We start from the raw sequence: 136,574 nt of genomic DNA, 5'->3' as shown, positions 1-136,574 counted from the left end.
TTGACTTCTTGCTGTTCTCCACCTCTTTCAAGAGAGACTATGGAAAATATTTTCACTGGATTAGAAGCAACAATAGGACATTCTCTAGAAGACGCCCTGGTCTCATAGCCCCTACCCACCAGAATATTTTACAGAAGCAGTTGTGTGTACTCTCCCCCACAGTGCTCTTTGGGCTGCGAACTGCAGCAATCCACGTGGACTCCACCATAGTGCTAACAGCCGTGCTGGCAATCAGCAGCTAGGTCGGGGTGGGAGGACAGGCGGTGCTTCTGTTATTCATGAGCTTGAATTATTTGAGATGCGTTTTTGTATTTTTAAATATATTTACTCACTGCTAAAAAGTGACTGCATATGTACAAATAGCTTTTCGTTTGAGGTTGAGTGCAAGAAAGAGGCAATTAAGGAGAGCTAAGGGTGAGAGTTTCCTTGTGACAAGGAACACGCGGAACGCAAACTGGTGACTTCTTAAGAGGGACAGGCTACACCATTACCCTTGCATACAACTACAGTGAGCTACAGCAGAAGCCACCAGCCAAGAAATCTCCTCAGAGGAGATGCTCCACCTTTAGCCTTCGGACTTCTTGCCGCAGATCCATCATTTCCAGTTGCAGCTGCTCCAGCTCCTCGTTGCCATTACAGCCGAGGGAGTCGAAGGTCTGCAAGGCAGAGGGACAGCCAGCGTCAGGCAGCGCTTATGCCTTACCAAAAACATGGGGCTGGATGGCAGGCATGCTGTAGTCCATACCCAGAATAACGATGAATCAAAATCACTTTGAAAAGAAGTCAGCATGTTTATGCAACAGATCAAAAGGCAAATTAAATAATTCAACTGCATGGTTTTTTTCACCCCACAGGATTTTACTCTCTGATCCCTGACATAGCTGGAATAGCTGCATTACAGTGGATTTTGTTCATTTTGTTCATACAGTTCATTTTGTGAACCAGGTGAAATTAGTTGGAATCAATTAATTATGCCTAATTTTCCCCCTCCATCACAGCCAGGCTGCTTCCTTCATATCATGCCATAGATATCGTTATTTCCTCATTAAAAATGAGAAGTTTAAGGTCTTTCATGGAATTTCCTATAATCAAAACTATTAATGCATAGTTCTGCCTTCTCTTTATAATTCTAGAACAAATGGGAGATGGTAATTTAGCTCTTCTCATCTCAGAATTTCATGGATTTCACGTAGAAGCTTCATGGATTCGATGTAGAAGAGCATTGGACTGACTGACCGGAGAGTGAAAAGCTGACGTATCCAGCAAACTGGCCACTTCATGCTGCGTGAAGAGCATGGAGTTGGAATCCAGACCAGCCTCATCCAGCTCCTCCTGCATCAGATCCCTGAGTGCTTGGAGAAGATCTGCAAGAAAAAAAAGTAATCAGTTTTTAACAGGCTGAAAGAGGAAAGCGCTGAGTGAGGAGAAAATGCCACTGATTTTGGGGACACCTACTGACTGCCAAGCAGAGCAGGTTTGGAGATGCTAAGCAGTCATCTCTGACATTCCTCAGTTCTTTGGCAATCCCATCAAGCTTAAATAATTTGTTGACAGTCCTTAACAGACTCTTGTTTCTTACCCAGTTGAAAAAAAGCTTAACTTTTGAAAAACCCAAAACCCCCCAGATATTTTCACAGCAGAGTTTTCACAACTGTGGTTCTCAGAGTTTTAAAATTTAAAGCCAAACCCACATTTCTCTGACAAAAGGCACCCGCCTGCCTGCTGGCATTTCTGATGTTGCTGGTTTAAACAAAAAACCAACTCAATAACTTCAGCACTTAGAAAAGGCGTTAAATTGACAAGTCTGAAAATCCGGATTTGTTTTGCATTTGAATATGGAGGAGAGCACAGTGTGAGGGGCTGTGTGGGACAGACAGGAGCTGGCGTAGCGTAGGGGAGGTGGCACCAGTGTCCCAACCCCTCCAGTCCTCAGCCTGGAGCTGCAGCCTTGGAACTGGAGCCTTTAGCGCAAGAGCAGCGTCTTCGCTGCAAGCACATTTGCCGAATACCCCTGATCATCGTTCCTTCTGTTGACACAAGTTATGTCGCTCATAGACAGAGGCACATGGTCCTGTATCCCATCGCTCGCTCCGCACAAAAGCATCCATCCAGGAGGCGTTGTGCTTTGCAAGCCTGTTCTGTCTGGTGGGGACATTGGTGCTGGTGGGGACGTTGCTGCTGGTGGCTTTGAATTTTTGCAAAAAAACTTCTGGGGAGCAGGCCCTGCAGGCCAGATATGCTCTGGCAGGTCACACAAAGCAGTGCAGGCTTTTATTTTCTGCATATCCTCTGGCCAGCTCTTGCTTGGCAAGCAGGGGTTAAGGGAAGTGAGCCCTCGCACCAAATCTCTTGTATTTTCATTTTACATATGCTTCTACCAAACACCTTCTTCTGTATTTGTGACTTTTCTTAGCTCTTTTGAGGCTACATCAATACCCAGTCAGGTATCTTACCTGCCACCTTGCAGCAGATGCCCCTCTCCTTTCTCAGCCTCCAGCAAAGCCACACAAAATATGGAAAAAGTCCGTCACATGCAGCGCTGCCTACTCACCTCCATAGGCCACCGTCCCCTGCGAGTCTGTGGTCAAGCTTTGCCGTAACTGCCTCTTCTTCTCCTCGGTCACATCCAGACCAAGATACTGCAGAACCTTGAGCAGAAACAATGAGCCTTTAAAAAGAAAAATACTGGAAAAGGAACTCTTTGGAAATGGGTAGTGGGAACACACTTGGTGCTGGGTTTTCTGGAAGTGACTCTGCAGGCAGCATCTCCCAAAGGACCAGGCCTGGGCTGGATTTGCAGTCTCGCCTTTCCTACATGTGTGCAGAACTGTCTGTTGCTGAAGACAGGGACACATTCACATCGCTCTAAGAACGTTTTATGCAGTCTGCAAACAGATTTGCAGCTATGACAAACTGTCAGGAGCTTTATGAAAAGCCAGTGGAGCTGTAGCAAGGCCCAGCTGCCAAGAGCTCAGCCTCTCCTCTTACTGCCCAGGAATTGAGTTTGAAACTGAGAAGACAGAAGCTATTCACAGAGTATTTCCTGTGGCAGCAGGAGACAATTTTGCTTCTCCGCTGCAACTTTTGCTCTCTCATTTCGCCTGATGCCCTGTCTTCTACTGATATTTATCAATCCAACCCCAGGGCACCACACAGAAGCAGACAAACCTGTGCAAACCCCACTTTGCTGCTGGTGGCAACAAGTAAAAGCTTTTAAAAGACAAAGTCAAGCTCAGCAGAGTCTGGGAAAGAGCCCAAGTTAAGCACTCCCCTGTCCCAGGCTGCACCCCTGGCTCCTTCTCGTGCACGTACAGCACCTCCTGCATGGTCCCCTGGAAAGGGGCTGGAGACGAGTCCTTGCTCACATTTCTGTCACCAGAAAGCCCACAGGACCCGTCTGCTCTCACATGCTGCCTATAAGGCCCATTTGAGTCCCACCTACCACTCCTCTGCCCGCCACCCCTGCACAAGGCAGTGCAGTTGGCTCCTGGGTTTTGGGATGCCCTGGTCCTCAGTCTGCAGGTGTTGGAATCTGGCGTGGGCCACCCCAAAACCATCTCGGACGTGTGCCGGTTGGTGTGCATCTCCTGACCCTGGTGCTGCTGCAGCTGCCTGCTTGGAACACTGGCTTTTAAAACCGAAAGCCGAGCGACCCCACTCCTCCTGCCAATGAAGAGCTGCTTTTATGCCCGTGACGAGCAGAGGTTGCGGTGAAAATGCAATCCTAAATCCCGCTTTAGGAGAATTACGCAGGCTTAGAAGAAAAGTTCCCGCTTGCCTGCTGCCCTCCCGGGCGGCGAGAGCAGCAGAAGGGCGAGCGCTGCGTTTGCCGTCGGGTGGCAGCAGATGCTCGTTACTGCGGGTCCTCCTTGGAAACCCCCGGCCCTGCAGAAGGGGCTGCGTTCCCACGCTTCCCCCGTCAAATGCCAGCAGTACTCAGGGGGGTACATGCACCCCAAAACCAGGCTGGGGACATGGCCCTCCAGGGACACTCTGCCCTTCACTGAGATCTCGGTGAGCAAACGGGCAGCACACCCTGTGCTTTGATGGTGCCCGTGGAATATATTTTTCATAAAGTGATGAAAGGAACAGCGGTTCTGGCTGGATCCCTGGTGAGACATCTTGTATTTCAGCCTTCCCTCGCCCACACCAGGCTGCCCGAGGTCACCCCAGCAGCGACAGCAGCAGCACCGGAAAGTTTGGAGGGCAGGTGCCTGCACCTACAGCCCCAAGTCAAATGCATTACATCTAAGGGAGGTGTAACTGCCAGGAAGAGACTTGTGGAGCTCCCTAGAGTATTGAGAAATAGTCAGGATGAGCCAAGGTGTGTTTAAATGCCCTTTTGGACACCATCAGGGTGTTTCGCTGTGCCCTCTTCTCCCTTTTTACCTTTAGAGGCTGGACCCAACTCCCAGCAAACTCGACTGAAGAGCCGAGATCCTTTTTTTTTCTTTTACAGACCCTTGGTGATAAATACAGCTTGCCACATCGCAGGGGCTATGGCTATTCCCAGCACAGCCCAGCTGATATGCTACAGAGGTGACGGGGAATCGGGCCGGAGCAGGCTGTTGGACAAAGGGTGGTGCACGTGTAAATTAGAGCATTGATCAAGTGCTGTAGCTTTATTCTGTGCAAACAGGCAGGCAGGTTCTCTTCGACTGTATCTATTCAGGTTTGCATAGTGACATAGTGACCCCCATGCTAGCACCTGGCCTGGTCCTCATGTGCCTGAGTGTGACGTTGCTGCAGGAGTCAAAGCTGAAAGGTCTCCATCAGTTCTTTCGCGGAAAGCAATACAAGGAGACCATTCACATAAGCTTATTGTGTTTGCCAGTGATGTGGCAGCTGGAAACAAGGACATATCATGCCAGTGGACTATTTTCTGCATGATACACCTTGAGAGAGGATTGAAAAGAAACTTCGCTTTGGGGAGAGGAACCTGTTCCACTTACCAGTTCCAGTTTCTCATCTTTGAGCCGGATATGGGGATCCAGTGCTACTTTTGGTTTGGCGCCTGAGGCTGCTTTATGATTAGGTGCCGAAGTGGGTGCTGAAGAATCAAAAATAAATGTTAATGGAGAACTTGGGTAGATGAAAGAGATGCCTGCAAAGCAAAATCCAGAACTTTTGTTGCATGGAATATAATGTGTGTGTGCAGCAGGCCAAAAATCAAAGACCAGGATTTACTAGATCTGATCCTGGAAGGCTGAACCAGGCCACTGTTGAAAAGATTGGATACTGGGGCAAACCTTTACTGAAACTGGGCTTCTGCATCATTTAAGATGAGATATTTCATCCAGAGACCCAGAATTGCAAAAATAGCACATTGGAAATTTTTGATCAGAAATTTTTGTCGAGTCTTGGGATCTGCAGTTATGGTGATCTGTGGAGAAAAAAAAAAAATCAAATCTGCCTGGCTTTTGTTTTCTCTGATCGATAAAGCAAAACTGAAACCCAGCTTTTTATAAAATGCAGCCTTGGCTGTCACAGCATCCACAGGAAAAGGCAATGACGGATTAGAAGTGATGTGGAAAAACACCAGTGCAAGACTTTTTCCTCCTCCAAGACTGCAAGAAAGCCTTGAATCCTTTTCTTTCAGTTGGGCAGGTAGGTTTTTTTGAGTAGAAGGAGCCACATGCGTTGCGAGGCAGACACAGAGGGAGAAAGAGGCAGGAACGGTGGCTGCTTTGCTGGTGAAAAGATACCATGAGATCAGAAGAGGCAGCTGCTGGCAGCTGGCTCATCATTCCTTCCCGGCCCTGCCTTCACAGCTGAAATGGTACAGACTGCAAGCTCTGCTGCCATGCCCTGCCACTTGTGCTCCTCCATCCCTGGAGGGAACCCCACTTTTCCCATTATGATTAATGCTTGTCCGTAAAAAAACGTGCCATTCCCTGGGAAAAGGACTGCAGAAGGTGTTACCTGCTCGGGAGCTCCCCTGCCAGACTCCAAAAAGGTGCAGGACTGCTGTGCCTGCAGCCTTGCTGCTTGCCTGCCTGCCCAGCCTCCTGCCCCTGCTCACCCTCAAGCTGTCAGGCCAGGTCAGTGACAAAATTCCTTCTCGTGCCAGTGGCACAGGATTTGCCCAGGGAGCAGCGGCTTTTGCCTGCCTGGGGTCTGATTAACATCACGGGAAGCCCCGTCTTGCTGAGTAACACCACTTCTGAACCTCTTGAGCACTTATCACCGCACCCTCCTAGACTGCTGGGGCAGAGACCAGGTGCAAGGAGAAGGCAGCGAGGAGCAGCAGTGGTGCTGCACAACTGTAATCCTCCTCACGCGGGTGTTCATCTGCTCTGCTAATGCCAGCAGCTGGGAAGCAGCAAGAGGTAATAAATGGGGTTGCTGGATAGGCCACCAACACTTTACTCTTCAAGTTCAAGGGCAGAGCTGTTACCCTTTGATGCATGGCTAATGAGGATTAGCTCCATGTGGCTTTGCTGTCAGCTCTGGACAGGGAGATACCCAGGGCACCCATCAGGCACCCAGAGAGAGGCAGTCACTGTCCCAGGCTCCAAGCCTGGCTGCTGCTCTTTCAGAGCCAGTTGTCTGTTTTCATGGATGACAACACTGACACAAAGCCTCCTCGGCATTTCACATTAAAAAAACTGTGTAATGAAATCCCTTAGCTAAGTCAGGAAGTGATTAGGTCATTGCTATTTGCTGGATTGCCTACATGACCCAGGGCTTTGCTCCCTGGCCCCAGGAGCTCTGACTGTCAGGGTGGCCACCCAAGAGCCTACCTGAAATCCAGGCTGCAGGATGCTCGGGGCAGGGAGGACAGACCAAGGGCAGTCCCTGTCCCAGGGTCTCTGCAGTGCAGAGCATGGAGGGCAAAGGCTGAAGCCTGCCAAGCTTGCCCAAGGTGAGACAGGCATCCCTGGGAGCCGAGTGCTAACGCACACCCAGCCCAGCACTGCCTGCTCCCTGTCTCTCCTGTTAATCCCAGGTATAGACTAAAACCAATCATTTACCTTGCAATGCTCGCTTTTAGCCTTCTAGATGGAAATTACCACCCGACACAGGGATTCACAAGCGGGGCCAGTGCCTTAGCAGCACATGGGGAAGGAAGGGCCGTCAGACTTGCGGCCACAAGAGTGATGGTTAGTGCTTGCTAGGGACTTGCTAGGGAAAGCTCGCCTTTTCCTCAGGGCAGGAGTAACCTTCATATCAGAGAGACAGGGGCTATCTTGCAGGAGGACATCTCCCTGGACACTGGATCATGGGGGTTATTGAGGTTTCCTGTTGCTGCCATCCTGCCGGGTGAACTGAGTAGGTCTCTCCCACAAAAGGTAAGAGCTCAGTAGAGGACTCGGAGGATGGAGAGAAATGACAGCATGGAAAAGTAAGCAAAAATGGAAGCTTGGATGTAGGGAGAATTCTGACTTAATCGCATCTATAAGCAGTTTCCCAGTCTGACCAACTGAGGGCATCCTTAATGCCTGTATGATGCCCAGGGTTGCTGTGAACATTATAACTATCATTACTTGACTTTTTTAATACTGTGTCTCCGAGGATCACCCATTCCCATCAGAAGGGAATGTCGCCTGTAATGAGACGTCCTGCATGCGAGTCAGACATAAACTTTGCACATGGGCAAAGGCACTGCTGCAAATGAACCGCAGGCTGAGAATGGAAGAAGTTGTCTCCTATGAACACCTCTCAATGCCTTAGTAAAGAGTGTTGCTTCTATGGACAAACATACCTCCTTACTACCCACTGAGTAAGCCAAGCTGCTACGTTCCCTCTCTCCTGGTGCGACGAGTCTCTTTATCACCCCATTAGATTCCACTACAGCAGTATAAACACTGATAAAAATTAATTTCATCATCCTCAGCACCGAGGAGCCAAGGCTGCATTTGTCACCACACAAAGAAAGCAATTTAGCAGGACTCTTACCTGAGATAGTAAGCTCTGGTGGGCAAATGTCCGGTGACAAAGAAGGCACAGGAAAGTGATTTTCACGTCTATTCTAGAAAAACAAGACAAAACGGCACAGGCAGTCACTGAGCAGAATCTGTTGGTGTAAATAAAGAGGCAGAAAATAGAGGTGTTCAAGAGACAGCAAAACCCATTTGGCCCATAAAGAGCAAAGGCACCACACACACCATTGTGCAGATGGGCCAAAAGAGACTCCAGGGGTTTCTCTGGGAGCACTTGGCACAGGCACGTTCACAGGCAGCTCAAAATCTCTGGTCACACACAGAAAAATGAGTTTGTCATTACTGTAACTATGATGGAGAGCTGAGGACAAATTTGACCTTGTATGGTTTCTCCATAGAGGTTCTCCCTAAAGGCCTGCATCCAACCCACCAGTGGGGTCCTGGGTCCGACCGCAGACAGCTGTGTTATTTACCCAAAACACACAGTTATCCCGGTGAACATGACAGGCAGCTGAGACCAGTGCGCACCCTTTCTTGAGTGCCAGGTCATGGCAGAGGGAGAAACAGAGTCACAGGCTAGGTATGCTGAGCACCACCGAGACCGTGCTTCCACAGCTGGGAACTTAGACACGAAGAGGGGTGCAGGACTGGTGCTGAGGACATACAGACGGGTAGCACGGGTGCCTGAGCACACTTTCCCTAGTGTGGAAGCCCAAACCTCATTAAAAGTTCCATCTTTTAGCAACAAAGTGAGGAAAGGAGCAACTTAGTTCCAGCTGGCAGTTAATTTCATGTAGGCGCACCACATTACAGAAACACACCTTCTGCTGGATGGTGAAGGTTCTAACTATACCACTCAGCTATACATGTATGGGCTAAGGCTGACTTCCATAAACATGTCTCCAGCCTGGTACACCCAAAAGCAACGTATATATGACATTCTTGCAAGTCCATGTCTCCACAGGGTCTGGAAAGGAAGATGTTTTGTGAATGATGCTTGTATGAAAGGAGCGTCCAGCCGGCCTTTTCTGAAGGAAGTTTCTGTGGAAAAGGGCAGAAGATACACCCGGCATTGCACCAGGCCAGGAGAAGAGTGACAAATGCACAGAATCCAGCCGCAGACCTAAATTATCCTGAGGGTTGTGTGGTTAAACCCTGTCTTACCACACACAGCTCGAGCGCTCGTCTCTGCAAACACAACATGGAGCTAGCTGAAGAATGAGCCTGGCTTATCATTAGACTAGTGCAGAACAGAAATGGGCTGCTTAGGAATGCTGTGGAATCATCCTCATCAGAAGTCTTTAAGAATAAAGCCTTTGGGTAAGAGACCAGATCAAACAGACTCCTGAGATCCCTTCCAGCTCTATGACTGGGGTTGGATGAGTGGCAGGTTGCTATCCACAGAAAGGTTTTTGTTTTTTTAAAACCCAAGACTTCTGAAACAACTCTGAATGCAGACCATAGAGATGAAATTCCTCTCCCTACCTCCACAGATCCTTTGCCATCTCAAAACCAAGACAGAAGAAACAGTATTTCAGATTTAAAATACCTGGCTGTAAAACAGGGCTACATACATCAGCATTACAGGCTTTCCACCGTTCAGAAGGACTGCCGAGGAGTCCCTAAGGAAGAGTTTTCAGATCAAAGAATGATCACAGGACCGATGTCTGTGGTCTTAGATATGAACTTCAACCTACCTCTGGGGACCTCACATGGACCTTCAGTCTGCAGGAGCTCAGACCATTTCCCACAGCCTTTGGAGGTGGCGATGGGATGTTGTTATGAACTGACAGTCCAGGATGTAACCGTCCCCTTCCAGGAATAAAGGCCACTTCTGTGTTTCCCTCGTGTCTTAAACAACAAACACAGAACATTTTATTAACAAACAAACAAACAAAGCACAAATTTGCAGAACTTCCGTGCTTGTGGTTCCTTCCCCAGGGTAATCTCACTTAAGCCCATGTAGCCTGCGCCAGTGTAGCTGGACCTCCACCAGCTGTGTTGCTTGTTTGAAATTCAGTTCTGTTGCAGAACTCTGCTGGGCAGTGATAGGGGATATTCATGGGGACCAGAACATTGGAAAGGTCTGGATTACGCTTCAGGATGATCCATGCATTCAAGGTTTCCTTATATGACCACCTATCAGGACTATCTTGAAGCATCATTTAAGACTAATAAGCCTCATGCTTCTTGAAGCCAGACATCGGTATGACACAAAGGGTTTCTGCCTAAGAATCAACAGCACCGTGATGATAACAGGAAATATGTTATGCGCCTACCTGAGTTTGGCTTTTGCAATTATCTTTCTGGCCTCTTCGTGTGTGCTGCCCACCAAAGAATCTTTATTGATCGCAATTAGTTGGTCACCAGGTCGGAGCCGACCATCCTAAACAAAGAGGGAGAAAGTCACAGCGTTGGGAAGAAATGTCTCTCTGCCCAAAGCCTTCTCCTGCAACACAAACCCTTGTTAGTCCGTGCATCTGTTCTTGGAAAAGCTGCTTCAGAACAGCTACAGCCTCTAGGAGAGGTCCCCATTGCAAAGTCACTGAGGGACTCCACGCTGACTTACCTTGTAACAGTCACCATCTGGCAAAAGCTCTTGAACATAAATCATGGGGCCATCAGGCCTGTTAGATCCACCACTGATTGTCAGCCCTAAGCCGGAGGATTTTGCTATAGAAATGCTCTGGATTCCTGATTCAATGGAGCAGCTGCAAGGGAGAGATGTTAGCAGGTGACTCAAGGTGATCTGGTTTATTTTCCCATGTCGCTGAACAAACTCTGCCTGGTTTTCTTTCCGTGCATGATCCTTCTAACTTCTCCCAACCTTTTCTGCCTCTGCATCTTTTCTTCCACCCAGCCTTGGCAAAAAGGAGGGGAGGGCTCCCATTTCTTAGCAGACATTGTTTAGCATTGTGAAGATGACTGGCTTGCATAATTCCAAATGCTGGGGAATACTTGCATGCATTTAGAAAATAGAGAGAAACTAGAGGTTTAGCCAGAATATATTTGGCACTCTTGGTTTTTATAGCCAAAAGCACACAAATGATCGATGTGGCTATTTTTGAATCCAACTGAATCACCAGACAGCAATAGTTAACACATTGGTCAACTATCAAGCAGCCCTTAGCAAACATAAAAGTGAAGCTCAGGATACACAGCTGACCATGTCTGAACTGAGGTTTGGACTCAAAATCTTGCAAGATGTCCTAGGAAATGAGGCCCTTCAGCATCTTTATAGAAATACCCACCATACCGTGATTTACTTCTGTGCCAGCAGTCCACATGACTCGCCCAGTCAAGGAGGTACTGCAAACAGAGCAGTAATAAGGTGGGACCCTATCCTCAAAGGGCTGCCTGCTAGACAGGACCCAACAGGCCACCAAGACCAGGTCACCACAGGTTTAGCAATTGCAGTAAGTGTTTGTGGAAGTAGAGATTTCACTGACCACCCATAGGCAGGTGGGCAGCGTTGCAACAGGGAGGTTTTGGGGAAGGATTTGGTGAGATCAGCGAGGTCAGCAAGCCTTTTCCTCCTAATGGGCTGGGTGCAGCTGGCTTTTCTCCTTTTCACTTTATTTCCAGTGCAGCCACTCACCACACGGTCTGCAGTTTCTGGTCCTCCTTGTGTTATCTGATAACTTTTAAGACGCCACAACAGCTATGCATCCCATGCCTCACAGTGATACCCCTGCGTAAGCACCCCGTGCTCCCCAGCGATGCCATCCTCAGTGGTCAGACACCCCAGTGACAGAGCAGCGTGCTGCCAGCACCCCCCAGACTAGCACTGGGGTCCCAGGAGAGCCAGCTGGCTTTGCAGGGGAAAGGGGTTGCACTCATATGGGGTGCCTCTTGATCTTAAGAAAAAACATTACTTTGAAGAAATATTTTAGGAAATGATGTCATGGATTGTAGCATTTAAACCCTCCATTCAAATCAAAATATCAGACACTACCAGTGGTGAGACTGAACCGTATCGGAGTCCCATTGCTCAACGGGGTGGCAGGATCTCAGATGACACCACAGCGAGAGGCCACAGCCTGAGGACAACCTGCAGTGAGCAGAAGGGATGGTAGCCGCATGCATGAGAAGACCCATGGCCCAAATGACATCTCTGCAGCTGACCACCGATGCTCAGCTGCAATCAACGGTCTGTGATTTCAAACTGCTCCCAGAAGACCACTGAGGCCTGGCACCGGCATGGAGACAAGCAGAACATGGCACGGCATGGCAGCACCAAGCAAGGAGGCCACCAAATCAGGTCCCTCCTAGCCTATACGGCAGCCTGGAGCGGGTTAAAAGCAGAGCAAGGATGTCTAGTTTTTCCAAACCAGCTGCCAAGTAGATGAGCTGGCCTCTCCTCTGTAAGGGTCTCTCACTCCATGCAAGCAGCTTAAACCTCTGGTGCCAAATATTTGTCCTCTGCAAATCCCTAATAAAGAGCTGGTATTTAGCAAGAGGATTTACTGGTTCTGCAGTGACGGCTGATTCTCTTTGCCAGTGACTTGGCTTGTTTATGCTGGCAAAAGAAGGGAAGCTGCAAGCCCTGGGGACAAATGGTCCCAATTCCACGACTGTTAACACCCTTCAAGCTGCCCCTCTTGAGAAGGGCAGCCCCAAGCACCCTGGAGACAAGACTCCACAGAAAAACAAGCTCTGCCTGTCCAAGCCTCTGACCATGTGAAATATGAAAGGGACAGATGACCACATGAAAACACATGCTCCAGGAGATGCTCTGGAGACAAAAGGATGCGGTGTCTGTAAGCAACCGCTGTTGACACCAAAGCAGAGGGTGTCAGGAGTGTTTGCATTGAGAGGGCAGTGCCTGTGCTCTTGTTGCACGATGTCAACGTGCTGGAAGCAGGGCAATAGAAAACAAGCTCCTGAAACACTTTCTGAAAGCACCACTGGCCTTGCAGAAACACTCTGCTCATGACATGGTTTGTAAGGGTGATGTGCAGGGTCCTCTCAGCTGGCTGTAAGCTGCAGCTCCTCCCGGGGTGTCAGAGGGGAGGAAGAGGAGCAGTTGCATGGTTAACCATATCGCAGACATATTGACTGCCTCAGCCTGGGAGTTTTTCAGCTCTTGGGCACAGGCTTCCCAAGAACAGTCAAGAGGCCACCATGACAAGGGCTTCTAAGAGCTGCTGTGGTCTCCTGGCCATTGTGGCGCTACAACAGTACAGAGGACATAAGGATGAACAAAGCACTGGAGTTATTTGCTGGATATACCCCTAAGACAGCGTTAGGCCTTCGGGGATATCTTTGTGACTACCCAAGGGACAGGCTTTGCGGGGCCAGCTCCGCGTGCCCCGTACGTACTGTGCGTGAGGGGGGTGCGCCGGGTTCCCGATGAAAGGGCCGTGGGAATTGGCGGGGCTTAGCAGCAGTGGGCTCTGAGAGCGTGAGGAGGAGCCCGAGGATGTACTTTCCAGGTATCGACCTGAACAGCAAAATCAGAGTCAGTCCAGGGAACACAGATACTCCAGCATCACCCTCCTCTCCCCTGCTCTACCACTGAGAGCTGACACTGTTTCCCTGGCATTTTGGGGAAAACCACATGGTAGTTAGAGACATCGGTATATTGATCATGGAGGGGAAACATTCAGCCTCCTCAGCACAATTCCAGCGTGGGACTGTCACCCCTCTGCCAGCCCTACATACCTCTGCCACAGGGGGAGGGATGGCTGCCTTCTGGTGGGATGCCAAGCCAGAGGGACAGCTTCTTTCACCAAGCACATGTGATCTGATGCGCTGGCACCTCACTTGGGTTAACCTTGTTGCATCTCATTAAACATTTCCCATTTGCAAATGAAAAATAACGATCGTTGAATGAACGATTGCTGAAATGCTTTGAAATTCATAGCAGAAAGCTGCACCTGCAGGGATGGGTACTGATGGGGTTGTCTGCCCAGCACATCAGTTAAGCAGAGTCTGGGGGTCTGGGAGGCGGTTACAAGCCCAACTCAACTCCCCTTTGTTCACCTCGAGGAGGCTCACTGGGCTGCCTTGCTTTATGCTCACCCTGTGCAGGCAGGACTGGCCATGCCTGCTGCTTTGCACCTGGGGATGCACTAGGTGCTTGCAATAAGGACGAGCAGGACTTCTCTTTCTTCAAACCTCCACCCAAACACCTACACAAATCCAATCAAAACTCCTTCAAAACACTGTGATAAAGAAAACTCTCTCAGCCGAGAGAGGGGCTTTAGGTTTCCCCCCGAAGGCATGCTGAGCTACTCACTGCCACCATGCAAGACTGGTGAGCTCCGTGCTGAGCCGGTATTGCTCTGGGAGCCAAACTTCTCCAGCAGCTCAGAGAACTCTCTCCTGGAAACAAAAACATGGTATGATCAGCTGCTGCTCAAAACTATTCCCCACCTGATTAAATGACAACGGTGTCTCTGATGGCGGTGCCTTACTAGCAACTCTATAGGGCGATGCCTTCTAGCAACAGGGAGTGGACAGAGCTTCATCATGCATAATGGTAACCCCCCTGATCTCAAGAGGTTGAGGTTAAGGTCAATAATCAGTTGCATGGCAGTGCAACTTTTCTGCAATGGGCTGGAGCTTCAGTGTGCTCCTTCCCTGCCCTGGAAAGTGTTTGAGGAGAACATGGGCAAGAGGAGGTGGGAAGGGATGTATGGGCATGCACTGGTGCCGGCGACTGTCCTTCCTGAGAGAGGGCAGATGAACACAGGCACCTTGCCTTGCCCCCTGCTCTGCACCTCTGCCTTACACCCTGCCTTGCACCCTGCTGTGTGGACCCTCCTGGGAATCAGCTGGAATAATTTCACTCCCAGCTCTGAGGCCCAGAAATTTGCTAACACACCAGACAAATTAAACAGATTGTGAGAGGGAGCTGTAACTATGCAAATATTAAAGAGAAATGCTTGGCCTATTTGTGACTGCTTCTAGAATAGTTAAATGTAGATTATTCTGCGTTTTTTCTCCTCTTTTCCTAGACAGAACACAGATCCTGCGAGCTCTTGCTGCAGTAAAGATGGGAGCTGGCTTCTGGAGCACGTGCAAAAGACACAGCCCACTCCCTGAATCCATCCATGGTGATGTCCTCCACGAACATTGCAGGCCAAACTCTTGGAGCGTAAGACCTTAACAAAGACCTACATGCATCAAGCGTGCTGGGGCACCTCAGGCTTCTGTACCCTTCCCAGCAGCTCATGGCTGAAGATGCTGAACCAGCAAGCACATGCTAAATTTACAGGTATCAAGATCAGAAGGGCTTGTCAGTGAATTCAGGAACAGGGAGGAACGGCAGCCCACAAACATTTAGCATGATTCCTCTGTCTTGAGGTAGAGCCCCCTGCTTCCTATATGACCTCTCTGCAAAGCAATCTCACCCGCAACTTCCCCTGGAAAGCTGGGGCGGTGCCCAAGTGCCTTCATTAATGCTCCCAGGTTGAGTTTGACCACCATATAACTACCCAAGCGTGTTGAGTCGTTGATGAGCTGTAACTACTGTACACAACACGTGAATTGCTTAGTGACTTTCCTTTTGCCAAGTGTAACATGTTGACTTTTTAAACCCCATTAAGAACCACCATTACCCATGTTTACCAGCTCCTGCATAATTTCTGTAATCCTTCTTCGAGCTGCCACGAGCCTCTGGCATCCTTTTGGATGAGGAGGCATGGAAAGGGGATGCCGTATTCAAGCATCAGCCTCCTGTGCCACCCCTGCTGCACTGGCTCTTCACTTCCAGCAGCACGCTGTCCCTCTGCGACTGTGTGGTCCTCTCCCTTCATAACCCAACGTTACCTGGTCCATTCAACCTTTTGGCAGAGCGAAGAGCCTCAAGGATGACTAATTTCTTACAGGTGTCATTAAATAAGCAGCCAGGCAATGGGGAGAGACCCTGAAATTATTGTTTCTGCGGCCACGGTAACAACATCAGATGTCCACTTTGAAGGCGTGAGGGAATCCCCATGGGAAGGTGCCTCCTTGATGCCATAGCCACAGGAAAAGCCTGGTTATGAGCAGCTAGCTCTCACGCTTGGCAGTCAGACAAGCTCAGGACATAAGCCTGTAGGAAACCAGCCACAGCAAAGTTCCCTCAATGAGGAGACTCCTCTTACACACAAGCAGACATTGTGTCATCTGCGTACTTTACCGGGACAGATGTTATATATTATTGGCTAGATTAGAGTCAACAATATTAAATGATGAATGAATCATCAGCTCCTTAGGTTTCTGCTGGAAATGCTCTCAGTAATTTACATATTCCCATCAACAACCAGCTCATTAACAAACTTCAAAGACCAGTGCCTGCCTTATCTAATATTGCCATCAAATGTATGCCTTATTCATTCCATTTAATGCTAATTTTAAATCCAAGTGTCGCACAATACTTAGTGGAATGCCTTGGTGAATCTCAATACTTTGCCTCAACACTTGTCTTTATCAGCTAAACCCATGACCTTAAAAAACGACAACTACTTTGTTCAGAAACCCCATCTTCCACAAAACTGTTGCAACAGGCAGTTTCTTAGCACTGGATACTGAAATATATGTAAAAGCCCTGAGAAAGTGGAAGGACAACTCAGATCCTATAGCAGTAGGACAGTGGCTTGCTATCCTGGGGTTCCCTGGGTTAAGCCTTGGATGGATCTTACCTCAGCAGAATTTTCCCAACTTTCCAGTAAAGCCTCTGTATTTCTATAGGTGATTCACACTCCCATTGCCCTGGTAACTCATGCAGGGACAGCCTTAGCCCTCCCTGACCTATTGCCAGGGCAGGTCTAACACGCTGGAAGCTAAAGTATTACTTCCAGTGGTTACTGAAGCCATCAGCAGCTGGGTTTTTTGTTTTGGGCTGGACATTTCTGTGGTCATCTATTGTTGCATTTTCCTCAGATACTAATCCACTGGAGCACAGAATGGGTTATGAACTTAAAACAATGGCTAAAAAACTCTTAGTCAATGGAAATGCAACTAGTCTGGCAGCCCTTATGCTCTTTAAACCTGGCTAAACAATGCAAACCCGATCACCAATGCATGCTGTCAAACTCTGCTATAAGCAAGGGCATGTATGACTTGAGCTGTCTTTGTTGTTGTTTATTTCATGTCTTTAAGTTCATTCACAAAGAAGTATTTATCGTTATTTGCTCAGGAGCCTGAACAATGAGCTTGGAGCCCAGGGTTGCTTTGCAAGCCTGAGACCAGCCCAGATGTTTGCTGTAGGGACGATGTGACTAAATGCTACGTCACGCCCCACTGTCTCAGCTCCTGCTTTGTTGGTCAGTCCTGCGAGCCCCAGTTCCACCAAGGACATAAACACATGACTAACTTGAAGCACACGCTTATCCCAGCAGCAAGCAATACACTTTCTGGTGTAAATCTCCCAAGAATTAATTTTGTGCTCAGTGCGGTATTTGAAGGAATTTGCAAGCGGGCAGATGATGTCCAAACATTGCCGATTAATGAACGAGAACGCTGAAGGAATGCCAACAGGTCTTGCTTTGTGCTTTCAGACACTATGAGACTTCAGAAGATGCTTTTCATATTTAAAATGTGACCCTAACTAAAGCATTCTGAATTGTCAGGTGCCCGCAGGACTAAAACGCCCGGCTTTATTTAAAAAAAAAAAAAAATCATGTGGTTGTATTAGGTGGAAAGTTCATCTTAATAATCCCTTCTCCAGCTCTTTTTCATTAAGATGCAGACATTTGAGGTCTGGAGGATCCCTGTAACAGAGCTCGGACCCGCACAGCCTTCAGCCAGCCCCACGGCACCAAGTGGGATAATGGGGTTTGCCAGCAGCAGCCAGCTGTGGGCCGACTTTGCTACAGATTAAGCAGCGGGGGGTCAATCTTCCTCCAGAATATCGTTGGTTTATCTCATAATACCCTTTTGTCCTGCCCTTTTGTTCTTGGGAGAACAAAGGGTGAATCCTACATCAAAGGTTATGGGAGAGCACAGCGTCTGGAAACCCCAGCTCTGCACCACAGCTGGGGGAGAAAGAGGAGCCTGTGACACCAGCCAGATTAACAACTTGTCCCAAAAAACCCCAAAGCCTGCAGGTCAGTGGGAACCGTGAACCCGAAGCACTGCAAACACATCACAAAAGCAGATTTTCTCACACCCAGCTCGCAGCAGCTGCAGCATTTCCACCGCTGTCCGGGTGGGATGAGGCTCTAGAGCAGCAGCTCCGGCACAGAGCCCGAGTCCGTCCCGGCCCAGTGCTGCCGGGGATGGGGCTGTGCAGAGCCAGCACACCCTGAGCTGTGAGCCCCCCTGCACTGCCTGTGCAGGGCAGCATGTCACGCTGCTGCTGGGCTCTGCTTTCCCATTAATGCCGAGGACGCAGGGACATGCTCAGGTGCATCTCGGCCTCTGGGTAGAGGATTCGTGGTTTTCCCCAAAGAGCAGCCAACGGCCCTGGGACACCCCAGGCTTGCCAGGGTCAGCCCCAGCACTGCCTTGCAGTTTAGCACCAAGTGCTCAGACGGACAAACCCAGGGGCTGAGCCGCCACTGGCCCGCACAGGGCTTGCAGGAGAAAAGGGATTACCTCGCGTTGGTGCCAAGCCGGGCACGGACTCCGGCAAGAGCCTCCGCTGATTCCTGGGTGTCAGTTGTGCACTTGCAGGAAAGCAGACTGCTTTCCTCACTGCTTGTTGTGCAAGCCCTATTGCACAGCGACCCATTTTCAGCGAGCTGACTGTGTGTATCATGCAAAGATGCAATAAATTTAGCATTTTATCATGCGAGTACTAGGAGGTGCAGTATAAACTGGCTCTCTCACAGTGATAAACCTGAAAGACCAGGGTGATATTTGTGCAACACACAGAAACAAGGAACTATTGTAACTTTCAGGCTGAGAACGAATAAACAATAATTATGCGTATGCAATAAAATTATTCTCATTAGCTAAAAGACGAGCACAGACGAAAATCAGATCCAACCATCATCCAAACCCAGCGTGTCCAGCTCTAAATCTGAATTTTCTGCTTTAAGACCTAGCATTACTGCCACTCTCTGCAGCATGTCTGATGCGACAGGCTGAAAACATGCATCTTCTACATGCCAGGACTGAGTTCCATTAAGAGTACAGGTAATTTGGGCCTATAATTAACTCCAGGGACAAATAATAGCGTTTGAGTCGAATTCACCCGAGGGCAACCACAACAAAATGCTACTCGGCTGAGTCACTGGGAAAACTGGCAGGCGGGTTGGATCGTCTTCCAAACCCAGAGCCATTACGTTTCCTCCTCCAGCGTGCCTTGTGCACTCAGGGCTTATGAAGACGACCTGCCTGCAAGTATCTGCAAACACATCGAATCACACTCCTCCCCGTGTCTTCCTTTAGCTTTCACGTCTCGTGAGCCACTTTGCCGGGCAGCGGGAATCTGCGAGGCTGCCCTCAACTCATGGGAGTTCACGGCACAGCAGCTCTGTAGGTATCGCTTCCAGAGCTGACAGTGCCTGGGAAGTCAGAGAGCCCCTTTCAACCCAGACAGAGAGCTGGCTGCTCACCCACGCCTAAGGACAGACTTAAAAGGTAATAGGGCATCAATAAAATAAAGACAAAACTAAAGGAAAAAAAAAAAGTAGAAAACAGAAAAATCTTTCCCCCGTTTCCACAGCCCTTAATCCTGGAGAAGTGCGTTCGTGCATTAAACCGTTTGTGAGATGATTATGTAAGTGAAATCTCTGCAAATCTTTAAAAAAAAAAAATAAATAAACTGATTACTTCCCCACTCTCCCACCAGCTAACCTTTTGCAGATTTAACAGATAACCAACAGCAAACGGAGGCCAAATAAATTGCTTAAAGTTTCGTTGCCCTCCCAGTCGCCCTCAGTCGGTTTTCAAGCAGCTCCTTCGCGGGGCGGCTAGGGACGGCCGACAGATGTGTGAAGGAGCTGGAGCTGCCGACAAAGCCATGCGTGCGTATGTTTTGAGAAACATCTGCTGCAATTTAAGATATTAGGAGGCACGCCAAGATGCCTGAGCAGCTTGGAGCAGATCAGCATGGGCAAAGGCAGAAAACCTGCTTTGAGGGTTCTGGCTGAGAAAGAAAGTGTTTCCCTGAGCAAGCCCTGCTGCGGATGGGTGCAGGGAGCTGCTCAGCTGCAGGAACCCATCCCTCCTGCTGGGGACCAGCCCCAACAGCCACCCAGAGGGGACAGCACGAGATATCCACTGCCATTTCCCCCCAAGGCAAGCGCAGGGGACTGCAGCAGCACAGAAGTGCATCCTGCGCATCCTTACTCAGACCAAAAGAGGGTTAAACTCCCGAGTCCAGCTCTGGTGACCTGCTCGCTTCACCCAGTGCTTCCTCAGCAGCTGCTGAAGGACTTGCATTAACATAATAATTTGAGATGTTATTTTCACCAGCAGAGCATAGGTAAGAAGCAGTCTGTCATTAATAGCAAATAATTCTTCCACCAGTATATTACTGTGTCCAAATTAGTCTCATCACTGTCATTACAGCACTCTCACTATCCTGCTCAGGTGGTAACGCTCCACAGCTGCTGATGGATAAGGAATGAAACCATCATCTCTGATGCTAACGGGATGTGGGTACATTGAGCAAACGACTCTGTGATCTTCAGCCACCCACACGCAGTGCAAAGCCTTGGCGCCACCAGCCTCCTGCCCACGACCACGCTTTGCATAAACCCACTCATTTCAGCGGTTCCTGGTGCACCTCACGTTTCCAGACCTGTGTTTCTGTTCAAGGGAGAGGGTGCCCTAGCACATTGTGCCAGATCTCCCAGGGGATGTGAGCAAAGACCCCACTAATCCCATACTTTGTTTTCCACAGCCTTGCCCTCTCTTATGACACAATCATTGTCACACCCAGCTTAAATCCAGCCAAGACAAAACTGAACTCTTTCCTTCTCCTTTTGAATCCTCCAAGCCTCTCTACAGAAAGCAAGGTTTTCCAGGGAGCGGTGAGGGGAGAGGTTTCAGGGAGAAAAATGCTTGTCCTCTTTGAGAAGAAGGAATCCTCTGGGGAAGGAAGACCTTAACTCAACATGTCTAACTGGAAAGGAAAGGGAAGATCCTGCTGTCCCTGTACCTCTTCATCCAAGGCTCTGTGCAGGATGGGATAAGCCTGCATAGGCAGCCCAGCACCACACAGCAGAGCTGAAGGAGCCCACGCTGTGCTGTAGCCAAGGCTGGAGCTGCCCTGGTCCTCACTGGTGAAATGCCTGCAGAAATCTGCTCGGTGCCGGCATGCCCCACAGACCCAGTACAGTCTGGGCTGGAGCCAGCTTTGCAACTGGAGCCACCAGCTTTGCTTCCCTTCCCATTACAGCTCCAGCACGTTCCCACCAGTGCTCAGTTATCAGAGACCCTCGTCCACCCCCATCTTCACCGTGAGCTTTGAGGCTGGTTAGCTCGAAGGCAGTCCAGCTGCAGTGCCGGCAAGTGCCACGATCCCCCTTCCCAGTGCGAGATGACACCCCTTACCTGGCATCGTCATCGCGGGCTATAAGAAGGCGCATGTGGCTGGTGGCCGATGCCGTCCTCAGGATATCCACGGCCCTGCAAGACAAGGACCACAACACGTCAGCACCGGCTCACAGCGGCACTCCACCAGTCTCACCCAGCCACATATCAAAGCTCGCAGCAAACTGGGCAGATGCCCATAGCCGGGGCAAACCCCACCAGTAACGAAGGGACCTTTTTCAGCTGGATGCCCCTGGAACAGCCCCATCCCCTGCCCTGGCAGCGGGGCCATAGGGCAGCCAAGTCGCAGCCTGATTTTCCCACTTTTGCAATAAATGAGAAGTCCCCGATAATGAAGCAGACCCAGAAGATAGATGTGGTGGTGAGTGAAGACCTCCCAGCATCCCTCAGGAAGTTTCTGTCTCAGGGATGGCAGCTTTCTGGTTCAAAACACATGCATCCCCGTGGGAGGCAGGGCAGTGTGCCGGGGGCCAGACACAGCCTCCCTGCAGCTGCAGAGATGTCCTCGGGGACCTCCTTCAGCAAACCCAGCCGCTCTGGGGGTTTGGGAGCAGGAGAGACTCCTTGTGTTGCTTCCCAAACGTCCATCCAGCCTAAACACACTGCAGGAATGCAAGGCAGCTGCCGGCCAGCACTGGGTTTAATGGAAAAGGAGTGCCCCAAAAGGGCAGGACTCCTCTGGATCAGTTAATAATTTTCTCGGCAGGGAGCTGAGGGCCTGGATTCCAGATCTGGAGGGAATCACCCACACAAAGCACTGGCTAATCTCTGGTGCTGGGAGCTGTGGAGCTTGCTGAGAAGCAGCAGCAGATGGAGTCGGGGTGCCAGGAGCTGTTACCAAAACCAGCATTTTGGGAGAAATGTCTGAACATCTCACAAATACAATTTGCACCCAACTATTTTTATATAGAAATTTTTGTTTGGTAATTCCCAAGTTGGCCCTTGGGAACAACACTGGCTGCACCAGAGCACAGGCAAAGCAATGCCCTGGTGTCCTCTGTGCAACCTTCAATCTAAACCACTTCACAGAATTATACAAAAACAACAGGAATGCAAAATTTCCGTTTGGATATAGTACCTCTCGCTTGTAACCCCAATTAAGGATTCTCCATTGACCTCCAGGATCTGGTCTCCTGGCTGCAGGCGCCCTGGAAAAGGAAACTAATGGATAGAAACTGCAGAAAATACAGCTTGAAGGGACTGGGAGAGGTTGGGCAGTTCCTCCCTTTGCCCAGAGACAGGATGAAATATGCATAGGTCGTTCCCAAGATGCTCATCTAACCTGTTTTTCAAGATGTCCATAGATGAAGTTTCTGCAACCTGCCTGAGCAGCCCCTGCCAATGTCGCAGCACTTCTGCTGCAGTAGGAAGTTGCGAAAGTGAATACCAAAACATGCAGTAAAGCTTTTACTTAATTCAGTTTGAGGTCAGGTAGAAAACCACGAGTGGCACTTCCACCTGTTCTGGATTTATTTTTCTTTATTAGGTGGAAAAATGATGTTGTAACATTTGAAACAAAAAAAAACCCCAAACAAAACCGAATGCCACCTTTCTGGCTTAAGTTATGAAAGGTGAACTCTGCAGAGCCCTGCCTAATACCTCCTTATTTAAAGATACTCAGAATGAAATCAGTGACCGAGAGCAGAGCTGGATTTGTAAAAGGATCTCTGGTCATTTTGAGGCTACAGGCAGCAAGTGGCACATGGGAAAGGACAGGCAGCTAAGTGAGGTTCTTTGTGTGGCAGAGGTGGCTCTAGCTTTAAAGACACAAAGCAATCGTGTATCTGCTGTAGATGCCAAGCCAAGGCTGCCCTCAGAAGTTACCACGATTGCCACAGTAAAAAAATACCCCCCACTGCTGGAAAATCTGCGAGAAAGCACCTGGAATGTCTAATAAGGCAACTTATTAAATGAATACACTGGGCTTTGGCTTTTCTCAGACTTCGCAGTACTCCACACCACGTTTCACTCACCGTCTGTGTAAGCAACACCCCCTGGAAGGATCCTCTTGACATAAACTCCATATTCTTCTCCAGTGAGTTCCTTGATGCCACCGATTACCTTAATACCTGAAGGAAAAAGAAGTGCCCATGACGCAAAGGCAGAAGAATTCCAGTTTTCACAGGTTGTCTTGGAGGGACGCAGCCTCCGGTACAGCTCCCAGGCACCCGGCACCGCCTGATACCCCTGTTAAAAACTATGTGTGCAAAGCCCCGTGTATCCCCTGCACTGCACAAACAGTGGCAGAAGCCACGGGATGCGGCCGCTGATACAACACAAAGGCTAAAGGCATCTGGTAGCACCGCTCCGAGCAACGGCTACAGGGAGATTCCCAGAAAGGCACAGAGAAGGAGCGACCACCTTCCCCAACCCCAAGTTCATGGAATCACAGACTGGTTGGGGCTGGAAGGGACCTTTAAAGCTCACCTAGTCCAATCCCCCTGCCATGAGCAGGGACATATTCAACTCGATCAGGTTACTAAGAGCCCTGTCCAACCTGATCTGGAATGTTTCCAGGGAATGGGGCATCTCCCACCTCTCTGGGAAAACTCTGCCAGTGTCTCACCACCCTCAGGATAAAAAAATTCTTCCTTCTATCTAGTCTAAATCTCCCCTCTTTTAGGACAAGGAATAATGGTTTTAAACTATATCAACAGGCCCTGCTAGAAAGTCTGCACCCATCTTTCTTATAATCCTCCTTTCAGCACTGCAAGGCCGCTCTAAGGTCTCCCCAGAGCCTTCTCTTCTCCAGGCTGAACACCCCCAACTCTCTCAGTCTGTCCTCACAGGGGAGGTGCTCCAGCCCCCCGAGCATCTTTGTGGCCTCCTCTGGACCCGCTCAAGCGGGTCCAAGTTCATCACTGAAGGGAAAGATTCTTGTTCTGCTGTGGATGTGTCAGCCTGTGCTCATGTCCATGGTAAGGCTTGTCATAGGAAACGTTACTGGGGACAAGCATTTCTGGCAAGACCCAGGTTTAATGCAGTGGTGAGACCATCCTTGCTGCAAGCTTGCCCACCTGCCCGGCACCAGCAGCATCTCCACTGCAGCCTTTGAAGCTGCCACTGATGGCAGAGCTGCACATCAGGAGCAGCCCTAAGAGCAGCCCCTTTTTACCAGCGTTTGGAGCTGGGAGGAGCAGCCCAGAGGCAGGAGCCATGGTGCAGTGATGACCTTTTCGATGGCCCCGAAACCCCGCATTGTGACAGAGTGGCTTGGAAGCCCTGTAGCACCTTGGCAAAGGGCTCGTGCTCTGCACAGCCACCTCTCCAGCCATGAGACCTGTCCCTGCCAGCGTGCGTAGTCTGGCTGGCAGGAAAAGGCCCAAGAGACTTGTTTGTCCAGGGCTCATTAAATCCTGTTTCAAAGATCCAGGCTGTGGACAGAAGGATTAAAAAGCCTGGCTTTAATTAACAAATCTCTCCTGAGAGCCGCCGGTCAGGCATTTTGCTGCTTTGGACAGGAGGGCACACTGAGGACAGGCGTCACCACAAAGAGGGACACTGCCAGCGTGAAGCCAGCTTCATCCTCTGGCTGCTACCCTGGGCTGATGAGCTGCTCTGAGCCTTGGCGGGGTTCTGGGGTGCACAAAGTGACCCCATGCGAGAAAATCCTCCCTCCAAGGGAGCAGAGCACAGCTTCTTCCCCAAAACACAAGACCCCTTTCTGAAACAAGCAGGAGGGAAGAGGAGTGGACCCTGGATTGGGATTACTTGGGACAACGGCACTATTTCCATCCCTAGTTCCCTTCCTTTTATAACCCCAGCTTTGCTCCGAGGACCCTCGTGTTTTTCAGCTACCTCTAGGGAAAGACCTTTATATTAAAATTGTAATTAAAACCATTTTATTACATTTTTTTGTTTCATTCCTATATGCACCAATTGCCACTTCTCCCAAGCACAAAACCCCAGCCCCATCTGAGTGCTGAAGTTTATTGCCTGGACTTGATGCATTAAACCAGACAACTCCCAGGCATCTATGAGGAGCTGTTTTACCAATGGCACTGAGAACTCACAGCAGAACACCTCAGGAACAGGCACCAATGAGGTTCTCTATTGCATTTTTAAAAGAAATTCACTAAAATTGAAAATATTGCCCAAAAGAGGTCTCTCTGAGTGCCGTGAGCCTCACCAAGGCACGGGGCAGGTCAGGCACCTGCAGACCAAAGCAGGCAAGAGATGCTGCAGCCCCAGTCCCTGCTGACAGAAGGTACAACCTGCTTATCACCGAGGATGCTCAACTGGAAACCTTTGTGGCTCCTGACTGGGCTGGGGTAGCTGCCGGTGGGCTTTGCCACCAGCTGGCAGATAGACCCTGGGGAGCAGGCTTGCACTTGGGATGGGTTTGGGGAACCCTGGCGTGGGGGGGGTCCCACAGAGGCAAAACTGTGTCCGTCCCCCTGGATGGGGAGGACACTGGAAGTCCAGCTTAAGCCAAGGTGATGACTGAAGAAGTCAGCCTACGTCTTTCTTCACGCCGGAACATGAAGTAACTACCAATGATAGAACGCGTTAGACAAATCATGTGAAAATCTGCATCTCAGGAAAGGCGCAGCTGTAGTGTCACCCAGCAACCCAATGGCTTGTGACTGGCTCCTCTGCCGAGGTATCAAATCAATAATGACTCATTTCCCTTTTGTGTCTGCAAATCAATTGTAATAATGCCTTAATATAGCTGAAGTATCTACAAATCCTACTTTATCCCAGCAATGTCAGGAGAAAATCCGATCTTGTTATTAAAATCAGCGATTACTCACAGTATTGCCCCCAGACACACTCAAAGTTTGAAGGGGGGGGGGGACGGGGGACGGACGATGACGACCCCTGACTTTCAACTCCCTTGCTGGCAAATCGGCTCTGCCCACGCTGCCTTCCCATCCGTTGCCTCGCCATGGAGGCACTGCAGATGCCAGTGCTGCCCCCCGAAAAATGCACCGGGGAGTCCCCGCCAGGGTGGGGAAGAGAAGGATGAGGAAGAAGAAGGGCTCACCCCTGCCAGGGCTCGGACTAAGCCATGGGACAGCCTGGGACTGATTGCAACAAAACCAAATCATCAAAGACTGTGGTGGTAGCATTCCTGGGAGTCTTTATATTTTATAAACACTTACTTCAATCAAATATATATTTGGGACCCCGTGTAGGTGAATAACAGCTCTTTAATTATCACAGCATCAAAGTCCCGGTATAATGCTTATTAAGTCATACTTAGGGCCAGATAATCTAGCCTATTTTGGATCCCTCTATTTAATCTTGCTTTTCTGGCAAAGGTTCTGGATCTGATGCCCAGGTCCCCAGTATTTTCTCTTTTGCAGAATAAATGTTTACAGGGAAACTCCAGGTGGGCGTACAGGTTAGACAGACCGCAAAGGCATTTTCCTTAGATTCTTAGCGACCCTACAGATTTCTTCAAGACCGTTGAGCTTCTCTGGTGCATCTAATCCTGCTCCCACTACTGCCAGTGCCACAGTTCTCAACTTCTCAGGCTATAATCTCACCTGCTCTCAGCTCCCTATACCATGGGTCAAGGGGTGTCCTGGCTAATCTGGTTGTTTAGCCCAACTGTAATCATCTCCGGTGCACCCTGACCCCACCAGCCGTCATGCCGCGCTCCAGGCACTCCACACGGAGAGAGGCCACCCGCTTTGCGTCTAAGCTAGCAATGTTCAATTACATTTCCCTTAATCCCTCTGTTGATCTTGCAGCTCCGGCCAGCTTTTTCTGTCTGGAGGAAGGGACAGATTGGAGGTGAGTCACTCACTGCCCTGTCCTAAGAAGATGAAGGTCAAGATAATGGGATCTTGGTGTTTCTGAGAAATGCTTCTTAATCAGCACTTCCCTTTGATGGCTATTCTTTAATTCAATGTTCAGGTTTTAGGAGCCACCAGGTAACCCCTTTGAACTTCTGCTGAGGTTCACATGTGGGTTTCCACCTAAAGCCACAGAGCAACAGACCCGGGGCCAAACGCTGACCTGCCATGCCAGCAAAGAGCAGGCTGATGCTGCTTTAAAGAAACTCTGCTGGAATAACATCCACAGTTTATGGAGGCACCTTTTTCCCCCAAAAGACATATTCTGAGCAGCTACACCTATGGCAGACACAGGGCTCCTGCAAGCATTGCTTGTCCTCAGCGGAGAGGGGTGATTTCAGGAGGATGATGGCTTGTCTTGGGTGTTTCAAGACTCACAAGAGAGGATGAAAAAGGCTGACTACTGTAACAGAAAATCCACATCATTATACCTTCCTGCAGCACATCATACAGGGTCTGCAAGATCCTGCAAAGACCCTCTGACCACAGACTCGGGGAAAGGAGGAGTATTGGGAACCAGCAAAGTGGCTCACAGTGGACTGCAACGTCTGTGCGCTTCTTCCGGAGGTCAGTGACAGCCTGGTCAGGCTTTTCTGGGTCTCCTGCTTTAACAAGCTAATCTAACCCAACAGCTAAAATCCCATCAACTCAACCAAATCCACCTCTGGAGATTAAAATATCATATTCACTGAGCAAAGACGTTTCTCTGAGCTCCTGGGAACCTCATGAACAGAAGACCAGGAGAAGAGTCAGCAAAACTGTTCCTCCACAACAGAAAGCCCCGTTACCCAAGAGCTGGAAACAGCCAATAATTAATCTATGATTAATCTCAGGTCTCAGGAAACTCGACCTTGTTTCTCTGGTGAGTTTGACTTCTCAGGAGGGGTCCCCAAGTGGCCACGCAGGGACCTCACCAAGGGGCCCAGAGCTGCCCTACGGAATGATGGGCTACATTTGCAATTAAAAATGAGGGAGGAGTCTGCGTGATGGACCTCGAGAAATCCTGATGCAAGACTTCCAATTTTTCATAAAGTCCATAAAAGAGCACCAGTATGAATACTGAATACAGAGGTCAGCTGAGATGCCATATGGGATCCTTTTGGGCTCAGTTACATGAACGTGCAGCTTTTCCTCACATTCTGATGGACATGATGGTCTCTTTTCCCTTCTCTTCCATGCTTTGATGTTCAGAGTACCATGGAAGGACACCTGACTCGTGGGCCAAACTTTCCAAAGTAACTCACACAGCCCATCCCCAGGAGAGCTGCAATGCCCTGTGTTGCCTGTCAGGGTGGCTTCCCAGGGGGCTCTTCCTGCAGCGGGGTGGGGGCAGCTGGCAGGGACAGGCACCTGGGAAGTGCTTGGGATTTTATTGACTTTTTATTAATACAATCTTTTAAGTTTTAAAGTGTTGTGGTTTTTTTAAAACGTTAAATGTTAATTTAATAAATTCAGCAATTTCTGAATCATCTTTCCCCCCCGCCACCATGCTGCTCAGGGGAGGGGCACTGGCCCTGGGCTCCTGCACAGCTCTCAGCACTGCGGCTGCTCACCATCAACAGGGAATTAGTTGGGATTTCGACCTTATTTTAACCTCCTGGCTCCAAAAGGTGCTCTCAGATGCTCGACACAGGCAGGCACCAGAGCCAGTATTTCTGTGAGATATCAGACTTCACACAGGCAGACACATCACGACACAGGTGCTGGGGACAAGGGGGATGTTTGAGCTTGCAGAAGTTCAGCACTCACCCAGCCCGTTTGCACAGTCGTAGAAATCAAAGCAATGCACGGTTCGATCCATCCCATATGGTCCCATGAGTGTCCTGGGAGAGAGAAGAGAAACCTCTTTCTTTCACAGGCTAAAATGAACAGATGCATGGATGCCCAGCCAACATGCACACAAGCGCATCCTTCCCACCACCCTGGACGTTGCCCATGGAACGATGTAGACACGCAGGGTGAGGGACACGGCCCTGCATATTAAGCCTGCACTGGCAAAAATCACCCCCCTCCCACCCCCCCTGGTGTTTATACAGATAAATGAGAGAATATGTGCAGGGCTGGCCATCATCCTCCCCACCCAGCAAATCTGATGGACCTGTCTGTGATTCATTACCCGAGATTAACGGGGCTGGACAGCTGTCCAGCTCCCGGGAAATGAGATCAGAGCTCGGACCGATGTTCCGGGAATAAACCAGTTTCACAAATACGAACAGCCTGTAACGAATACAGCCGAGTGCGACCCGCTCCCGAGGTTTTGTGAGGCAGGCAGCCCCCGGCCCTCTGGCAGGGGGTCTGGAAAAAGGGGATGCAAGAGCTGCCGAGCCACTGCAAGTCTCTTCCTTGCCAGGCCGAGGCTGGGAGCTTTTCATCACAAGCCACAGCGGGTGGAAGAGCATCATACACCTGAGATCCCCCCATGCCAAGTAACTCTCCCAGCTGCCCCACAGTTGCCCCCTAAACACCCTCTGGCAAGGTGGGTCTCCCAAATAAGTGACACTGCAAGTGCCCGGCTCCACTCTACTCTGGCTGGGGACCCTGGACTCCACACCCAGGACCACTGCTGCTTCTCGTCCTTGGGTAGCTCGTGGTGGTCACCTCCGTGAGGATGGGTGGACATTTGATCTGAGAAACCCAGAGTAGGTGTGCCAGGTGGGAAACCAGGGGCGAGGGGGTTCCAAAACACTCCACTTCCCAGACTTTGAGTTGCAAGGGAAAAGCCATTTCTGAATTAGTATTGGATCCCAAATCTGGATGTAGCTGAGGAGGGACAACACTATGGGGCAAAACAGGCTCGTCCTAGTCCAGCGGGTGCAGGAGAGGAATAAATCTCGGAGACTTCTCTTTTCGGCATCGAAAATACCTGTCAAAATATCAGGCTATTCTGCAAAGCCAGTAACACCCACCTCTAAGATTCTGACTGGAATCTTTTTCTCCTTGTTAAAAATAATATTGATAATTCTTGCAACGTTTCATATATTCAAGAGGCTGGACAAAACCTGGCAACATCTGGCTGTCAGAAAACAAAGCTTGAAGGTGTCCCAGGAAGCCAGAGCTGCCCCGGGCCCAGGCTGGTTCAATTTACCATCCCGGATTTTCAAAGTATTTTGAGTAAATTGACGAGGCAACTCCACCGTGCGCAAACAGAAATAGCTCAAACTGAAACACGACATAAGGACAGAGGTTTCAGTAATGCAGATGCCTACTTGATATGATCAACTTTTATCCCCGATCCAACACACGAATGGCAGAGCAGAAGTGAGCTTTGATGATACTAGAGACGCAAGAAACCCAACAACAGGCGCTAGTTAGAATGTCCCCAGCTCTTTTTGCTGTATGCAAACCATCCCTGCCACTGAACCCTGGTCCAGTGGAGAAGCCACAGCAGATCCCTCTTGATTCTCTAGATGGAGGTGGCCACCAGGACCCCCAGGGCTGCCCCACACCCCCTCCCCAATCCCTGCCCAAGCTGCGGGGGGAGTACCTGCTGATGATGATGGCTCCCTTGTAAAGGACAGAGACGGCAGGCATCTTGCTGGTGGCGGCAGCCCAGCCCTGCCGGGTGCCAGCCACTTCGATTGGGCAGGAATCCGTTAAAACGATGGGGGGGTGGCAGGGAAAGGGGGAAGTCGTAGGGGGTCACGTGGTCTCCCCGTATGCATGTTAATTCCACCCAACATTAACACAGATCAGCTAAAAACATCTCCAACTTTAGATTAAAGCTTATGCAAGGCAAAGCCACCACGGCCCATCGCAAGCGCCTTCCCGAACAAGCCGGGAGGGAGGTCCGCCAGCCCCCCAGCAGCACTCTCGCACGCATCGTTAACACAGTGGGGTGATTATTTGGGTGCATCCTGTTGTGCATCTTTGGGAACAGCCCCTCCAGAGGTGGAGGGCAGCATTTGGGGTAGGACACGTATGCTCACCACCCCTAAAGGCTTAAAATCTGTAGCAAAGCCTTGGAAGAAATAACAGACTGTAGCACTTAGGGGGGTGGTTGTTTGGGTTTTTTTGTTTGGTTTTTTTTTTTTTTTTTCTAGCATCTTTTCCAGCCCACAGCATTTCTTCCTTAGTACAAAGCAAGTTCAGCTGCTCTACTATCTGTTGGGAGGTCAGAAGTATGACTTGCCTTTAAACATCACCTTCCACGCCTGTCTTGGTGCACATCACCCAGTGGCACAAGCAGCGTGACCCCTGTTTTGTGGGATGTGGGGATGGAGGGATGAAATGAGATTATCCAAGGTTGGCCAATGAGCAGGGATGGAGCTGGAACAAACCACCTCAGGGTCTGGCAGAAGTAGAGCTGTGATCTTGGTGGGCACAGTGTGAAATGAAGAGAAATTCCCAGGAAACATTGTCCCCTGAAGCTGCGGGCAGTCGGAGGACACAGGTCCTGCATCCCTGCCAGCTCTGGAGGACAGCTAAGGTCATGGCTCTTGGCCCTGACTCCACCAACGGTGTCTTCCTCGTGCTGTTCCCACAGCATCTCTCTGCAGGCTCCTGGCCAGACCCCATTAGTGGTACCAGACCTCGTTAGCTGAGCATCAGCGTACATCAGCCCAGCTCAACTGGGGATCAGATGTGGACGTGCTCGCTTGGGACTACAGACTCTTTGCCAAGAATTTCCTTGAAGCTGATGCTGTTGGATATTACTTTTACTATGAGCGAACAACTAATTTTATTAGCAAGAGTTTCCCCAATGGCCATATGGAGCCTTGCTGGGCAAGTTCAAGATGCTTTAAAACAATGACAAATGTGAAAAGTTTCCCTGCATTTTAATTTTTAAATTTCTTTTTTTTTTTTTTTAGTGACTTCCCTGTGAGGGCATTCAGATGAAATACTAAAAACTCAAGCAGACTGGACCTTTACGTGTCTCTCTTGAAAACTGAATTCATTTAGTTACAAGATGAATATGTGGATAAATAACGCCGAGACATTAAACGTAGATGCATCTGGAAATACATTACACGCACCCCACCAAAGCCAGACATGCCTAGCACCTAGTCCACATCTCTGTAAAGGCTTTGGCCAAACTGGGCTAAGCAGAAGGGGTGGTACGTGGGGTCATTTCCCAGTCTGCTGGATGGCTGTGGCCACCTCTACACCGAGAGGCTCACAAAGCTACTCATCCTCATCGTGACTCAATGGCAGGGAGATGCTCTTTCTCCTGCCAGCCTGCAGACGATGGCCAGGGCACAGAGATCCCAACACCATGCCCATTAAGGCAGGAGGGTCCAAACACCCAGTGACACCCAGCTCTGGCCCTAAGCAACTTGGTCAAGGCTAGCCAGGAAGTTCTGTGACAGGACAGACATGTGAACTCAACTCCCTTGCGGTGCAGTAACCCTCCATCCATGCCTGTTCTACGATGGGGAGCTGGTCCACACCAGGGCACAGATCCTCAAGGGGCAGGATCGCCCTGGCACCATGGCCACCTTGGGGTGACCTTTTTGGGCAGCTCACCTGTGAACGGATGCCCAAGTAGCCCTCACCCACCAACCTCCTGCCTGTTACACTAACATACTCCAAGTCCTCTCATGCACTAATAATTGTCCTGGTCACAGTAAGAGACAAGTTCCATCCCACCACCAAAATTCAATGTACAACCTTCTGAGGTCCTTTGAGACTCGGCTAATAAATTAGTTCACAGAATTACCCCTTCGAGTCACGCACTAGAGCCTTGCCTGGAATAAATCTCAGCGCTGCTGAAGGGAAGGGGTAACACAAGCGCTGGAGGCAATGCCAACAGGATAAGGTGACCTCTCTGATCAGCTTCAGAGGGGCTGCAGGAGAGCTTGCTGGAGCCAGGCCAGCCTGACCCAAAGCATGCAGGCAAACGGCGTAATTTCCCTGCCTGGCAATTCAGTAATTCATCCACCCTGGTTTCTGCATCTCAGGGAACAATTCCTACACTCAACGTTAAGTGGACATGTGTTTGTTTGGGGCTTGGGTGCTCAGCACCTTCCAAACCAAATCCTTCAGCAGCCCAGCCATGGTCCCACCATCCCTGGTCCCCCTGATCATTGCCAGCTGCACCCAGAGCAATGCTCGCCCTTCCCACATGCCAGTGCTTCATAGCGTCTGGGTGGGATGTTGCAATAAACCACACATTTGTCTGTGAGGTGGTGAAGTAAGTGAAAATTCAATCAAAGAAGCCCTCAGGGAAGAAGAGCAGAGCTCAGCTCCCAGGTTCGTCTCCAAACCCTCAGCTCCTCAATTCCATCCTCTGAAACATGCACTGACCCTGGCAAAAGCATCAGATGCTGGTGCTGCTCCTGCCAATTTACATCTGTCTTATTTAGAGAAAGCTTCAGCAAAACAGTTTCAGAAGTTTTTCAGTGTTTTGAAACTCAGGAAGGAACTATAAGCCACATATAACCTGCCCGAGGGTTCCAGTCCTGCTCTGTAGGAAGCGTTGAACCATCCTACTGGCAAAGGGGATATGCCGTATGGTGAAGCTCTTTACTGAGCTAGGCCCTAGCTGAGCAACTCTGAGTAATCCATCTGGAAAGCCCAGGCTTCTTACCCCAGGGAACCACTGATGAGACTTTATATTTTTAAATAAATGGGTAAACAGAAGGAGCACAAATTAAATACCAACTAACACCACACCACAGGGCTGGACAGCATGTAAATATGTGCTTAACTCGCACAACCACCTTTTCCTTGACTGCTAAAAAATTCATTTGAAAAGTCACTGAAAAAAATTGATGTTTTTTCCTCTGTAAAAAGTTTTTTTTGCTTGAAAAAAAATTTTTAGTATAAAAAGTTGAGTGAAACTAAATCAGTCTACTTTCCTTAACACTAGCATGTGTAAGCAAGGATGGGTGAAGCTATGAGTGGAACCAAAATAAGTCTTAAAGCAGTAAAATAACGCCAACAGCAAAACATAGCACAAGTCAGGTGCATTTCCAATATGTTTTTCTAAGAGAGCACAAAGGGAAAAGTGGGCAATAGAGAAACTGAGAGTGTTGGGGAGAGGCACCAAAAGGGAATGGGTTACGTACCGGCGACCGAGTCTGCTGCAGCGGTGCTCTTCCCCCGTCCCACAGCACCCACTGAGGTGCTGCTTCCTGCTGAGGAGCAAGGAGGCAAAGCTGGCTGTTACCGGGGCTGGCTGTGCCCCACAAGCCACCCTGCCTCCTCCTCCTGGGCATCGCACCTTCCCCAAACCACCAAACATTGACCTCTACCGAGAGGAAGTAGGTGGAGAAGATGGCGTCAATATATTTGTCTGGGTTTCAGAAAGGAAAGGGGGGAGGATAGCTGAAACGAGCACAGCCAACAGTAACGTTATTTTCTCTCACCATTCAAGTCTCCCCTTGCCCTTCCTATCCAGACTATAGGCAAACAGTGCTGGGAACAGCTGGCCCACAATAGGTGGAGGTCATGGGTTTAACGTCATTGGGAGCATTGGCACCACATGGTCAACATGGGGGCGAGAGATGTCCAGTGGGAAATACAAAATTACTTGGAAAGATGTTGCTCAAGGCTCACCTCTTATGAAACACACCTTCTTTTGAAATTGAGGGGTCCAGTGAGCACTCTGCCCAGCTGAACAGTTCTTTGCAGCCTGTCCGCTCAGGTAGGGTCACGTCCAGGTCACGTTAAGGCCATACAGACAAAGAAATAGAGCCTTCACTCTCCTCCATTATCTCAGCCCCAACGTTGAGGCTAAAACCCAGGAGCCAGGCTTTTTGTGTGACTTAACCTTCAGCACTGACTGATGGCAGAGAGCTCTGGAAGGCTTGTGCAGCCCAAGCCACAGCCCATGGAGCTCCTTTTGTGGGTGGAGAAGCCGCCTTGTTTGAGACTAGAACTACAGAAACATCTCCAGCACATGAAAGGAGATGTCTATCTGCTGGTGGGACAGCCAAGAAGACAATTCTACTACGTCCCCAACTGAAGAGGACCCACAAGTATCACCGTGCCAGAGCAGGGCTGCTCACCCCGGGACCTCTGGACTTCCAGGCTTTGAAGCAACCAGAACTTTCAGGGAGTTTGTTTTCAGTCCCTTCATGAAGGTCTGCAGACCCCATGGGAAGGGTGCTCTCTCTTGCTTCTCTCCCCACCGAGTTTTCCTGACAGCACATTCTAAATTTGGATTCTCTCCTAAATACAATTACACAATCCTCCCTGCCTCCAGCCGGACTGTGTGCTGCCTGAAGGGAGAGCTGCCTCGAGGCTCCCTCCCCTTCAGTATCCAGGGCAGGTTTCAGTCTTCTTGCTTTCAAAAGCACCATTAGGATCAAAGATATAAAAACACTGGTTTAGGTAGGGATGCAACAAAAATTGATGAGAGTTTCTTTTCTATCCAAGAGAAAATCACAAGCAGATGCAATTCTCTGCTATGTTGTTATCCACCTCTCCTCTACATGTTGGTCGAAGGACCTTCTGGGAAAGCAGCCTTTAGCCTGTCTGTGGATAAAAGGTTCTTCTGCATTTCTTCCTTGGTCTGTCATCTGCCTCCTTCCTTGCTTGCTTCTTGGGAAAGACCAACAAAAACACCAAGGGGGGCAAATGGTGGCCACTGAATCGCACTTGCGGCTGGAGGAGCTCTGTGTGGTTGTCCCCACAAACCAGGGCTGGCTCCTTGCAGGCAGGCACTCACTGCCATCGATGCTGCCTGCAGGATAGGGAATTGTGAGATTTATGATGAAAAATAGCTCCAGAAAGAGAGAAGACCCAACCACAGGGACAGGCATGTTGGTGAGTGTGAGAAGAGAAGCAAAGAGGTGCGTCTCTAGCAGAAACAGAGGGCCAAGTGAGAAAGTCAAGGGGAAGGGCCAGGTACAAGGACATGGAGCTCTCAGCCCTGCCAGTGAGCCAGGAAGGGTTTGCCCCACACCAGCCATGCAGTCAGGGCAGCCAGGCTTGGCCGCCCTCAGTGTGGGGAGTGGCCGAGCCTGGGTACGGCCAGACCCCCTGGTGATGCCCAGTCTGGCCAGGTCCCCATGAATTAGGTGATTCAGCCAGGACCAAATCACCCCAAGGAGGTGGTGGCTGCAGGCAGGATCCTGAGCTCAGCAAAACAGCAGCACAAGGATGCCAGAGCTGGGGACGGGTGGGTTGTGCTGATAGCAGCATCCCCAAGCCCGCAGGGAGCCACTGTGCGAGGCTTAGCAGAGGAACAGGGTCTGAGCAGGTTTGTGTGGGTGGGAATTAGAAGCGGAAAGATGTCCTGCAGCAGCAGGGAGGTCTGTCTGAGGGCTTTCAGCTCCAGACAGCAGCAGGAAGAAGTTTGGAGGTGGGAGGGTGCAGCCCTCGGCAGGGTGCTGGGTTATGGTCTCTGCCCCACATCGCGCTGAGCTGCAGTGGGAGAAAAGGGCTGCCCAGGCACTTGCTTAATAATGACCCAATGTTTGTTTCATGACGAAACAAAATTAGTGTAGGCTGAAGAGGTGTTTACATCTGATTAGAAAACAGAAAAATGCAACTGTGATGCTTACAGGATCAGCTACAGAGTGTTGATAATAAATCAAACAAAATAAATCAGCTGCTATGGAGCTGGGAAGCAACTGCCCACTGTCCACAGTCATGGTGCAACCCACATTGTTTTCATAAATAGTACCCGTGGAGTCACTTCAGGTTAGCTCATAAGATCAGGAACATTCACAGACAAGTCTGAACAGAAGAGGGAACTAACAATCACAGAATAGCAGGTTGGAAGGGTCCTCAAGGTCCAGCCTTTCTTGGAAAAAGCAGCATCTAAACACAATGGCCCAGCACCCTGTCCAGCTGAATCAGAAAATTGTCCAATGTTGGGGAATCCACCAGTTCCCAGCGGAGATTATTCCGATGGCCAATTGTTCTTATTGTGAAAAATTTTCCTCTTATGTCCAGCTGGAATCTCCCCAGGAGTAATTTGTACCCAAACAAAAGCACACGGCCAAAATCACTGATGAAGAAAGCAGACGGGTGCTATGGGACCAGGGACCGGCAGCTCTGTGCACCCAGCCCAGCCCTAGGCACCAGCAGCTCCCTGGGCACCCGCCTGCAGGCAGAGGAGAAGGGTGGCAGCAGATGAAGCGATGCTTCCAGCCCTTGTGGGGTGACACTGCTCCCCCAAGCCCTGCCTCTTCCCAGTGACACCACTCATGGTGACACCTCTTCCCCACCAGCACAGCTAACAGCAGTCACACACCAGTGTTTCCACACCCTGCAGGCACCTTCCTCCTCCCGATGGCCACGCAGACCTCAGTGGTCCTTCATCCCCTTCCTCTGGGGCACAGAGGGGGATCCCAGGGGACCAGAGAGGCTCCTTCCCATTACGTCCTGCAGGGCTGCACACCCATCCCCTCCTTCCTGAGGTGGATGGATCAGCGTCACACACCGCGTCTTCGCGGTGTCCCTTCCTTGCAAAGGGGGTCAGTCCTCCTGGACAGGAGGGAAAGTCACTGTCCTTCCTCCAAGGCAAGCCAGAGGCCACCCTGACCCCACCCTAACAAGCCCCCTTGCCAACCCAGCTCCACTCCCTGCAGCTGAGCACAGGTCTCCTCCAGCTGCAGAAGTCAGAGGGTGGCTCCTGGGGAGCATTTCATCCTCCCCACTCTTTGTGGTAGTGGGTCACCCTTCACCCCTGCCCAAACCAAAGCCTGCTCATTAGTCTAAAGATGGAGAGGTGAGGAGTTTCTAAAGCCAAGGCAGTTTTCCAATGCTTACTCCATCCTGCTGTTGAGACCATGTCTCCACCCCGTGCTAGATGCATCTCCTCACCCTTCAGGGAGGAAGGCCCCTTCTCCCAAGGGCATCTGCCCCATGAACCAGCACCACCAGGCCACCAAGACCACAGGGAGGTGGAAATGCCACCTCTCACTGCTAGCCAAGCTTTTCTGTTCTTTGACTCCCTTTATCACCCTCCTCTAAAACTTCATCCCCATTTTCCAATATCTTCCTCAGCCAGTGGATTTCTTCAGCATGAGGGATTCATCCCAATTAAATTCTGTCTAAAACTCAGGTCTCCGCTGCCCACCACCTGCACCCTAGCTGGGACAGGGCCTTCCAGAAGGGAGCTGATCCCACCTGCAATGTATGCACCAAGTCAACAGAGGTGAAGAATTTTCTGGAGGTGCTTCTTGCCCAGCGAGAAGCTCAGCTGCAGGCACCTGCCTGGCAGAGCTGGTCTCAGAGATGGCTGGGGCTTGGAGAGGGGTAGCCAGACACCTCCATTGACATGCAGCTCTTCCCATGCTGCTCTGAAAGTGTTTGGTTGAGCAAAAGGGCCTCTTTAATGAGCCTGTCCTGCAGAAATTAGGATGAGAGGCTGTTTCAGGTGGAAGCAAGGCCAGGCTTGGTCTGCCAGAGATTTTTGGGAAAAATGCCAGAGCCCCACACCCAGCAGAGATAAATGTCCCCCAACATCTGCTCCAGCCCAGACTTCAGATGTACCCACTTGAGATGGGATGAACACAGTTTAAATACAATGGCATGGGAAACCTCGAATAAGTTCACTTCATTTTTGCCCCAGCAGGACAGAGGAGCAGTGGCCTCTCATACAGAGGGAAGCCTGCCTTCCACTCCTGTGAAGGGTTAACACGATTATAAGCCTCCCTGCCATTCTAAATCCCCTGGGCTGTGGGATTGGACTGGTTATAAACTTATTAACAGGGGATGGTCACTGGTGGGGACTGAGACCCTGCTCTGCCAGTCAGGCCACTGGTCTGTCCTCCCCAGCTTAATTGGGGAAAACTACAGTAGGAAACTCACCCAAGTGAATCCATAAGAAAGAAGATGGAAAGAAGGAGGGGAGCGACATGGCTGGGTATAGAAAGATGGGAAAACAATATATTTTTGTGAAATATTTCAGAATGTGCTACTGAGCCAGGAGCACAGCAGAGGCTTGGGAAGAGCTTTGACCCATCTTTGAGCTGCAAACATCCCCGTGCTCAAAGCCAGACTCCGGCACAAACTGTTAACACGGCAGCTATAATAACGCAAAGAGGATTGGGGAAAGCACTGAGCTGGTCCTGCACCCCAGCCATGCCCAGCAAGGAGCCAGCAGCGGGTCTACACCCAGCCAGGGCACGCACAGTGTGGTGCAGCCACCAGCCACGAGACCTGCCCCACATCAATGGGCACCTTCAGGGTTGTTTTATTTCCTACCAGGTCAGGCAAAGCTCCTGTAGAAAAGCCACAATTGTAAAATCTGCTTACAGCCTCCAGCAGCCCCCCTCCGGGGGAGCGAAGCCATACGGGAGAGCCCCCGGGGGTCACACCAGTCCAGCCACAGCAAGCACCACCCCGTGCCCTGATGGTACTGGGTGAGGTCCCAGTGGCAGCTCATGTTTATTTATTAAATTCCTATTTCAAACTCTAAAATTAATCTTTTAATCAGTGGCAGAGTGGGGCCATACTTACTGGAGCACCAGGGAGGTGTTATCTCCCCGCCATCTGCTCGCCACCCTCCGCCACATCCCGGCAGAGCCACCAGACAGCCGAACTCTGGCTGGCGCATCTGGCACCTGTCGCATGTGGGGGTCGGTCCCCCAGCACAAAAAACTGGCCACCCCTCAGCCAAGGCTCTCCATCTGCACAAAGTACATCCCAGTGGACAAAACCAGGGGAGTTTTCAACCCGAAACTCTGCCATATAAGCAGAATTTGGAGGTAGAAAAACAGGTTTTGAGCATTTTTTGCCCTGAAAGTGCAAGGAAGTGGGGCTTAGCAGCCCTGTGGAGCCAGGGATGCCCAGGAGACCCCGGTGAGGCTGCCGATGCTGCTAGGCAAGGGTGTAGCTCTGCCTGCCCCCATACACACACCACAGCCCCCTAACACCAGCACCCATCGGTGGCACCAACCCTGCAGTTCTCCCCAAAACGCACCCCACGAGGTTAAGCCTGTCCTGTGCTACTTTCTTCTCACCAACAACAGATTCTGCTTTTTCTGCACCCAAAAGCAGCAGGGAAGCATTGGCATAAATGCCCCAAACCAACCTCTCAGGTGAAGGCAGCTGTCACCCCATGGTGCTCCCCTCACCAACCTGCCTGCACCCCCACAGGGTGCTGCCACCCCGCCCCCCACCCCCAGCCCTCGCTCCAATGACCTACTTCAGCAGGAGACGGATCGTGCCCCAGCAGCGTCCAGGTCCCCAGTGACCGCAGGGTGCCCTGGGCTCTCAGTCCCCAGGCCGGGGACACCCCGGCTCAGCCAGCCCAGGAAAGCCTCTGCCAAACTTCAGGGTAGCCCCGAGAACCCGCCAGGGCCCCCGCCAGCTCTGGATCCGGCCCACTGACCCCCAGTTAATCGGCTAAAGCCGCACACTCTGAACCCTGGCCCCAGCCACAGACACGCTCCCGCCAGCTCTCTCTGCCCTACATAGACATCTGCAGCCACCCAGCGCTTGCCTTTACCTCCCGTTCCCTCCTCCGTGCCCACCACCTTCCCCACACAGGGCTTCCCATTCTGCACCCACCTGTCTCCCCCAGACACCAGCACAGGGTGGAGAAGATCACTTTGGGGAGGCTGGTTTTGCTGGATGGGAGAGCCCAGCACTAGAGCTACAAGAGGAGCAAGAGCCCCCACAACTGTTTGTAGAGGCTGTGGGTACTTCCCCAGCTGTTGCCTGCAAAATAAATCCCCTTCCCCACCCTTGGCTGATACTGGCCTCACCTGTGCGCTGCCCCTCCCAGGGGGGCTCAGGTGAAGGTGCTGTGGGACCCCCCACGAGACCCAGCCCTCTGGAGAGGGGCCACCAGAATGAATTGAATTAAACCCCACAAAAAGCCACAGGATCACCAAACACATCCTCCCTAATGCCCCTCCCAAAGATTGGGTCCGAGACACCGAGCGATGCCCCGTTCCTGGTGTGGCAGCAGCCTGCCCTGCTTACCAGTAAATGAGAGAAAGCCCATCGAAGCGCTCCAGGTCGCGGCCAGGGAGCTGGAGGTAGGACATCATCCGGGGCCGCCTGTCCCCACTGAGCCCTTAGGGCTGCTGCGGCTGGCTCCCACCACCCGGGGCCATGGGCTCAGAGTGCCAGCGGCCGGCACGGCTCCCTGGCACGACTCTCCAGCACGGCTCCTGGCCGCCACCGGCTACATCTAATCCCGGGCGGGCAAGCATGTGATCGCCCCTCTCCCGGCTCCCCCCGGCTAAACCCCGCCGATGTCTCCGGTTCTGCAGTGCCAGCTGGGCACGGGGCGGCTGTGCCGCTGCCCAGGGGTGCTGCTGTACAGCTGATTCCAGCTGGCAGGTCCCCTCCCAGGATCGGAGCTGCTCGAGGCACAGCATGGTGAGCACCTCCACCGCGGGACCCCTGCGGCACTCAGCAAAGGTGTCCCATCACCGGTGGGTGGCCAACAGCCGGGCAGGCGTCCAGTTCTCCCTGCCCAGCATGGCCCTTGGTTCAATAAACTGAGCATTTATTTTAGCAGGATGACCCTTTCACCCCCTACCAGTGAGGCCCCCTCCTCGCTTTGTACTTGCAGTGGCTGTTAATGATGGTTATAATCATTAACAATGGTTAACCTGCCACCACAAACTATTGAAAGCCAATTGCCAGATGGCACTGACCTGCACCGAGCCCGGGCTGCAGCCACACACGCTGCTTCTCTCCTCCCCAGCGGGCTTCAGCATTTTCTAAATATTTAAATAATCTGGGGCACAATTCTTGCGTGGGTTTTTTTCCCCCCTATTTAAGGTCGTCTGGTCATACCCCAGCTTCCAAGTGATCCTTTAAACTATTAGGAAAGCCCTGGGAGTGAGCACCAGCCAGCAGATGGAAGCTGTTTGAAGTGGAGGGGGGTCTCACCCATGTGAGTTATCTCGGAGCAGCGAGGTCACCACTGGCCCCATCGTGCTTCCCTGTATCCAGCTGGGGGTGGGCTGGACTGACAGCAGGACGAGCAGACGGATCCCTGATTCAGGGTGATGGAAAAGATGTAAGTGAGCATCAACCCACTGCCTGATGTGTATTTTATTTCTCCCTCTCTCTGTCAGGCACGGTCCCACAGCACCAGCCTGGGGTGGAGGGGACCCGGGGGTTAGGTGAGTCCCTGGGATTACAAAATCCATCCATCTGTCCCTGTCCCGCATGGCCCAAGAAAGCCACCAGTCCCACCAGTGGCCAGGTCCTGTGCCTGCTTCTTCCCCCAGCTCCAGGTAACACTGGGACACTTGGGGACTAACTGGGGAGAACACTGAACGGTAGAGCTGGTGGCAGCCTGCCTGCCCGGCCGCTGCTGCCCGAGCTGAGGCGTCCCGCAGGCATTGAGCCTGGCGGGTCTCTGGGCACTCACTGGTGGCTGGTGGCATCTCCAGCCAGGGCATGAGCACCTGCAGGAAACAAGTGAGGAGACCTCCGTCCTTGGGGTCAACCCAGCCACCCTGGCCCATGCTGCTACAAAGAGGAGGGAGGAGGCCATGGATGGACCTGGGGCAGGCGGGCGCAGCGCCCCGCGGCACCCGGCAGCTGCCCAGGAGGATGCGCCCGTGCCTGGGGTGTAAGCCCGCAGGCACTGCTCCCCGGGCACTAACGAGCTGCCTGGGAGAAGGGGGTGAATTAAGGCTGATCCCGCTCGGCATCGTTTCCGAGTGACTGTGCAGGATGTGCCTGTGCCAAAATCCTTTTCACCTGCCAGCTCCCAGCCCGGTAGCAGGTCCCCTGAGGAGGCACAGTCCTCCGCCCTGGCCAGCTGCCACCACCGGGGCTTCATCCCCACGTGCCTTTGGGGGTGCAGCTCTGCTTTACACCCTGCCTTCTGCATCGCATCCCTGGCCCAGACCCCTGCCCACAGGGGCACCCCGTGGTGCATTTGGGGTGCACGACCTTGCCCAGCCCTGGGAACCCTCATGCCAAGGGGTGCCAGCACCCCACGCCGGTGCAGGGAGAGCCACCTGCTCCCAGGGCTGTCGCAAGCTGGTGCTGGGTGGTGCTGGGCGTGAGCCCTGGGACCGGTTTCTGCCACTGGGAGAGGACGGGCAGCAGGGTTTGCCGAAACCGCTGGGAGCAGGCGGGTGCAGGGGTGCTGCGGCCAGCTCAGGGCTGGGCTGGCCTCTCCCAGTCTCACCAGTTGGGATTGTCAAAAGTGGTGTCACCCCGCTCCAGGGCAGGACAGCGCCCAGGGGCTGCGGGGATGGCGAGGCCACCTTGATCCTGCCCTGGTGCCAGCAGTCCAGCTCCACCAAGGCACCCGGTGCCCTGGAGCATCATTTCCACCTCCCTCCTTCCAGCTGCCAGCAGCCCACAGGGACACCCCACAGATTGTCCCCCCCTTGCCCACAGCCCTGGGGGGGTTGCAGCATCCCCCGAGGCAGGCTCGTAGGGTGAATCATGGAGACTTGCTGGGGAGCGAGGTGCTGCCTTGCCCTTTCCTCCGAGAGTTTCCGTGCTGGCGGAAGAGGAGCATTATCTCCCTCGCCCATCAGAGGCAGCTGCCCTGTGGGTGTGCTCTATCTGCATATTTATACAGATGCAAACATTACACCCCGGAAATTCCCAGCCTTTACATCACGGGCCAAAGCCTGCTGTGGAGCCTTGACCTTTTTCTCCATCTCAATAGGTTCTGGGGGGCCTGTGCCAGGGCAGACCCTGCCTTGAGACATCCCGGCTGGGACCCAAGTGATGACACTTCCCTGCGGGCAGCAGGACTCCCTTCAGCATCGGGACCACTGTGACGGTTTGGGGCTCCAGGTCACCTCTGAGCTGCCATGAGATCGGTGCTCCTGCACAGGTGCCCAGGGCGGCAGCACCATGCCAGACAGGAGGCGGAGGGGACACCTTGGAAAGCCAGGACTCCCCTACCCTTTCCATCCCTTCATGAGACAAGACAACAAGGACCAAGAGCAGCTGCCACTGCCTTGGATGCAGCGAGCACATGGCAATCTTCAAATCCTGATGCCACCAGCCCTGTTGTATGGTGCTTAGAGCCTTTCTGAAAGCCATGGCTGGGGATGCAGAATAGGGACCTGTCAAGGCAGGTCTGTCCCCCTCTGTCCATCCACCCACCCCTCCTCGATGCCCGCTCCGGATGACACCGCGTTCTGCTGCCAGCCTGGCACCCCCAGCACACAAAAGCCACCGCACCAGCTTAGCTGCAGCGCCAGTGACAGTGCGGCTCCTCTGCTCCGTACTGCACTGGGAGGATGAGGAAGAGCCAAATTTAATTTATTCCATGCTGCATTTTCATGCCAAATGAGTCAGAGCGCCGGCCTCGCTCAGCCTTTGTTTTGCTTGGCTGCTGGTGCTGGCTTTTGCTTCGCGTTTGTTCAATATTTAACTCCCTTGATGGCACTTGGGCTCAAACCAGCAAGTGCAGCAGAAAAAGCCACTTCCCTGCTGGAGCAGGAGCTTTCCTGTCTTTCAGCTCTGCTTGGGAGCAGTGCACTTGTTTTATTTTATTGATTTCTCACAGCTTGAGGATGCCCTGATCTCGGTCCTTCGAGCCACCGCATCCCACATGACACATTTAAAGCCATCGGGGCTGGCAGAGGCTGCAGGATGGGGCTGGAACAGCTGAGCTGGCTGCTGATTTTAGAGCAAAACCAGCCTTAAACGGAGCTGAGGGAGGTTTCGCCCAGCACAGGACCAGTTAGGAACGAGCACGGCCACATTCCTGTGCACGTGGGAGCCGGTGAGAAGGAAGCAGCAGCGCGGAGGTGTTTCGGTGCTCTGCTTTCCTGCGTCGTGCCGGCTGCAAGAGGGACCTCCGTTCCCACCCCGGCCGGCAGCAAACCCCCGACACAGGAACAAGCGGTTCAGCTGGCCCCTCTGAGGGCCATTAAAACGTCCCACCCAGAAAATAAATGAGATTTTGGCCGATCTGCTGTTGGTTTGTTTTCTGTTGAGTGTCTCAGCTTTTGGAACAAATTTCTAAATTTTTTTGCCCCTACCCCCCCCATCCAAAGCTAAATCCTAAAATTCTTCACTGGGAAACACTGCTGAAAAGCCCCCAGGGCTGAGCAACCCCATGCCTGGCTGCTCTGCTGCAACGCGTCCCCAAAACCCCTCAGCCCTGCAGGATGTGCCGGGGTCACAGTGCCTTTCAGGGTGCACGGGGAGGGGAACACCAGTCCCCGATGCTGGCTCCACCAAGCCCCAGTGCCTTCCCAAATTAGAACGGACTTGAGTGGGGTGGGATGCAGTGGGTGGCCAAGCCCATTGCCAAGGTGTCAGCGGGGAGCAGGAGCCTGGCAGCTGCTGCCCGTCCCGCACCTCTGGGCAGCAGGGTCGGTTCGGCCGGCGGTGATGGGGACGGGGCAGGGTGGAGCAGGGTGAGCTCGGTGGGGTGTGGGATCCGTGCCGGCAAAGGGCTTGCCAGGAAAATGCAGTCTCGTTGCACAAAACGTGCTCCTCTCCTGCTCCCCTTCCGCGGCAGCAGCTCAAGAGCTTCTTACCCAGGTTAAGTCAACATTGCCACATTGCTGCCTCCGTCGAGGTGCTCAACCCCGTGGAAGGAGCTCAATGGGTGTTTTAAGGGCTGGAGAGGAATCATGGGAGTGCAGCTGGGTGGGGGGGTCCTGGTGGGCTCCAGCCCCTGAGCACGGCTTCCTGGGGTCCCCAAGAGCAGCACCCCTGGGGCTCGGCATCCCTTCATGAGCTCCCGGCTGCCCCACAGAGGGGCCTGGCTCTGCTCGGCAGCTCCCTGGGCATGACAGAGACAAAGCCCTCTCCCCAGACTGGACTCCTGGCTGGCAGGACACCCCTACTTCCCAGAGCTCAAGAGACTTCAGAGGAGCCAGCAGCACCCAGTCCAGGTACTGGCATGGGGTGCACTAGTTCCAGCAGCAGCAGGAGCTGGGGGGCCACAGAGCACAGTGGGGACCGGCTGCATCAGTAAAGCCCCCGAAAGGCTCCTTTGCCCAACAAATGCTGCAAGATACCCACACCCCCATCTCGGGTCTGACCTGCGGCTCCAGCAGACCCCAGCTGGGGAGGGGGAGGGAACCTCAGCATGGGGTGTGCGGTGCTTTGGGCAGGGACCGAAGCTTGTAGGAGAGCTGCCAGCACCCCCAAACCACAGGCCCCCAGGTCCCCAAAAGCACGCTGTGCAATACGGCTTTGTACAGCACCTCTGACCCCAAGCCAGCGTAAAGGCAAAATACCTGGGCAGTTTACATAAGACATAGTTTTCCACTACAACGGAGTTTCTTTCCGCCCGATGTTTCACCCAGCAGCTGCAATTTTGCGGCTCTCAAGGGCATTCGCACACAAAAATGAGCCATGCCAGAGATGCAGGGAGATTAGGAGGATTAAGGCTGAAGAGCTGGCGGAGAAGAAGAAGTAATGCAAAAACTCCCTGGTAGGCGAAGGCATTTCATCCCTAAACCCAGCCTCTGCTCACCTTCGCAGAGAGTTTGAGAACGAGGAGGGCGCTGGGATGCGTACAGCTCAGGGGAGGAAGCTGGAAGAGGAGCAACTGGTCTCCTGAGCACCCAGGAACATGTTGCCGCTAGATTTTGGAGGGGGTATAAAAGCACAAAACCCAGAAATTGTCTCTAGAGCAAATAAAGATGCTCAGTACTTCACATGGTAAAATCAAAGAAGGTGGGTTGGGTTTCTCCCTTCTGGCCTCTCCTTGCGTGGGGATCGGAGCCAGCGCAAGGGTGGGGAGGATGGGGGATGTGGGTGCTGCCTGGCTGGGCAGGGCTGCCTTTGCAGCAGGGGGATGCTCCCAGCCTCTGAACAAATCACAGCACCGGGCAAACCCTCCTCCCCCCCCAAAAAATAGGGAAAACCTGGTCTGCTCCTCAGCCTGGGCAGGAACCTGGCATGGATGCGTGGCTGTGGCGAAGAGCTTGCCAGCCTCCCGGCACTGCCAGCCTGCAGGGATTCACTGGTACTCGGGGGGATCAGATGAGTGGTTCTTACCAAGGGAATTCTCACAAACTGAATCTATTTGGAATGAAAAATTGAAGCTGGGCACTTTGAAGACAAAGCTGTAATGTCAGTTATAGTTAAAAGAGAGTCATCACGGCTGGTAACAGATAAAGCCCAGAAACTTGGCCCCAGCCAGCGTGGGGTCAGGCCAGCAGCCCCGATTCAGGCTGTTTCGGGGCTGGTGTGGCCAGCCTCACCCCATCACCCCCCAGCAGCGGATGGGGTATGAGTCTCATTGCGGGTTTCACCCCATGGGAAGCTTGATCCCGGCAGGACCCTGCCACCCCTGCCATGAAATGGCATCACCAGATCGGGATTTGGCACAGCCCTGGGCACCCGCAAGCGTGTTAAATATGTGTCTGTTCACCAAAGGCTCCAAGGTGCCTGGCCAGGTGAGGCCATGGAAACCCGAAGCGTTGCTGTTTTGCAGGATGGCAACCTGGCTCTGAGCAGGTTCAAGGCTCGCAGGGCATCAGCTGCGGGTTTCAGCCTCACAGCTGAGCTGGTTTCTGACGACTAACTCACCACTGAGAAGCAGCTGGCAAAGCCCAGGAGGACAGTCAGACCACCCCAGTGTCACAGAGGCTCCGTCAGCCTCCCCGCTGCGTGCCGCTGCATTCAGCCCCTACAAGGAACCTGCCTCTCACCCCCCCATAAGCAGCTAGGAGGACAACCCATGACGAACCGGGATGGAGGAAACTCCTACAAACACACATACACACAGACACTTGCCTTGCGCTGTCGCTGCCAGGACCCGCAGCCCCCCGGGTGGGCGAAGCCGGACCCACGCAGGAACGTCTGGCCGGCCGGAGGGCTCTGTGCAGAGACGATCTGATGCACCGCAGGGGATCAGGATCAATAGGTCACAGTGTGCACTGACTTGCCCCCAGAATGAAAATCAGCAGAGGATTTGGGGCTGGTGGGGAAGCTACAATCAGCCCTTTAATCCCACACGGGCACAAAATCCCAGGATAAAAAGGCCAGAGCTGGCCCTAATTGCTGGGTGCTTGTGGGTGTGTGAGCAAAACCTCTTAGGTTTTGCAGCAGGCCTGGGGGGGACATCTCGTTGCCTTCTTGCTGCCTGTATGACCTGGGAAGGAGGGAATCCCCCTGTGTCGGGGGGATCTGCCCCAGCGCATGCAAGGGCAGTGCTGGCAGATTTGGGTGACCCTTCGGGGGGCTGCAGGGCCCGGCGGGGGATGAACCTGGATGGAGCCGTGATGCTCTGCACACCAGTCGCTCCTAAAGGCAGAAAACACCCGGGAAGTGCTGGGTCAAAGCAGGCGGTGCAGGGGGGGGGCTGGTGGAGGAGGCAGCCAGCCCCCTCGGCTGCCCCTCTGTGCCCCCAGCCTGTGCCCATCACCCCTGGCCACATCGGGGCTGGCGGAGGACCACCCCAGCTGCTCCCCACCTATGCCCTGTCTCCGGAGGGGGGCGGGGTGCGTGTGTCACAGTTGCACACTTTGGGGTGAGTTCAGCCCTACCGGACCCCCTTTCAGGCAGGGCTGGAACTGGGAGCGCTGGGCTCCACCAAAACCCTCCTGGAAGCCGGGGAGTGCCGGAGGCGGCCGGGGGAGGATGCTGCGGGTGGGGGGGCCGGGCCGGGCCAGCCGGGCAGAGAGGCAGGCAGGAGGCAGGCAGGAGGCAGGCAGGAGGCAGGCAGGAGGCGGTGCAGCCCCATCCCCGCCTCCCGGTGGCGGCTCAGAGGCTGCGGGCGGCGGCGGGGGAAGCGCAGGCGGAGCGCGGCGGGCGCCGTGCCGGGGACGCGATGCACTCGCTCTTCAGGAAACGCAATAAAGGGAAATACAGCCCCTCCGTGCAGAAAAAAAGGTGAGGGTCCCGGCCGCGGACAGCCCCGCTCCTCCCGGGCCAGGAAGCGCCGCGATCGCGGGGCTCCCACCCAGCAGCATCCCCCGCCCGGCGCCGGGGCTTGGCGGAGCCTGGGCGCCCCCCGGAGGGTGGGCATCCCCCGGGGTGTCAGGTCCTCTCCGAGCTGGGTCTGCAGTTCTCATGCCGGCTGGAGGCACAGAGGTGGGGTTTTCCCGGTCCCCCTCGCATCGCGATCGCGGCAGCTCCGGGGAGCAGGTTCCTTCGCTGCCCAGGCGTGGGCTGGGTTCGATCTTCGGGAAGAAACGGCTGGCTGCCCTCAGCCTTCACCCACTTGGTCCCTCAGGACCAAGTATTCAGTCGATCGTCTTCTCCTCAGCTCTTTCTGATGGGGTGGGGATGCGTCTTAGTTGTACTGGGCATAAAAGAAGAGCGCAGCGTGTTGAACGTGCCCTGGGAAAGGTCGCTGTTAAAAGGGAAAAGATGTAAAAATGCCTCCCCGAGAAGGCTCAGCCCCTCTCTGGGCGGGAGAGCAGGCGGCCCCCAGCCCCTGCCCGCGCAGGGTGGGTGGCACAGGGGACCTATTTCCAAAGAGGTGGATGTTCGGATCGATTCAGGAGCGCATCCTGCTTTTCCCAGAGGAGCTGCAGGAGCTCTGGAGCATGCAGAGCAGGATGGCTGGTGCAGATTCAAGCCCATAGCTTGTTCATCCCATCTCCATCCCTCTTCACATGGTGGGCTTGGAGCAGCCACCCTGCTCCCAAAAGCTCCTCCTGGGGAGCTGAGGTGCCTTCAGGGACACAGAAAGGGACTGGTCAGCCCAGAAGATGCCGACATCTTCCAAGCTGGAGGAGCTCCTCGCTGCTCCCTGCCCACGGGTGGGGTGCTGTGGTGCGTAGGAGGGGGTGTTCCCCAAGAGGGGAGGGTGCTGCCCTGGCACGGTGGGTGCTCGGGCTTTGGTATTTGCTGAGCTCCCTTCGTTTGGGCTGAGGCTCCAGCTTCAGCCCTGGGGACGGGCTCCCGTGGCAGCTCGGCTGGCTCAGCAGGGCCACCCAGGCTCCTGCTCCCGAAGCCTGGGGCACACTCTGCTGCCAGCTCCTGCCCTGGGGAGGTCTGGCAGGAGGAGATCGGTGGCACGGAGCCCTTTGAGACTCAGCATGCACCTCCCTGGGGGCCCCAGCCCCAGCGTTCCCATGGCCAAAGAATGGTGTAAATACCCAGTTGCAGCTCTAGTCTTCGAGGGTGTCAGTGGAAGGCCTGAAAATGAGAAATGCCACACTCGGGTTGACAGCTCAGGGCTCTGAGCAGTGTCAGGATGCTGGGAGGAGACAGACCCGCCCTGTGCCAGGTACCCACTCTGCGACCCCCACCCTGGGCCTGCGGCCAGGGTCCCCCCTGCTGCGTTCCGAGCCCTGCCAGCGCTGGGTACCCAGTGCTCACATCATCCGACGGCGGATGGGGCTTGGGAAGACAGTCTTCCCTCTGCTGCCCTGCCCGTGAGCCCAGCCACCTCGGGGCAGGTGCCAAAGCACCTCTGAAGGCTGCGGGCCAGGCTGAAATCTTTATTTTTCTGGCTGATGGAGGCTGAGGGAGCAGCGCAGGGCTGTGGCCTCTGGCCACCCTCCCTCCCTGCACCCCGGCTGTCCACACACACCTCGAGGAGGGCTGTGCTCATTAGCCCCAATTTGTTAATTCCTGCGTTGGAGTTTACAAACATCTGTGAATCCAGGGAACACTCCTACCGTGTGGAAACAGCCCCACCAACAAGATGGGGAAGCCGGTGCCAGACCGGTTAAACAACTTGCTGGAAAAGGATTGCAAAGAAGCGAGGAGCTCCTGCCGCCCCGGCCATGCTCCAGGCACTGCCAGGCTCTCAGCCGGCTCCTGCTCAGTTTCGCTGCTAGAAAAACAGAGCAACGCTGCTAAGATCAACCAACCGCCCCCGCCGTAAACAGGGACGGAGATTTCAACACCATGTACAGCCCGGCCTCATCCTGCGCAGCCAGGGCGCAGGGGCTGGACCTTAGACAAGGGCTTAGTGCCAAGGTGGCACTGGTGACCGAGCCTTCAAAGCACAGCGGTGACAGGGCAATAACCGAGCACCGGTTTGGCAAGCGTGCAAGGGCGCTGGAACGTTTCCTGCAAGCCATGAGGAGCCGGGGCTGTGAGCTCAGCTGATTGAGTTAGGAGTTGCCCGGGAAGCACCGTCTGACAGCAGTTCATAGCCTGATGAGGAGCCACTGGGAGTCTTGGTGGCTTCTTGATGGGAGCATCTCAATGAGCAGCACTGGAGAGTCAGGCTCAAGCCAGGTGCTGCGATCTGCCCCTGGCCACCACTGTCCCCCTGGCTGCAGCCAGCAGAAAGCAGGTGCTTTACCTGCAGCATGCAGGTGATGGTCCTCAACAGCTCCCCATGGTTTTGTTTTTCTAATGCACAAATTAGCAGGACCAGGGTCCAAGCCTCTCTTTAGGAATATCTGCTGCAGCTCTGACCCAGGCTTGGGGTCTCCAGGCTCAAGAGCCACCCCCACCTGACCCTGGGCACGTTACTAGGTGTGTGGGCAACTCCCTACCTTGTCTGGGGAACGTAGATGATGGTGACAGCATATCTTTTGTCTCATTGACTCGGTTGCTTTATGCTTTTCTTGCTCACCCATCCTAGTACTGTAAGGTCCTGGGGATTTAGCTGGGACTGGCCATGCCTTCTGTGTTGTTAGCACATCAGATGTAGATATGTGCCCCTAGAAGGGAAGGCAGAAGCCTTGAATAAGGATGTAGTATGGGGGAAAACCCTCCTTCCCCGTTATCTTCACCAAACACTTGCCATGCTTAGAAAACAAGAGATTGGCTTCTCTCTTAGAAAGTCCAGGCTTGGGAGGTAGAAAACACAGCTCAGCCTTGAGAAGTCACTGCTAAAACTCACCCTCCTGCCCAGCAGGAAAGATATTCATCCTGGAGGTCCCCTGGTGAGAACATCCATCCAGGAGGGCTCCCAGCCCCAGAGACCCTTAACGGTGTCAGGAGACCCAGTTCCCATCTAAGAGGGGGTGCAGGCAGCTGGGCCAGAACCCAGGAGGGATGACACCCATTTCTAGAGGCTGTTTGGTAGGGCTGGAGTCAGCACAAAGGACCAGACAGCAGGTGAGTCAGGGGAGCAGCTCTGTATTTACGGTGGAGCAAGCCTCACCATCGCCTGGCCTATTTCTGCTTTAATTTCCATGTACATTACAATAATATATCACCATTACTACAACGGAAGATAAATATAATTGAAACAAGCTGGACTAAGCGCAACAACTCTGCTGTCCAGCTACGCCCTAACGTGGGGAGCTTGGCAGCACGCTGCTCTGGAGTTTTAAGCCAGATCTTAATCTCTCCCAAACCTGAATTGCACTAGCCATGGCCCAGCCCTGGTGTCCTCTGCTCCGCCGCAGTTTCGCTCCAGCGTTGTTAGAAGGAGCACAAGGGAATACCGCACAGCAGTAGGTGCACCTCAGGGCTTTTATAGTTCTGTGCTGTGGCCTTCTGGAGGATTCATGGAGTTTAAGTCCCTCATAAAGTCTGGTCTCCAGCAGCAGCGCTCACGTGGGTAGGGCTTTTACGAAATCTGTAGGACTGGAAATTAAATGGAGGTGGACTTGAGAGTGGCAATAGGTGGTTGCTGCCTGCTGCACCGGCTGTGCACCCCAGCAGCAGGATGCAGTAAGCAGGACCAGGATCTGTGCTCAGACCCTGTCCTCAGCCAGCTCGCTTGTCCCTGGCTGAGCGGTCCAGCCTGGGGAGAAGCTCGTGGCATGGGAAGGTTTCCCAGCAGGAGAGCAGGGGCATGGTTGGCCAGTATCAATGAGCTGGGGGAAGGAACAGGACAGAGCCCTTCCCATTAACCCTCCCAGCAAGGATCTGATTCACTGGACAAGCTCCCAGCAGGAGCCTTGCCAGTGACTGCGGTCAGCTGGAGCTGTCAAACCTCCGGGAGTATCTACTGGCACATCCTCATGGGGATTACTGAAGTAGCCTCCTTGTTTGGGAAAAAAGGAGACAGAAATCAAAGGGATTTCCCACCACCTGCCAGCAAGTGCAAAGCCAGGGTGTGAACCTGTGGACCAGAGATACCAGCCTTGGGGAAGTTTCCTCCAAAAACTGCTCTTATCAGTGAGGATGTAACCTAATGGGAAGAGAGAAAAAAATAGGAATAGAGAAAAAAAGCCCAGTTTTTAGCAGCAAATTTCTGTATCACAATAATTATCATCATATCTGTCTGTTGAGAACTTCTCTTCCAAAAAAACCCCAACAAAACCAACCCTACAAGCAAAACCCTCAGAAAAACCTCAAAGCCCTCAGAAAAACACAAGATCCTCTGAAACAAAGCATCACCTGAGGTCAGAATTGTGGTACATGGATGCAGCGATGTCTGCCACAGAGCAGCTGCCTCCTCCTGCCTCCCCAGCTGGGAGAAAATCAAAAAATCCCTTCTGTTCCTCACGGGAATAATCTCGGGTCCTTCGCACCAGCCAGGCCACGTTACGGCTGCTCAAGGCAGCGTCGTACAGAAATAACGCTTCTGCCGAGCGCAGCTTTTCATGAGTGATATCATTTTTTCCTTACTGATCAGAAAATGTTAAAAGTTCTCCAGAAATGGCAAAGCCAGTTTTTCCAGGCTTTCCCTCCACCCCCTCCCAATCTTTCAAACAAAGACTTATCTATTTTAGCAGAAAACTTTGCCTTTCCCTTCCCTCTGCCGGAGCCTCACAAGGGCCGTGCCCTGGGCACCTTTGCTCCTGCCTCCACTCAGTCTCACGTGCGCTGCCCTTCCCAGCTGGGCCATGGCCAAATCCTGCCCTTCTCCCTCCCCAGCTCCGCTCTGCGCTCCGGCTGTTCCCTCCTGCCTGTTTTTTGGCCCCGGCAGCCCTTTGCCTTGCCCTGCCAGCAGCTCCCCTCCAAAGCCTCGATGCACCCATGGCTCTTCCCAGCAGCTTCCCAAAATCGCTGTCTCCTACAAATCCCATCCACACACCTCTCCTGGGCTGGCCAAGGATTCCTCACCCCTTCACCCGTCACCTTGTGCTTCTCCTGCATCTTCCTTCTTTCAGCAGGTAAAGGGCACAGGGAGGCCAACCTCCCCCATGCCCTGGCACGGAGATTTTGGCCAGGCTTCAGCTTTCCCAGCCAAGCCCTCTGGCACCCTGCTTGACATTTAGATGGATGCAGGGACTGTGCTTGTTTTCATTTATTAACACAGACCCAGCTGGGGGGGGGGGGGGGGGGACACGACGGGACGACAGGCAGCTTAGTAATAGGGCTGATGTTCTCATACCAGTAATGTCCAAGCTGGTTGATTTAAGTAGCACAGAAGTGATCGGTATGCTGAAATAAATACAGAAATAAGAGAGATCGCTCTCATTTCTGTATTTATTTCTGCACACTTATTATTTCTGCATTTCAGGCAGCAGCAGGGGTGAGCAGGAGCACGCCCCAACCTCCCCACCCACGGTCCCATGCCGGGTTCAGCACAGGATGGGGTGCAGAGGAGCAGCTCCCCTCATGCTGCAGCAGGTGGTTTGAGATCCAGCTCCTGGGGGAGGCGTTTATTAGATTTCCCTGTACCAAAAGCTCAGCTGGTGACCAGCTCTGCTGGTGACTCTCAGGTAAACCACAGAGGTGGAGAGAGCAAATAGCTCTTCTTGCATGCGTCAGGAAGGCCGAGGCTGAGCAGCAGAGCTGTGCCCACATTAGAACCGAGCATGTCCTTGCTTGCTCTGCGTTTTCTTTTCCCTGGTCGCCCAGATACTGCACGCTGAAGCAGTAGTTTCTGGATTACCAGGCAAACCAGCCTCTCTGACACAGGGAAATGCCATCCTCTGCCCTCCCTATTCCCCCAACCGCTTCTGCTGCCTGCAGCGATGGAGAAGGGGTCGTCACCCCCTGGGTGCCACTGGGGCTGGGGGTAGAGGGTGGCGCTGCCCCAGCGCTGGGTTCCCTGAGTCACGGGGAGGGCGGGTGGGGAGGGATGGCCGGGAGCAGCACTGCCAGCTTGGGAACCGGCTGGCAGGGCGCAGGCAGCCCCGGTGCTGCGGTGGGGTGATTAACGGGGGTGATTAGAGCTCGTGGCTCAGACCCAGGGGAAGAAGGGGACAAGGGGCACATCCTCGCGTGGACACGTCATCCCCATCCAGAACCGGCCTGGCTGTTCCAGCAGCGTGGCCACGGAGGATGCTCCCGGCAAAGCCGGCACTTGATGAAGAGGGTCAGGGCCTGGGTGTTGCACTCACGGGTTCCCCACACCCGAGATCAGTTTTGCTGATGCAAAGCGAGTGCAAAGGCCAGGCAGAGGCGCCAGGCTCAGCTCTGCTAGACGAGATCAGCAGCAACAGCTCGGGAAACTGCGGCTGAAATGCAGCATTGCCGTGGCTCTCAAATGATTCCTCCATACAATTTAGAACTAGGAAAGCCCCAGCCCTCATCTGCTTTTTGGGATGGCTTTTCCATCCACACTATAGATCCACTGAAACCCTGAAAATTCATCCTTGGGCTTGCTGGAAAACACCCGGCCCAAGGTAGGGAAGGTGGAGACAAGCCCTGCCACCTCTTCCCGAGCCCCACTCAGTGCCGGCCCAGCTCCCAGCTATCGCAGGGAAGCGTCCCAAGCTCCCACCCGGATAATCAGCCTCTGCCACCCTCAAAGCTCAGGTGGCCTCCAGTCTGTCGGTGAGAGGCGAGGAAGGCTCCTTGGTGGTTGCAAGCTCTCTCGGGATGCAGGAGATGCCAGAGCTGAGCAACCATCACCTGAAGCCACACGAACAGGTGCAGCACATTTTAGTTGCCCAGCTTCAAACCACTTTCTCTCCCCTGATTTCATCTGACATTTTGTCTGGGTTACATGGGATGATGCAGACGAGAAGAAACCCTGAAGTGGATTTTTGAAGAGCTGCTTCTACCATTGCAGCAGGACCTAGCCACCTGCACCTCATCTCCCGGTGCGCCCCTGCACCCTCCAGCTGGGACTGTTGAACAGAAAACGAGACTCATCCTTGCAATGAAGGCAACCAACCGCATGGCTCACAACAACCCCTTCATTGGAAACGTCTGCTCAGTCTGCTCCTGCTGATGTGAGGGGGTCCGTAATTAGGGCAATCCCTCTGCTCATCAGGAGGTCCCGGGCAGGCAGGAGCAGCAGTGACAGTCACAAACCACCAGCCATGCTGAGTACTGATGATACTGCTTCTCTAAAAAGAAAAAATTCATGTAAATCCTGCCCATGCCAGAACTTCCTGGGGAAGCGTGAACTTCCGTGGAGCTGTCAGGTGCTACAAGGCTCCTGCAGCCCAGGGCAGGGTTTGATGTAGGGAGGAATAAGCCCAGAGCTGGGTTTTGATTCATGCTGCTGCATTGAAAGTAATAGCATATGTGGCAGGCAGGAATGTGTCCTGAAGCTCAGCACCAGTGCCAGGAGGGAGGCTGGCCAGACCCACGCTGGACTAGGTTTTTCTCCCAGTGCCCCCACTGGAAAGGCAGCAAGCTGGAGGCTGCGTGTGGTCCCTGAGGTGCACAGGACTGATGAGGCCATGTACTGCTTTGACCTGCTGGCAGTTGAGCACTGGGACACGTCCAGGGAAGTCACTGCAAAGCACTGGAAGAGGACTGCCTTGGTATGCAAACCATGTCCACTCTCAGCTTTGGCCCACCATGCTGTGGAAGGCAGGAGGACGTGCCTCGTGCTGTCCTGGAGAAGCTCGCATGGTCAACCCCTGCCCCACGAAGGACCTGGGTGCCGTGGGACCCGTCGGAGCTGGGCTGACGAAGCTGCTGGAGGAAGCTGTCCACCTGGGGACACAGGAGCCCTCCATACCACAAGCAAGCATGGTTGGGATGCTGGTGCTCCACCAGACAACTCTATTCTCCCCCAGTCTGCCCCCGCTGCCCTTCAGCCTTTGCAGGAGATACACAACTCATCTACTAGTAGCTATAACAGCAGTTAACACTTCCAAGCACCATATAAAGATTAATCCTACCACCGCATAACGAGGTCATTAAGGCTCTTTATCCCCACTGAGGAGGTAGTTGGGGTTGGAGGGAGCCAGCCCTTGGCTCAAGCCCACATGGCAGAGTAGCACAGCTGGGACACGAGCCCCAGCCTTGCCACCAGCCCCTGTGAACCCTCCAGCTACAGGGGCTGTTGGGGCGCACACCCTGCGTTCTGCCTCCAGTCGGGCACTGCCTGGCACACGGTCCTCCGGAGCTGGCCCTGGCGCGCTGCAACCTCTCCTTGCAGCCAAAGGGACAGCAAGAAAAGGAAATGTTTAAAATAACCCTGGCAGTGCAAAAGCTGCATCACGGGTTGTTCTGACTCTGCTCAGTCAGCCCTGTAGCGGGGCTGTGAATGTTCAGGCTGGCCCTGCACCCAAGCCTGGAGAGATTTGGACCAGTGTCACCCTGGGACCAAAAAGCAGTGCCTAGCAAGAGACAAAGCACTGAAAGACAGGTGCAATTTGTGCCATCCCATCCCTTTATTTGGTTTACATTGCGAATAACTCCTTGCAAAAGCAAGGAAGCCCTGGCCATGGCATGGAGGGGCAGAGCAGGGGCTCCAAGGCAGGGCTGCACTCCAATGTGGGGTGCACACAGGGGCTGCCCAGGACATAGGCAACAGCCTCAAATGGGCCATCTCACCTGCATGCCTGGGGTCCAGGTCCTCTCTGCTGCTCAGGCTCCTCCATCTTCACGCAGGACCCCCCTCCTCTCTCCTTGTCCCTTGCAAACAGCTCTTTTCTTCCTTGCCCCGAAGCCAAGGGAGGCTCAGGCTTGCCTACGGCATCAGTCCCATTTCCACCCGTGCAGGAAACACTATGTCCCCACCCGCCACCCCCCTCCCGGCAGAGCAGCCAAGTATTTTGGAAAGTGTTAGAAAGGCAGTGGTGAGTCACACACAGCTGCAGCCCCTGGCAGGCTCGGCTGGCCCTCGGCCACCCTCGGGGTCACGGCACCCCGAGGGCAGCCCCCAGCAGCAGCTCAGGGCTGTGGCCGTGTTTGTGGGGTGACGAGTCCCCCCTCCTCTTTCTCCTCCTCCTCTTTCTCCCCAGCATCTCCAGCAAAGAGCTGACTGAGCTCATCGAGCGCCTGCAGAAAAATGCTGACCAGGTGGAGAAAAATATCGTGGAGACCGACTCCCGAATGCAAAACGTAAGCAAGCCCCACGCACAGGGGCTCCTCCGAGCAGCCCTGTCCCCCCTCCCGCGGCCCTTCCCGCTTCGCTGTGGTCTCATCTCCTCTCCTATAGCATGTGTGCGTGTCTGCCCTGCCCTGTGGTGGGGACCCAGGCTGTGACAACCGATAACAGAGGGGGGCACGGGTGTCCCTGGCTCATGGAGAGAAGGTGGGAGGGTGCAACAGGCGACAGGGCCCCAAAATTCTCCCCTACCCAGGGCTGGGTAGCACTGTGCAGAGCAGGGATGTGCACCCCAGCAGGCAGCTGGGATGGAGGAGAAGGAGCCTCAACCATCCTCCTCTTCCCAAAGGGTACGGTGCGCCCCGAGGTGATGCAGCCCCCCAGGCACAGCCCTTTCCCCTTGTTAACGTAGGTGAGGGGAAAGCAAAATACATCACTGGGAGGATAGGAGATGGCAGAGCTCCTGCCCAACTCTGGTGCCCAAGGCCAGCATGGCAGGACAACCTCTTGGATACCATTTATTTTCCCCTCGTGACCCTTCCTCCCCACTCTCTGCCTGCCCAGGACTTGCACAAGATCAAGGCATGCCAGCAGGCGCAGTACAAGGACCTGACGGCTCAGAAACTCACTGAGTCCGACAAGCTGCTCTATGTGCTAGATGGGGATGCAGCGATCGCCCGGCACATGAAGCACCCCCAGGGTGACATGATCACTGAAGAGTGAGTACTGGGGTGGAGGGAGACCTGTCCTCAGAGCCTTGCAGGGAGGGGAGGATGCTTCTCCAAGCACTTTGCTCAGCTCCCGCCTGTAGCTGGGGGGTCACCACGGGCTCCTCCGCATCCCAGGTCGCAGGAAGGCGTGTAACCCACAGCCACCCTTGGGCACTCGTAGAGTGAGAACAGCTGCACGCCTGCGGGCAGCAGCTCCGCACAAAGCGTGGTGGAGGGGGTATCTGCCTGCTGTGTGGACAGACCATGGTCTTCCTCGGGCTGGCAGACGTGCTGAGCAGCCCTTGGCTGAGGACGGGTGCGCAGGAACCTTTGCCTTCTTCCCCGGCCGATTGCACAACGCGGCTGCTGCCAGCGCGCCTGGCAGGGCTGGGCTCTCTGAGGTCCCCTAAGGACAGTCCTCACCTCCCATGGGGGCCTGGGAGAGGATCACCTACAGCTACCAATACTAATGCTGGCTGAGGCCGACATCCTCCATCCCATCCTCAACCTTCTCTTCCCGCAGCATCCGGCAGCTGAAGGAACGAGTGGCAAACTTGCGCGTGAAACACGCCCAGATCTACAGCTTGCCCCTGCAGCGCATTGAGCCGCAGGTCAACTGGTCAACAGTGATCGAGGAGAAACAGGTACGAAGGGGACTGTCAGTGCCATTGTCTGGCCAGCAGCACCAGCTGGGCAGGACCTTGTGCATCTCCCCACAGAGAGAAAGGCTCCTGGAAACTTTCTTGGCCGCTTTATTCTGGGAGCAGCAAACAGCATGGGAAGGAGGTGGGGTGCTGCATGGAGGAGAGGGTGCAGAGGTGATGGGACAAGGCCAGCTGCTGTGACACCAGGAATCGGTGCTCAAAGTGGCATGGCTGGCAGCAGCCAGGCTAAGAAAAGCTCCAGAGGATCGGGGGGCCACGGGGGAGTGCACCAGCCTGGCCTGCAGGGGATGGGCTCCTGGGTTCTGCCTGGCCATTGACCTCCTGGGTGAGCTTGGGTAAACCTTGGCCATTCTCCATCCGAGGACAGAGACCACACTCCCTCTCCGAGAAACATGCTCCAATGCCCCACTGTCCTAAGAGTGGAAAAACTTCTCTTTCTACCCAGCCTGTGCTTCCCCGTTCCAATTTATGCCTGTTGTCTCTCGTCTTTCTACCACACACCACCTTGCAGAGCCTGGCTCCGTTTTCGCAACAACATTATAGGAGGGGTGCTGTTAGGGCCCCTCAAAGCCTTCTCCTCCCCAGGCTGAACAAGCCTCAGCCTCTCCTCTTGGATCCTTGCCTCGGCACCCCCAGTCACCACCTGCTTTGGGCTCTGCTCCGTGGCCCTTATTTTTTTATTTTATCTCACTCCTTACACTCTTCCAGCCAGAAAAGGGTTAAAAACCCCAAACTGGCTTTCTCCGGGCACCTGTGAGCCCATCCAAGCCCAGCTCTGTGGCCACCTCTGAGAGGAGTTTCCTAGGTCTTAGCCACCACATCCCATTCTCCCATTGTAACCCAACCCCTTGTGTGCCGCAGGACGTGTTAAGCAGCAAGGGCTTTGGGACCGACCTGCCACTGGTCAACAGCCAAGTAGAAGAGCACAACATCTTCCACAACGAGGTCATGGCCATCGGCCCACACATCACCAAGGAAGGCAACAAGGTCAGCTCTCCTGCCCCTCTCCCTGCTGCCCCTGTCCTAAGCTGCTGATGAAGGCAAGGGCATCCCACCATCAGGCTGCTACAGCCCAGATCAGGCTGGGTGGGCACCCAGATCTACACCTATCAGAGCTCAGCATCGTACACTGACTTGAGCTTTACAGGGAGGCAAATCCCACAGACCCCACATCACCCACCACCTTCAAGCCCCCGCCAGACCACCACTCTCCAGAGACACACCCCTAATTCCTGCCTTGCTTCTCTATTACCAGGAACACACGAGCGACTTCCAAGGCAAATATCAGAAGCTGCTGGTAAGAGACCTCTGGGGTCCTTGGGGTAGAGCCCTTTTGCAGAGCTCCCTGGCCAGGCACCTTCAGGGTACCTGCGGAGAGGAGCTTTGGGCTGAGCTCTCCCCTCTGACCCTTCCCAGGCTGGCTCCCAGCAGCGGCAGCAGGATCTGAACTCCCTGCAGGACTACATGCAGCGCTGCACCAACAAGCTCTACTGGCTGGATCAGCAGGCGAAGGACAGGACCCATTACGACTGGAGCGACCACAACCTGGACTACCCCAGCCGGCGCCGCCAGTACGAGGTCCGTGCACGCTCGCCTGCAGCCTGGCCCTGCGCCAGCCAGGCGCTCTGCAGCCAGGGAGGTGGGCAATGGGGGCAGGGGAGCAGGCTGGGGGTTGGAAGGGGGCAGGAAACGTCCCTGCCCCTGTGCCTCAGTTTCCCCCGCTCCATCATGAAGCGCTTTGAGACGTACAGATGATAGCATATGGATAGTAAGGTTCATCCTTACCTCCTGCCAAAGATAACGCCCTGAGGAAGCTTGACAGCTTCCTCGTTCTCCTCTCCCTTACCTCAGCATTCGCTTGGCAGGAGTCACATCTATAGCAACATCTGCGAGGGAAGGAAAAGCAAAAGCTGCAGTGGGGGAAGGTCACACTTGCTGTCCTGTGAAGCTGTTCTGGCCCTTTCAGAGTAGCTCAGTCACAGGACGCAGCCAGGGTCCCCTCTCTTTGCGTAGGGATTAGTATCTCGCCTCTCTCCATCTAGAACTTCATCCACCGGAAGCTGGAGGAGAAGGAGGAGGCCATCAACAAACTGCACGCAGATGGAGATCAGCTGCTTGCCCAGAATCACCCCGGGAAGAACGCCATTGAGGTGAGCATCAGGGACGGGTTCCAGCTTCCCCACCCACACTGGAGCTCGGGGGACTTGCCCAGCCCTTCTCCAGTGTGGGATCTGGTGCCAGCGTGACTCTTGACTTTACTTCCCAGAATATCGAGTAGGAAAAAGTCCCCTTCACCTGCAAGTGTGTAAACAGCATTGGAGGAGCAGAGATAAGCCTGAGGAGCTCTTCCCATATTCCTCATTCTTGTTATTACCCTGTGCCTGCCTATAAAGGACAAATTACAGTGGCATGTTCCACCTCTGATGGGCAGACGGACACAAGGCCATGGGATTTGCCGCCTCCTTCCACCCAGCCCCACGCTCCTAACAGAGCATCCCAGCTTTGAACTAGCTCTCCGGTATTCCCATCCTAGCTTTGACCTGAGAGCATCTGGGTGGCTTCAGAGGCAGCCAAGGAGTTGTTTGCTCAAGATGGAAACTGCTGCTTTCTGGGGGGCAGCTCAGGCTCACCGCTACCATAGGGCATCTTGCTAACGGCCACCTCCCCCCCGTGTTGCAGGCTCACATTGAGGCGGTGCATGCCGACTGGAAGGAGTACCTCAACCTGCTGATTTGCGAGGAGAGCCACCTGAAGTTCATGGAGGACTTCCACAAGGTACCAGATCCCAGTATTGTTCACTCTGCACAGCCTGAAGCGTAGGTGCTGGGTTGCAGGAGATCCCAAAATGTGAACAAACTCCTGCTGCTCTGGAAACAGGGTAGAAGAGATTGTCCTCTAGTCTATGGGGCTTTTAAGGCTGGGAGGACCACCTTGAGCTGATGTAACACAAGTCATAATTGCTCAAGCACCAAAGGTCAGTAAATGCTTGGCCAAAGCGTGACATACAGAAAGCATCCGCTCCAATGCCAAGGTTCAAGGGCTGCAGCCCAGTGTTGGCATCCTTGTCTGCAGGACAGTGGAGATACCTCACAGAGGTACCTCACCTCCAAAAGAAGGCATGGGGAGAGCTTTAACGCTGCACTCAGAAGCGGAACAGGCCTGAGTGGGGAAATTACACCTGCAGAAAGCAGCGCTGGCCCCCCAGGGAGCCCTGCACAAGGGCTGAGCGCCCCAGCGGAGCTCGCAGACAGATGTCTGCTGGATAAATTGCATCCGACAGCCAGGGAGGCTCTGCAGGGGAACAGGTCGGGCTGGATTCCTCTCCCACAGCCTGGGCGTGTTGAGGACGTGATGAGTCTGTTGCCAAAGCTGAACCGTGGTGCCCAGCCCAGGCAGTGCCTTTTGTGGGTATCTGCCAGAATAACTGCCCCAGGGGGTGGTTTGTGTGCGGAAGGGCTTGGCTCTGCCTTTGCCTCAGTGCTGGCAGGGGAGACACCACGCACCGTTGTGACACTGTCCAAGTGAAAATGAGGGCAAGGAAAGGTGGGATTTACCAATTCTGGAGAAGACCACGGAATAAGCTGCCCCTGGTTCTTTCCCCTTGCTCTGCTACCCTGAGCATGAGAAGTAGCAGTTCTTTGCCTGTCTCCATGTACTTTTGGGTGTCCAGATGCCTATCATAGCTCCTGGTGGCTGTCCCTGCTCTAGGCAGTGCAAGGACCAGGGTGCTGGGGTGGGTCTGCTCCATGTTTCAGCAGGACTCTCTCTCACAAGACACTTTGCCTTTCTGCAGTTTCAGAAAGACACCAAGGATGCCCAGGAGCTCTTGAAGAAGGTGGATACAGACCTAGACCAAAAATTCAGCCCTGAATTCAAGGACAGATACCAGCTCGAGTCTCTCCTCCGGGAGCTGGATGTGAGTATTGGTGCAGGCAGGACTGCAGGGGAGGCAGCAGCAGGAGCCAGCATCCCTCTGGCACCAGTGGAGGGACATCCCTGCTGGTGCAGGCATCTAGCCCAGCTTTCTTCATGGCGAGCAGCAGGACCACGCTGCTGCCTCCCTTTGCTGGGCCTTCACCCGACTCTTCCTTCCCCTCTAGCTAGAGATTGCCTCTCCCATAGCAACGTAATTGCTCACTGGGCTGGTTTTTATTTGTTCTCTTATTGAGTTAGCGCTCATTAAGGGCAGGAGCATAATTAGACCTGCTGCCAGAGGAGGCTGTGGAACTTGCTGTGCTGCTGAGAGCTGGGCTGGGAGATCACCCACTTGGGAAGGGCTGTGCTGAGCCCAGCCGCTGGCCCAGCCCAAGCTCAAGCCCAAGCATGCTGCAGCAGGCCCAGATGATGCACATGTCCTGGGACAGCTGATAGCCTTTCCCAAGAGCTGTCCCTTGCCTCCCGCATGCTCCATCCCACTCAACATTACGGGATACCCACCTGCACAGCCAGAAATGCAGCAACTGATGGAGACCCTTTTCACAGGGCTCTAATTAGAGCCAATAGCTGCGAACAGGGCTATCCATCAACGTGCAGCCACAGAGAGGTGGACCACGCACTAGGGAATGCCTACCACTGCCTGGTGGGCAGTGCCCGGGCACGGCAACACATGGACACAGTCCCGGTCCTCAGCCTGGCTGCAAAAGTAGGCAGGAGAATGTGGCAGCATTCAGTGTAGAAACACAACAGCCGCAGAACAGGACCCCGGAGCTGTTCTCACTAGCATAAGCAAAAGAGGAGCCACAGTCTCTGTCCCAGCAGCATCATACGAGCTTCTCCCCAGCCCTTTCCTAGCTGAGAGAGCCCAGGAGCTTGTTCTTCCCATGTTTCCCTACCGGTTTTGGTCATTACCCTGTGCTAGGACCAGGAGAAGGCCTTGGAGAAGTACGAGGCAGTGGTGAAGTCCCTGCAGGAGCGCAGCCAGCACATCCTGCCGCTGCGGTACCGCCGCGAGATGCCGCTCCAGCCCGTCCCCGTGGAGGCACTCTGCGAGTACGAAGGCGAGCAGGTAACACCTCCTTTGTCCCGTGAGCAATGCAGAGGTGCTGCTGGGGACCATATCCTCGGGAGGCACCTGGGGATGGAAGAGGCGCCTGGGGAAGGAGCAGTCTTTGCTGGTGCCCAAGCAGCAACGTCTCCCACAGTGGGGACAAGGCAAAGGTCGTGCTTGGCGCAGTGGGAAAGCAGGTTTTGCAGCTCAGGAGGAGCAGCGCAGGAGGGGTCTGGGGGAAACGCAGCCTCCATCCGCCCTGCGGACAGCGTGCCTATCACACACCCTTCGGGAGGTTGCGACAGCCCAGCTCTGTCACATTCCCACGCTCCCTGCGTTGGGCCAGTGAAGAGGTCTGGGCACGTTTCTGATCAGACAAGCTCACCCCACCATCCTCAGTACAACGGCATCCCCGTCATCCCTGTACCGGCCTTTGCAGGACTGAGTAGGTGACTGAAAGGAAGGGGTAGCAAAGCCCGGCAGACACGAGCGGCCCCGGGGGGCTTGGCTGCCTGCCTCTCCGAAAAGGAAAGCCACAGCACAGCCTTGGAAATGCCTTCTCCTCTCTGCCCTAGTGGGAATTTACTTGCCGTGGCTTTTGCAAGAGGAGGCATGGCTTCATATCTGGAGGCTCAGGGGAGGGAGAAGCAGGCAAGCAGCAGACACTCAGAGAAGCGAGAGGGTGCCAAGAGCAGGGATTGGGGTTTATGCCGGTCCTGCCTCTTCACAAGCGTGGCTCCCCGGGGCTGCCGGCACGGAGCGAGGTGGGTGGTGGTTCCTGACGTGCTGCTGTGACCGGTTCCTGTCCCCCAGGGCCAGATAAGCCGAGGAGCCCACTACACCCTGCAGAAGAACAGTGGAGACATTTGGGAAGTGGCAAACAGCTCAGGAGACAAGATAAGCGCCCCAGGGGTCTGCTTCATGATCCCCCCGCCTGACCCAGAAGCAATAGCACTGGCAGACCAGTACGTGCCCCCCCCCAGCCTGCTGGGCTGGACCCTCCTGCTGCCCGGGCAGCCTTTGCCCTCATCTTCACCAGCCCCAGGCCATGCCACCAGCACTGACGGGGGTCCTACCCCAATGCCCCCAGCAAAGCTGTGCTTGCTTGAAGCCTCAGGCTTCCTCCAGGAGGGATTCCTGCACCCTTCTGCTTGCACACCAGATGCCACCTGGCAAAGTGGAGCCAGCTCAGAGCCATCCAGGTCCCCCTTCCTCTGGGGTGGGGGGTGCATTACAGCAGGGGAAGCTGCCCATCCCTCCCTCAGCAGGCAGGTACCTGCCTTTGCTGCCTCTCTCCCCTGCTCTCACCCCTCTGGTGAAGACGCGGCTCTGCCTCTTTGCCAACATGGGGGGAAGGTGCCTCTCCCCAGCTTGCTCCATGGCTGCCTCCAGCCCCTCCAGAGCTACGCCTCCTTCCTGGAGCAGCGCCGGGATGGGCCACGGGGTGATGGAGGGGCCAAGGGCCTGACTCCGACCTCATGCCCACGCTGTCCCATTTCGCAGAATTGCCGATCACTACGTAACCGTGAAGGAGAAGACGGGCAACTGCAAGAACGTCCTCCAACAGCGCTACGAGGGGCTAAAGGCAGACAGTATTGGAGGTGCGGCTCTGGAAGGGCAGCTTGGGGCTTGTCGCTTCCCAGGGACAAAAAGGCTGCTGTAGCCTTGAACTTCAGTGGCGGCCCATCTTAGGGGGGATGTCACTGAGAGCTTCCCATCTCCTAAGGGTCCTGGAACAGCAGCGTTGGGATGCGTGTGGGAGCAGAGCAGCCGGGCTGCGGTTGCAGCAGGCAGGGCTCAGGGAGAGGAGGGAGAGGCGGGTTTTGCACTCACCAGTGGGACTGAACCTAGACCCAGCTTCCAACTGGCTTTCAACTGGTTCCCCCTCATTATCCAGATGCTGCGTCAGTTCGGGGGCGCCAGCTTCTGGCAGGGCTGGAGAAAGTGAGCAGTGACCTGGACAAGCAGGAGAAAGCAATAACGGCAAACCTCCGTCCGCCGCTGGAGCAGAGTCGGGCTGTGCAGGACAGCACCGAGCGCTCCAAGGACCTGAAGGTACGGGGCTGTGGAAGCAGATGGATGGTGCTGCACAGTGACTGTGCTCCCAGGGGGTCTCCAGGGTGGTCCTCAGGATGGCGGGTGCTGTAAGCACTCCCTGAGTCCAGGGGCATGCAAGGATGGAGCATTGCCTACAGCTGGCTGCCGCTTCCAGCAGAGATGGGCAGCAGCCCTTTGAGCAGCCTTGGAAGCCAAAAGCCTTTGCCCTGCTTCTGGCCCAGCTCGGTCACAGAAAGGTTGAATGGGGAAAAAGGTGATGGCTGCAGTGTGGGCTGCAAGGCAGTGAGGGGAGCCCTCAAGTTTTGATCCTGCCCATATTCTAAGCACAGCAGGGACATTAACTTTGCCACCACTATCACCAGCTCAGAAAGGAGCAGGAAAACATTTATGGGCCAGGGCACTGTTTCTCCTGCTCAGCTGGGCTCCGGTGCTGCTAGCATCCTGCTCCTTTCCTCTCCTTCAGACCCCTAATTAAGCCAGGCTCTGTGCCACAAACCTCCCTGGGTTTAGGAGGAAGTCCAGGTCCTGGTTACATCACCTGCCAAGGGCTATGTCAAAATCCAAGTGCCACCACAAGTGAAAGCAAATTGCTCTGACTGCCTGCAGCGCTTTGATGTCCAGGCAAGACTCCATCCACCAGGCTGCAGAGCCCAGCGGTCCAGATGAGTCCAGCATGTTTCTGACAGAACTAGAACCACTCCCCAGCCAGAGTTTCCTTGCTAAGGACTAGCTAGCCTGCCCCAGAAGACACCCAAGTCAGCAGAAAGTCAATAGAAAACATCCTCGTCCCCTACAGCGCTGAAAGGCACTTGCCATCAAACACAAGCCTTCAGCCCTGACACCCCTTCTCATGCTGGACAGCCAAGGCTCAGCTTCTCTGTAGCCGCAAGGTCCTAGTTCGGTTGCTGTAAAGGCTTTATTCCTACTGCAGAACATCACCAATGAGGTCCGTCGCATTGAACCTGAGAAAGCGAAGAAGATCCAGGAGTGCGAGGTCTTCATCGAATCCGTGCCAAACACCGGCAGTGCTACCTTGGTGAAGAACAAGGTGGAGAATACCAACAAGAAGTATGACCGTGTGGTCCAGCTGCTCAGTGCTGCCCAAGAGAAGTAAGTCATGGCTTGAGCCTGGCATAAGGTACGATCCTGCAGGAGAAAGGTGCAGGCGTGCTTCAACACCTTTCCTCTTGTGTCCATACAGAGTTGAAGTGGCCACGCACCTCGAGAAGAGCCTCCAACAAGGCCGAGACCTGCTGTCTACCTATGAGAACAAACTGGTCATAGACGACACAGTACCAGAGGATTTGCGGGTGGTAGACCGTAAGAAAGAAGAGCTGCTGGTGAGTGTTTTCTCCAGCCAGTTTTCTACCCTATTGACATGTTCCACATACAAAACCACTTTCCAAAAGCTGGGGTAGTTGCTGCTCAGCTCACCACCTTGAATCAGTTGGTAAAGGGATGGCCTGCCCCAGCTAGCGGGGAGACCTCACGTTAGCTGCAGCGATCCCCACCTACTTGAAAGGCAAACCCTTCCAATCCCCAAAGCAGAAACCAAATGCCAGTTGAATACTTGTGATTTGACAAAAGGACTAACGGAGAAGTGAAGGATAAAACAATCTGGGAAAAGCAACACAGAGGCCTGACACTTGAAAGAGATGGACCTAGCAAGGCCTTGAGAACAGTTACTGCTAGAAAAAACTACAGACCAAAACTAGCAATCCTTCTGCTACAGAAAGGCCAAGAACTAGCTAGGCCAGAATCTTCTGTCCTTCTTCAGCTTTCCCATCAAGCCCCCAAGTTCAGACTAGCATGCAAAAGCTTTCACAGCTCCTTCTGGAGTTGTTGCACTGGCAGGAACTTGCACCAAATATTTTGCATGTAATATGCTTGCTTAATGGGTGGAAAAGGGAGCAAGAGCTAGCTTTTCTCCCCATCAGGTTCACCAGAGAGCTCTGCTTTCGATGCAAGCCTCTGCCTTGCTTTTCTCCACAATTCCTGGCACTACTGCAGCACAGCCATTCCTTGGCATCCTCTGCAGCTCCAGTGCAGTTGCTGGAGTTGATGGGGAACAGTGACAAAGGCCTGGCACACGTGTAACCCTGGAGAATCTCTCTCCTGCTTTTTCTGCAGGCCATGGGCACCGAGCTCCAGTCCAAGAAGTTCCTGCTCAGTGAAGCAGAGCAGAACTTGCTAAGGACAAAGTCGTGCTCCAACACCCTGGCCAGCAAGTTCCAGGAGCACTGCCCTGACATCGAACGGCAGGAGGCCGAGCTCTACAAACTCAACCAGCGCTTCAACAACCTCAGCAAGCAAATCGACCACAGGTAAGACTCTAGGATAGGATCTAGCTAGGACTGGGCCAGCCTGGAGAGCTGGGATATTTACAGTGGAGTTGGAACCACACGGAATCTGGAAGAGGCATAACACCATCACGGGAATGAGCAGTTGCAGAAGGGCTATGGAGGACGAGAGAGGTTCCTGGCATGCACTGGCTGGGTAGATCTGGGTGGCCTTTAGGATTAAGTGCTCTTGCAACAGAGATGAGGACTTTGGCAAGAGGACAACTTTGGCTCAAACCCCTGTCTCTGGGGAGCAGGGGAAGCGGGGCTGGGTTAAGCGGTGTTTGCAGAAGATCCAAGAGCTGTGATGGCACTGAAGCTGAGCTGCTTTCCCCCACAGAACGCAGACCCTGCAGAAAGCAAAAAGCGCCTATTCCAACTACCGCACCAACTACGACAAAGTCAACCAGTTCCTGTGCAGCATACCCAACTACGAGCCACAGGAGACCGACAACATCCAGCAAGTGGAAATGAAGCTAAAGAACCAAGCGGTAATTCTGAGTGCCCTGGGCTCCACGGGGAGAGGAGAAGTAAAAACACTAAAAGATAAGGAATAGAATTTAGATAGCTCCTGAACATAAACCAGAAAAATATAAATGCCTATTAGCTTGCTTTATTGTTACGCTATAAGGTCCCACTGTCCTACCTGTGCCTTGTTTACACGTAGCAGGGCAGCTTGAGAAGGTCGTAATTCTCAGTGTTCTAATTTTGATGGCGACTCTCAAACGGGCTCAAATGCGTTTTGATTTTGTGTTCCCTTTGACACATATCTCTGTGCCTTTCAGGCGCTCCTCAGCGACATTGCAAGCAAGGAACAGGAGGTGCAGACGGTCTCCGCCACAGCTCAGCAATACCAGCAGGCAGTGAAGGTATGGACTGAACTCTGCTGGTGGGAAAGCGGACACAGAAACATAGAATGGTGTTGGGCTGGAAGGGCCCTTTAAAGCTCACCTAGTCCAACCCCCTGCAGTGAGCAGGGACATCTTCAACTCGATCAGGTTGCTCAGAGCCCCGTGCAACCCGACCTGGAATGTCTCCAGGGATGGGGCATCTCCCACCTCTCTGGGAAAACTCTGCCAGTGTCTCACCACCCTCAGGATAAAAAAATTCTTCCTTTATCTAGTCTAAATCTGCCCTCTTTCAGATTAAAGACATTACCCCTTGTCCTATCACTACAGGCCCTACTAAAATGGCTGCACCCATCTTTCTTAGAAGCTCCCTCTAAGTCCTGAAAGGCCGCTCTAAGGTCTCCCCAGAGCCTTCTCTGCTCCAGGCTGAACAACCCCAACTCTCTCAGCCTGTCCTCACAGGGGAGGTGCTCCATCCTTCAGATGATTTTTGTGGCCTCCTCTGGACCCACTCGAGCAGGTCCATGGCTTTCCTGTGCTGAGGACTCCAGAGCTGAACACAGCGCTGCACGTGGGGTCTCACCAGAGCAGAGTAGAGGGGGAGAATCCCCTACATCCTACAAGGAGCCATTTAAGGAAAGCCTGGTGCCCTCGCTCAGTCAACTGATGAGCTAAAACCAGGTTATATCTGCTCTGACCTTGACATCATGGGGCCATTAGCATGGTAGCGGGCTCATCTCTGAAATGAGTGTTTCCACCGCAAGCCCAGCATCGGCAAGGTAACTGGGAAGTCAGCACACGCCTGCAGGCGTGCTGGTATGTTCACAGGGCAGTGCCCAACTCACCACCTGCTGAGAGGTCCTACCAGCAGTGCTCTGTGTCCCACCAGCCTCAGCAACTCGCCTAAAACACAGGTCCAGGAAAGAAGGCATTAAAGCCAGGGTTTAGGAGGGACCTGTGTATGAAGGGGACCCAGTAACCACTTTCCTCCCACAGGACTATGAGTTGGAAGCAGAGAAGCTACGGTCTATCCTCGACCTAGAGAACGGCCGGAACGGCTACACGAGCAAGAAGCCCAGGCTCCAGTCTCCAGCCGCCAAAGTGAAAGAGGAGGTAAGTAAGGGGCAGCCTAGAGCGAGCTGGAGCAGATGACAGCTTATGGGACCTACGGGGATTATGCAAATGCTTATATTCACTGTCAGTGACCTCGGTCCCACAGGGGACTGCAGGGGAGGGCAGAGAATCAGGGGAGGAAGGGATTTTTCATCATTCTTAACCCAATCAGGTCTTTTTGGACTAGGCTGGCCAGAATGAGAGAGGGAAAAAACTGGATTTAGCACTTCTCTTCTGAAAGGGGGGAGAAAAGCCAAATCTTTCCCCTCCCAAGACTTTCAAAGAGAGAGCAAGATTTCACCAGCAAAGACTGCATGCTGGATAGAAATGGTTGCAGCAAGAGCAGGCCACAGGCTACCTATTTATGCGGGACCCATTTGCTACCTGCCTCCAACTCACGCTGCCTATCGAGGCAGGCAACGAGAAGTGTCCACCCAGTTCTTCTTCACCTGCATTGCTTTTTGCATATCTTAAGTAGAAAATATACTGTATGACCACGAAAGCGTGCGAGCATGAGAATCGCTCTTCCTCCCCCAAAGCTCGGCAGATCACTGCTGTAGGTTTTTAGAAGAGCACCCAGGGTTACTTCTTTAGGGCCTGTTGTTTCTGTTCAACAAGTCTTGAGCAAGCAACCCTGGTTCCACCACCTCTTCTCAATACATTTTTGTTCCCTAGGAAGCTGTTCTGGCAGCCAAGTTCACCGAAGTAAATGCTGTAAACAAACAGAGGCTGCAGAACCTGGAGTTCGCTCAGAGCCTCCTGCGGCAGGTAAGCAAGCACCAGGAACAACGTGATACCGAAAGGACAGGCGTGTAAATAATACACATGTGTGCCTTTGCTATGGCAAGTTGAACTGGAAACAAGTCCAGCTGGTGTTTCATGTCTCCAAAATCATTAATCAGCAGTCACTTAAATCAGATAGACAACCCCTCTGTGTTTCCCAGTCTCATCTCCCACTCACCCTAGGAAGCTGCACATCATTTTTAACACTTCTTTTCGACAAACCCATGCCAAAAATTAGTGTCCCCTGGGGCTAAAAGCTTTGTTTTGACAGCAACAGGCATGGCAGAAAGCAGTTCTCAGGCTGGGAAACCACAGAGCAGCTCAAGAGCAGCCTGTTTGCAAATAACCCCTGTTCAGTATTTGCAATAGGCAACCTCCGTTAACCAAGCTCAGCATCCTCCTGTCATTTTGTCACAGGAGGCACTGAAAATAAGCACCAAAAGTATGATTATTTGGGGGTTTTTGACTACACGTTCTTTTTTCAACAACAGCAACCAGAAGTTCAAGTGACACAAGACTTTGTCCAGACCAAAAAATCCGTAAGGCCAATGGAAGAAGTCTGGAAGTTGAAGAAAGAGCTTGAGGATGAGACTCAGCGTCGGCAACAGCTAGAAGCTGAGATCAAAGCCATTCAGAACAACATTGTCCACCTGCAAAACCAGAAGCCCCAAGAAACTGTCATTAAGAAAGAACTGCTGAAGAAAGTGCCTGACCCTCAGCTGGAGGAGAGCTTCCACAAACTGCAGCAAAACCTAGCAGAAGAGCAGCGCAAGAACCAGGTGCTCCAGGATGAGCTGGAGGCTCTTAAAATCCGGCTGCGTGTCTTGGAGCACGAGAAGAGGGAAGGAGGGCAGGAGTACATAGTGAAAGAGGTACTGCGTATTGAGCAAGATAAGGCTCAAGCTGATGAAATCCTGAGGCTCAAAGAAGAACTGGAAGAGCTCAGGAGGCAGGAAGGAACCAGAGAGAATGAAGTCATCCTTTTACGCCAACAAATTGCTGTGCTGTCCAGCGAAAAGAACAAAGAGCAGGAGAAGGTAACGGAGAAGGAGGTGCTGAAGCTGCAGAACGATCCCCAGCTGGAGATGGAATTCCGGATGTTGCAAGAGAATAAGCAGAAGGAGAGTGCCCTTCGGCAGAAGCACGAGGAAGAGCTCAGCTTCCTCCAGGAGAAGCTCAAACGTCTTGAGAAGGAACGGGCCATCGCTGAGGGTAAAATTACTGTCAAGGAGGTGCTAAAGGTAGAGAAAGACTTAGCCATCGAGAGAGAGGTGAATGAGCTCCGGCGCCAGTATGAAGATGAGAAGTCCAAGGGTCGTTCTAACGAGCGGGAAAAGGCTGAGCTGCTCAGGAAGATCCAGCTGCTGGAGGAAGAGAACGCCAAGGTGGTTGTTCAGGAGAAAGTGCGCGAGATCGTGCGCCCAGATCCCAAGGCTGAAAATGAAGTTGCCAACCTTCGTTTGGAGCTGGTAGAGCAGGAGAGGAGATACCGAGGTGGTGACGAACAGCTGAAAAGCTGCCAGAATGAGTTGGCTGCTCTGAGGAACAGAGGGCCACTGGTAGAAGTCAAAGAAGTCATTAAGGAGGTCATTAAGTACAAGAATGATCCAGAAACTGAAAAGGAGCTACAGAGACTCCGGGAGGAAATCATAGAGAGGACAGGAGCAATTGAAAGAGCTGACCTTGAGATCTACCAGCTGAAACAAGAGATACAAACTTTGAAAGACACCAAACCTCAAGTGCATATGAAGGAAGTTGTTCAAGAAATTCTACAGTTTCGGGAAGACCCCAAGACTAGAGAGGAGGTAGAGTCTCTGAGAGTGCAGCTAGCAGATGAACAGATGAAACACATTGACCTGGAGAGGGAGCGGCTACTCCAAGAAGAGAAAGTAAGACAGAAGGAGGAAGAACTTTCCCAGGTGAAGGAGAAAGTGGTGCAGCAGGAAGTGGTAAAGTATGAGCAAGATCCTGCCTTGAAAGCTGAAGTCAACTCCTTCTCTCAGAGCATTGAGAGTGAGCTAAAGCAAATTGATTGCCTCCGTGAAGAACTCCGCAAGCTGCAGAGGAGGCGGTCTGAGCTAGAGCATCAGCTAGAAGAACTTGAGAAAGAGAGACAGGCCCGCAGGGAGGCCGAACTGGAGGTGCAGAGGCTGAAAATTAGGTTGAACGAGTTGGAAGAACAGGAGAGGGAGACCACAGAACGAGTGACTGTGAAACAGAAGGTGATCCTTCAGCAAGATCCCCAGCAAGAGAAGGAGCACTCCCTCCTCAAGCTGGAGCTAGAAGAAGAGAAGCACCGGAGACAAGTCTTGCAAACTGAGCTAGAAGCCCTGAGAAAGAAGCTCCTTTCTTTGGAGAAGATGGAGGTCAAAGAGAAAGTGGTCTTTTCAGAAAGTGTCCAAGTGGACAAAGGAGACACAGAGTATGAGATTCAAAAGCTGAAGAGCAATCTGGAGGAAGAAAGTAGGCGTAAGAGGGAGCTAGATGCAGACATCAACCGCCTCGAAACCAGGCTGTCCGAGGTGGAATTCAACAACTCTAAGTCATCAAAGGAGCTAGACTTGTTAAGGGAGGAAAACCACAAACTACACCTTGAAAAACAGAACCTGCTGATGGAAACGAGGAGACTGCAGTCAGAGATTGAACTCACAGCAACAGAAGCTCGGGATCTGAGAAACATGACCCAGATGGACAGTGGAATAAACCTGGACTCCAGATTCCAGGCTCTGGAAAGAGAGTTAGATGATCTGAAGCAGTTATCCAGAGAAAAAGACACAGAGATCGAGCAACTCCAGAATCGCCTCAAGACAGTGGCTATCAAGAGGGAACAGAGAGAGAACCACCTGAGGCGCTCCATTGTGGTCATTGACCCCGATACAGGGAAAGAGATGTCTCCAGAGGAAGCTCATGTGCTTGGCCTCATTGAATGGAGCCTGTTTGTCAAACTGAAGAGTCAGGAATGTGACTGGGAGGAGATCTCAATAAAGGGTCCCAACGGGGAATCATCTGTGATCCTCGACAGGAAGTCTGGTAGGGAGTTCTCAATCGAGGATGCCTTGAAGAGCGGAAGGCTAACCGTGGCTCAGTACAACAGTTACCTCAACAAGGAGATGTCGATCCAGGAGTTGGCAGTCTTGGTGTCTGGAAGTAATTACACAGCGCTCCCTCCACTTTAGAAACTTGTTCTTAAGAGCAGCCAGTCAGAGCTGCACCACCTGTTAGACTAACAGATCACTGCAAATCCTTGCCCTCCTTTGCGTCTTCCAAAATGCTAGAGCCTCTGCCCCAGCCATGCTATGGAGCTGCACTGCTTGCTGTCATACACTGCAGAGAAGCACCACCAGTGGTGGAAAACACGTTGGTCAGGACTACAGCAAAACCTTCTCCCCCTCTTCATCCCTACCTAATCACTCAACCTAACAAAAACCAAGACAAAAAGCCTTAGGACAGTGAAGTACCTGAAGTCCAAACACTCGGTAGAACCTGCAGTTTCCTCAACGTATACTCACGTAGTCGCATAAAAAGCTGTATACACCAGTCGTTAGAGAGACTGAAGGTCAAGACGACTCGGAGGTGACCAGCAGGAGCTGGTTACCTCAGCTGCATGTTGGTAAGCTGGACAGTTTCATCGTGGACAACTAAGTGATGGGATCGTCCTCTGAGAAAACCAGCTCTGTAAAAACAAAGGTGTGCTACACATCTTAATTCGGTATCACCACGTTAATACCTAAACATCCTCATTTTGTTCACCTACGTGCCTATGCTGCTGGGGAAGAGTGGAGCAGATGAAATTTGATGGCATCAGCCATAGATCCAGGAGGAGCATTCATATACCACAGAGGTCACCAAAAAGTACGTGAAGAGATGGCAGCACTGCCAAACACAAGAGGGTAGGGTAAAGCATGCAGCTGTAACCAAACGCAGAGTGCCTTCGAAACACAGCGAGCTTACCTCATGGCTAAAAGCCGTTTGTGCTGGTATTTTACTGGACGAAGTTACATGCAGCTACATGTTTCATTTACTTGTGTAAGGGAATGGGAAATAGAGGGGAATTCTATTTATAGTACAAAATAAAAATGCAGTGGTTCCAATCCAAAGTTGGTTTTTCTTTATTACAAGAAGTCTTTTCTTTATTACAAGAAGTCTCTTGATCTTTGCCTTCACAAGAAGATGCCGTTGCAGAGTCAAAGTTAAAAAATAAGACCGTTCATTTTAGCTGTTGAGACTTTTCCAAGAGGGAAATTGCTGAAGCAGCATTAGAGCCGGGACTAATTAGCAGCATTAGTGAACTGCACTAACGGATGGGACTGCAGCTGCAGGAAAACAGGGAATTACACTGGGATGGTACCAGGGGCTTCCACATCCAGAGCACACTCATTTCCTTTTTCCCAAATTTCAGCTAACACCCACACCCCAGTAAACTCTGCCATCAACAAGAGCGGCCGTAAGCACTCGCTGCATATCCATCCTGGGTTTGGGGATTGACACCGTTATTTTACCTTTGGGAATGAAAGGATCTCGCAGGATCACACCGTTGCTCCAGGGTCTGAACCCCACGTGTTCTTTCCAGCATATGTCAACTTCAGGCATCAGCAGGAGCACCGGGAATGAGGATATGCAATTCTACCACCACAATGGCTAGAAACAGCGCTGTAATTTACTTACCACCTAAGAGCCCCTAGTTAAAACAGTAAATAATTCATTACTGACTCAAGAAACAGATGACAAGAGGTGACCATCCAAGCTGAAACACAAATTCTTGAAAACAAAGTCACAAAACTAGAGGTAAGGAGAGAGAAAAAAGCATTCTGGAAACTTTGAAACAATTTATTCGGTTGTTCTGTACAAGATTAAACAGTTTTCATACCACCCCCACCATCTTCAGCAAGACAGTCCCAACACGCACCAAAAAAAAAAAAAAAAGAAAAAAAAAAAGAAAAAAAAAAAGAATAGTAAACCGCAGCTCTTACACCCCGAAAGGAACTGCCATACTAAGTGCGTGCCACGGGAGCCTCACCTCCCCACACCGTCACAAAAGTGTTGCAAGTTGCCTTCTCAAGGCAGAGCTGCAGACTCCCGGCTCCCCGTCAGCTGTCGGGACTCTGCGTGGTTCTGCCTTGCTGCGACTCTGCTCCGTACCACTCACTCATTCATTATAGCACATAAAGAAAAAAATATCCCACAGAATTTCCACCAAATAAACATTTCCCTGAGGCAAGAGGCTTCGCTAAATTCCTAGAAGGAGGGCATTCTGCTCTGGCCACGCACACGGGTGCTTCCCAGCAGCAGCATTCAAGTGAAAGCAAAGGGAGGGAGTAGAACCGGTACCTCGAGTCACTCGCTGAGAGTCCCTATCCTGCCAGGTGTTTGAACGCTCTTGCAACCACCATGGGAAGGGGAAGGTGCAAAGTACCTCTCAGGATTAGGCCTTCAACGGGAACCATGCGACACCCACTGCTCAGAGTCCATCAATAACTGCTGTGCTTAGTTTTAATAACACAAGTTCTGTCTTTGGCTCTTTTGCTACAACCTAGGTATTTTCTGTAAACAAATTTTAAATCTGAGCTGCATTTAAAAAAAAAAAAAAATACAAACAATACACTGATCTTGGGAAATTACGTATCAGCTCAAATTGAAAACAGTCCATCTTGGATCTTACCAAAAATGGGGAAACCTAAAGCAGATATTTGCTGGTATACTCAGTGTCAGCGTCCTTCCCCACAGCTCAAGAAGGAAGGCTGCAAGCTTTTGCTTGAATACCAGTAAAGTCTACGTGGATCAGCGCTACGGCTGCACGATGCAGATGTGGCTGTGGGGGCCTGAGAAAAGGCAGGCTAGGGGAAGAGCAGAAAGACCAAAATCCAAAGCGCTCAGTTGGAACCACGGCCTGCCCTTAGCTATGCACAGAGTGAAAGGGTGTGCTCAAAAGTGTTCAGGTCTAAAAGTTAAAACATTAAATTGACACACCTCACTTCCAGCTGGTCCCCATTCCTGCAGCGGTGGCAAGCACATGACCCTAGTGCAGAAATCATCGAGGAGAGCAATATCATTCTCTGGAATTCATTCATAAAGAAGAAATTCTTCCCTGTGAGGGTGCTGAGACACTGGAGCAGGTTGCCCAGAGAAGCTGTGGCTGCCCCCTCCCTGGCAGTGCTCAAGGCCAGGTTGGATCGGGCTGGGAGCAACCTGGTCTGGTGGAAGGTGTCCCTGCCTATGGCAGGGGATTGGAACTAGGTGATCATTAAGGTCCCTTCCAACCCACACCATTCTGCGACTCTATGACTAGTAGTGACCTTGGTTAACCTAGATCATGCCCTCTGCCCACCAAAGAGATCATAACTGACGACGCTAGGAAAGAATGGCTTTAGGGGAGGGTCTGGAACCCGCTTGCACACACTCTGATAAGAACTGGTGCTCTTGCTGGATTTGGTACTGTGTTCACAGCCACCAAGACACCACTGAAGTCCAGACAGTGCAGCTTTTTTTTTTTTTTGATGTGCAACCATAAAAAGCTCTATTAAATAAAACAGAATACATTTTAAATACAGCATGATTAAAAAAGGGTTGAGGAGCACACAAAATAGGGCTGAAATGTGTGTCACTAGTCCATTCTTGCTCCACCATAAAAGGCACTGGAATTATGTCTTCCTATACATATGACATGCTGAGAAGTGTCCCATTCAATCCAATGCATTCGATGGTAACGAGGATAAAACTGAGCAGGAAAAAAGCATTCCTTTGGAGGAAAAAAAAAAAATATTCAAAACCCAAAAGTAGTAGAATTCTCAAAGTCAGTGACTGCATCTAAAAGTGTCTCTCTAAAGAGTCTTCCTTCTCCTCCAGAGGGAATCAGGTGGTTCATTAGATTCACCACACAGGAAATGTTAAGTGCTCCAATTAACTGTAGCACAGTTCTACAGTACAATTGAAAAGTTAGTCAAATATCTTCAGAAAGCACTGGCAGTGCTAGAATTATCCAGGTAAACCCAAAGCAGAAGAAAGAAGCACCTGTCATACCCTCCCCTGGGAAACCAAGGAGGTAACTGGACCTGGAGGTACTTGGCAGATCCAGACACAGGTGGTGGGAATCCACTGCAAGAAAGCCAAGCCACCCACGTCTCCCTGCGAGTTCTAGCTCCTGCCAGTGCCAGGGAATGCGTGAAGGGCAGCAGCAATAAAACAGTGCTACAAAATGCTTCTCTCATCAGGGCACGGCTCAAGGTGGCCCTTTGTGTGGTGCTTCTCTCTGAAAGCCTCTGAGCAAACACAGCAATGCGTTCCTCACTGCAGTGCAGTCTCTCCAGTTGTCGTGAGGAAAAAAAAAAACAACAAACCAAAAAACCTCCAAATCAAAACCGACACAGGCCGTATCCAAAGTTCATGATCTGTTCCTCTGGGTTTTATCCTATGTGTGCTCTAGCTCCCCTCCTTGCAGACGTCACAACTTGCGCTGCTGTGCATTGGACCCTTTGCTGTGAAGTTGAGGAGCATCTGAAAGAAAATAAAACCAAGTGGGAAGGGGGGTCGGCATCAGCTCCACGGAGCTGCGGGTGGCCAGATCTCTCTGCACAGAAAGACCGAATTTTTCGCTTCCAGCATCGAGAAATTGAGGATAAGAGGGTGTGTTTGGAGACATCTCACAGCACATGGGAAGCACTGAGGGTCTCCTGTGGCCTCCCAGCAAGAGCCCCACGGCACAGACTCAGACAGCTAGCCTATGCCCTTCCCTAAGCACCATCCTGCCATGTCTCCCCATCTAGGAAACCCAAAATACGTGGCATTGGCTGCGCTGCACCCAAAGGTGGTTTGGTCACACCGTCAGTACACTGTTGCCGTTGTAATGAAGGCTTTAGGTGCCCACTACAGCAACAGGAACCATAGGAATTACCCACTGAAGTAACAGAAAGGAACAGACACAGAGGGAAAAGAGCAAATGCACTGAAGAGAGAAAAAGGAAGGCAATTTAAGGAAGCAGAAAGTTTTCCAGGAGCAATTAAAACTACCACCAGACTGTGATGAACAAATGGGTGTACCGAGAGGTGCCGTTAAGCAGCAGCAGCACTGAGCACCGTAGCGGCAGCTTCTTCTCCAGGACAAGGACAGTTCTTTCCATGCAAGCACTCAGTCCCAGCACGTCGCATTTCTAAAGCAAGCAGTCAGGGCCATCGCCACAGCACCAGCACGCAGGCACCCCCAGCAGTAAATGCAGCAGTGGCAACGCGCAAGCAAGCGCTGGATGGTCCTTGCTCAAACACCTTTTGATGAATGCTGGTAGAAGCACTTTCATTTAAGACATCGTTTCCTTGCATTTGTAGCAACCTCCCAACACACCAGAGTCCTCGCAGCTTTCGGACACAGCACTGCAGCTGTGGCCATCAGCTCGTACAGCCAGCCAGAGTTTATGCCACAAAACAAATTAATACATTTTAAGATTATGGCAGTCTCTTAAAGACCTACTGCGTTCTTCTACAAAGCACCACAATTGACAATATTCCCAGAGATGACAGAACTAAACTCAATCTCCAATCTCTGTCTGAAAACACGAAGTGAGAAAGCAAGTCCCTGCTGAAGCTGTCACAATGGTCAGTTTCCCCCTCACTTATTCCTAGTCACCTTTTGTCTACTCGCAGCTTCCAGCACTGTGTCCTGCTCAAGAGCTGCAGTTCATCAAAAAATTCTTCTGTTGTAAGCAACAGTGAAGTAACCACTCCAAATTCCCTCAGGGAACAGGACAGAGAACTCCTCAGCAACACAGAACACATTTCACATCCCATGGTCAAAACAGAATCAATCATCTCACTCTCCAGTAACCATGAATTTACAAACAGGAGGGAAGGGTCTGTCACACCAGTGATTGCTGCTAGAACCTCCTTCTGCTCCACCGCATTGGAGAGACAACCAACCTGCCTCAGACAAACTTCAGCAAAAGAAGCAAAACCAACAAATTCCTGGCATTTTCACCAGCACCCAGCACTTTCTCCAGCAAACAAGCCCTGTGCTCAGCAGTCGAGGGCATTCTAACCATGACTGCTACAGGAGGCTCCACGAACTCCAGGAGGTTGTCTGCACATCTAATGGCCTCAGTGCCACAATATTAGGTTGGCCCATCCGCTCCCAAATCAGGCTCATAGTGCCCAGTAAGACAATCACACAGGAGCAGGTACTAAGACCGTGGCAGTGCCGAAGAACGCTTGATCAAGCAAGCAGAAATGGCAACTACCAACGGGATAAGCAACTTCCCGGGGCAGACAAGCCCGATCTGCTGGCCCCGCATTTCAGTGCTCCAAACGCTGCACAGATCCCCCGACTTCCCTCCTTCCTCTGCAGGGCTGTACACACACTCACAGCCCACCAGGCAGGACCATTTATAAGCAGAGATGTTCTTTGGAAATCTCCTTTTTTATGCATTGTGGGCATCAAGCTGGGGCAGGAACAGGCTTAACTGCAAAACCAACACATTGTCAACACCCAGTCTCCATTTACACTACAAACTCGTCACGAAGGAGATGTCGGCGATTAGCTCGATGCACAGATGCAAGACATTCTGGTCTGACACACTTTATATAGGTCACCAATAACAAAACTCCACAGAGCCAGAACATTCATTCCTGGGCAGTCCTGGCAGACTGTGCATAAACATGCACAGCTTTAATCCTGGCAGGAGAATGCTTCACCACGACGCAGGCAGCAAAGCTGAGCACCTCCAGGAACCGACACTTCCTATCCGCACCGAGGGCTCATCATTCCAGAAACGTGCAGGTTTGCCCTGGCTAACTAACCAGGAAAGGACACGGAGGGCAACGCCTCGCTTTGTACCTCGGGGAGGCTGCGGGCTTTAGCGAGGACCGCACCGGTCGGACAAGGCGGAGAACCACTTTGCTTTCACCCCTAGAGGAAGTATCTGCTGAGATACAAGATGACTCAGGACGCAGAAGACAAAAACGACCGTCTGACAAGTTACCTGGCAAACTTTGCGGTAAATGAGTGGACAGGGCAGAATGTGGGAGTGGCGCTGCATGGTGGGGGCTGGAGTGCAAGCCAGCCAGAAGACCTAGAGAGAAAAACAAAGAAAGGAGAGGGGAAAAAAAAGGAACAAATACACATCGAAGACAGGAATGAGCAGAGGAGCTGCAGCAGTTAGCCTATAGCTCAGCTTCCAGCTATTGGGAATTCCGGGCTAGGCTATAGGGATGTGCCCAAGGTTCTCCAAACGCAACTGCTGGAGATATGAACGCATGAACTACAGCATGAAGCAAAAGCAAGAAAGATGAGTTGGTCTGCAATGGGTTAACACAGCAGAGCATCGGCATCTTGTGATTTGACAGCACAGGCACAAGTAACACACACATGTGGACGTGAGGATACTCACTGTGGCCAAGCCCGTGGTGGAAAGTTCCTGGAGCAGGTCCCGTAACTATTGCATCCTTTGATACTCCTGCTTTTGGGGAGGAGTCTGAACTGAAGGAGATGACATGAAGAGGGAAGGAATGAATAGGAGAGATAATACCTAACGGGGTGGAGCTCAGGGCAGCTGGCAGCTTTGGATTGCTGGACTTGTAGGATGGAGCCAGTACACTTAAGGAGGAAGAACTCGTTAGCAGCACAGCTCCACTAGTTCCTTTCTGAAAAGCAACAGAAAAAGTCAGTCAGGAGTGGGAAAACCAAGGCATAGCATCATTCATACTTAAAAGATGATCTGCAGAACATGGCGCGATCAAGAATTCCTCCTTGCAAGAAGCACCCTCCCAGCCAAGGCCCAAGAGCTGCCAATTCTTGAGGCCAGCTGGAGATGCCCAGGACACTGGCAACCCTCTTGCTGGATGCTACACTTGTCTAAACGCAGCCGTACTGGATTTGACTCTGTTATTCCCTTACTCGGGAACTGTGCCTCCATCAGGCAGAGGAAAAGCTGCCTGTGAATTCCAGGGAAGATGCTTCCTACGTGCTTTCGGCAGCACATCATTGCTGCCAACTCAAGGCACCAACGTTTGGTGCATCCCTGCACCCAAGAATGTGATTTCAGATCTCTCCCATGGAGAGAGACAGCACTGGGAATGCTATGGAGCGCTCTGTCTCAGTAACAGACAAGGCACATGGGCTGAGCAGCACACGGTTTCCAAGCCCACTTAAATATAGTCATTTAATTGCCCCGCTCTTTCTGCATGTCACAGAAGAAAGCAGGTATGAGCAGTCAACAACAAATTAATACGACAGCGTTAGGAACCATTAGGTTTTTGCTACAGATGAAAACTAAAGCCCTTATACCATTAAATACAAGGGCTCAATAAAAGTCTATATAGGTAACCAGGAGTCCTTCATGAGACATTATATCCCAATGAACTCAGACCCTGAATTCCACAGCGTGCCACAGAGCTCCTTTCCAAACATCATTTTAGCAGCTTATGGGAGTAACCAGGGAGCAACCGTGAACAGAGAGAACCCCCAAAGCAAGCTGGGTAAGCATCTTGATTTATAACACAATCTCATGACTGACCTATAGAATACATAAGGCGTGAGAAAAGTGGCAATGACACTAAAATTACCTGCGATAGTTTAAGGAAGGCCATGTTTGCAGACCTTATTAACAACAAATTGATCATTATCATTTTAGCTGATGTAATGATTTTTGGCTCTCGTGATAACTGGCCTTACTGCGCTTCCTCCTGACCCAAATGAGAGCCCTACTGTCCCTGTAAGTCACAAAGTCAGGGCAGGAACATTACACAGCCCATGCAAAAACTGCCATCTGGAAGGTGCCACAGTAGTTTGCTTAGTTGTTACTTTAAGCTGAAAATGAAAGCTTGAATTCTGGAGTGTAAGCCCATGGCAAAGGCCAGGACTTCCTAGCCTAAGCAGCCAAGTTCCAGACAGACATTCAAGAATTTCAGGAAATTCTTTTGAAGTCATCGCTTTACGGCAGGTCTGAACAAGTCTGGAGATGGCCTGACACAATGCCATGCGTTCTCCTCGCTTTAGGCTGGGCCAGCACACCCCTGCTTACCGGCACAGAGGTAGAAGATGCGGTGCTGCTAACAACAGCTGGCTTTAGGGAGGAGGTGAGCAATTTGGCCACCCCTTGAGTGCCCCCGCTAGAATCTCCGTTTGAACCTCCAGGAGGTGCCACCAGAGTCAGCTTCTGCGAAACAGGCGTCTTCTTCACCGAGGAGCTTGAGGACGGGCGGCTGGACGCCTGTCCCGAGGAAGGGGTCTGCACACTGGGCGGCAAGCTCCCAGAGGAGCAGCCCTGGTTTGCAGAAGCTCCAGATGAGGAACTGCTGGAAGAAGCCCCGTGCTTGGAGAGGGAACCAGAAACAAAGGGTGATTTGTAAGATTGTCCTGAAGAACTAGAGCCACTTGAGTGCTTTCCTGCGTAGCTGAGAGATGATGAGGACGAGCCTGGGCTCTTGTGGGAGCTGCTGGCGTTCTGGGTGCCACTTGGTGACACAGAGGAATGGAAGCTCTGAGCTTTGGTTGATGACTTGACCTGCTGAAGGAGAGAGCGTTGGGGCAGCGGGGAGGAGGACTTGGGATTCTGCAGTTTGACAAACGGAGCCGGGGAGGTGAAAGTTTTCTGTAGCTGGCTGCCTGAGTGAAAGACCTTCACCTGAGAGCCCGGCACCGGCATGGAGGTCTGAGGCCCGTGGCTTGGCCGGACCAGGCTGTGGTGCTTCTGTTTAGCCTGGTGTGCATCGGGAAGGATTTTGCTGGGGGAGGCTTGGCAGGAGAGCTCTTTGTAATTAGAGTTCTCGGTCTTTTTGTCTTGAGAAGACTGGCCCAATGCCAGGGCCTGCTCAGCCAAGAAATTTAGAGGAGACTGGAGAGAACCAGAGGATGATGTAGGGGAAGGGTTGGACTTTGGGAACGTCCTCTTCTCCTCTGAGGATGCAAGAGTTGGGATCTTCTCTGGTGGAGCTTTTGGAGCTCCAGGAAGAGTAAAGTCAGGGCTCCCTCCTGCTCTGCTGTTCAGCACAGCCAGTTCCTTTGAGACTGCTTCGAGGGAGGAAGTAGGGTTATGAATTAAGTCCTCATCCAAGGAGTCATCCATGAAGGTAGCAGAAGTGCCAGTGCTGCTGGCTGCTTGGGCTGTCCCAAGGGACAAGAGTTCCCTGGTTTGGGCACTGATGCCCAGAGCTCCTCCCTGGGGCTCTGAAGACAGAGCTAAGGTGCTGCTTGAGTGCATCGAAGGAACAGAAACCGACATCTTTTTATCTGGCTTGCAGGAAGATTCCTGGAACAAAGTCACAAGAGAAGGCAGAGTCAGAACAGAGGCAGGGTTTACTGCTAAAAAAGGAAGGGAAGGTTCCCGATTTGGGGATAAAAGGCAGAATAAGCAGGTTTGGTGCTTGCTGGCTCCCCGCCTCCCTCCCAACTGCTGCTGCCATCCATTTTAGCTGCTGTTCTAGTTGTTTTCTCAAGCCCAATACTGACTAGACCTATTTCACAGTACAACTTCCTTATACCTAACGTGGAGATACAAGGCTGAAATACAGGATTTCAGATGGCAGCCGCTTGACTCTTGGCATCCATCAACCACAAGAACCAGAAAACAAAGAACTCACCTTCACTTTCACCTTAGTAGGAGCTATAACTTTCTTCTTCGCCCTGTTTTGAGGGAGACAAAAGAAACATGGCTCACTGAATGCCTGCAAGGAAGCATCCAATTAGGGAGCACACTTGGGGCCTGTTAATGATGATCCACTGAGTCTTTTGCAAAGAACCAAGGGAACAGAGGCAGCATCTCAGGTTGCTAGGAGTCAAAACCACGATACATTTGGTTGCTGCTCTAGGAAGGCCCGACTCCCACACAAGGGAATGAACTAGGGAGCGGAGCAGAGTCTTGAAATGGCAGCAGAGCAGTGAAAGCACTCAACAGACACACCCTGCACCGGCTGCAGGGCTAGGAGCTACTACAGGAACCCGCTGCTGCCCTAACTACAGCAATACCCAGAGAGAAATTGATACAGAGACTGCTTTGGAGGAAAGTTACACACTTCTTTTAGGTTCCCAGAAGAAGTCAAGGATGCAAAAGCATCTGCCAAATTCACAGAAAATAGATCATTTGTTCTGGTCAGATGCAAACTCTGGTACAAGACATCCCTGAACTGCTGGAACGGTATGGCTGAGGGAAGGATGACTCTACACTCTATTTCATACTCTTTCTCACACTTCCCCTCGCTCATCCAGTGCCAAGAACAGGACCGTTTGTCAAACAGACATCAGCCTAAGTCCATATCGTCATCTATTATAGACTGCCAGCAAGATCCATAAGACCCTTTGGCATTAAAGCACCTGCCCAGCTGGATTCCAATGGCTCTCTTGGTTTGCCACCCAGAAGCCTGTTGCACCCATCTTCACTAGCTTGAGCTCCTTGTACCCTTCCTTTAAGCAGGCACCAAGACAGAGGGAATCCAGAATCCAGTAAGGACCGACTGAACAGGTAGCAATAATCACAGTGCTGGCAGCACACTCCATTTTACCTTGATCCCAGGGACCAGCACAGAGGCCTGACTCCAGTCTGTTGAACAAGGCCAGGAGGCAACCTGGCTTCCAAGTTCTTATCTTTGAGTTTACTGGAAGGCTAAAGCACCTCAGGAAGGCTGTTGTTGGGAGATATCACACACAAACAACTACTCTCCCTAGACCTCCCCAAAGGAAGCAGCGCCAAACTATCTGATGGGAGCCAAGCTCAGGTGCTCCTGCATGATCCACCCAGGCCCCAGGGAACGGAGTTCACCAGTTATCACTCCAAAGGAAGGCTGCGCGATACTCACAGGACTGATGTGAGGTGTCCGTGTACACGCCTGCTCTCCTTAAACAGTGTCCTAAGAAGGGAAGAGAGCAATGAGAAGTGATATCCAGCAAGACCCAGTAGAGCAGCTGGGATCACTGGAGACAGAGCTGCACAGTACAGCAGGGGACTTAGTGAAATTAAAATCACAGAGAGCAAACAAATATTCATCCCTTTTCCAGGCAAATCCTCCTGAACTCCCCCACACAATTCCCTCGCTGGGGAGCTACGCTTGTAGGCGCTGGAAAGGCCATTAAGGCAGTTGTTGGATAATAACTAAGGAAAAAGCTCTGCCAGCTTAAAACTAGAGAGGCAGTACAATCATTCAAGCTGGGCATCACTGCTGCCACAGATCATCCAAGCACTGGCAGATCATACAAGAGCTCTTCATCCACTTCAAGGGAGAAAGGTTACCTTCCCCTCCCTCAACTACAGCAATAGGGACAAGAAGCCTGCGCACGTCGTGCGTCTCTGTTGCCTTCGTGTCCCCAGCAAACAGCTGAGATGACTTCTTAAACACAAGCACAACCACTCCTGTCAACAACTGACTAACCACAGCCAATAAAAAACATCCATCCAAAACCCTCGACTACTGAGGCGAAGTAAACCAGAATCTCACATAAACACGGTTTCACCTAAACCAGCTGCCACCTTACATCTCAGGGTGAGAAGCTTATAAACACACCTCCAGTACAGGCATGTTGAATACACTTCCCATCTGCTGTTAACAGCTCGACAAAGACTTTTTTCATCCTTTTCCTTTTAAAAAGCAAGCTCATTTTAGCCTTCTCTTCTGTTAATCGCCTTGTAGTGCTGAGAAAACAGAATCACAGCAGGGCCTCCCTGAAATTATACACAAAGGCACTACTCTGTCCATCTCCAAGGTCGTCTAAAAAAACAAACTTCTGTGATCATGATAACAGTGCATCAAGCTTCCTTGTCCATAAAGTTGTTTACAATTCTCCTAGTGTTGCCAAGCCCACCCCTCCATGTCCGTGCAGCTGTCAGTCTGCCCTCTGCCTTTAAACCACCAAGTCATAGAACAGCTCAAGTTGGAAGGGACCGATAAAGACCATCAAGTCCAACTCCATCAAGTCCCAGCAGGAGAAACCATTGTCCCTGAGCCGCTGGAAAGCAGCCAGGAAAACTGCTTTCATTCAGTCCTCCTGCAGTTAACTTCACTGGAAGGCCCGCTTACGCTGAGCCTTAGGTGAACACCTGAATGCCTCAGAACAGTTTCACCCACCAACTAGGGGCAATTTTTCATTTCCTTTTAAATAAAAGTTTCTAAAACCTGGCAAGCTGAGACCCTCAGGCTGGTAATATCTTCATTAGCCAAGCAGGAATCTGCACCTACCTCCTAATGCCATCGTTCAGCTCCCACACACTCCAACACACTGCAGCCAGGCACATCGCTGTACTTCAGGTGCACGTGCCACTGCAATAATGGCCACCGACTTTGCCAAATCACTCTGTAATGTGCTACTGATACTTACTGCTCTTAAGAACTGGTACCTACTTCTTCATTTATCCCCCGTGAAACCCAAAAAGCAAATTCAGCAGAGAGAAGACGACAGTGCTGCCCAGCTCTTTGAATGCAAAGAGACAGAGATTCCAGCAGCAAGACTGTACATTGTCCTTTCCTTAAAGCTATTGAGCAAAACAAAGCAGGCCAGAAGCTGATGACAGTCCCAGCAGAAGGACTCTCTGCAACTGCCAGCTCAATGGCGTGGATGATGGAGGGCATGAAAGAGCAGGAAACAGCAGTAAAGACACCAGATCGGGTAAAGAAAACCACACCAAATTCCTGCTTACTTTGCTGACTCTCCGATGTGTCTAGTGCAAGTCCGTAACCCCTAAAAATTTCTGCTTTGCTTTCCTTTGGGAATCCTCTAGGGAAGACTTCCCAAAGTGTCTGAAGTGTATACTTTGTGAGACAGATTACAAAGGGATCCTTTGTAACACAGATTCAAGAAACCACAGGCCAGTCAGCCCCACCTCAGTCCCAGGTCTGCCTTGTATCTTGTCACGGCCAGTGGCAGCCATCAGAGGTCAATGCAGGGGCCAAGACCACTCCACATTTGTCATTTACAACCTGGGCGACAGCACAGACTGCACTCAGTAAGTTTGAGGGTGACATGAAAACAGAGGGACATGGGAAAATATGTTGGAGGGCAGGGCTGCCATTCCCAGGGACCTTGACGAGCTGGAGAAAGGGGCCAACACAAAGCTGGTGAAGTTCCACAAAGACAAACGCAAAGTCCTGCAGCTGCGATGGAATAACCCCATGCAGCAACACAGGCTGGGTGCCAACTGGCTACGTGGCAGCCTTGCAGAAAAGGACCCGGGGGTGCTGATGGACAAGTTGAATGTGAGCCACTGCTGCAAGGGTGCACTGCTGAGAGCTAACTATATACTGGCAGGTATTAGCAAGAGCACAGCCAGCAGTTCAAGTGCTTGCTCCCCTCTGTTTAGCACTTGTGAGGTCACATCTGGATACAGCATCCAGTTTCAGGGTCCCCACAATACAAGAGAGATGTCAACAAACTGGAGACAGTCCAGAGCTACTGCGATGGCAGAGGAACAGGGAGACAGGACAGACAAGGAGAGGTTGAGGGAACTGGGTGTGCTTAGCCTGAAAAATGAGAAGACCAAGGAAAGATCTAAGGGAAGTCTTCCACCACCTAAAGAGCAGCAGGGATGGGGAGCCACAAAGAAGATGGAGCCAGACCTTTCTCAGAGGTGCACAGTAAAAGGCAAAAAGAGGCAATAATCAGTTCGGTGCAGGAAGGGTATTTCTGATTGGAAATAAGGAGAAAAGATTTAGTGGCGAGTGATTAAGTACCAGAACAGGGGCCCAGAGATGCTGTGGTCATCTCCATGCTTGGAGACTTCCAATACTCCACAGGACAAGGCCAGGAGCACTCTGACCTAACTTTGAAGCTAGCCATTCTTTGCAGGGCTAGGACTCACGACCTTCCAAGGTCCCTTAGGACAAGGAATCCCTGGAGCACAACTTGGTTCTTGCTCACCTGGCCTGCATCCAGCCTTTTGGCCAAAGGGGCTTCACCTCTCCATCTAGGAAGGTCTTCACATAATCCTCTAGAGACTGAGCCTTATTCTTGTCAAGGTCATAACCATCCAACTTAATCTTCACCAAGTGGCAAAGCAGCTCCCTGAAGAACAGGAAGATTTCAAATATGGTTACGCGGAGTCACTTGCCCCACTTGGAGGTCACTGTGTTTATCCAGGGCTGCATAAAGACGCCAGGACACACCTGGCTCTGCGTGACCCCTCGCTAACAAAACCCACCCTGCACTGCCTCTGCAAGGAAGGGGAAGGGAAAGGCACATTCCTCACTCCCTGTGTGCAGGCACCTCGATGCGCCACGGGAGGAAAGCCTTCTTATCCCTTCCCATTTCACCTCCCCAAACAGCAGAGGCAGTAAACCAGTGCCAGAATTACAGGCGTCAGTCACAACCGCAGAACTGAACCTCTCTGCAGACCTTCGTGCCCAGAGGCAAGGAGAAGGCAGAGAACGAAGCTTGCTTTCTTCTAAAGGAACCAGCCATCTATGGAGCAGCACCCCAGTTTGTCACAGACCAAGACGGAAAAGACAGCAGGAGCGACCCTCCTTTTACCCTCTGTCACTCTCCCCTCCTCCCAGCTCTCTCTTCTTTCTGCCAGGGGCAGCAATCCCCGTTAGCGTGAGCTGCTTTCACAACCAGAACCTAGTCTGGTTAAGAGTCTAGTCTCTGGGATCCCAGCAATTCAGCCAAGCTCCTTCCTTTCCCAAAGATCTGCCCCTTTCTTTTGGCCTCTGCACACAGGCTTCACAGCACTTCTCTCACAGTTGGCCTGTGCCTGAAATCAGCTTAATTTTGCCACGTCTATAAGGGTGAGATTTAATAAATGCAGTAGCGGCTTCCATAAACAGCACAGCCTGCCACAAACCTCCAAGCTGACTGTTACTGCAGATGATCAGCAACACCGCTCTGAAAACAAGATACAAATACCAAAATGCTTCGCTTCCAACTGCATAGAATAAGACAAGTCACAGGTTCACTTACTATCCAAATTATGCAAACCTGATTTCATCATTCCATTGAAATTTCTTTCGTGGTCCCATGACACGCTTCCCTCCCTTTTCTTCATCCTCATCATCATCTGAACAAACTCGATCTCGCTGCTCTTTGTCCTTTTCTTCTTCCAGCATCCTAAAATGGAGACAGAGATGACGTGGAAGTAATTGTTCCAGATATTCAAGGACAGGATTAAGTATTTCTGAACGTTGTTCCAAGGTCTCAATAGTCAATGGTAACACACACAAGGGAAAAGAGCCTAAATCCCTGGCTTCGGGTGCAAGTTGAGCTGTGTGCTCAAGGTTAAGAAATCTCCCAATATTGGGCAATAGAGACCACAGGACTAATCCAGCCTTAATGTTCTCTGACTGCCGTGTTCCTAAAGACAGGCCCGCACAGAAGTGAAACCCTCCAGCCAAGTTCTGGTCCCACCAATGTTGCTGTAGTTGGCATTGCCATAGATAGCACAAAGAACACACGCAGCTTAATTAGGCCAATTAATGCCCATCAGCAATACTTGACTATAGAAGAAAAAAGGTGGTAAACGGCATGAGAGCAGCCCAGAGGCCACAGGGAGCCTGCTGGGAAGAGCTGCAGGTGCACAACGAGGAAACGAGGAGCTTACTTGGCAAACCTGGCCTGAGTATGGGCTTGACAGTCCTCCTGGTACTTGGCCATCTGCTCTGGCATGGCCCTTCCAATGGCTTCCTTGAGCTTCTGCAGAGGTTCCTTCAATCGGCCACCCTAGAGCAACCACAGGACAGACTCAAGTCCCACCTGGCATGTTCCAGCCAAGACACCCAAGTCTGGCAGGTCGACACCCGGCCAGTTCGGAATCCGCACCACCACATGTGGGGCCTGAACCACGCTCACTGGAGGACCCCACTACGTCAGGCAGACAACAACTGGGCTCTGCCCATCAGGGGGAACATGCACACCCAGCAGGGCACTGCTGCCCGGTTCACTCACCTGCTCATGGAGATAAAGCTTACGGGCGCGCTTGACCAGAGTGTCCTTACTGCAGGGGAAGAAAGCAGCCAGATGGGCGTACACCCCGGACCGGACCTGGCTGTTCAGCTCCCGGGTCTGCAGCTCTATGCTGAAGAACAAGACAAACACAGCGTTGACCAGGGACCTGCCAGGGCTTCTCTGAGCAACAGAAACACAACTCAGAGGCAACCTGGGGAGCTGGAGGCAGGGAGAGAGGGACAAGGTACAAGCCAAACTACATGACAGTTCTTGAGATAGTTTAGAACTAACACACCCAAGCCCTTTACGCCAATCATTGCCTTTTCATCAGGTTTCAGAGTAGGGGGAAAAGGAACAGAAGGACGTCAGCAGCCCCATTTGTTCTGCAGTTCTTCCTGGCAGGTGAAGGGCAGAAGCTTCAGGCAATGAAAGGAGAGGGACACACGGCTTATGTCAGGTACTACGGTGGTCTAACTCAGGGTAACAGAGAAGCCAACTTTATCCCTTGGGCTTGACCTGACTTCCCAGGGAGCAGGTTAGAGAAGTCAGGGGGTGCCAAACCCGCTGACACAGTTTGATACAACTTGGGCAACCAGCTTTTTAAGGCACCTCCCGGTGTCAATAACATGTGTAAAAACCCCTAACTGATGCTACCACAAAGTCATACAAATCCATCAATCTCTTCCGAATGTGGTTCAAGGTATCAGTTTGACAACAGATTAGGACTGTTTGTGCAGTCAGCACTGGAATGCTGAAAGGTGGCAATTGCCACTTGAAGGGAATTGCCAAAGGGGAGTTCAGGAGTCTGTTTCCCTCTCGTTTCAAGCGTCACGATAAACCTTCATGAAATTAAAGCCTCTGTGCGAGTCTGATTACACTGCGATGATCACAAAGCTGCGTGCATTCAGCAGCCTTCTCCAGGCACTTGAAGAAGAAAGAAGCCATTGTCAACAGCTGCGTGAAGCACCACTGGCATTCGATAATTGGGGCACTCCAAAACACAGACCAGTCATGGAGTTCCTCCAGTGTGCACAGAAAGCCAGCTGAACATGGCAGCCTCATCCCAGCCTTATCAAGCATAATCTGGGAGGCCTGGATACACCTCCAGCATTCTCCTACCTCAGTTACACATCATATTTCAACTGAAAGCCTTTTCTAGGAGACTTTCACACTATCCTAGGCATGTTCTCCATGGAGGACCTCTATAAGGACACCCCCACCACTCCTGCTAAACCCACTCCTGAATTTACCAAAAATGCTCTGCCTAATACTCTCCTTTCCCACTCTTCTCCCCAGGCACCACTTACTCCAGTATGATGCTGTTGATATCCTGAGTGAAGAATCTCTGTTTGCCTTCTCCCTCTGCAGCTCTGGCAGCCTGGAAGTTCACAAATAACACAAGTCACCCTCAGTTCAGAAAGACTGACAGCCACAAGCAACCAAGTGGGTTTCAAGTCACTCCAGAAACACTGTAAAACGAGGCACAGTTCGATCCCACCAAACTCTGCACCAGCCACCTGCTGTAGGTGGGCTAAAAGCTGCCACAATCAACAGACAGAAGAGAGATTGTGTCCTCTCCTCTTACACCTCCTCAGTTCAAGTCCAACCCTGCCATCTGAACTGGTAAGACCATGTCCTACCCAGAGACCTTCCCATTCTGGATTCTCCTGTCCAGATGCACCACAGTCAAGTGCAGTGGAGTTACTACACCGGAGTGAAGATCCCTCCATGTAACGGGGCAAAGGAGATGGCTTGGTGGCAACCGGCTTCTTTGGCATAGGGAGAAGGGACAGTTCCAGGGTTTTACTTCACTTTAGAGCTGTTAAAGATTGAGTAATATGAGCATAGAGCTTGTCCCTGGCACAAGAAAGATCACCCCAGTCACGTTTAATGGGGTCATGGATACTTCTCCCCAGGCTTTCTACACCAACCTGGATACTAAGCCAAGAAACCAACAGAAAGAGCAGGAGGCACAGGGGATGTGTTACTTCCAATCAACAACATGGAAACTAAAAAAACCAAATCCCATTCAGGAAGCTTCCTGAGCTGTGACTGCAGCACACACAGCCCGCCCAAAAATCATACCCATGGAAAGTATGTCCAGTGGGAAAAGAATTCCAAGAGATGAAGGAGATAATAGACAATTGCCAAGGGCTTTCAGTCTCTCCCGAGCGGGGATGTAAACAAAACTGGGATTCAGCACAAGGCATCACATCAAGTCAGTGACTCCTTGCATGGGAAAGGAGACCAGGAGAGAAGGGCAGCATTTTGAAATCTCCTAATTTAACACTCCAAGGCTGAGGCTGGTAAGCAATTCATTTATGCACAGAAGATGTACATTCCTCCCTGGCAGCAGCAGCTCACAGACAGCTGGTGATGTCAAAGGAGAAGGCTCAGTGCTAATGAGTATCCTCAACAGGAAGATTCTTTTAGGAAGGAGAGGGTTAAATCACTTCAAGTAGAAGGGGAAATGGCGGGAGGCTCCATTTAACTCCGGAGATTCGACCACCTGCTGGTATGGAAGAGACCCAGCTGTCAGACAGAGCTATGGCACCTCTTCATCCCCACCTGCACAGGGTTCCTGTCCCTGACAAAATCCTGACTGACCCAGAGGCTTCCATTTAGTCAATCTTGTATTTCTTCTCCTTGGTTTCTTTTCTTAACACACACAGGCCAGTAACAAGAGACACAGCAGCAGGAAAGTCTGCGCAGGGAAATCTGTGGGTAGTCTGCTATCCCACTGTCTGGCAGCAACATAATGATTAACTCAATATCAGGGGAGCCTCCATAACATCGTCCTTTAACTCAGCTATAGGTCAGAAACAGCTGTTTTGGTGTCTTCTGCTCACAGCCTGGATAGCAAAGAGAAACACCCCTGGAGAGCCCACTCTTTTCATCAGCTGTGGCAATACTTTTTTCAATTCCTCCTTCTCTTTCATCTGCTCACCACCACTATACACACTTAAAATTTCACAGAACACAGTTCTCTCTAACAGAAGCTTATCTTTAGCAACAGGAGTTATTAAAGAAGAGATACTTAAATAACAGGTGCTCTGACCCAATGTGCCCCAGAAGGCAGAACGCACGCAGAGGTCTATGAGCACCAATTACAACTTCAAATCAATGTTTAAAAACAGCACTAGTAGCAGGAACAAAACACCTCAGCATTTGTTGACAGGCTGGTGGTGACAGCCCTCACACCAGAGAAGCCCCACATTCTGAGACATGCCAGGAAAGGGATCCCTGACCAGCACCCAACGCTTTCCCGCTTCTCCAGAACAGTGCTTCCCAAAGCACGGCACAACATTTTGGAGAAGATGGGCAAGACCCACAGGAGTCCAGTTGGTCAAAGGACGTGGGATCACCCTTCTAATATATTCTTCTGCTTAATATATTCCCCTCCCTAAACGGTACCCCAACACTGAGATGTTAAAGATGGGTACAAAACTCAAGTCGCCACTGATGCAGCGCCAACGTGGGAGATGCCAAATTGCACCCATGCTTCAGTGAAGGCATCTGCCAGCGCACGACAGGGGAAACGGTTCTAACAAGTCCTCAAGCCCCATCTACTGGGCTTTTCATGCCTTCTCACACTGCAGAACTGGTAAGGCTTTCCAGCTGCACCCACTTCTTTTACAGAGAGAACACTGCACGACACTTCACAGACACTGCCTGGACCGTCACAGCACCTGAAACTACCATGGTGGAATTTCGAACTCATTAGTTTACATTTTAAGTTCATTCACGTTAAATTGACTTTGGAAATTACCTCTTGCATCAAGTCCAGACCTTGCCAAGAGAGGGAAAGTAGCCACGCTGGCAGGTGCGATGCTGAGTGTTACACTCAGCAGACCCCAAGGCCAAGGACTTTGACACCACCTCTCATCCAGGTGTTCAAGAAAGTGACTTGGCCATAAGAAAAACTGGGTGACACAAAGCTGTGATCCCACTCCCCACTGCAGCGTGCTCTGTCTCTGGGTGAAGCTCCAGCAGAGGTGTGCTCCCCTCCAGCAACCGCACAATCCTACTGCCCCGCCACAAACTGCCGTACCTGAGCCAGTTCTTTGATGCGTTTCTCCAAAGGGACTGGCAGGCCTTCTGGGAGGGATGGCGGTTGTTTGACATCCTGCTCCAAGCCCGCCCCGATCGGATCACTCCCATCCTCCACATCAGGAAAGGGACTCCCTGCTGGGGACTCACTGAGGAGCCGCTCCAGGTCCAGGTCACTTAACGAGTCCACGGCTGTTGCTGCCTGAAGCAGGTCGTTGTCACTGGCATGGCCGAAGAGCGAGAGCAAAGGGTCAGCCATCGCCTCCAACTCCCTCGGTGCTGGAGCTTCTGCCGGCGAAGGAGTCACCACTTTCTGCTCCTCATCTTTTTTCTTCTGAGCGTCCTTCTCCTTCTGAAACTTCTTCAGCATCTCCTTGACACTAAGAGCACCAGAGTATTTCTTCTTCTTCTTCTCCTTACTCGCATTTAACGCTGTAAAGCTGTAAACAAAGCACGGAGGAGGAAAGGAAAGAGAAATGAACACAAGATGAAGGGAAAGAGAGGAGCAGACCTTCCTCCCAGCTCCCTTCAGCCATAGCCACCAAACCCGGAAAGTCTCAGCCCCTTAACCCATTACACCAGGACAGATATTCCATGGCCTCTTAAGGTCCCACTGCTTGTTCAGCTTGAAGAGGAGAAGGCTGTCCCCCCTCACTGCAGAGACACGATGGAGCTTAAAGTATCTCCACCAAGTTCCACTCTTATTTAGCTACGAGCATTATTCCAGCAAGAAAGACTGGGCCACGTGCAAATGCTAGTGTAGAGGAACTGAAGCAAGAGAGAGTTCCCATGACAGCAGCTTGAAGCTTTTGTCCTGTTAAAGCCAGGACAGCAAATTCCTATTCCTTCTCTTCTGTTCCCACCGTTAGTGCCGACACAGAGCTCCAGAAACACCACCACTGAAGCTGGCTCTGCCCCTCTTGGCTCGCACACTCTTGCTGGGAGCTGTGCTCCTTCCCTCATCATCGCCTGCCTTTTTGCTCCTGTGTTGGAGGCAATGGGGGTGCACCTGCTGGTGGTTCTGCAGTGTGCGCTCAAGCCACCCGCACTGCAACAGCCACTACTGCAGCGTAGCAATTGCCACCTCCAATGCCGAAGTGAGTGCTCGAGCAGGCAGCATTCCCTTCCCCACCTTACCCAGCTTTGGGAAACTTGGACTTCTTGGATTTCTTTTCCTTGTCATAAGAATCATCTTTCTTCTTCTTCTTCATTTTCTCACCTCCATCTTTCAACTTCCGCTTCTGCAGAGGGTTAAAGCCCAGTCACAATCCACGCAGTTCCCCCAATCCAAGCAGCTCCCCCAACCCTACCTGCACCCCCAGAGCCCCTTTGGGCCCTCTCCCAACAACACGAGAACAGCTCCTTCCCCACTGGACCCAGTCACCCAACCCCAGACATCTATCGCCGCGCTCCTGCCACACACCGGCTTCGACCTCTCGCAGCGCCCCCGGCTTTTACACTGGAGACGACCCCTCCAGCACGGGGAAGGGGTGCCAAGGGCTCCTGCGGGGTCCCCTCTCCACTGCCTCCCTTCGGCACTGTGAAGACAGGGCTGTCTCGAGCAGACAGGGCTGCCAGAGAGGAGGACTCATTGCCCAGCAGAGTCACACCCTTCATGCAGCAAACCCACCAAGCTCTGACACGGGAAATCGTCGAGAAAGCTGGCTTGCTGACCTTGGGACACTTCTTTTTTTTCTCTTTAACATAGTCATCTTCAGACTCAGACGCTTGTCGAAATTGCAGTGTCCCTGAGTTGATGTAAAACCCTCCATACTTCGTAGTAAGAGAAGCCGGAACAAGCTCATCGTACTGGAAATAACAGAGAAGGATCTATTGGCACCGTGAGCTTTGTCACTGGATCCCGTAGCTGAGCTGCCTGGAGAACGGAGGGGCACGGTGCTGCCCCAAGCACCGCCGGGGCTGTGGACACGCCTGCTGACCAGCATTCTCCTGCCGTGCGGCTGCCCCAGGACCTCCCTGCCCCAGCCCTGGCTGCTCCTGCCTCGCACCCACCTCGGGTTCTCCCCGGCTGCCAGCTCAGCTCCCCGGGCAGCTGCCTTGGACCCCCCTCACGCCTGCCCCAGTACTCACCGCTTCCGAGTTATCGATGAACGAGTCGGACTCGTCGTACCCGTACCCCATGTCAATCAAGTCCTGGATACGGTCCTTTCGGCGTCTCTTGCCGCCCTAAACAAGAAACGCCTGACGGTGTATTCATCTTTCTTGTCCAAGTCCCATGGGGACAGCCCTGACAGACAACCCTGACACTGGCTCCAGTAGGGCAGAGGGAACGAGCTCTCTCTTGCTGCTGGCAGCAGCAGCACCAACCCAGCACCACCTCCCAGCAGACTGCAATCTCAGGATACGCTAAATCCAGTTTTAGGCCTTGTCACATGGAACCCAAACCAGTGCAGCCAAATGAAACAGAATGCTGCCCGGCCAGACCGGCTGACTTTGTGCCAGCAGACTTGACGCCGAAATGCCTCTGCATCCCTTCCAGACTGCAGAGGTGGCCTGTTCCTTCGTAACTGCCACACACTCGGTACAAACTCCGTCCTGCGCACCTCAAACATACCCACAGTGCATCGGGATGATCCAGAGCTCAAATTCACCTCACAAGGCAACAGAGCAACTCGCTGTCCAAAAGCGCCAGTTGTAAAACATAACGCAGTTTTATTGCCGTCCACAGAAGCAGAGTGAGAGGAAGAACAGAGAGGAAATGGGTAACAGAGAGCAGCATCTCTCGCGCTACCCAGCAGGCAGCAGGCTCACCAGATCACTGTGCATAGAGACATTAGAGATCACATTGTGCCACAGTGACAAGGCCACAAAATTAATTTTGGCTTAAGAAAATTAAATTTTATAAGTTACAGTAAGTCACTTGCCACTACAAGTGAGAATGTTATTCACTTCAATCAGACTCATCTGATTCAACAATGGACGTGAACTACTTTTGTGGACCACAGCCCTGAGACAGAAAAGGAACGTGGAAAACAGCACCTTCCAGCCCAGAGAAAGGACTGCAGGAGAACAGGATCAGAAGAGACAACGACCATGAAATACTACTGGCTGAGAGCTGAACAGCACGGCCCATTCTAAGAGATAACATAATAGAAAGAACAAAAACATACGTATTTTTCTTCAAACTTCCTAGCAAGAGCCTCCACTTTATGCCTTTCCTTTTCCTCATCATTAAAGGGATCCACAGGGTCTTTCTTCTGTAGAAATAAAAAGAGAGACAACCATCAGAATCAGCCCTGTCACGATGCCACCCAAACCCCAGGCATTAAACGACAAGCACATCCAGGCAGAAGCTCACAAATTAACCTTTACCACAGCATTTAGTACAGAGATGTTTAATAACTTCATCAGTGACACAGACAGGGGCATCGAGTGCACCCTCAGCAACTTCGCAGATGACACCAAGCCGAGTGATGCGGCCAACAGGCCTGAGGGATGGGATGCCGTCCCGAGGGACCTGGACAATCTGGACAAGTGGGCCTGGGTGAACCTCATGAGGTTCAACAAGGTCCTGCACCTGGGTCAGGGCAAGCCCCAGGATCAATACAGGCTGGGGGACGAAGGGATCGAGAGCAGCCCTGCTGAGGAGGACATCAGGGTGCCGGTGGATGAAAAGCTGGACCTGAGCCAGCAGTGTGTGCTCGCAGCCCATAAAGCCAAACGCATCCCAGGCTGCATCAGGAGCAGCGCAGCCAACAGGTTGAGGGAGGGGATTCTGCCCCTCTGCTCTGCTCTGGTGAGACCTCACCTGCAGGGCTGTGTCCAGCTCTGGGACACCCAGCACAAGAAAGCCATGGACCTGCTCGAGCAGGTCCAGAGGAGGCCACAAAGATGCTCAGATGCTGGAGCACCTCCCCTGTGAGGACAGGCTGAGAGAGCTGGGGGTGTTCAGCCTGGAGAAGATAAGGCTCCAGCGAGACCTTACAGCAGCCTTGCAGTGCTTAAAGGGGCTACAGGAAAGGTGGGGAGGGACTCTTGATCAGGGGGTGTGGTGATGGGACAAGGCCGAACAGTCTTAAACTATTCCAGATCAGGTTGGACAGGGCTCTGAGCAACCTGATCAAGTTGAAGATGTCCCTGCTCACTGCATGGGGGCTGGACTCAATGAGCTTTAAAGGTCCTTCCAGCCCAAACCAGCCTATTATTATTATGAGCATCTCTAGGTTCTGGGTGCTCTCTCAGCTGGTTCTGTACCTGCCTCTGCTTCTCCCAACCCTCAATCCAACCCAAAAGCAGCAGGAACCATCAACTCGCTGCTAAACGGCTCTGAAGAGCACTGGTAAAAAGCAGCAGAATCCAACCAACTCGCTTGTCACAGACAAATACCCCTTCTACATGGTTCAGATGCTGCAGAAGCTTGCGTGCCCTCGGGGCCTGAGACATGGCTCTCCACAGGCCAACACAACTGTCAGACAACGCCTGAAAACACCATGTCCACCACACAGGGGGAGAAATTCATGTGCAGCTCAGCAGGGTCCCCAACACAGTGACAGACATAGAGCAGGGAAGCATCTCTCCCCTCGATGTCCCTTGCAAAAGAGCTCCTCGGAGCTGCTAGCAAGCCAGCTACCAAACCCACTGCACATCAAGCGACTCGAAACCAAACGAGCGTTACGTCCCACTCTGCCACCAACATACCACCCTTCTGACGTGACATTCCACGACAGGCCAAGCAATCCTCACAACAAGAGCCCCTGCCTCGATGCCAGTTCTCCGCCCTGCGGGATGACTGCCCACCCGCCCCCCACCTCCTGGCACCTCACAGCCAACTCACGACACACGTGCAAAACAGCCTGAACACGGCAACGCTGGAACAGCCTTTGCGGTCCTCAGGTACGACACAGGGTCCCCATGAGGACACTGACCTTGTCTCCCGAAGAACCACCTTTCACTTTCCCACGACAACTCTTCAACAGATCTGGGTAGAAAAATTCTGGACAACGTTTGTGATCCGGCTCAAAGAGAGTCAGTGTGATTCGAACAGCTGTCGCAGGCGGTTCAGAGTCCTGGGGCTGCTCTCCATCTTCTTTCCGAGACCTCTTCAAAAAGCTGCCGCTCAGCGGGCCGTGGAGAGTGGTGAACGAAACCCTGTGGGGCTCCGTCATGGCTGCGGCCAAGTCTTACCAGTCCTCATGGCATCGTCCCCATGGCATCAGAAATAGTCCGCCCCGGCTGCACAGGCACGGATGTCACCAGCCGGGTACGGGCAGCGGAGCACCGCGGCAGCAGCACCAGGGGCTTGATTCCGAAGTTTGGCTGGGAACTGACAAAGGCCCGTGCTGCCAGCGCTTGCTGCGAGCGAGAGAGAAGGAAAGGCGTCAGGGCTGGCACCAGCCTTCCCTCCCGCGCTGGCAGCCCCCCGCGTCGCCACTCCTCTCCACCCCCAGGGCTCTAGCTTCACACCCCACCGCTCCCCTGCTCAAGGCTGCGGGAAGCACGGCTGGCGAGGGAACCCAAGGGCCCCGCCGCACTTGCCGGGACACGGCCCAGCAGCCTCGGGCACAAACGCCGGCCTGGGTTGCACCGCCCCGGGCCAGAGGCTCCGCTCCGGCCGGCAGCTCTCCCGCTGCACGGAGGGAGGCCCGGACCCCCGCGGCCCGGGGAAAGTGACCCAGTCCCTGGCACACGTAGGGGGCGGAGGGGAGCCCGGCGGCTGGCTGCGCCGCCGGAAGGAGCCCCGGCCGCGCCGAGAGGAGACGGGGCCCTGGTCCCGGGGGAAGAGCCCCGGCCGCTCACCGGGAGAGCGGGCCGCGGGGCTGAGGGGGGAACCCGGGCCCCGGTGCTGAGGAGAAACCGAGGCCGGCCGCGCCGCCGGCGAACGGGCCGCGGGGCTGAGGGGAACCGGGGCCCTGGCGCCGAGGGGCGAGCGTGGGACGCCGCGGCCCGGGCGGGGAAGGGGCCCGGGCGGGGAAGGGGTCCGGCCACCCCGCACTCACCGCCGCCGCTGCGGGACGCGGCCGCCGCCGCCTGACTCCCGGGCCGCCGCCGAGCCCCGCTCCTGCGTCACGTGAGGGGGGCGCTGCCCTCGCGCTGAAGCCGCGCGCCCCGCGCCCAATCCGCGCCGCCGCCACAGTCACGCCGCGGAGGAACGGCGGCCTGACGGCCGGCCCGAGCCACGTGACACGGGCGGACCTATCCCCGCTGCCCGGGCTGCCCCGTCCCGGCAGCCCTCGCGCGGTGCCGGCAGGGAGGGACAAGGTGGCGGCGGCGAGGCTGTGGGGGGGAGCCCGGGCCGCCCCTCGGGAGAGCTGCTGAGGCGCCGCCGCCGCCGCCGCCAACGGGGGGCCACTCCGGGCCGCAGCCGGCGCTGGGGCTCAGGCTCCGTGCCCGGTGCCGCTGTCCCTCGGGGTGCTGCGGGGAGGAGCCGGGAGGGGGGTGAGGGCCGCGGGCCAGCACCGGAGGTTGAGAGGCGGCAGCGGCGGCTGGTCCGGAGCGCTCGGAGCGCCCTCTCGGGCTCAGGAGCCTTTAGACAAGCTCCGATTTGTTCCGTAGAATTAAATACAACTTACGGGATGTCGGTAGAGATAAAGGGCACCAGAGCAGGAGAGCAGTGGAAGTGGAATCAGGCCGTAAGCACTGGGACGGCGGTGCTGGAAGACCAGGAGATGAACTCCCAGCTGACCTTGGCCCTGGTGGGGACTGGCTGCTCCAGCTGGATGCACATCAGGCTGTGGGGCTGGCAGGACCCTGCCCAGGGTACGGAAAGAGCAGCCGATGTCCGCACCGGACTCCTCTCCGCTATTTTTTTAGTGGCCTTGGTAGTCTGGAGAGGTTCCTGACGACTGGAAGCTGGGAAATGTTGTCCCCAGTTTCAAGCAGGGCGAGAAGGAGACGCTGGTAATCACAGGCCAGTCAGTCTGATTCAGTGCCTGGTAAAATCATGAAGAAAGTTGTTCAGGGAGTTACTTAAAGACACTTGAGGGACAACACAGTCATTGGTCACGGCCAGCGTGGGTTCACAAGGGGAAAGCCCTGCTGAACCAGCTCCATTTCCTTTTCTGACCAGGTCACCATCGAGCTGACCAAGGGAAACCAGCAGGTGTGGTGGGTTTGGATTTTAGCAAAGCTTTAATACTGTCTCTCACAGGATCCTCCTGGATAAACTGCCCAGCACACAGCTGGACACGTCCGTCTGATGTGGAAAAATGCTAGGCTTGTAAGGGTCGACTTATGCAAAGTAAAGCAACGTGTTTATCGTGCTCTGGATAGAACAAGGACGAGAGCGGAGCACCTTGCTCATCTAACAAAAAACAGCACAAGGATAAGCATGCTGGTATCTGCTTCTCCCTTCTACAGACCTTGCGAGGGGAGAGAATAGGTGAAAGAGGGAGCCTTGCACTGGCAAGACAGCTCTGCTTTTGGCTAAAGTGTGCAGAAAAACGGTTTCAGCACCAAACTGAAGGCTACAATGCCCTGGAGTGAAGCTTTTGCTTCATTATCTAGAAAATTAGCGCTACCGTTAATACCCCTGCTTAATTCTATACATATACGACTACATCACTCAACTCTTCACCTAAATCAACCTATACGTAACCCATGGGAGGGGAATCAAAGAATGAGAGAATAAAAAGATAAAAAGAAGGGATAAAAATTGGGAGAAAGGGACTGAAGATCTAGAAGAGACGGTTGAGGGGCTGCGCCCCTCTTCCTGCACCCAAGATATGGACACCTTCTTGGTGGGAACTGCGCCTTCGCCCCTGGTGACGAATACCTGGGAAAACGTGGCCGGCATGACTATAGAACATTAGTGCTACTGCAGCAAGTGCAGTTACCAACGGCAGGTCCGTGCCCGTCCCATCTGTCGCCTTAATAAATTGCCTGTATTTGCAACTTTGTCAAACTGTTTCAGTGAAAGTCCCTGAGAGGGCTCCCACAGGCAGACGTTGACTCTAGTACGGTTCTTCCTGGCAGCTGAAGGGCAGCAGGCTGGCAGGCCTTCTGGGAGGGATGGTGGCTGCTCGACATCCTGCTCCAAGCCCACCCCGATCGGATCGCTCCCACCCTCCCCAGCAGGAAAGGGACTCCCTGCTGGGGATTCCCTGCGGAGCCGCTCCGGGTCCAGGTCACTTAACAGGTCCAGAGCCGTCGCTGCCTGAAGCAGGTCGTTGGCACTGGTGTGGCTGAAGAGCGGGAGCAAAGGGTCAGCCATCGCCTCTAACTCCCTCGGCGTTGCAGCTTCTGCCTTTTTACCTCCCCAGGGGACTTGCTCAGAGCGCTTCGGTCCGGGCATCGGAGGAGCTCCCCGAGCATCCCTCGGTGCCGGCTCCAGGTCCTGCGATCCCACGCGTCCGTCGAGATTCAGAAGCGGCCCTCTGGGTCGCCCAGATTGTCACCAAAATGGGGAATAAAGCTCTCCACACCAAGGCAGCGTTAAAAGACAGGCATTCTTTTATTGGGGCGCTGGCCGGGCGGGGGATCGACTCTCTCGGCATTGGAGCTTCTGCCGCTGAAGGCATCGCCGCTTTCTGCTCTTCGTCTTGCGTCTTCTGAGCGTCCTTCTCCTGGATCTTCTGCAGCATCTCCTTGACACTCACGGGGCCGGAGCTTTTCTTCTTCTCCTGACTCGCCTCCAACACCACAGAGCTGTAAACAAAGCACGGAGGAGGAAAGGGAAGGGAAATGAACACAAGATGGGGGGAAAGAGAGGAGGAGACCTTCCTCCCAGCTCCCTTCAGCCATAGCCCCCAACCCCCGGAAAGTCTCAGCCCTGTAACCCGTTACACCAGGACAGATATTCCATGGCCTCTGAAGGTCCTATGGTCCCGCTGCTTGCTCAGCTCGGAGGAGGCTGACGCGTGCCCTCATGGCTGAGGCTGCCCTCGGGGCAGTCTACACCTTCCTCAAGGCGGGGCAGTGAAGGAGGAGGCGCTGACCTCCTCTCCCTGGTGACCAGCGACAGGGCACAAGGAAACGGAACGAAACTGCGTCAGGGGACGCGCAGGTTGGACATGAGGAAAAGGTTCTTCGCCCACAGGGTGCTCGGACCCTGGAACAGGCTTCCCAGAGACGGCCACAGCACCAAGCCTGCCACAGTTCAAGGGGTGTCTGGGCGACGCTCTGAGTCACAGGGTTTTGGTTTAGGTTGTCCTGCGGGGAGCAGGGAGTTGGACTCGCTGATCCAAACGGGTCCCTTCCGCCTGGAGTTACTGTACGATCCTAAGGTCCTACCTGAGATCAAGGCTAAGACTCCATTCCTGACACTTCAGCTGCTGCAGGTGCCCTAAACAACACAAGGCATTGTCATTCAGTGAGGTCTCTCTGGCTTTAATCACTTCTCTAGCCAGCGGCCACGTACCCAATGCTACATGTTAACGAAACTGCCCCAAAGCCGATTCTGCGGAGCAGAGGAAACTACACCTACATCTACGGGAAACCAGGGAGGCTTAAGGCTGCAGGACGCTGCTGTTCTGCCACTCCTCTGCCTCCCAGCCCCGCTGCACCGTTGACCTGAGCCACGGCTTTCGTGTCTAAGGGCCAGAGTGCGGCTGCCCTCCACAGATCAACCGCCTTTCCAGCCACGGCCCCTACTCTAAGGACTCCAAGCGAAAGCTCTTCTCAGCTCTGCGACCTGCGGCTGAGGGGAAGCCGAAAGACTCGTGCAGCAGCTGCAGCCCCTGTGCAACCACTCACGCCAGGGACAGGGCTGCCCCAGGGCGAGACTCACAGCGATGTACAAGTCCTGCCGCGCCACAGTTCTTCCTGGCCGCCGAAGAGCAGGAGCCTCAGGCAATGGTCGAGCTGCCAGCATACCCTCATTCCTGCCCCCACCTTACCCAGCTTCGGGAAACTCGGGCTGCGGGGATTTCTCTTCCTTGTCACAATAGTCCCCCTCCTTCTCCTCCTTCTCCTCCTTCTGCTTCTTCTCCTTCTTCCTCTCCTCCCTCTGCTTCTTCTTCTCCTCCTTCTCCTTCTTCCTCTCCTCCTTCTGCTTCTTCTTCTCCTCCTTCTCCTTCTTCCTCTCCTCCTTCTGCTTCTTCTTCTCCTCCTGCTCCTTCTTCCTCTCCTCCTTCTGCTTCTTCTTCTCCTCCTGCTCCTTCTTCCTCTCCTCCTTCTGCTTCTTCTTCTCCTCCTGCTCCTTCTTCCTCTCCTCCTTCTGCTTCTTCTTCTCCTCCTGCTCCTTCTTCCTCTCCTCCTTCTGCTTCTTCTTCTCCTCCTGCTCCTTCTTCCTCTCCTCCTTCTGCTTCTTCTTCTCCTCCTGCTCCTTCTTCCTCTCCTCCTTCTGCTCCTTCTTCCTCTCCTCCTTCTGCTCCTTCTCCTCCTGCTCCTTCTCCTCCTCCTGCTCCTTCTTCTCCTCCTTCTGCTCCTTCTTCTCCTCCTCCTGCTCCTTCTCCTCCTCCTCCTGCTCCTTCTCCTCCTCCTCCTGCTCCTTCTCCTCCTCCTTCTGCTCCTTCTTCGCCCTTTTCTTCTTCTTCTGCTTCTTCATTTTTTCGCCTCCATCTTCCAGCTTCCGCTTCTGCAGAGGGTTAAAGCCCAGTCACAATCCACGCAGTTCCCCCAATCCAAGCAGCTCCCCCAACCCTACCTGCACCCCCAGAGCCCCTTTGGGCCCTCTCCCAACAACGCAAGAACAGCTCCTTCCCCGCTGGACCCAGTCACCCAACGCCAGACATCTATCGCCGCGCTCCTGGCACACACCGGCTTCGACCTCTCGCAGCGCCCCCGGCTTTTACACTGGAGACGACCCCTCCAGCACGGGGAAGGGGTGCCAAGGGCTCCTGCGGGGTCCCCTCTCCACTGCCTCCCTTCGGCACTGTGAAGACAGGGCTGTCTCGAGCAGACAGGGCTGCCAGAGAGGAGGACTCATTGCCCAGCAGAGTCACACCTTTCATGCAGCAAACCCACCGAGATCTGACATGGGAAATCGTCAAGAAAGCTGGCTTGCTGACCTTGGGACGCTGCTTCTTTTCCTCTTTAACAAAGTCCTCTTCAGAGTCGGAGACCAATCGAAATTCCAGCTTCCCTGAGTTGACGTAGAAGCCTCCGTGCTGTGTCGTAAGACAAGCTGGAACATACTCGTCGTACTGGAAATGACAGAGAAGGATCTATTGGCACCGTGAGCTTTGTCACTGGATCCCGTAGCTGAGCTGCCTGGAGAACGGAGGGGCACGGTGCTGCCCCAAGCACCGCCGGGGCTGTGGACACGCCTGCTGACCAGCATTCTCCTGCCGTGCGGCTGCCCCAGGACCTCCCTGCCCCAGCCCTGGCTGCTCCTGCCTCGCACCCACCTCGGGTTCTCCCCGGCTGCCAGCTCAGCTCCCCGGGCAGCTGCCTTGGACCCCCCTCACGCCTGCCCCCGTACTCACCGCTTCCGAGTTATCGATGAACGAGTCGGACTCGTCGTACCCGTACCCCATGTCAGCCAAGTCCTGGATACGGTCCTTTCGGCGTCTCTTGCCGCCCTAAACAAGAAACGCCTGACGGTGTATTCATCTTTCTTGTCCAAGTCCCATGGGGACAGCCCTGACAGACAACCCTGACACTGGCTCCAGTAGGGCAGAGGGAACGAGCTCTCTCTTGCTGCTGGCAGCAGCAGCAGCACCAACCCAGCGTTGACTGGCTGAGAGCTGAACAGCACGGCCCCTTCTAAGGGCTAGCAGAATGGAAAGGAGAAAAACATACGTATTTTTCTTCAAATTTCCTGGCCAGGGCCTCCACTTCTTGCCTTTCCTTTTCCTCATCATTAAAGGGATCCACAGGGTCTTTCTTCTGTCAAAATGAAAGAAACAAAACCACCAGAATTAGTCCTGTCACGCTGCCGCCAAAGCCCCAGGCAGGAAACCCAACCTGACTAGAGGATCCAGGCAGAAGCTGGGACAAATCAACCGGTAGCACCCTATTCGGAGAGCGTCTCGACGTTCTGGGTGCTCTCTCAGCTACTTCTGTACCTGCCTCTGCTTCTCCCGACTCTCAACCCAAACCAAAAGCAGCACGAACCGTCAACTCGCTGCTAAACGGCTCTGAAGAGCACCGGTAAAGAGCAGCAGAATGCAACCAACTTGCTTGTCACAAACACTCCCTCTACACGGTTCAGATGCTGGAACAGCCTTTGCAGTCCTCAGGTACGACACAGGGTCCCCATGAGGACACTGACCTTGTCTCCTGCAGATCCACCTTCGCCTTTCTCTTCACAGCTCTTTACAAGATCTGGGTAGTAAAACTCAGGGCAGCGCTTGTCGTCCGGCTCAAAGAGATTCACCGTGATTCGAGCGGTCTTTGCAGCTGTCTTGGAGCTCTGCGGCTCCTCTCCACTGTCTTTGCCAGGCTGAGCCAAGCTGCTCTTTAGAGCCTTGAGAGTAGTGAATGAAACCCTGCGGGGCGCCGCCATGGCTACGGCCAAGTCTTACCACTCTGCCCCGGCTGCACAGGCACGGATGTCACCAGCCGGGTACGGGGAGCGGAGCACCGCGGCAGCAGCACCAGGGGCTTGATTCCAAAGTTTGGCTGGGAACTGACAAAGGCCCGTGCTGCCAGCGCTTGCTGCGAGCGAGAGAGAAGGAAAGGCGTCAGGGCTGGCACCACCCTTCCCTCCCGCGCTGGCAGCCCCCCGTGTCGCCACTCCTCTCCACCCCGGCTCCACCTTCACACCCCACCGCTCCCCTGCTCAAGGCTGCGGGAAGCACGGCTGGCGAGGGAACCCAAGGGCCCCGCCGCACTCGCCGGGACACGGCCCAGCAGCCTCGGGCACAAACGCCGGCCTGGGTTGCACCGCCCCGGGCCAGAGGCTCCGCTCCGGCCGGCAGCTCTCCCGCTGCACGGAGGGAGGCCCGGACACCCCCGGCCCATCCTCGCTGCCCCCCAAGCCCAGCCGAGCCGAGCTCCCCCCAGCTCCGGCTGCCGACCCTGCAGCCGCCTCGGCCGGTGCCGCCTCCCCTCTCCCCGCTGGCACGGGAAGGGCCCCAACCCGGCCGGTCAAGCCCCCCGAACCAGCCCGAAACCAAGGGGCCCTGGAGCTGGCCCCCTGCCGGCAAGGAGGGGCACCGGCCCAGGGGGTCCCCTCCGGCCCGGTCCCCGCCACCATGCGGGGGCGCTGAGTGGAGCCCGGGGGACGAGGAGGAGTGGAGCCGGGCGGGGCAGGGGCCGGGCCGGGGGCAGGGCCCGCGCATTCCTGCTCTGCCCCGCCCCGCCCGGGCCGCCCCTCACTCACCGCCGCCGCCGCCGCCCAACTGCCGGGGGCAGCGCCCTCGCGCTCGGACCGCGTGCCCAACCGACGCCGGCCCCGCCCACGTGCCCAGGACGGACCTATCGCCGCCGGCCCCTCCGCCGCGGGGGACGCCCTCGCACGTGCGGCAGCCGCGGGGCGGCCGCGAAGCAGCTGCTTCACCCGCGGCACTTGCTCGCAGCCCCCTCACGCCCCGACAGCCGCCCCGGCGCCGGCCTCCGCCCCCCGCCCCCCGCCCAGCCGCGGGGAGAAGAACCGGGGCAGAGACAGGCAGATCCCACCGTTTATTAGCAAAAGAGCCGAGGGACGAGGGCTGGGCCCAACCGGCCCGGGGCCCGGCCCGCCTGCCTGGAGAAGGGCCCCGAGGCAGGAGCAGCTCTGGCTGGGGCAGGCACCGGCTGAGGAAAGCCCCGCTGCCTGGAGGGAGACCCTCGCTCCCCTCGGCGCTCCTTCCTGCCTCCCGGTGGCCCCTCTCGGCCCCACCGCCCTTGGGGCCAGCCCGGCGCAGGGGCACTTCACAAACCGGCTCCCCCGACCTGCAGGAAAGCCCCACGGACCCTCGTTCCTTCCCCAGGCCGAGCCGTGCCTCCGTTCCACAGCAGGGTGCCACGGCGCTGTCCCTGCCCTCGTGCTCTGACAGGGCTGCGCAGGGAGCTCAGGCACAAACACCACGGGCAGGAGTTTGCTCTTCAGGGAGAGCTTAGAGCAGGTTCAAGGTGTTGTCCAGCCCATGACAGATTGCGTTGCCAGAAACCCTCCCAGCGGCCAAGGAAGCTCCCCTGTCAGACAAGGGACATCTCGGGATCTCCCAGAGCTCGGTGCCAGGACTCCACAGCCTGCGCCGCGCCCGAGAGAGGACTGAAGAGTCCTTCCTGAGCCCCGAATCCACAAATCCTTCCCACCTCACTGTCCCCCTTCTGTTCCTGCGGTTTGCACAGCGCTGCCGCTTCATCGGCGTGTGTCAGTCGCTGCATTCTCCACCTGCCGTGGGGTAGTCCTGGTTAGATGTGCAAATTGGGGGATGAGGGGGCTGGAGAGTAGCCCCATGGAAGGAGATCTGGGGGCCTGGGTCGATGGCAAGCCCGGCAGCCAAAGGGGCCAGCTGTGTCCTGGCCTGCATCAAGCAGAGCATCACCAGCCGGCCGAGGGAGGCAATTGTCCCGGTCTGCACCACACTGGCGGCCCACAAGCACGTGTCTGTCACCACAGAGCGACAGAGTGAGACCAACCGTGCTGGGTCAGGCCAGGGGCCCTGCAGCCAGCAGCAGAGGCCCACAGAGAACCAGAGCAGACCTGGAGAAGCTGCTCTCCCTCTCCCAGCATCCGCAGCCAGGACCCAGAGCCACAGAAGCGGTTAAAGTCACCAGTATTTGGCGAATCTTCATTCCAGGGACTTGCTAATTACGTCTGAAGCTGGGTGAACTTGTGCCAGCGCTGGCACACAGAGCTCCCAAGGGAGAGCAAGCTGTTTGTCCTGTCCCTCGTTCCTTGTCTTGGAATGAGCTCTTACCCCAGGGGGATACTTTTCCCTCTTATCCCAGAGCAGCCTAATTCCTTAAAAGCCTTTGGTGAAGAACTGTATAGAAGTGCAGGTAGATGATAGCAATCACGTCACCTCGTAGAGACCAGCGCAGCTCTCCCAGCAGCGAGGAGCACACGTTCTCCTGTGCCAGGCAGGTCTGAGAACACACAGGAGCGGTCACAGAGCCCAGTTTTCGCTTTCCTTCAATAAACCACCTTGAGCTACTTGGGATTTAAGATGCTGCAGCAAACAGAGCAACAATACCAACTACTTACTATAGCAGAGAGATTAAAAAAACCAAAGCAAACAGCTACTTTTGCAGGCAGCTGAACTGCAGGATTACATACGTGGACCAGCTCCCACGACCACCCACACGCAGAACAGAAACCCCCCCAGGACACGACACGGCAGCAGGATCCACAGCGAGCCCCAGCAGCTGCGATGAAATGGATGGCAACAGCCCGTGCCCAGTCAGGAAGATGTACTGCCCTCGGGCTGCTCTTCTCACGCGTAGATCCAGTGCTCGGCTGTGTCCCGCCAGCAAGTCAGCTCCTCGGGGCGGAACCAGAGGGAGATCTCCTGCTGGGCACTCTCAACTGAGTCACTGCCATGGATCACGTTCCTGTGGGGGAACAAGAAAGGGATCAGCAGGCACTAAGCAGAGAAAGGTGGGAGAGGGAAGTTTGGAAAATTTCACCTGGACCAACTTAATTAAACCGATTGAGCCAGTCACATCCTACAACATTCTTTCCCACCGCACAGCCCTCCTCCTTCCAGCTCAGGGGCTGTTCATGGTTACGCCGGTCATGGATGTGCAGGAGCTGCCAGTTCCCAGTGCTCCTTCCTCCTATGATGAGGAACCATTTGTCTGCTACAGGAGGACCTGCAAGAGGCTGTTGCTCTGGGGTTTGCCTTCGGTTTATGTCAGTAATTCAAGTTTTGCCTCCAGATTTCCCCCCCTTCCTTCTGTCAAAGTAGGTCCATTGAAGCAGGCTGGGTATCAGACACCTGGGAACAGACACCTAAGCCAGGAGGGTTCGATAAAAGCAGTGGCTACCACAAGCCAGGCTGCAGCCACCCAAGGTCACCACCTGTGGATCTCCATCGGTGAAGAGCCCTAGCGCAGGCAGAGCTCCCCCTTGGCTTTCGTTACAGACTCAGCTGCCCAGTGGAGCCAGAGCAGCTCTGCAGGTGCCCTGCTCCCCCAGGAAAGGGCCAAGAGGGCTCCTCCCTTCCTCTTCCCAGCCCGACAGTCCTGATTCCCCAGAGGAAGAGACAAGCAAACCCCACCTGCTTCCAACAGAGGAGGCCTCCGGAGGCAGGAAAGACGCAAACCCAGGGTTGTCCTTCTGGCAAAGCCAACCCCAGGAGGCAGAGGTCAGCTCGTCCTGCCGGGGCTGCTCTGCAGCTGTCTGAGGGAGACAGCTCTGCTCTGAGCACCGAAGGGAGAAAGCTCTGCTCTGGGGATGCTCGGGCAGGCCTTGCACAGCAGTGCCTAGACAGGACGCCCTGAAATACTGAGGGACCAAAACACCAAAGCTCTCACTTGCTGACTTCAACGCAGAAGTCTCCTCGGATGGTGCCAGGCCTGGATTCGGCTGGGTTAGTCTCCCCAATCATTGTGCGAACCGTCTTGACCACGTCCAGGCCCTGCCAGACCTACACGACAGCCAAACAAGAATCAGCTCCCACAGCTCCCCCAACAGGTCATATCGTCTGTCCTCTGAATTCCCCATCTGATCCGCCTGGGGGAGAGACAGGAAAGGGTCTCTCTGTAAAGTCTTCAAAAGCTGATTTTGGAAAATAATCAGAATTGTCCATGGATTTAATCTACTGCGGAAAACGTCCCTGCAGTTCAGTACACCTTCAAGATGCCCTCTGAAAAGAGAGGCCACCTTGTTTCCATTGTACCACAAGCCAGTGCTGCTTAAACATTGCACTTACTTTCTGTTTCTTGGTTCTGGAGAACCTGAGAGCACTCACCATGGCCACCACGGGCCCAGAGCTCATGTGCTTCACCAGTCGGCTGTAGAAGGGACGGTCACGGAGGGCGATGTAGTGCTCTTTCAGCAACTCCTCTGAGGCCTGAGCACAAAGAGCACAAAGCTTAGTCTGCTCCAAGCAGGCAGAGGTTTGAGCACGATCTGCACCAGAGAGATGCAGCAGAAGCTGGTAGTGTACGTTACAGCTAAGCTCCTGCACAGACACTCACTGCCAGGAGTGAAACGGCTTAACTCTGCTGAAGCCTGACACACAGAGGGGAGAAGATTCTAGGTCAGAGGAGCAACACCTGCCACCTCCCAACAGCCACGTACGAGAGCCCTGGAGCACGGCCACGGTGAAGGGCAGGTGTGCCCCCCACCCCGGGAATGGCCCCTCCAGAAGCAGTTTAGGCGCCTGGATGCCCTCCACCCCGCGGGGATGGCGTGCCCGAAGGACGCCGGCAGGCTGTACAAGCTGGAAGGCAGACGGAACCCCCCGGGATTCACCACCAGCAGCACCCGGGGGCCTGCGGGACCGCAGGGGCCTTGCTCCAGCCTGGGCTCCCCAGCACCAGGGCACACCCCCCGCCCCCGTCCCACCCATGGCCGGGTCGTTCACCTGCAGGAGCTTCAGCCCCACCAGCTGCAGCCCCTTCCTCTCGAACCGCCGGATGATCTCCCCGACCAGGTGCCGCTGGACCCCGTCCGGTTTGATGGCCACGAAGGTGCGTTCGTTGGCCCCGCCGCAGGCTGCAAGGAGAGAGCGGAGGCGTGAGGCGGGGAAGGGGCCCAACGCGGGCCCCTCAGCCGCGGGGGCACGGGGGGAGCGGGGTCGGGTCCCGTCCCGTCCCGCCCCGCACCGCTCTGGAAGAGGCTGGCAAAGAGGCCCAGCACCAGGCAGATCATGGCGGCGGCGCCGCTCGTCAAGGGGCCGCACTCTCCGCGCCCCCGTGCCGCCCCCGGCGGAACGATCGTGCCGGGGCCGAGGAGCGGCGGGAGCGATGAGGGGGAGCACAGCCGCCGTTCCCGCAGTAACGAGCTCCTGGCTGTTAATTTGCTCCCATCCTCCAGGGCCGTTAGGAAGAGATGAGAAGACCTGCACTCCGGAGCTCATTCGCCTGCTTGGGCTGGGCGATGTTACCTGCTGTCTGGACCTCACCTCATGGTTCAGCTCCGAGACAAGCCTCTGGAAATACCAGTGCCTGAAATACATTCTCCAGTTGCCTCACAGAGGGCTGGGTCCGCTTCCAGAGCTGCGCTGCCTGCTCAGGGGGGATGTTCAGGGCATCAGAAAATGAGGTGGTTTATGTTGCAGGGCTGGCTGCCAGCACGTGCCTGGGATCCTGGCTCTTTCCCGGTGCTCACAAGTGCCACTGCCGATCCGCTGACACATCTCGGTGCCCGGAGCGCGTGTCTGATCCCCTCGCTGGTGGGGAGCGGGGCTGCCGGCCTGTTCCTTGCCCTGCAGCTCGCCTGGGCAGCCCGGGGTCACCGCTTGGGTTTCTCGGTCAGGGGCAAGAGCGGTGGGTGCGACAAGTGTGACACTGTGTCCCGGTCCCCAGCGGCTTGAATCCAAGCTGCAGCTCATCCCTGTGCACGTGCGATCAGATCTGTAAGCGTTGTATCTTGAATCGCTCCGTTCCTTAGCATCTGCCATGCCCCGCTTTCTGCTAATTACGTTATCCTTATGCTACGCATTCACTCCACTGCTCGTTGCCAGCAGCAAGATTTGTTTAACTAAACACGTTTTTTAAAGACTCATGTTTTGTATCCTTAAACGTTCTCTTTAGAGACTTGTTGGTCTGCTCGCTGTCCTCCGTGCAGACCTCGGGCGCGTTCTGTTGCTTCTCTGGATGGCAGGTATCCAGCTGCTTTACCTGACATGGCTTTGAGTAACTTATTACCACCAGTAAAATAATTAGAGGTCATATTCTGGGGGTTCATAGTGTGGCTTTTGCCTCCACCACAGTGGTTCTTTGCCCGAGGAAGATTGTCCCTGTTTCCTCCAACACACTCCCGTTGTCTTTATTATTCTGCCAGTAGCAAAGTGTTTGTAGGATAAATACTGTTATCTGTTCTGTTGTGGAACATGCTGTGAAGTCGTGGGTACAGCCAGTGCTCGGGAGGTGGTGGAGGTTCCAGCAGTGTATTTTCTTGGCCCTTCCCCAGGTGAGGGTTCTGTTTGAGCAGGGTCAGCCTGGTGAGGCAGGCTGGCTGGTGTCACGCACAGCCCACCACAGAAAATGCCATGTGATTTTTCACTTTAAAACCCACTGTGACAATTATCTTTTAGAACAGCCTTTGCAGTCCTCAGGTACGACACAGGGTCCCCATGAGGACACTGACCTTGTCTCCCGAAGAACCACCTTTCACTTTCCCACGACAACTCTTTAGCAGATCTGGGTAGAAAAATTCTGGACAACGTTTGTGATCCGGCTCAAAGAGAGTCAGTGTGATTCGAACAGCTGTCGCAGGCGGTTCAGAGCCCTGGGGCTGCTCTCCATCTTCTTTCCGAGACCTCTTCAAAAAGCTGCCGCTCAGCGGGCCGTGGAGAGTGGTGAACGAAACCCTGTGGGGCTCCGTCATGGCTGCGGCCAAGTCTTACCAGTCCTCATGGCATCGTCCCCATGGCATCAGAAATAGTCCGCCCCGGCTGCACAGGCACGGATGTCACCAGCCGGGTACGGGCAGCGGAGCACCGCGGCAGCAGCACCAGGGGCTTGATTCCGAAGTTTGGCTGGGAACTGACAAAGGCCCGTGCTGCCAGCGCTTACTGCGAGCGAGAGAGAAGGAAAGGCGTCAGGGCTGGCACCACCCTTCCCTCCCGCGCTGGCAGCCCCCCGCGTCGCCACTCCTCTCCACCCCCAGGGCTCTAGCTTCACACCCCACCGCTCCCCTGCTCAAGGCTGCGGGAAGCACGGCTGGCGAGGGAACCCAAGGGCCCCGCCGCACTTGCCGGGACACGGCCCAGCAGCCTCGGGCACAAACGCCGGCCTGGGTTGCACCGCCCCGGGCCAGAGGCTCCGCTCCGGCCGGCAGCTCTCCCGCTGCACGGAGGGAGGCCCGGACCCCCGCGGCCCGGGGAAAGTGACCCAGTCCCTGGCACACGTAGGGGGCTGAGGGGAGCCCGGCGGCTGGCTGCGCCGCCGGAAGGAGCCCCGGCCGCGCCGAGAGGAGACGGGGCCCTGGTCCCGGGGGAAGAGCCCCGGCCGCTCACCGGGAGAGCGGGCCGCGGGGCTGAGGGGGGAACCCGGGCCCCGGTGCTGAGGAGAAACCGAGGCCGGCCGCGCCGCCGGCGAACGGGCCGCGGGGCTGAGGGGAACCGGGGCCCTGGCGCCGAGGGGCGAGCGTGGGACGCCGCGGCCCGGGCGGGGAAGGGGCCCGGGCGGGGAAGGGGTCCGGCCACCCCGCACTCACCGCCGCCGCTGCGGGACGCGGCCGCCGCCGCCTGACTCCCGGGCCGCCGCCGAGCCCCGCTCCTGCGTCACGTGAGGGGGGCGCTGCCCTCGCGCTGAAGCCGCGCGCCCCGCGCCCAATCCGCGCCGCCGCCACAGTCACGCCGCGGAGGAACGGCGGCCTGACGGCCGGCCCGAGCCACGTGACACGGGCGGACCTATCCCCGCTGCCCGGGCTGCCCCGTCCCGGCAGCCCTCGCGCGGTGCCGGCAGGGAGGGACAAGGTGGCGGCGGCGAGGCTGTGGGGGGGAGCCCGGGCCGCCCCTCGGGAGAGCTGCTGAGGCGCCGCCGCCGCCGCCGCCAACGGGGGGCCACTCCGGGCCGCAGCCGGCGCTGGGGCTCAGGCTCCGTGCCCGGTGCCGCTGTCCCTCGGGGTGCTGCGGGGAGGAGCCGGGAGGGGGGTGAGGGCCGCGGGCCAGCACCGGAGGTTGAGAGGCGGCAGCGGCGGCTGGTCCGGAGCGCTCGGAGCGCCCTCTCGGGCTCAGGAGCCTTTAGACAAGCTCCGATTTGTTCCGTAGAATTAAATACAACTTACGGGATGTCGGTAGAGATAAAGGGCACCAGAGCAGGAGAGCAGTGGAAGTGGAATCAGGCCGTAAGCACTGGGACGGCGGTGCTGGAAGACCAGGAGATGAACTCCCAGCTGACCTTGGCCCTGGTGGGGACTGGCTGCTCCAGCTGGATGCACATCAGGCTGTGGGGCTGGCAGGACCCTGCCCAGGGTACGGAAAGAGCAGCCGATGTCCGCACCGGACTCCTCTCCGCTATTTTTTTAGTGGCCTTGGTAGTCTGGAGAGGTTCCTGACGACTGGAAGCTGGGAAATGTTGTCCCCAGTTTCAAGCAGGGCGAGAAGGAGACGCTGGTAATCACAGGCCAGTCAGTCTGATTCAGTGCCTGGTAAAATCATGAAGAAGGTTGTTCAGGGAGTTACTTAAAGACACTTGAGGGACAACACAGTCATTGGTCACGGCCAGCGTGGGTTCACAAGGGGAAAGCCCTGCTGAACCAGCTCCGTTTCCTTTTCTGACCAGGTCACCATCGAGCTGACCAAGGGAAACCAGTAGGTGTGGTGGGTTTGGATTTTAGCAAAGCTTTACTACTGTCTCTCACAGGATCCTCCTAGATAAACTGCCCAGCACACAGATGGACACGTCCGTCTGATGTGGAAAAATGCTAGGCTTGTAAGGGTCGACTTATGCAAAGTAAAGCAACGTGTTTATCGTGCTCTGGATAGAACAAGGACGAGAGCGGAGCACCTTGCTCATCTAACAAAAAACAGCACAAGGATAAGCATGCTGGTATCTGCTTCTCCCTTCTACAGACCTTGCGAGGGGAGAGAATAGGTGAAAGAGGGAGCCTTGCACTGGCAAGACAGCTCTGCTTTTGGCTAAAGTGTGCAGAAAAACGGTTTCAGCACCAAACTGAAGGCTACAATGCCCTGGAGTGAAGCTTTTGCTTCATTATCTAGAAAATTAGCGCTACCGTTAATACCCCTGCTTAATTCTATACATATACGACTACATCACTCAACTCTTCACCTAAATCAACCTATACGTAACCCATGGGAGGGGAATCAAAGAATGAGAGAATAAAAAGATAAAAAGAAGGGATAAAAATTGGGAGGAAGGGACTGAAGATCTAGAAGAGACGGTTGAGGGGCTGCGCCCCTCTTCCTGCACCCAAGATATGGACACCTTCTTGGTGGGAACTGCGCCTTCGCCCCTGGTGACGAATACCTGGGAAAACGTGGCCGGCATGACTATAGAACATTAGTGCTACCGCAGCAAGTGCAGTTACCAACGGCAGGTCCGTGCCCGTCCCATCTGTCGCCTTAATAAATTGCCTGTATTTGCAACTTTGTCAAACTGTTTCAGTGAAAGTCCCTGAGAGGGCTCCCACAGGCAGACGTTGACTCTAGTACGGTTCTTCCTGGCAGCTGAAGGGCAGCGGGCTGGCAGGCCTTCTGGGAGGGATGGTGGCTGCTCGACATCCTGCTCCAAGCCCACCCCGATCGGATCGCTCCCACCCTCCCCAGCAGGAAAGGGACTCCCTGCTGGGGATTCCCTGCGGAGCCGCTCCAGGTCCAGGTCACTTAACAGGTCCAGAGCCGTCGCTGCCTGAAGCAGGTCGTTGGCACTGGTGTGGCTGAAGAGCGGGAGCAAAGGGTCAGCCATCGCCTCTAACTCCCTCGGCGTTGCAGCTTCTGCCTTTTTACCTCCCCAGGGGACTTGCTCAGAGCGCTTCGGTCCGGGCATCGGAGGAGCTCCCCGAGCATCCCTCGGTGCCGGCTCCAGGTCCTGCGATCCCACGCGTCCGTCGAGATTCAGAAGCGGCCCTCTGGGTCGCCCAGATTGTCACCAAAATGGGGAATAAAGCTCTCCACACCAAGGCAGCGTTAAAAGACAGGCATTCTTTTATTGGGGCGCTGGCCGGGCGGGGGATCGACTCTCTCGGCATTGGAGCTTCTGCCGCTGAAGGCATCGCCGCTTTCTGCTCTTCGTCTTGCGTCTTCTGAGCGTCCTTCTCCTGGATCTTCTGCAGCATCTCCTTGACACTCACGGGGCCGGAGCTTTTCTTCTTCTCCTGACTCGCCTCCAACACCACAGAGCTGTAAACAAAGCACGGAGGAGGAAAGGGAAGGGAAATGAACACAAGATGGGGGGAAAGAGAGGAGGAGACCTTCCTCCCAGCTCCCTTCAGCCATAGCCCCCAACCCCCGGAAAGTCTCAGCCCTGTAACCCGTTACACCAGGACAGATATTCCATGGCCTCTGAAGGTCCTATGGTCCCGCTGCTTGCTCAGCTCGGAGGAGGCTGACGCGTGCCCTCATGGCTGAGGCTGCCCTCGGGGCAGTCTACACCTTCCTCAAGGCGGGGCAGTGAAGGAGGAGGCGCTGACCTCCTCTCCCTGGTGACCAGCGACAGGGCACAAGGAAACGGAACGAAACTGCGTCAGGGGACGCGCAGGTTGGACATGAGGAAAAGGTTCTTCGCCCACAGGGTGCTCGGACCCTGGAACAGGCTTCCCAGAGACGGCCACAGCACCAAGCCTGCCACAGTTCAAGGGGTGTCTGGGCGACGCTCTGAGTCACAGGGTTTTGGTTTAGGTTGTCCTGCGGGGAGCAGGGAGTTGGACTCGCTGATCCAAACGGGTCCCTTCCGCCTGGAGTTACTGTACGATCCTAAGGTCCTACCTGAGATCAAGGCTAAGACTCCATTCCTGACACTTCAGCTGCTGCAGGTGCCCTAAACAACACAAGGCATTGTCATTCAGTGAGGTCTCTCTGGCTTTAATCACTTCTCTAGCCAGCGGCCACGTACCCAATGCTACATGTTAACGAAACTGCCCCAAAGCCGATTCTGCGGAGCAGAGGAAACTACACCTACATCTACGGGAAACCAGGGAGGCTTAAGGCTGCAGGACGCTGCTGTTCTGCCACTCCTCTGCCTCCCAGCCCCGCTGCACCGTTGACCTGAGCCACGGCTTTCGTGTCTAAGGGCCAGAGTGCGGCTGCCCTCCACAGATCAACCGCCTTTCCAGCCACGGCCCCTACTCTAAGGACTCCAAGCGAAAGCTCTTCTCAGCTCTGCGACCTGCGGCTGAGGGGAAGCCGAAAGACTCGTGCAGCAGCTGCAGCCCCTGTGCAACCACTCACGCCAGGGACAGGGCTGCCCCAGGGCGAGACTCACAGCGATGTACAAGTCCTGCCGCGCCACAGTTCTTCCTGGCCGCCGAAGAGCAGGAGCCTCAGGCAATGGTCGAGCTGCCAGCATACCCTCATTCCTGCCCCCACCTTACCCAGCTTCGGGAAACTCGGGCTGCGGGGATTTCTCTTCCTTGTCACAATAGTCCCCCTCCTTCTCCTCCTTCTCCTCCTTCTGCTTCTGCTTCTTCTTCCTCTCCTCCCTCTGCTTCTTCTTCTCCTCCTTCTCCTTCTTCCTCTCCTCCTTCTGCTTCTTCTTCTCCTCCTTCTCCTTCTTCCTCTCCTCCTTCTGCTTCTTCTTCTCCTCCTGCTCCTTCTTCCTCTCCTCCTTCTGCTTCTTCTTCTCCTCCTGCTCCTTCTTCCTCTCCTCCTTCTGCTTCTTCTTCTCCTCCTGCTCCTTCTTCCTCTCCTCCTTCTGCTTCTTCTTCTCCTCCTGCTCCTTCTTCCTCTCCTCCTTCTGCTTCTTCTTCTCCTCCTGCTCCTTCTTCCTCTCCTCCTTCTGCTTCTTCTTCTCCTCCTGCTCCTTCTTCCTCTCCTCCTTCTGCTCCTTCTTCCTCTCCTCCTTCTGCTCCTTCTCCTCCTGCTCCTTCTCCTCCTCCTGCTCCTTCTTCTCCTCCTTCTGCTCCTTCTTCTCCTCCTCCTGCTCCTTCTCCTCCTCCTCCTGCTCCTTCTCCTCCTCCTCCTGCTCCTTCTCCTCCTCCTTCTGCTCCTTCTTCGCCCTTTTCTTCTTCTTCTGCTTCTTCATTTTTTCGCCTCCATCTTCCAGCTTCCGCTTCTGCAGAGGGTTAAAGCCCAGTCACAATCCACGCAGTTCCCCCAATCCAAGCAGCTCCCCCAACCCTACCTGCACCCCCAGAGCCCCTTTGGGCCCTCTCCCAACAACGCAAGAACAGCTCCTTCCCCGCTGGACCCAGTCACCCAACGCCAGACATCTATCGCCGCGCTCCTGGCACACACCGGCTTCGACCTCTCGCAGCGCCCCCGGCTTTTACACTGGAGACGACCCCTCCAGCACGGGGAAGGGGTGCCAAGGGCTCCTGCGGGGTCCCCTCTCCACTGCCTCCCTTCGGCACTGTGAAGACAGGGCTGTCTCGAGCAGACAGGGCTGCCAGAGAGGAGGACTCATTGCCCAGCAGAGTCACACCTTTCATGCAGCAAACCCACCGAGATCTGACATGGGAAATCGTCAAGAAAGCTGGCTTGCTGACCTTGGGACGCTGCTTCTTTTCCTCTTTAACAAAGTCCTCTTCAGAGTCGGAGACCAATCGAAATTCCAGCTTCCCTGAGTTGACGTAGAAGCCTCCGTGCTGTGTCGTAAGACAAGCTGGAACATACTCGTCGTACTGGAAATGACAGAGAAGGATCTATTGGCACCGTGAGCTTTGTCACTGGATCCCGTAGCTGAGCTGCCTGGAGAACGGAGGGGCACGGTGCTGCCCCAAGCACCGCCGGGGCTGTGGACACGCCTGCTGACCAGCATTCTCCTGCCGTGCGGCTGCCCCAGGACCTCCCTGCCCCAGCCCTGGCTGCTCCTGCCTCGCACCCACCTCGGGTTCTCCCCGGCTGCCAGCTCAGCTCCCCGGGCAGCTGCCTTGGACCCCCCTCACGCCTGCCCCCGTACTCACCGCTTCCGAGTTATCGATGAACGAGTCGGACTCGTCGTACCCGTACCCCATGTCAGCCAAGTCCTGGATACGGTCCTTTCGGCGTCTCTTGCCGCCCTAAACAAGAAACGCCTGACGGTGTATTCATCTTTCTTGTCCAAGTCCCATGGGGACAGCCCTGACAGACAACCCTGACACTGGCTCCAGTAGGGCAGAGGGAACGAGCTCTCTCTTGCTGCTGGCAGCAGCAGCAGCACCAACCCAGCGTTGACTGGCTGAGAGCTGAACAGCACGGCCCCTTCTAAGGGCTAGCAGAATGGAAAGGAGAAAAACATACGTATTTTTCTTCAAATTTCCTGGCCAGGGCCTCCACTTCTTGCCTTTCCTTTTCCTCATCGTTAAAGGGATCCACAGGGTCTTTCTTCTGTCAAAATGAAAGAAACAAAACCACCAGAATTAGTCCTGTCACGCTGCCGCCAAAGCCCCAGGCAGGAAACCCAACCTGACTAGAGGATCCAGGCAGAAGCTGGGACAAATCAACCGGTAGCACCCTATTCGGAGAGCGTCTCGACGTTCTGGGTGCTCTCTCAGCTACTTCTGTACCTGCCTCTGCTTCTCCCGACTCTCAACCCAAACCAAAAGCAGCACGAACCGTCAACTCGCTGCTAAACGGCTCTGAAGAGCACCGGTAAAGAGCAGCAGAATGCAACCAACTTGCTTGTCACAAACACTCCCTCTACACGGTTCAGATGCTGGAACAGCCTTTGCAGTCCTCAGGTACGACACAGGGTCCCCATGAGGACACTGACCTTGTCTCCTGCAGATCCACCTTCGCCTTTCTCTTCACAGCTCTTTACAAGATCTGGGTAGTAAAACTCAGGGCAGCGCTTGTCGTCCGGCTCAAAGAGATTCACCGTGATTCGAGCGGTCTTTGCAGCTGTCTTGGAGCTCTGCGGCTCCTCTCCACTGTCTTTGCCAGGCTGAGCCAAGCTGCTCTTTAGAGCCTTGAGAGTAGTGAATGAAACCCTGCGGGGCGCCGCCATGGCTACGGCCAAGTCTTACCACTCTGCCCCGGCTGCACAGGCACGGACGTCACCAGCCGGGTATGGGGAGCGGAGCACCGCGGCAGCAGCACCAGGGGCTTGATTCCAAAGTTTGGCTGGGAACTGACAAAGGCCCGTGCTGCCAGCGCTTGCTGCGAGCGAGAGAGAAGGAAAGGCGTCAGGGCTGGCACCACCCTTCCCTCCCGCGCTGGCAGCCCCCCGCGTCGCCACTCCTCTCCACCCCGGCTCCACCTTCACACCCCACCGCTCCCCTGCTCAAGGCTGCGGGAAGCACGGCTGGCGAGGGAACCCAAGGGCCCCGCCGCACTCGCCGGGACACGGCCCAGCAGCCTCGGGCACAAACGCCGGCCTGGGTTGCACCGCCCCGGGCCAGAGGCTCCGCTCCGGCCGGCAGCTCTCCCGCTGCACGGAGGGAGGCCCGGACACCCCTGGCCCATCCTCGCTGCCCCCCAAGCCCAGCCGAGCCGAGCTCCCCCCAGCTCCGGCTGCCGACCCTGCAGCCGCCTCGGCCGGTGCCGCCTCCCCTCTCCCCGCTGGCACGGGAAGGGCCCCAACCCGGCCGGTCAAGCCCCCCGAACCAGCCCGAAACCAAGGGGCCCTGGAGCTGGCCCCCTGCCGGCAAGGAGGGGCACCGGCCCAGGGGGTCCCCTCCGGCCCGGTCCCCGCCACCATGCAGGGGCGCTGAGTGGAGCCCGGGGGACGAGGAGGAGTGGAGCCGGGCGGGGCAGGGGCCGGGCCGGGGGCAGGGCCCGCGCATTCCTGCTCTGCCCCGCCCCGCCCGGGCCGCCCCTCACTCACCGCCGCCGCCGCCGCCCAACTGCCGGGGGCAGCGCCCTCGCGCTCGGACCGCGTGCCCAACCGACGCCGGCCCCGCCCACGTGCCCAGGACGGACCTATCGCCGCCGGCCCCTCCGCCGCGGGGGACGCCCTCGCACGTGCGGCAGCCGCGGGGCGGCCGCGAAGCAGCTGCTTCACCCGCGGCACTTGCTCGCAGCCCCCTCACGCCCCGACAGCCGCCCCGGCGCCGGCCTCCGCCCCCCGCCCCCCGCCCAGCCGCGGGGAGAAGAACCGGGGCAGAGACAGGCAGATCCCACCGTTTATTAGCAAAAGAGCCGAGGGACGAGGGCTGGGCCCAACCGGCCCGGGGCCCGGCCCGCCTGCCTGGAGAAGGGCCCCGAGGCAGGAGCAGCTCTGGCTGGGGCAGGCACCGGCTGAGGAAAGCCCCGCTGCCTGGAGGGAGACCCTCGCTCCCCTCGGCGCTCCTTCCTGCCTCCCGGTGGCCCCTCTCGGCCCCACCGCCCTTGGGGCCAGCCCGGCGCAGGGGCACTTCACAAACCGGCTCCCCCGACCTGCAGGAAAGCCCCACGGACCCTCGTTCCTTCCCCAGGCCGAGCCGTGCCTCCGTTCCACAGCAGGGTGCCACGGCGCTGTCCCTGCCCTCGTGCTCTGACAGGGCTGCGCAGGGAGCTCAGGCACAAACACCACGGGCAGGAGTTTGCTCTTCAGGGAGAGCTTAGAGCAGGTTCAAGGTGTTGTCCAGCCCATGACAGATTGCGTTGCCAGAAACCCTCCCAGCGGCCAAGGAAGCTCCCCTGTCAGACAAGGGACATCTCGGGATCTCCCAGAGCTCGGTGCCAGGACTCCACAGCCTGCGCCGCGCCCGAGAGAGGACTGAAGAGTCCTTCCTGAGCCCCGAATCCACAAATCCTTCCCACCTCACTGTCCCCCTTCTGTTCCTGCGGTTTGCACAGCGCTGCCGCTTCATCGGCGTGTGTCAGTCGCTGCATTCTCCACCTGCCGTGGGGTAGTCCTGGTTAGATGTGCAAATTGGGGGATGAGGGGGCTGGAGAGTAGCCCCATGGAAGGAGATCTGGGGGCCTGGGTTGATGGCAAGCCCGGCAGCCAAAGGGGCCAGCTGTGTCCTGGCCTGCATCAAGCAGAGCATCACCAGCCGGCCGAGGGAGGCAATTGTCCCGGTCTGCACCACACTGGCGGCCCACAAGCACGTGTCTGTCACCACAGAGCGACAGAGTGAGACCAACCGTGCTGGGTCAGGCCAGGGGCCCTGCAGCCAGCAGCAGAGGCCCACAGAGAACCAGAGCAGACCTGGAGAAGCTGCTCTCCCTCTCCCAGCATCCGCAGCCAGGACCCAGAGCCACAGAAGCGGTTAAAGTCACCAGTATTTGGCGAATCTTCATTCCAGGGACTTGCTAATTACGTCTGAAGCTGGGTGAACTCGTGCCAGCGCTGGCACACAGAGCTCCCAAGGGAGAGCAAGCTGTTTGTCCTGTCCCTCGTTCCTTGTCTTGGAATGAGCTCTTACCCCAGGGGGATACTTTTCCCTCTTATCCCAGAGCAGCCTAATTCCTTAAAAGCCTTTGGTGAAGAACTGTATAGAAGTGCAGGTAGATGATAGCAATCACGTCACCTCGTAGAGACCAGCGCAGCTCTCCCAGCAGCGAGGAGCACACGTTCTCCTGTGCCAGGCAGGTCTGAGAACACACAGGAGCGGTCACAGAGCCCAGTTTTCGCTTTCCTTCAATAAACCACCTTGAGCTACTTGGGATTTAAGATGCTGCAGCAAACAGAGCAACAATACCAACTACTTACTATAGCAGAGAGATTAAAAAAAACAAAGCAAACAGCTACTTTTGCAGGCAGCTGAACTGCAGGATTACATACGTGGACCAGCTCCCACGACCACCCACACGCAGAACAGAAACCCCCCCAGGACACGACACGGCAGCAGGATCCACAGCGAGCCCCAGCAGCTGCGATGAAATGGATGGCAACAGCCCGTGCCCAGTCAGGAAGATGTACTGCCCTCGGGCTGCTCTTCTCACGCGTAGATCCAGTGCTCGGCTGTGTCCCGCCAGCAAGTCAGCTCCTCGGGGCGGAACCAGAGGGAGATCTCCTGCTGGGCACTCTCAACTGAGTCACTGCCATGGATCACGTTCCTGTGGGGGAACAAGAAAGGGATCAGCAGGCACTAAGCAGAGAAAGGTGGGAGAGGGAAGTTTGGAAAATTTCACCTGGACCAACTTAATTAAACCGATTGAGCCAGTCACATCCTACAACATTCTTTCCCACCGCACAGCCCTCCTCCTTCCAGCTCAAGGGCTGTTCATGGTTACGCCGGTCATGGATGTGCAGGAGCTGCCAGTTCCCAGTGCTCCTTCCTCCTATGATGAGGAACCATTTGTCTGCTACAGGAGGACCTGCAAGAGGCTGTTGCTCTGGGGTTTGCCTTCGGTTTATGTCAGTAATTCAAGTTTTGCCTCCAGATTTCCCCCCCTTCCTTCTGTCAAAGTAGGTCCATTGAAGCAGGCTGGGTATCAGACACCTGGGAACAGACACCTAAGCCAGGAGGGTTCGATAAAAGCAGTGGCTACCACAAGCCAGGCTGCAGCCACCCAAGGTCACCACCTGTGGATCTCCATCGGTGAAGAGCCCTAGCGCAGGCAGAGCTCCCCCTTGGCTTTCGTTACAGACTCAGCTGCCCAGTGGAGCCAGAGCAGCTCTGCAGGTGCCCTGCTCCCCCAGGAAAGGGCCAAGAGGGCTCCTCCCTTCCTCTTCCCAGCCCGACAGTCCTGATTCCCCAGAGGAAGAGACAAGCAAACCCCACCTGCTTCCAACAGAGGAGGCCTCCGGAGGCAGGAAAGACGCAAACCCAGGGTTGTCCTTCTGGCAAAGCCAATCCCAGGAGGCAGAGGTCAGCTCGTCCTGCCGGGGCTGCTCTGCAGCTGTCTGAGGGAGACAGCTCTGCTCTGAGCACCGAAGGGAGAAAGCTCTGCTCTGGGGATGCTCGGGCAGGCCTTGCACAGCAGTGCCTAGACAGGATGCCCTGAAATACTGAGGGACCAAAACACCAAAGCTCTCACTTGCTGACTTCAACGCAGAAGTCTCCTCGGATGGTGCCAGGCCTGGATTCGGCTGGGTTAGTCTCCCCAATCATTGTGCGAACCGTCTTGACCACGTCCAGGCCCTGCCAGACCTACACGACAGCCAAACAAGAATCAGCTCCCACAGCTCCCCCAACAGGTCATATCGTCTGTCCTCTGAATTCCCCATCTGATCCGCCTGGGGGAGAGACAGGAAAGGGTCTCTCTGTAAAGTCTTCAAAAGCTGATTTTGGAAAATAATCAGAATTGTCCATGGATTTAATCTACTGCGGAAAACGTCCCTGCAGTTCAGTACACCTTCAAGATGCCCTCTGAAAAGAGAGGCCACCTTGTTTCCATTGTACCACAAGCCAGTGCTGCTTAAACATTGCACTTACTTTCTGTTTCTTGGTTCTGGAGAACCTGAGAGCACTCACCATGGCCACCACGGGCCCAGAGCTCATGTGCTTCACCAGTCGGCTGTAGAAGGGACGGTCACGGAGGGCGATGTAGTGCTCTTTCAGCAACTCCTCTGAGGCCTGAGCACAAAGAGCACAAAGCTTAGTCTGCTCCAAGCAGGCAGAGGTTTGAGCACGATCTGCACCAGAGAGATGCAGCAGAAGCTGGATAGTGTACGTTACAGCTAAGCTCCTGCACAGACACTCACTGCCAGGAGTGAAACGGCTTAACTCTGCTGAAGCCTGACACACAGAGGGGAGAAGATTCTAGGTCAGAGGAGCAACACCTGCCACCTCCCAACAGCCACGTACGAGAGCCCTGGAGCACGGCCACGGTGAAGGGCAGGTGTGCCCCCCACCCCGGGAATGGCCCCTCCAGAAGCAGTTTAGGCGCCTGGATGCCCTCCACCCCGTGGGGATGGCGTGCCCGAAGGACGCCGGCAGGCTGTACAAGCTGGAAGGCAGACGGAACCCCCCGGGATTCACCACCAGCAGCACCCGGGGGCCTGCGGGACCGCAGGGGCCTTGCTCCAGCCTGGGCTCCCCAGCACCAGGGCACACCCCCCGCCCCCGTCCCACCCATGGCCGGGTCGTTCACCTGCAGGAGCTTCAGCCCCACCAGCTGCAGCCCCTTCCTCTCGAACCGCCGGATGATCTCCCCGACCAGGTGCCGCTGGACCCCGTCCGGTTTGATGGCCACGAAGGTGCGTTCGTTGGCCCCGCCGCAGGCTGCAAGGAGAGAGCGGAGGCGTGAGGCGGGGAAGGGGCCCAACGCGGGCCCCTCAGCCGCGGGGGCACGGGGGGAGCGGGGTCGGGTCCCGTCCCGTCCCGCCCCGCACCGCTCTGGAAGAGGCTGTCAAAGAGGCCCAGCACCAGGCAGATCATGGCAGCGCCGCCGCTCGTCAAGGGGCCGCACTCTCCGCGCCCCCGTGCCGCCCCCGGCAGAACGATCGTGCCGGGGCCGAGGAGCGGCGGGAGCGATGAGGGGGAGCACAGCCGCCGTTCCCGCAGTAACGAGCTCCTGGCTGTTAATTTGCTCCCATCCTCCAGGGCCGTTAGGAAGAGATGAGAAGACCTGCACTCCGGAGCTCATTCGCCTGCTTGGGCTGGGCGATGTTACCTGCTGCCTGGACCTCACCTCATGGTTCAGCTCCGAGATAAGCCTCTGGAAATACCAGTGCCTGAAATACATTCTCCAGTTGCCTCACAGAGGGCTGGGTCCGCTTCCAGAGCTGCGCTGCCTGCTCAGGGGGGATGTTCAGGGCATCAGAAAATGAGGTGGTTTATGTTGCAGGGCTGGCTGCCAGCACGTGCCTGGGATCCTGGCTCTTTCCCGGTGCTCACAAGTGCCACTGCCGATCCGCTGACACATCTCGGTGCCCGGAGCGCGTGTCTGATCCCCTCGCTGGTGGGGAGCGGGGCTGCCGGCCTGTTCCTTGCCCTGCAGCTCGCCTGGGCAGCCCGGGGTCACCGCTTGGGTTTCTCGGTCAGGGGCAAGAGCGGTGGGTGCGACAAGTGTGACACTGTGTCCCGGTCCCCAGCGGCTTGAATCCAAGCTGCAGCTCATCCCTGTGCACGTGCGATCAGATCTGTAAGCGTTGTATCTTGAATCGCTCCGTTCCTTAGCATCTGCCATGCCCCGCTTTCTGCTAATTACGTTATCCTTATGCTACGCATTCACTCCACTGCTCGTTGCCAGCAGCAAGATTTGTTTAACTAAACACGTTTTTTAAAGACTCATGTTTTGTATCCTTAAACGTTCTCTTTAGAGACTTGTTGGTCTGCTCGCTGTCCTCCGTGCAGACCTCGGGCGCGTTCTGTTGCTTCTCTGGATGGCAGGTATCCAGCTGCTTTACCTGACATGGCTTTGAGTAACTTATTACCACCAGTAAAATAATTAGAGGTCATATTCTGGGGGTTCATAGTGTGGCTTTTGCCTCCACCACAGTGGTTCTTTGCCCGAGGAAGATTGTCCCTGTTTCCTCCAACACACTCCCGTTGTCTTTATTATTCTGCCAGTAGCAAAGTGTTTGTAGGATAAATACTGTTATCTGTTCTGTTGTGGAACATGCTGTGAAGTCGTGGGTACAGCCAGTGCTCGGGAGGTGGTGGAGGTTCCAGCAGTGTATTTTCTTGGCCCTTCCCCAGGTGAGGGTTCTGTTTGAGCAGGGTCAGCCTGGTGAGGCAGGCTGGCTGGTGTCACGCACAGCCCACCACAGAAAATGCCATGTGATTTTTCACTTTAAAACCCACTGTGACAATTATCTTTTAGAACAGCCTTTGCAGTCCTCAGGTACGACACAGGGTCCCCATGAGGACACTGACCTTGTCTCCCGAAGAACCACCTTTCACTTTCCCACGACAACTCTTTAGCAGATCTGGGTAGAAAAATTCTGGACAACGTTTGTGATCCGGCTCAAAGAGAGTCAGTGTGATTCGAACAGCTGTCGCAGGCGGTTCAGAGCCCTGGGGCTGCTCTCCATCTTCTTTCCGAGACCTCTTCAAAAAGCTGCCGCTCAGCGGGCCGTGGAGAGTGGTGAACGAAACCCTGTGGGGCTCCGTCATGGCTGCGGCCAAGTCTTACCAGTCCTCATGGCATCGTCCCCATGGCATCAGAAATAGTCCGCCCCGGCTGCACAGGCACGGATGTCACCAGCCGGGTACGGGCAGCGGAGCACCGCGGCAGCAGCACCAGGGGCTTGATTCCGAAGTTTGGCTGGGAACTGACAAAGGCCCGTGCTGCCAGCGCTTACTGCGAGCGAGAGAGAAGGAAAGGCGTCAGGGCTGGCACCACCCTTCCCTCCCGCGCTGGCAGCCCCCCGCGTCGCCACTCCTCTCCACCCCCAGGGCTCTAGCTTCACACCCCACCGCTCCCCTGCTCAAGGCTGCGGGAAGCACGGCTGGCGAGGGAACCCAAGGGCCCCGCCGCACTTGCCGGGACACGGCCCAGCAGCCTCGGGCACAAACGCCGGCCTGGGTTGCACCGCCCCGGGCCAGAGGCTCCGCTCCGGCCGGCAGCTCTCCCGCTGCACGGAGGGAGGCCCGGACCCCCGCGGCCCGGGGAAAGTGACCCAGTCCCTGGCACACGTAGGGGGCGGAGGGGAGCCCGGCGGCTGGCTGCGCCGCCGGAAGGAGCCCCGGCCGCGCCGAGAGGAGACGGGGCCCTGGTCCCGGGGGAAGAGCCCCGGCCGCTCACCGGGAGAGCGGGCCGCGGGGCTGAGGGGGGAACCCGGGCCCCGGTGCTGAGGAGAAACCGAGGCCGGCCGCGCCGCCGGCGAACGGGCCGCGGGGCTGAGGGGAACCGGGGCCCTGGCGCCGAGGGGCGAGCGTGGGACGCCGCGGCCCGGGCGGGGAAGGGGCCCGGGCGGGGAAGGGGTCCGGCCACCCCGCACTCACCGCCGCCGCTGCGGGACGCGGCCGCCGCCGCCTGACTCCCGGGCCGCCGCCGAGCCCCGCTCCTGCGTCACGTGAGGGGGGCGCTGCCCTCGCGCTGAAGCCGCGCGCCCCGCGCCCAATCCGCGCCGCCGCCACAGTCACGCCGCGGAGGAACGGCGGCCTGACGGCCGGCCCGAGCCACGTGACACGGGCGGACCTATCCCCGCTGCCCGGGCTGCCCCGTCCCGGCAGCCCTCGCGCGGTGCCGGCAGGGAGGGACAAGGTGGCGGCGGCGAGGCTGTGGGGGGGAGCCCGGGCCGCCCCTCGGGAGAGCTGCTGAGGCGCCGCCGCCGCCGCCAACGGGGGGCCACTCCGGGCCGCAGCCGGCGCTGGGGCTCAGGCTCCGTGCCCGGTGCCGCTGTCCCTCGGGGTGCTGCGGGGAGGAGCCGGGAGGGGGGTGAGGGCCGCGGGCCAGCACCGGAGGTTGAGAGGCGGCAGCGGCGGCTGGTCCGGAGCGCTCGGAGCGCCCTCTCGGGCTCAGGAGCCTTTAGACAAGCTCCGATTTGTTCCGTAGAATTAAATACAACTTACGGGATGTCGGTAGAGATAAAGGGCACCAGAGCAGGAGAGCAGTGGAAGTGGAATCAGGCCGTAAGCACTGGGACGGCGGTGCTGGAAGACCAGGAGATGAACTCCCAGCTGACCTTGGCCCTGGTGGGGACTGGCTGCTCCAGCTGGATGCACATCAGGCTGTGGGGCTGGCAGGACCCTGCCCAGGGTACGGAAAGAGCAGCCGATGTCCGCACCGGACTCCTCTCCGCTATTTTTTTAGTGGCCTTGGTAGTCTGGAGAGGTTCCTGACGACTGGAAGCTGGGAAATGTTGTCCCCAGTTTCAAGCAGGGCGAGAAGGAGACGCTGGTAATCACAGGCCAGTCAGTCTGATTCAGTGCCTGGTAAAATCATGAAGAAGGTTGTTCAGGGAGTTACTTAAAGACACTTGAGGGACAACACAGTCATTGGTCACGGCCAGCGTGGGTTCACAAGGGGAAAGCCCTGCTGAACCAGCTCCGTTTCCTTTTCTGACCAGGTCACCATCGAGCTGACCAAGGGAAACCAGTAGGTGTGGTGGGTTTGGATTTTAGCAAAGCTTTACTACTGTCTCTCACAGGATCCTCCTGGATAAACTGCCCAGCACACAGATGGACACGTCCGTCTGATGTGGAAAAATGCTAGGCTTGTAAGGGTCGACTTATGCAAAGTAAAGCAACGTGTTTATCGTGCTCTGGATAGAACAAGGACGAGAGCGGAGCACCTTGCTCATCTAACAAAAAACAGCACAAGGATAAGCATGCTGGTATCTGCTTCTCCCTTCTACAGACCTTGCGAGGGGAGAGAATAGGTGAAAGAGGGAGCCTTGCACTGGCAAGACAGCTCTGCTTTTGGCTAAAGTGTGCAGAAAAACGGTTTCAGCACCAAACTGAAGGCTACAATGCCCTGGAGTGAAGCTTTTGCTTCATTATCTAGAAAATTAGCGCTACCGTTAATACCCCTGCTTAATTCTATACATATACGACTACATCACTCAACTCTTCACCTAAATCAACCTATACGTAACCCATGGGAGGGGAATCAAAGAATGAGAGAATAAAAAGATAAAAAGAAGGGATAAAAATTGGGAGGAAGGGACTGAAGATCTAGAAGAGACGGTTGAGGGGCTGCGCCCCTCTTCCTGCACCCAAGATATGGACACCTTCTTGGTGGGAACTGCGCCTTCGCCCCTGGTGACGAATACCTGGGAAAACGTGGCCGGCATGACTATAGAACATTAGTGCTACCGCAGCAAGTGCAGTTACCAACGGCAGGTCCGTGCCCGTCCCATCTGTCGCCTTAATAAATTGCCTGTATTTGCAACTTTGTCAAACTGTTTCAGTGAAAGTCCCTGAGAGGGCTCCCACAGGCAGACGTTGACTCTAGTACGGTTCTTCCTGGCAGCTGAAGGGCAGCGGGCTGGCAGGCCTTCTGGGAGGGATGGTGGCTGCTCGACATCCTGCTCCAAGCCCACCCCGATCGGATCGCTCCCACCCTCCCCAGCAGGAAAGGGACTCCCTGCTGGGGATTCCCTGCGGAGCCGCTCCAGGTCCAGGTCACTTAACAGGTCCAGAGCCGTCGCTGCCTGAAGCAGGTCGTTGGCACTGGTGTGGCTGAAGAGCGGGAGCAAAGGGTCAGCCATCGCCTCTAACTCCCTCGGCGTTGCAGCTTCTGCCTTTTTACCTCCCCAGGGGACTTGCTCAGAGCGCTTCGGTCCGGGCATCGGAGGAGCTCCCCGAGCATCCCTCGGTGCCGGCTCCAGGTCCTGCGATCCCACGCGTCCGTCGAGATTCAGAAGCGGCCCTCTGGGTCGCCCAGATTGTCACCAAAATGGGGAATAAAGCTCTCCACACCAAGGCAGCGTTAAAAGACAGGCATTCTTTTATTGGGGCGCTGGCCGGGCGGGGGATCGACTCTCTCGGCATTGGAGCTTCTGCCGCTGAAGGCATCGCCGCTTTCTGCTCTTCGTCTTGCGTCTTCTGAGCGTCCTTCTCCTGGATCTTCTGCAGCATCTCCTTGACACTCACGGGGCCGGAGCTTTTCTTCTTCTCCTGACTCGCCTCCAACACCACAGAGCTGTAAACAAAGCACGGAGGAGGAAAGGGAAGGGAAATGAACACAAGATGGGGGGAAAGAGAGGAGGAGACCTTCCTCCCAGCTCCCTTCAGCCATAGCCCCCAACCCCCGGAAAGTCTCAGCCCTGTAACCCGTTACACCAGGACAGATATTCCATGGCCTCTGAAGGTCCTATGGTCCCGCTGCTTGCTCAGCTCGGAGGAGGCTGACGGGTGCCCTCATGGCTGAGGCTGCCCTCGGGGCAGTCTACACCTTCCTCAAGGCGGGGCAGTGAAGGAGGAGGCGCTGACCTCCTCTCCCTGGTGACCAGCGACAGGGCACAAGGAAACGGAACGAAACTGCGTCAGGGGACGCGCAGGTTGGACATGAGGAAAAGGTTCTTCGCCCACAGGGTGCTCGGACCCTGGAACAGGCTTCCCAGAGACGGCCACAGCACCAAGCCTGCCACAGTTCAAGGGGTGTCTGGGCGACGCTCTGAGTCACAGGGTTTTGGTTTAGGTTGTCCTGCGGGGAGCAGGGAGTTGGACTCGCTGATCCAAACGGGTCCCTTCCGCCTGGAGTTGCTGTACGATCCTAAGGTCCTACCTGAGATCAAGGCTAAGACTCCATTCCTGACACTTCAGCTGCTGCAGGTGCCCTAAACAACACAAGGCATTGTCATTCAGTGAGGTCTCTCTGGCTTTAATCACTTCTCTAGCCAGCGGCCACGTACCCAATGCTACATGTTAACGAAACTGCCCCAAAGCCGATTCTGCGGAGCAGAGGAAACTACACCTACATCTACGGGAAACCAGGGAGGCTTAAGGCTGCAGGACGCTGCTGTTCTGCCACTCCTCTGCCTCCCAGCCCCGCTGCACCGTTGACCTGAGCCACGGCTTTCGTGTCTAAGGGCCAGAGTGCGGCTGCCCTCCACAGATCAACCGCCTTTCCAGCCACGGCCCCTACTCTAAGGACTCCAAGCGAAAGCTCTTCTCAGCTCTGCGACCTGCGGCTGAGGGGAAGCCGAAAGACTCGTGCAGCAGCTGCAGCCCCTGTGCAACCACTCACGCCAGGGACAGGGCTGCCCCAGGGCGAGACTCACAGCGATGTACAAGTCCTGCCGCGCCACAGTTCTTCCTGGCCGCCGAAGAGCAGGAGCCTCAGGCAATGGTCGAGCTGCCAGCATACCCTCATTCCTGCCCCCACCTTACCCAGCTTCGGGAAACTCGGGCTGCGGGGATTTCTCTTCCTTGTCACAATAGTCCCCCTCCTTCTCCTCCTTCTCCTCCTTCTGCTTCTGCTTCTTCTCCTTCTTCCTCTCCTCCCTCTGCTTCTTCTTCTCCTCCTTCTCCTTCTTCCTCTCCTCCTTCTGCTTCTTCTTCTCCTCCTTCTCCTTCTTCCTCTCCTCCTTCTGCTTCTTCTTCTCCTCCTGCTCCTTCTTCCTCTCCTCCTTCTGCTTCTTCTTCTCCTCCTTCTGCTTCTTCTTCTCCTCCTGCTCCTTCTTCCTCTCCTCCTTCTGCTCCTTCTTCCTCTCCTCCTTCTGCTTCTTCTTCTCCTCCTGCTCCTTCTTCCTCTCCTCCTTCTGCTTCTTCTTCTCCTCCTGCTCCTTCTTCCTCTCCTCCTTCTGCTTCTTCTTCTCCTCCTGCTCCTTCTTCCTCTCCTCCTTCTGCTCCTTCTTCCTCTCCTCCTTCTGCTCCTTCTCCTCCTGCTCCTTCTCCTCCTCCTGCTCCTTCTTCTCCTCCTTCTGCTCCTTCTTCTCCTCCTCCTGCTCCTTCTCCTCCTCCTCCTGCTCCTTCTCCTCCTCCTCCTGCTCCTTCTCCTCCTCCTCCTGCTCCTTCTCCTCCTCCTTCTGCTCCTTCTTCGCCCTTTTCTTCTTCTTCTGCTTCTTCATTTTTTCGCCTCCATCTTCCAGCTTCCGCTTCTGCAGAGGGTTAAAGCCCAGTCACAATCCACGCAGTTCCCCCAATCCAAGCAGCTCCCCCAACCCTACCTGCACCCCCAGAGCCCCTTTGGGCCCTCTCCCAACAACGCAAGAACAGCTCCTTCCCCGCTGGACCCAGTCACCCAACGCCAGACATCTATCGCCGCGCTCCTGGCACACACCGGCTTCGACCTCTCGCAGCGCCCCCGGCTTTTACACTGGAGACGACCCCTCCAGCACGGGGAAGGGGTGCCAAGGGCTCCTGCGGGGTCCCCTCTCCACTGCCTCCCTTCGGCACTGTGAAGACAGGGCTGTCTCGAGCAGACAGGGCTGCCAGAGAGGAGGACTCATTGCCCAGCAGAGTCACACCTTTCATGCAGCAAACCCACCGAGATCTGACATGGGAAATCGTCGAGAAAGCTGGCTTGCTGACCTTGGGACGCTGCTTCTTTTCCTCTTTAACAAAGTCCTCTTCAGAGTCGGAGACCAATCGAAATTCCAGCTTCCCTGAGTTGACGTAGAAGCCTCCGTGCTGTGTCGTAAGACAAGCTGGAACATACTCGTCGTACTGGAAATGACAGAGAAGGATCTATTGGCACCGTGAGCTTTGTCACTGGATCCCGTAGCTGAGCTGCCTGGAGAACGGAGGGGCACGGTGCTGCCCCAAGCACCGCCGGGGCTGTGGACACGCCTGCTGACCAGCATTCTCCTGCCGTGCGGCTGCCCCAGGACCTCCCTGCCCCAGCCCTGGCTGCTCCTGCCTCGCACCCACCTCGGGTTCTCCCCGGCTGCCAGCTCAGCTCCCCGGGCAGCTGCCTTGGACCCCCCTCACGCCTGCCCCCGTACTCACCGCTTCCGAGTTATCGATGAACGAGTCGGACTCGTCGTACCCGTACCCCATGTCAGCCAAGTCCTGGATACGGTCCTTTCGGCGTCTCTTGCCGCCCTAAACAAGAAACGCCTGACGGTGTATTCATCTTTCTTGTCCAAGTCCCATGGGGACAGCCCTGACAGACAACCCTGACACTGGCTCCAGTAGGGCAGAGGGAACGAGCTCTCTCTTGCTGCTGGCAGCAGCAGCAGCACCAACCCAGCGTTGACTGGCTGAGAGCTGAACAGCACGGCCCCTTCTAAGGGCTAGCAGAATGGAAAGGAGAAAAACATACGTATTTTTCTTCAAATTTCCTGGCCAGGGCCTCCACTTCTTGCCTTTCCTTTTCCTCATCGTTAAAGGGATCCACAGGGTCTTTCTTCTGTCAAAATGAAAGAAACAAAACCACCAGAATTAGTCCTGTCACGCTGCCGCCAAAGCCCCAGGCAGGAAACCCAACCTGACTAGAGGATCCAGGCAGAAGCTGGGACAAATCAACCGGTAGCACCCTATTCGGAGAGCGTCTCGACGTTCTGGGTGCTCTCTCAGCTACTTCTGTACCTGCCTCTGCTTCTCCCGACTCTCAACCCAAACCAAAAGCAGCACGAACCGTCAACTCGCTGCTAAACGGCTCTGAAGAGCACCGGTAAAGAGCAGCAGAATGCAACCAACTTGCTTGTCACAAACACTCCCTCTACACGGTTCAGATGCTGGAACAGCCTTTGCAGTCCTCAGGTACGACACAGGGTCCCCATGAGGACACTGACCTTGTCTCCTGCAGATCCACCTTCGCCTTTCTCTTCACAGCTCTTTACAAGATCTGGGTAGTAAAACTCAGGGCAGCGCTTGTCGTCCGGCTCAAAGAGATTCACCGTGATTCGAGCGGTCTTTGCAGCTGTCTTGGAGCTCTGCGGCTCCTCTCCACTGTCTTTGCCAGGCTGAGCCAAGCTGCTCTTTAGAGCCTTGAGAGTAGTGAATGAAACCCTGCGGGGCGCCGCCATGGCTACGGCCAAGTCTTACCACTCTGCCCCGGCTGCACAGGCACGGATGTCACCAGCCAGGTACGGGGAGCGGAGCACCGCGGCAGCAGCACCAGGGGCTTGATTCCAAAGTTTGGCTGGGAACTGACAAAGGCCCGTGCTGCCAGCGCTTGCTGCGAGCGAGAGAGAAGGAAAGGCGTCAGGGCTGGCACCACCCTTCCCTCCCGCGCTGGCAGCCCCCCGTGTCGCCACTCCTCTCCACCCCGGCTCCACCTTCACACCCCACCGCTCCCCTGCTCAAGGCTGCGGGAAGCACGGCTGGCGAGGGAACCCAAGGGCCCCGCCGCACTCGCCGGGACACGGCCCAGCAGCCTCGGGCACAAACGCCGGCCTGGGTTGCACCGCCCCGGGCCAGAGGCTCCGCTCCGGCCGGCAGCTCTCCCGCTGCACGGAGGGAGGCCCGGACACCCCCGGCCCATCCTCACTGCCCCCCAAGCCCAGCCGAGCCGAGCTCCCCCCAGCTCCGGCTGCCGACCCTGCAGCCGCCTCGGCCGGTGCCGCCTCCCCTCTCCCCGCTGGCACGGGAAGGGCCCCAACCCGGCCGGTCAAGCC

At 54.6% G+C, this 136,574-nt stretch overlaps 8 protein-coding genes across 8 annotated transcripts in view; 1 reads left to right on the top strand and 7 right to left on the bottom strand.

Annotated features, from left to right (window-relative positions):
• Window positions 1-30,655, bottom strand: part of LOC104343520 (syntaxin-binding protein 4) — a 35,878-nt gene extending 5,223 nt beyond the window's left edge. The window contains exons 1-16 of the mRNA XM_086473268.1: window positions 30,609-30,655; window positions 28,874-28,947; window positions 23,294-23,389; window positions 22,399-22,468; window positions 21,321-21,395; window positions 14,125-14,210; window positions 13,206-13,326; window positions 10,453-10,594; window positions 10,163-10,269; window positions 9,581-9,734; window positions 7,900-7,972; window positions 4,953-5,050; window positions 2,552-2,648; window positions 1,237-1,364; window positions 564-656; window positions 1-37 (exon numbers count right to left, since the gene is read on the bottom strand). The exon at window positions 1-37 is cut by the window's left edge and continues 29 nt beyond it. Coding sequence (XP_086329394.1) covers window positions 1-37; window positions 564-656; window positions 1,237-1,364; window positions 2,552-2,648; window positions 4,953-5,050; window positions 7,900-7,972; window positions 9,581-9,734; window positions 10,163-10,269; window positions 10,453-10,594; window positions 13,206-13,326; window positions 14,125-14,210; window positions 21,321-21,395; window positions 22,399-22,468; window positions 23,294-23,389; window positions 28,874-28,947; window positions 30,609-30,655 — 1,498 coding nt within the window. The remainder of the gene's footprint in view (window positions 38-563; window positions 657-1,236; window positions 1,365-2,551; window positions 2,649-4,952; window positions 5,051-7,899; window positions 7,973-9,580; window positions 9,735-10,162; window positions 10,270-10,452; window positions 10,595-13,205; window positions 13,327-14,124; window positions 14,211-21,320; window positions 21,396-22,398; window positions 22,469-23,293; window positions 23,390-28,873; window positions 28,948-30,608) is intronic.
• Window positions 30,656-48,707: 18,052 nt separating this feature from the next.
• On the top strand, window positions 48,708-74,608 carry PPL (periplakin). Its single transcript, XM_086472896.1, has 22 exons — window positions 48,708-48,769; window positions 57,844-57,943; window positions 58,494-58,648; window positions 59,163-59,283; window positions 60,166-60,291; window positions 60,560-60,601; window positions 60,721-60,882; window positions 61,347-61,454; window positions 61,984-62,079; window positions 63,098-63,220; window positions 64,163-64,309; window positions 65,105-65,256; window positions 65,795-65,892; window positions 66,189-66,346; window positions 67,281-67,459; window positions 67,551-67,689; window positions 68,480-68,673; window positions 69,029-69,179; window positions 69,474-69,557; window positions 70,533-70,649; window positions 71,325-71,417; window positions 71,924-74,608. The coding sequence occupies exons 1-22, from the start codon at window positions 48,708-48,710 to the stop codon at window positions 74,606-74,608; spliced, it is 5,292 nt and encodes a 1,763-aa protein (XP_086329022.1).
• Window positions 74,609-77,302: 2,694 nt separating this feature from the next.
• Window positions 77,303-100,619, bottom strand: LOC104348084 (ubinuclein-1). The gene is made up of 17 exons (XM_009953277.2): window positions 100,208-100,619; window positions 98,453-98,539; window positions 97,413-97,508; window positions 96,996-97,130; window positions 96,459-96,562; window positions 95,323-95,761; window positions 92,579-92,649; window positions 91,272-91,401; window positions 90,928-91,046; window positions 90,309-90,437; window positions 89,253-89,396; window positions 86,204-86,254; window positions 84,992-85,034; window positions 83,434-84,660; window positions 81,802-82,054; window positions 81,394-81,483; window positions 77,303-78,923 (listed from the first exon to the last, which is right to left on the bottom strand). Exons 1-17 carry the CDS (start codon window positions 100,445-100,447, stop codon window positions 78,871-78,873), a joined length of 3,411 nt encoding a protein of 1,136 aa, XP_009951579.2. The 5' UTR covers window positions 100,448-100,619; the 3' UTR covers window positions 77,303-78,870.
• Window positions 100,620-103,549: 2,930 nt separating this feature from the next.
• LOC147414515 (uncharacterized) lies at window positions 103,550-110,153 on the bottom strand. Its single transcript, XM_086472845.1, has 7 exons — window positions 109,404-110,153; window positions 107,434-107,819; window positions 106,962-107,048; window positions 106,646-106,741; window positions 106,229-106,363; window positions 105,416-105,795; window positions 103,550-103,925 (listed from the first exon to the last, which is right to left on the bottom strand). The coding sequence occupies exons 2-7, from the start codon at window positions 107,665-107,667 to the stop codon at window positions 103,550-103,552; spliced, it is 1,308 nt and encodes a 435-aa protein (XP_086328971.1). The 5' UTR covers window positions 107,668-107,819; window positions 109,404-110,153.
• A 56-nt stretch (window positions 110,154-110,209) lies between these two features.
• Window positions 110,210-112,914, bottom strand: LOC104353610 (nucleoside diphosphate kinase C-like). Its single transcript, XM_086472799.1, has 5 exons — window positions 112,866-112,914; window positions 112,625-112,755; window positions 112,007-112,108; window positions 111,570-111,682; window positions 110,210-110,645 (listed from the first exon to the last, which is right to left on the bottom strand). The coding sequence occupies exons 1-5, from the start codon at window positions 112,909-112,911 to the stop codon at window positions 110,528-110,530; spliced, it is 510 nt and encodes a 169-aa protein (XP_086328925.1). The 5' UTR covers window positions 112,912-112,914; the 3' UTR covers window positions 110,210-110,527.
• A 4,779-nt stretch (window positions 112,915-117,693) lies between these two features.
• LOC147414514 (uncharacterized) lies at window positions 117,694-124,300 on the bottom strand. Its single transcript, XM_086472844.1, has 7 exons — window positions 123,548-124,300; window positions 121,578-121,963; window positions 121,106-121,192; window positions 120,790-120,885; window positions 120,373-120,507; window positions 119,560-119,939; window positions 117,694-118,069 (listed from the first exon to the last, which is right to left on the bottom strand). The coding sequence occupies exons 2-7, from the start codon at window positions 121,809-121,811 to the stop codon at window positions 117,694-117,696; spliced, it is 1,308 nt and encodes a 435-aa protein (XP_086328970.1). The 5' UTR covers window positions 121,812-121,963; window positions 123,548-124,300.
• Window positions 124,301-124,353: 53 nt separating this feature from the next.
• On the bottom strand, window positions 124,354-127,056 carry LOC147414513 (nucleoside diphosphate kinase C-like). The gene is made up of 5 exons (XM_086472797.1): window positions 127,011-127,056; window positions 126,770-126,900; window positions 126,151-126,252; window positions 125,714-125,826; window positions 124,354-124,789 (listed from the first exon to the last, which is right to left on the bottom strand). Exons 1-5 carry the CDS (start codon window positions 127,054-127,056, stop codon window positions 124,672-124,674), a joined length of 510 nt encoding a protein of 169 aa, XP_086328923.1. The 3' UTR covers window positions 124,354-124,671.
• Window positions 127,057-131,835: 4,779 nt separating this feature from the next.
• LOC147414512 (uncharacterized) lies at window positions 131,836-136,030 on the bottom strand. Its single transcript, XM_086472843.1, has 6 exons — window positions 135,750-136,030; window positions 135,278-135,364; window positions 134,962-135,057; window positions 134,545-134,679; window positions 133,900-134,111; window positions 131,836-132,211 (listed from the first exon to the last, which is right to left on the bottom strand). Exons 1-6 carry the CDS (start codon window positions 135,981-135,983, stop codon window positions 131,836-131,838), a joined length of 1,140 nt encoding a protein of 379 aa, XP_086328969.1. The 5' UTR covers window positions 135,984-136,030.
• Between the last annotated feature and the right edge of the window lie 544 nt (window positions 136,031-136,574).

The sequence above is a fragment of the Leptosomus discolor genome, chromosome 14 (genome assembly GCF_034619465.1).
Source record: "Leptosomus discolor isolate bLepDis1 chromosome 14, bLepDis1.hap2, whole genome shotgun sequence".
NCBI lineage: Eukaryota > Metazoa > Chordata > Aves > Leptosomiformes > Leptosomidae > Leptosomus > Leptosomus discolor.
The sequence above is the reverse complement of the archived record's forward strand: the minus strand, read 5'-3'. Positions and strand labels throughout refer to the sequence as shown.

Excerpts from the sequence above, each read along its gene's own strand:
- PPL (XM_086472896.1), top strand. The coding sequence starts at position 48,708 with ATGCACTCGCTCTTCAGGAAACGCAATAAAGGGAAATACAGCCCCTCC. Across the intron at positions 60,883-61,346 it reads GCCGGCGCCGCCAGTACGAG|AACTTCATCCACCGGAAGCT; the intron begins GTCCGTGCACGC and ends CTCTCCATCTAG. Across the intron at positions 67,690-68,479 it reads GTAAGAAAGAAGAGCTGCTG|GCCATGGGCACCGAGCTCCA; the intron begins GTGAGTGTTTTC and ends CTTTTTCTGCAG.
- LOC104348084 (XM_009953277.2), bottom strand. The coding sequence starts at position 100,447 with ATGACGGAGCCCCACAGGGTTTCGTTCACCACTCTCCACGGCCCGCTG. Across the intron at positions 97,509-98,452 it reads GGAAGTTTGAAGAAAAATAC|GGCGGCAAGAGACGCCGAAA; the intron begins GTATGTTTTTGT and ends TTTCTTGTTTAG. Across the intron at positions 78,924-81,393 it reads TTTACCGCAAAGTTTGCCAG|ATGCTCCTCAACTTCACAGC; the intron begins GTAACTTGTCAG and ends ATTTTCTTTCAG.
- LOC147414515 (XM_086472845.1), bottom strand. The coding sequence starts at position 107,667 with ATGGCGGCGCCCCGCAGGGTTTCATTCACTACTCTCAAGGCTCTAAAG. Across the intron at positions 107,049-107,433 it reads GTGGATCTGCAGGAGACAAG|AAGAAAGACCCTGTGGATCC; the intron begins GTCAGTGTCCTC and ends TCATTTTGACAG. Across the intron at positions 106,742-106,961 it reads GGAAATTTGAAGAAAAATAC|GGCGGCAAGAGACGCCGAAA; the intron begins GTATGTTTTTCT and ends TTTCTTGTTTAG.
- LOC104353610 (XM_086472799.1), bottom strand. The coding sequence starts at position 112,911 with ATGATCTGCCTGGTGCTGGGCCTCTTTGCCAGCCTCTTCCAGAGCG. Across the intron at positions 112,756-112,865 it reads TGCCAGCCTCTTCCAGAGCG|CCTGCGGCGGGGCCAACGAA; the intron begins GTGCGGGGCGGG and ends CTCTCCTTGCAG. Across the intron at positions 111,683-112,006 it reads CTGGGCCCGTGGTGGCCATG|GTCTGGCAGGGCCTGGACGT; the intron begins GTGAGTGCTCTC and ends GCTGTCGTGTAG.
- LOC147414514 (XM_086472844.1), bottom strand. The coding sequence starts at position 121,811 with ATGGCGGCGCCCCGCAGGGTTTCATTCACTACTCTCAAGGCTCTAAAG. Across the intron at positions 120,886-121,105 it reads GGAAATTTGAAGAAAAATAC|GGCGGCAAGAGACGCCGAAA; the intron begins GTATGTTTTTCT and ends TTTCTTGTTTAG. Across the intron at positions 118,070-119,559 it reads AAGGAGGAGAGGAAGAAGGA|CTCTGTGGTGTTGGAGGCGA; the intron begins GCAGGAGGAGAA and ends CTTTGTTTACAG.
- LOC147414513 (XM_086472797.1), bottom strand. The coding sequence starts at position 127,056 with ATGATCTGCCTGGTGCTGGGCCTCTTTGACAGCCTCTTCCAGAGCG. Across the intron at positions 126,901-127,010 it reads TGACAGCCTCTTCCAGAGCG|CCTGCGGCGGGGCCAACGAA; the intron begins GTGCGGGGCGGG and ends CTCTCCTTGCAG. Across the intron at positions 124,790-125,713 it reads TTCTGCGTTGAAGTCAGCAA|GAACGTGATCCATGGCAGTG; the intron begins GTGAGAGCTTTG and ends GTTCCCCCACAG.
- LOC147414512 (XM_086472843.1), bottom strand. The coding sequence starts at position 135,983 with ATGGCGGCGCCCCGCAGGGTTTCATTCACTACTCTCAAGGCTCTAAAG. Across the intron at positions 135,365-135,749 it reads GTGGATCTGCAGGAGACAAG|AAGAAAGACCCTGTGGATCC; the intron begins GTCAGTGTCCTC and ends TCATTTTGACAG. Across the intron at positions 132,212-133,899 it reads GAGCAGGAGGAGGAGAAGGA|CTCTGTGGTGTTGGAGGCGA; the intron begins GCAGGAGGAGAA and ends CTTTGTTTACAG.